General features: G+C 42.7%; 2 protein-coding genes, 1 long non-coding RNA gene and 1 other non-coding gene across 13 annotated transcripts; 1 reads left to right on the forward strand and 3 right to left on the reverse strand.

Annotated features, from left to right (window-relative positions):
- Positions 1-15,251: 15,251 nt before the first annotated feature.
- LOC125969457 (ribosomal protein S6 kinase beta-2) lies at positions 15,252-52,870 on the reverse strand. Of its 8 annotated transcripts, none has more exons than XR_011086825.1 (18): positions 52,649-52,870; positions 52,192-52,252; positions 51,535-51,575; positions 50,340-50,454; positions 48,324-48,392; positions 48,087-48,234; positions 47,329-47,386; positions 46,924-47,024; positions 46,531-46,621; positions 42,326-42,416; positions 41,690-41,797; positions 40,347-40,409; positions 39,773-39,850; positions 39,534-39,641; positions 37,188-37,300; positions 23,662-23,888; positions 23,429-23,560; positions 15,252-21,327 (listed from the first exon to the last, which is right to left on the reverse strand). XR_011086825.1 is itself a non-coding variant. In XM_049721554.2 (16 exons), exons 2-16 carry the CDS (start codon positions 52,243-52,245, stop codon positions 21,303-21,305), a joined length of 1,263 nt encoding a protein of 420 aa, XP_049577511.1. In that variant the 5' UTR covers positions 52,246-52,252; positions 52,649-52,870; the 3' UTR covers positions 15,252-21,302. The 8 variants fall into 8 exon arrangements, 4 of the variants coding, with proteins under 4 accessions (XP_049577511.1, XP_049577510.1, XP_049577509.1 ...); XR_007481584.2 differs by having other exon boundaries at positions 15,252-18,853; positions 21,233-21,327; positions 23,429-23,888; XR_007481585.2 differs by lacking the exons at positions 23,429-23,560; positions 23,662-23,888 and having other exon boundaries at positions 15,252-18,853; positions 21,233-21,327.
- A 19,102-nt stretch (positions 52,871-71,972) lies between these two features.
- Positions 71,973-72,045, reverse strand: trnat-ugu (transfer RNA threonine (anticodon UGU)). Its single transcript has one exon. It is a non-coding gene; the product is annotated as a tRNA-Thr (tRNA).
- A 766-nt stretch (positions 72,046-72,811) lies between these two features.
- On the forward strand, positions 72,812-109,109 carry LOC125969449 (E3 ubiquitin-protein ligase DTX4). 2 transcript variants are annotated; one of them, XM_049721525.1, is made up of 12 exons: positions 72,812-73,379; positions 74,264-74,490; positions 80,001-80,215; positions 80,649-81,508; positions 104,846-104,907; positions 105,048-105,209; positions 105,316-105,377; positions 105,474-105,640; positions 106,040-106,193; positions 106,302-106,391; positions 106,680-106,778; positions 106,869-109,109. In XM_049721525.1, exons 1-12 carry the CDS (start codon positions 73,351-73,353, stop codon positions 106,998-107,000), a joined length of 2,259 nt encoding a protein of 752 aa, XP_049577482.1. In that variant the 5' UTR covers positions 72,812-73,350; the 3' UTR covers positions 107,001-109,109. The 2 variants fall into 2 exon arrangements, with proteins under 2 accessions (XP_049577482.1, XP_049577484.1); XM_049721527.2 differs by lacking the exon at positions 72,812-73,379 and adding an exon at positions 73,697-74,157.
- Positions 109,110-137,954: 28,845 nt separating this feature from the next.
- On the reverse strand, positions 137,955-142,887 carry LOC137840322 (uncharacterized). Of its 2 annotated transcripts, XR_011086888.1 has the most exons (6): positions 141,073-142,887; positions 140,423-140,490; positions 139,325-139,602; positions 138,712-138,775; positions 138,487-138,633; positions 137,955-138,175 (listed from the first exon to the last, which is right to left on the reverse strand). It is a non-coding gene; the product is annotated as an uncharacterized lncRNA (long non-coding RNA). The 2 variants fall into 2 exon arrangements; XR_011086887.1 differs by having other exon boundaries at positions 138,712-139,602.
- Positions 142,888-144,179: the final 1,292 nt, after the last annotated feature.

Consider the following 144,179-nt stretch of genomic DNA (forward strand, 5'->3'; position numbering starts at 1 on the left):
AAATATACTGTCTGAGTGAGCCTGAAGTTTACTGCAAGTCAACTACCTGCAAGCAGAGTGTGCGATTTTTCCCTGTGTTCTTTCTGATTGGCAGGACAAGGCCAGCAGAAAGGAAACCGAAACAATGATAAATAAGGTTGGACAGATGATCTTATTTAACAAATCAAAACAAACTAAGGGAGCTTATGAGCATCATCATCATATTTTGAGCGGCGATGATTTGCCACCTTTAGTTGATGATTGTTTGCTGCCTTGACATGTCTTCAGTGGTTTGCTCTGCCCACAGTGCAGATTCTTATTTGTAAAAATAAAATGCCAGGGGGGCATCACGGTGATGCACTTGTTAGCACATCTGCCTCAGTGCGGAGTTTGTGGGTTTGATTCCACCTTCAGCCATATCTGCAATAGTAGACAGAATATAGTCTTGTCTAGAAAATACTTTTATACCTAATTACAATTTATTTGTTAAGCGTATCCCCATTGAGATGCAGCATCTCGTTTTCAAGAGGGACCCAAAATATACTTCAAAATATATTTTTTTTCTTCCGTATAAACTCTGCATGCAGCAATTTCCAACCTTGATAACCACCAGGAGGAAGTGTGTAAATATTGAAATGATCTTATGTCTCCTATCTTATCCCTGATTGGTGGAATTGGTGGTGTGTTAGAAAAATTGTATATATGTTATCATGCGTTCTCTAATGAGTACTTATTCACAATATTACTGTTCAGTATGCTTGCTGCTTTGCCTTGCTTATTCTTATCTTGTACAACAGAACAGAAGGATTACGGCTGGGTCAGGGGCGAGATGACTGTTGTGTCAAACAAGATGCTGCTGACAGCTCAGCGTCCACCAGAACAGATCGTGAAAACAACACGTCAAACAATGCGTCATGAACCTTCTGATCTTTGTTAAAGAACGACACTTTCTCTTTTTATCTCTCAGAATATCGCTTAAACTGTTTTGCTGATATAGCCATATCTGCACGCAACACTTTGTGCGTTACTTTTTGTTTCTTACGAGACGAAGCCACAATCTCTTTCCCCCCCCCTTAAGGGCTAATCGTCTCACACTGTGGGTAGGGCATTCCAAATAAAAAGAGTGAGGAGTGTAAAACAGATTTTTAGTGTAGTCGGATTGCTGTAAGTCTGATTGCACTCCTCACGAGAAAAGACTCAATATTCTGCCTCACTTGTTTTTTGTCTGCTGACCCTTTTCTCTTATTCAGATATTCAGTTAGCACTTTGAACCTAACAGATTTTTGGGGGCTCATTCCGGCGTCTCAATAGACCTATTTCGGGATTCCAGCTGACTTTTCGACCCAGGACAAGTCCTTGGCCAAGGCATATAGAGGAAACCCTTTTCACGGGGCTGACTCGATCAGTCGGCTGGACGCCGGAGTGGTTGACGAGATCATCCGAGGAGAAGGCCCAGCAGACTGTGAGTACGGATCTTGATTCTGTTAAAAGTAATGAAAGTGCAGTGACAAGAGGTCACTTAAAACCTTGACAATTCTAGACCCTATCAAGTGCAATTAGAAACAGTTAAATTCTGCAGGGGATGGTGGAGTCCCCTGACGTAAAAGTCAGTTAAATTCCACGGGAGGGCGGACTCCTCTGTTTTCTAAAAAGTACAGGTAATTTGGAGCAGTTAAATTCCACTGAGGTGTCGTGGGGCCTCCTAACTTAACCTTCCTAATGTGTTAGCTTTCTGCTGCCATCTGTGGTGTTTTTCTTAACTCTTGTTTAGCTGGTTTGGCTCCCTTATCCATGAAAAGATAGGTTTTATATCTACTTCAAGAAAAAGGCAAAATAAGTTTTCTTACACAATAGGAAGGTTAAAGAGTTTGTTAAAATCCACGGGAGGGTGGACTCCCCTGCTTGCCTGTGAGACGATAAAAGTGCGCATTGTGTGTGTGTGTATGGTTTGACTGAGAGTGACCTCATTTGAGCTCTCCTCTATGTAAACAACACAGGATTGTATACAGTGGCTTTGTGTGGATGAAAGCAAGGACTCTCTGCTTCCTCCGGGAAGGTGAAAAGAGACTCGCCACACATCGAACATTTAACCACTGTCCTGTGAATAAAGTTGGCTTTAGGACACTGTAGGTGCCATTCGAATTGCCAACTCCGAAATTTAGAAAATAAACCATGGGAAAATCAAATAGCAAACAAAAGCCGCTACCCAGACATGAATTAAAATGCAAAGATTGGAAATTGATGGAAGAGGTCGACCCCGAAAATGTAAAATATCTTGACAAATGGATAACCGATTACAAATTTGATGGTCAGCTGAAAACGAATTCATTGAATAACCTAAAGCAATCAATTGATGCTAAATGTGGCGTAAAGAAGAATAAAGACGGATATTATCTAATAGTACAATGGGAATTGGAAGCTGAGAAGAGAAAATGTGGGCAAATGAGAGGAAAATTGAAAGATAAGGAAGACGAAGAAAAGATAAAAAAGAACTTGCTGTTGCACAGGCAGGAAGATGATGAGACAGTGTCAGGGCGGGCTCGGTTGAAGGCCGGGGCTGACAATGCGATGAATGAGGATGAGAAAAATGATCAAATTATAAAGACGGAGATTGCAGCACGCCAAAGCGAACCAATTTTTCCGTCTCTGTACCCCAAATTACCAAACACAGATCATCCTCCTGAGTATAGTGATTCTACTCGTGGTATGTTGACGCGGAGCCGTGCTAAGTTGGGTCCCTCGGCTGACGCATACCCGATGATTGAAGTGGCCAATCCTCATGATGATGGAGGACCCACCATTTTAGTATACAGAACATGGACCCAAGCTGATATAAAATCACCAATTGAGGGCATAGCGTTGCCCACTGAAGATGTTGATCAATACTGTATCGACATGAAACAACTCATTGCTTCCTATAATTTGAGAGGCGATGAAGTACAACAGGCTTTCATGGCATCTTTAACCAAACATAGGGCAAGCGTTAAAGGCACCTGGAACCCCTTTGATTCCCGGGGCCGTCCATTGGAATGTAACGGGGTGCCATTACAAACAGAAATTGACCAACTATTGGGCAGGATAAAAATAAAATTCGAACGTAGAGCAAATTACACAGACATTGGCCGAACCAAACAAAAAGAAGATGAGTTGTTTGAAGACTTTAGACACAGACTAGAAAGAGTGTTCAAAGCCAATAGTGGCTTGGAGCATGGAACTGATGTTTATGACCAACAACTCAAAAATGCTCTACATGCAAATTCGCGACCAGCAATCCAAAACTGGATCACTAAACATATGATCACTTTCCCGACATCTACCTTGCCACAGTTCATTGATCATGCTATACACGCCGAAAAAGTTGTCAATTCAAAAAGAGCAAAAGAGAAAGGGAAAACAGGCACCATTTTTTTGGTCAATGGAGAGCAGTCTGAAATGTTCTATCAAAATAAGACCTTCGAACCACGCCTAGGGGGGCGTGGTCGTAACAAATTTCGTGGCAAAGGTAGCGGCGGGTATAGTCGTGATTCTCCCAATTATAAAACAAATGACCAGCCCGCCTCAGGTCAGTCAAAACGATACAATGCTGAACCTCCTATTTGCTGGTCATGTGGGAAAAAAGGCCATATAGCAAGAAACTGCCCAGGCAAGGGCGAGAGTAAACCTCCCTTATGACTAGCCGACAGTCAAACTACAGTTGAAACAACTGCCTGGCCAACAGCTCCCCCTGTTGATGTAGATTTGAACATTCAAGATTTGTTGATGAACAATATTGAGAAGCCGGTGATAACTCTAATGGTAAACGGGACTCCAATAACTTTTTTGTGTGACTCAGGGGCATGTGTGACCACATGTCGTGACATACCTCCAGATGTGCAAAAAAGCGGTAAAACTTTTTGGGTGAGAGCAGCAAATGGGCTGGCAACCCCAGTTCCCCAGTCTCAACCAGTTTGGATACGGGACCCAGAAGGGGGAAGTTGTTGCATTCCCATTTTGCTGATGCCCGGTTGCCCTATTAATTTGCTAGGTAGAGATGCTCTCACTGCCCTTGGGCTTTCCCTTGTGTCTCTTAACGATCAAATTGTTGTCAAAAGGCGACACCAGTTACAGATTTTTGGTCAATTTCACTGCTACTACTTTTATTCATTGGATTTGGCTGATGCAGAAGTGATGGAATTTGGTTCCCCTCTTTTGGCCCATGTGGCCACCCTTTTGCGCTGCCCTGAACAGGCAATGGAAGCCAATGAACTACACATAACTATGTGGCATAAAGACACGCCTGGTCCTGATCACAACTACGAGAACATGCTTGAGGCTGCTACACCTGCCACCTTGACGACATCTTTCCTTCTGCATGATGGTGAGAGCCGTGCTTGTGTAGTCATACAAACGGCTCCCCCTGCTGTGCAGAAGTTACACGTGTCTCCCACTCCGCTCCACATCTCTCTCTACAGGCCTCACACCGCAACGTGGCAAAGTTTAGGATTTATGGCTGGTGAGGCCTTGGCAGCTTCTGACTGGACTCAGGTTAATCCTGACTCCTTTTATAGTCCTTCCACCAAGCTCTTCAAACAAAATATGACTCAAGACTTGTCATTCATTAGTGGAATCCACGCTGATCCTGGTGTTGAGCAAACACCCTCATTTTGAGATTATGTGTTGACGTCTGATGACGAGCACATCCTCGCTGAGGTCCCAAGTCATCTTTGGTCTACGGGTCCTTCTGACGTTGGTTTAGTGAAAGGTGCGCTTCCTGTTGTCATAAGACCTCGAACTGAATACCGCCCTTGTGTGAGGCAGTATCCTTTAAAACCTGATGCTTTACAGGGTATTGCACCTGTTATTTCTGATTTGCTAAAAGCAGGTGTCATTGTTCCTTGCCCTGATTCTCCTTGCAATACTCCAATTTTCCCTGTAAAGAAGGCGCCCCCTTCTGTGGGGTGGAGAATGGTGCAGGACTTGCAAGCTGTAAACAATGCTGTTATTCAGAGAGCACCTTGTGTCCCTGACCCGCATACCTTGTTGAATTCATTGACACCTGATGCGAAAATCTTTACAGTGATTGACATTAGCAATGCTTTTTTCTCTGTCCCTATTGCAGAAGAGAGTCAGTTTTGGTTTGCATTTACATATGCTGGCTCAAGGTACAAGGTTACCTACCACAAGGGTACTGTGAAAGCCCGACAATTTACTCGCAGGTGATGGCAGCCAGCATGGCTAAATTTGTCCCGCCAATGGGAAGTCAAATCTTGCTCTATGTTGATGACATTTTAATAGCATCTCCTGATTTTGCCTCTTGCCAGAAAGACACACTCGCAGTGCTGCATCACTTGGCAAGTGAAGGCCACAAGGTCAGCAAGGACAAGCTTCAACTGTGGTCCACTGAAATTAAGTATTTAGGCCACAATCTAAGTTCCCAAGGTCGATCTATAGTTGAGAGCAGAAAGGCCTCTATTTTGCAAGCTCCTAAGCCACTCACAAAGAAACAAATGATGTCTTTTTTGGGTCTCACAGGTTATTGTAGAAGCTGGATACTTGATTATGCCCAAATTGTTGCTCCTCTGTCCAAATTGATGTATGTGGAAAACATCTCAATGTCCACTCACTTAAAATGGACTCCTGAAGCTGAGGAGGCTTTTGTGTTGATCAAACAGACTTTGGTATCCAGCTCCACTCTAGCCTTACCCAACTATGATAAGGCATTTGTCCAAACTGTTGACTGCAAAGGTCATTACATGACCACTGTTTTACTCCAATCACATGGCTCAAAGTTGCGACCTATTGCTTTTTATTCCTCTAAACTGGACAGTGTTGCATGTGCTCTCCCACCATGCGTGAGGGCCGTGGTGGCGGCCTCCATGGCTGTGGAGAGCAGTGCTGGTGTTGTGTTGTTTCATCCTTTAACACTGAAAGTTCCTCATGCTGTCTCGGCCCTTCTGCTACAGACTAATATGACTTTTCTGTCGCCTGCACGTCATCTTTCTTGCATGGCTACGTTACTGTCTCAGCCGCACCTGACCGTTGAAAGATGCACGACACTCAATCCTGCCACTCTCATTCCCCTTCCTGACGACGGTGAATTCCATGATTGTGTCGATGCTGCCCAACAGATTGCAAAGGCTCGGCCTGACTTGAAAGATACGCCTCTGCCAGATGGTGATGTGGTTTTTGTTGATGGGTCTTCTAAGAAAAATGAATCTGGAGTGACCCTTACTGGGTATGCCATTGTTACTGCCGACGAAGTCTTGGAGGCTGCTAAACTGCCATCCTATATGTCAGCACAGGCCGCTGAGCTCATTGCTTTGACTGGGGCCTGCAAATTGTTTGCAAACAAGTCCGTCACTATCTGGACTGATAGTCAGTATGCTTTTGCTACAGTGCACGTTTTTGCTCAGCAGTGGAGCAACCGTGGCATGATAACTTCTACAGGGAAGCCCGTCACCCATTCCACATTACTAACTCAACTTTTGGACGCTGTCCAGCTACCTTTAAAGGTGGCTGTTTGCAAATGTGCTGCTCACACTGCAAGATCTGATCCTGTTTCTCTTGGTAATGCTTTTGCTGACAAATCCGCTAAGGCCGCTGCAGAAGGCCTGCTCCATGTCCTCTCGTCTCTCACTGATCATGATTCGATGTCACACATCTCCCCTGATGTGTTGCTTGACATGCAGTCTCAGAGCCCCTCCCAGGAACGACTCTCTTGGGAAAAACGGGGTGCAACTAAAAACACTGATGGTCTTTTTGTGTGACCTTTGGGCAAACCTATCTTGCCTCGTAACTTGTTCAAATGGGCTGCTATTTCGAGTCATGGGGTCACCCATGTCTCGACGGGGGGTATGGTGAAACAAGTTGAAGCTATTTATACAACATACGGCTTTGCAGCTTTCTCACAACAATTTTGCAGAGCCTGTCTGATCTGTGCTAAACACAACCCACAAGGCAATTTAAGACCTCAGAGAGGGAAATACCCGACTCCATTGTATCCGTTTCAGACAATACATATGGATTATATTCAATTACATAAATGTGAAGGGAAAGAATATTGTTTGGTCATAATAGACGCATTTTCTAAATGGGTAGAAACATTTCCTACCAAACATGCTGATGCACTCACAGTGGCAAAAGCCTTATGCAAAGACATCATTCCAAGGTACGGTATTCCAGAAAAAATTTACAGCGACAATGGTCCACACTTTGTAAATCAAATAGTGCATAACATTGGGAGAATGTTCCACATAAATTTAAAGAACCATTGTTCTTATCATCCACAATCAGCTGGCCTTGTTGAGAGATCTAACGCGACTATAAAAAACAGATTAAAGAAATGTATGGAGGAAACCAAACGACCATGAACTCAGTGCTTAGACCTGGTCAAAATGTACATAAATATTACAAGTACAACAGGGCTAACTCCCTATGAAACTATGTTTGGAAGACCTTACCGGCTTCCTCAGTTCAAGAACACATGGGAGATCCCCGAGGAAGCCACATTAGCTGATTACATGAGAAAAATGTTGGAACGTCAAAAGAATCCAACCAATAACACTGATGATGAACCCATTTCTCCGCAGGAAGACCCCAAAGTGGTACCGGGAGACTGGGTTTTGATCAAGAGTATCAAGAGGAAGAATTGGCATTCACCCAAGTGGGAAGGTCCCTTTTTGGTACTACTCACGACACCTAATGCTTTGAAAATAGCCGAACGCAACACATGGATTCATTTATCTCATTGTAAAAAGGTGATCTCCGCAGACCCAACCTAAGTACGGAAGGTGAGCAAAGTCTGGTAATAGTGCCTGATCCTGGTGCCAAGATCCAGGGTTGACACGAAAGCTAGCAGAAGCCAATTTCCAAGACACCAACCCGAAGCTCAGGGTGTTGACTCTGAGGAGATCCAAAAACATGAGCATTAGAGAGTCATTTGGTGAGTGCTTTAATTGGGCTGTAGCCTGCACAAAGTCTACCATGCGCTTTTGGTTGCTTTTGCTGATTTGTGTTACCATTATATTTTTTTGGGGGGTTATTTTATTCGTATGGATAGAGTACCATGAGCCTCGAACATTCTTCTCTCAGGCAACTACCAACACTGATTCTAATCAATATGGCTCATGGGAAAAAATTGCTAGACATAAGCGCAACACAAAATCCCCTTTCGATCATGTTGTTTGTACACCAGAAACCGTCCGCGTTCCAACTTGCGTACCATGGCTTTTGTCTTGGACTTACAATAACTCATTAATGTTTACTGTGGCTCCTAATACATCTTCTTCTATTATTTTACCAATGAAAAGTTTGAAAGGTTTCGAAATGGTCACCCCACTACTGGGGATAAATGGCTCGGATATTGGTGGTATTTAACTGGTCACCCAGTTAGCACCGACTGGGGCACCCTTGTCACCACACAAACGCAAGATTTTTGGCCCTCTGGTTCCAGTGAAGAGGCTGTGTTCTTTGCTAAACGAGTAACTTTGAAAAATCAGGGCACAAGCCTCCTTTTGACTCTTACACTCCCTGATGGTCAAATTCGTCCTCCAAATGCCACTTTGTTTAACACTTCTTGTTGGGGTTTTCAACTGTGGGCTTGGTCCTCTGGAATTGATCCCCACTTTCCTATTGCTATTTGCATTAACAAAACAATGTCGATCGCAGACCGTCCCCTTACAAATAATTACACCTTGTCAGCAGGAGCAAAAATCACAAGTATGCCCCTCACTGATATAGACAGCTATTTTGTAGCCTCCACAGGAATAAGCGGTCAAACCAACAACTGGCTTCTTATGGCTGAGCAAGCCGCAAAAATGGCTAACACCAGTTGCATTGCATGTATGGGTCCAAGACCTCTTTTGAAAATCATACCTGCAAATATAGTTCCTAAGTGTGCTGTTGTTTTAATGTTAAACTCATCCATTTCACCCACTCATGATTGTTTTAAATGGGATAAGGTTTACCCTGTTGCCTCTATGACAAAATATAAACCCCTTTTTTCGTCCGATGTAGCTAAGGGTAATTTTACATGCATTAGATTACCTGGTACTGGTGAGAAGCTCGGCGCCCTACCTACTCCATGGTGTGAGTCCATGACCAATGTCACTGCCCCTTTTTTGCCCATTGCTCGTAGTGATATTTGGTTTTGGTGTAATAGTAACAAACTTTATGATAGGTTACCTTTAAACAGCTCTGGAATTTGCGCTTTGGTAACCCTATTGTTTCCTGTTCATTTGATACCAATGTCCTCTTATGATCTAACATCTTTTGCTAAGTCCGTAGTGCCCAAATACTGGCCGAGAACGAAGCGAAACGCCGAATGGCAGGGCGCAGCTAATCCAACTTACATAGATGCCATTGGTGTTCCTAGAGGAGTACCAGATGAGTATAAGCTGGTGAATCAGATAGCAGCTGGTTTTGAATCCGCCCTGTGTTGGTGGTGTACTCTTAACAAAAATGTTGACAGGATTAACTACATCCACTACAACGTGCAGAGGCTTGGAAACTGGACCGAGGCGGGTTTCAAGGCGGTCCACTCCCAACTGGCCGCTACTTCCCTCATGGCTTTCCAGAATCGAATGGCCCTTGACATGCTACTCTCAAAAGAGGGCGGTGTCTGCGCCATGTTTGGTGAGCAATGTTGCACATTTATTCCAAATAATACTGCAGCCGACGGAAGCCTGTCCCGGGCCCTTGAGGGTCTGAGGACCTTGAATGGGAGGATGAAGGAACACAGTGGGGTGAACACGGAGGTTTGGACCGACTGGTTGAACGTGTTCGGAAAGTACCGCACCCTGGTTTCCTCGGTCCTGGTCTCCATTGCCGTTTTCTCTGCCATTTTAACCCTGTGTGGATGTTGCTGCATTCCTTGTCTCCGATCCTTAATTATTAAGCTAATTACAACTGCTATCTCTCCACCAGCTGAGACTTTTCCGTTACTCCAAAGGGATGACCTTTCGATTGACGGGAGTTCTTTCTCTAGTGACGACTCTGTCAGCGAATCCATTGTGGTAAACCTGTCCGATTTGTTTCGTGACTCTGGCTTTGACGATTAAGACTCAATTTCCTCCCAAGTGTAAGTTAGTTCTTGCGAAATGTGATCCCTTGGCTGAAAATCTTTTGAAGTGGCCATATGGGTGATAAGTTAGTCCCCGAGAACTTATGATAAACAGGGGGGAATTGTTAGAAAAATTGTATATATGTTATCATGCGTTCTCTAATGAGTACTTATTCACAATATTACTGTTAAGTATGCTTGCTGCTTTGCCTTGCTTATTCTTATCTTGTACAACAGAACAGAAGGATTACGGCTGGGTCAGGGGCGAGATGACGGTTGTGTCAAACAAGATGCTGCTGACAGCTCAGCGTCCACCAGAACAGATCGTGAAAACAACACGTCAAACAATGCGTCATGAACCTTCTGATCTTTGTTAAAGAACGACACTTTCTCTTTTTATCTCTCAGAATATCGCTTAAACTGTTTTGCTGATATAGCCATATCTGCACGCAACACTTTGTGCGTTACTTTTTGTTTCTTACGAGACGAAGCCACAATCTCTTTCCCCCCCCCCCCTTAAGGGCTAATCGTCTCACACTGTGGGTAGGGCATTCCAAATAAAAAGAGCGAGGAGTGTAAAACAGATTTTTAGTGTAGTCGGATTGCTGTAAGTCTGATTGCACTCCTCGCGAGAAAAGACTCAATATTCTGCCTCACTTGTTTTTTGTCTGCTGACCCTTTTCTCTTATTCAGATATTCAGTTAGCACTTTGAACCTAACATGGTGTTACAACTCTCCTCGTGTTACAAGCATACCCGGTCTCCCCTAAGTCTTATTCCTGTCAACAGTCTGATGAGATGCTTCAGAAATATGTCTCGTTGTTAGGTTACGGATTCTAGTTATTGATCTGACTCCAAATTGCGATCAACACTTAACACATAAATTGCTATGTCCTAATCCACACACTGGCGCACCTAACAATTTTGCGAGTTCGTTCTGTCAAAGAGAAGACCAGTAGATCAATCAGACCAAATTTACCAATTGTTTATTCCTGACAAAGCGCACTAATACAGGCCTGGGTCCCGGGTCCCTCACACTAAAACTCGTGCGTTTTTGTGACCACCAAAAGACGACACATTCTTCCAGGTTGCCCAGTTTTAAAGAAACACAATATGAATATTAAAGCATGCAAAATATTGTGAGATGATTGGTCGACGGCCATCTCCTCCCCGCGTCGGCGCTATCGCTGAGGTCAGGTGGTTGGAATTTCCCGCGAAGCCCGAGCCACATAGACGTGCTGTTGTTCTCATTCTTCAACGACCTTGAGATGTTCTCGTCCGGTACTCCCTGTCTGGGCCTATACACAACACTTCAACGAAAGCAAGTTCATGCAGTTTGCCTGCACATTCTTCGCCAACCACCAATCCACACGAGCACTCCAATACTAGATATTATATTAATATGATTATAAGTTTAACACAACCTTAAAAATATGTTTGCAAACTGCCGAAAGCACATTTTCCTTTACTCGTCCAGCTTGCACCTGCAAAAAGATTTTCTCCAGGGCATCGTTAAACTGCACTTATGCAAGCTGTCCTCATACTGAAGAGAAAGCGTTCTTCTGTTTGAACAATAATTTATACAAAGTCACTTCAGCATCATCATGTGCCAGATGTGCCTACCTTACAGAATAATTATTATTTATATTATTTAGTAAGAGCGTTGTTGAGCCACAGGAGTCATTAGGATAGTTATATTTGCCAGATGAAAACAGATGCTTCATAGTCATTAATTTACATCCTCACAGAGGATTTATCTCAGAGTGGAATATAGTTTTATCAAAATCAACTTTATTCAGGTTTTGACAGTAAGGAAATAACATTTATACAAAAATAAATAAACTCCTATAAATAATATACATTCAAATGTGATTGGATATCAACAGTAGACTTTACACAGACTTGCTGTTATAAAACCTAAACATATTTGTCCATATACCCTCTGATTTTACACTGCATTGTATCCACGTCCTGCCTCTTTTTTCCAAACTCTTTTCTCAACATTGTTGGGCTTTTATGCCGTTGCTTTGACACGTGAGTTCTGGAACTCTGGTGCAGTTCCTTTCTTGAAGATCTGCTGCACATTATATTCACTCTGCTTTTCTTTTCCTTTCGATGCACTCCATCTTCCGGTTCTCAGCTTTGTTTATCCTTGAAAAAGTGACGAGGGGAAAGTTGGGTATTGGCCAACGCACTAATACAAAACATCTGCAGGCGTTTAGTGTGCCTTTGTTTTCCCAGCTCCTTGTGAAATCTGTGTGTGTGTGCGTGCGTGCGTGCGTTTGTGTGTGTGTGTGTGTGTGTGTGTGTGTGTGTGTGTGTCTGTCTGTCTGTCTGTGTGTGTGTGCGTGCGTGCGTGCGTGCGTGCGTGCGTGCGTGCGTGCGTGCGTGCGTGCGTGCGTGCGTGCGTGCGTGTGTGTGTGTGTGCGTGCGTGCTGTTTCTGGAAGATTCTTTTGGGATCTCAGAAGCATTTTCTTTTTAAGAGGCTCAGATGATATCATGTGTGGAATGTGCATCCATCAAAAGTTAAGACTAAAGTTAGAGTTACTATGTGCATCGTCTTACCTGTCCCAGCACCTAAAAAAAGCTCTGGCCAGCTTTCCCTCTGTGTTTATGCAGATTCTTTCAGTGCCATTGTCTGGCCTGTTGATAGTGACACTGGGGAAAAAAACACAAAGTAAAACTGGAATCAAAGTCAGCACAGCACAACTAACAAGAGGGCTCAAGCTTCAGATATTCACTTACATCAGTTCTGTTTTATCACATCCGGGTCTCTTTTCAAGTACTTGGAAATCGGACATATTGCCTTTGATGAATTTGATTGTGTTGTGACATGAGCAACGACCAGGAAAGTCGTGAGCTGAAATAAAGATTAAGAGGACATTAGCAAAAAACAAAAAACAACAATAGCCAAGCTTATTTTCACACTTTAACTCACCTCGATAGGGATGTATGCAAAATCCAGCCACAACAACCAGCAGAAGTGCAAAGCTGTTCACAGCCAAAGCCATGTTTCTGTATCAATATCCTCACAAGAGCTCAAATTGTCGAGAAAGGACTGGAAGGCTTCTGACAATCTCCTCCTGTTTTATACTGAGCAGTGAGTGGGTTTTTCCCGGAGCCCATGCTTTTTCCCATCAAACCGAACCGAAAGCATGCACTGGAATTTCCACACTCCCCATGGAGACACACACTGGAATATGGCCAGCAAGAAGCGAAAGTGAGTTGTCAGATGAAGTGGAGCAATAGTTTTTGGCAAAAAAAAGCTCGTTTCACAAGTTTCCTTTTCACTTCTAGTCAAATGCAACTTCCAGTAAAATGGGAAAAAATGGTGCCCTCCTAGATATCTAGCTAAAACATATTGGTTGTGTTCCAATTCAAAGTATTTTGACATATGAAAATAACTAACTTAGCAATGATACATTTGACGGAATACATTGACTTTAGGAACTGCAAAAGTGGCAGTACAAAAATGTACTGCTACACTAAAGTAATACTTAAAGTAAAAGCTACTGATTTATACTGCAGGATTTTTTTTCAATGTAAAGATTTCTTGTTCTTTTTTGTTTTTAGGGGGCTGCAAATTTTGGGTTAAATTCATTTATTGCAATGCATATGTAATAACCATCAATTACTATATACGTATGCAGAAGCAATTTACCGTATTTGCCGGTGTATAGGTCGACTCGGTGTATAAGTCGACCCCCTAAAATTCGACGGAAATTTACGATTTTATGATATATCCTTTGTATAAGTCGAGCTCAATTGTTGCATTATATTAAACTTCAAAATTCAATATGTGAAATTTATTGACGAAATCTGTTCAAATTCCGAGAGGCCGTGCGCATGCGGCTGTTTATAAGCACCGCGCAGGAGATCGCGGAGCCTCATTCGACTTCCAGCGGCCGGCGAGCTCGCGCACGCCGCCCGGCACCAACGGGAGGCCGGAAATAGCTCCAAGCCGAGCGGATCGGCACTTTATAAGCACCGCGGAGCCTCATTCGACTTCCAGAATTTGATAGAATGTATAAAGTGAACAGATTTGCCGCATTGGAAATTAAAAATGGACACCGATTACTAAGAATAAAGCTGAAATGAAATGCCAGTTTATTGATCGGGTCCCGCACGAAGCCAAACTGGCGGCGCCATTACTGTGACGTCACAAGTTGTACATCTGGATGTCAACAAACCCAAACAACATGGCAGATGATAGCGACAGCTCCGTTTCTAGCGGCAATATTAGCATCATTTTATCCGATTCAGAAACCTCTTTTGACGCAGAATATGATGAATCTAGCAGTTCACTTGGGCTGAGCTGAGCACATTTTCTGAATTGTGCCCCTCCCGTCACTCTGGTTAGGTTGGCATAGTAAAAAGAGTAGAGTGCCGAGTTGACCACTGCGCATGGAGAAATGAACATCTGCAGCGTTTGGTTTAGGTTTTAGGCGCATTTTTAATTTTATTTCTTAAATCGCATTTTTTCGACGAGCTGAGCACGTTTTCTGAATTGTGCCCCTCCCGTCACGCTTCGACATACTTTTCAAAGTCAAAGTCTCCTTTATTGTCAATTCCTCCGCATGTCAAGACACACAAAGAGATCGAAATTACGTTTCTCACTATCCCAGGGTGACAAGACAGAGTTCACAACGCACATACAAGTAAACAACACAGGAAAATTAAAACAAGAAGATGAATAAATAAGAGTGATAGCACGCTAGCCGCTCCCGATGCACAGCAGAGTCCGGAAAGATGACAGTCAACCAGGCCACTGTGAACACGAGCACACAGCAGGCACGCACTGTCCGGTTCGTGGATCCTATCAGGCGAACTCAACCCATCTTGTCGTCCCGCGAACGAACGTACGCCAGGATAATGGAAGGCACGGCTAGGCGAGCTGGGTTGGCCGCAAACCTGGCCCGACGTCTCCGCGCTGGCCCCTCTTCTCTTTTTGTTTACATTCACTGAAGCTAAACGCGTACAACTTGAGACATCATGAGACGTCACTTCCGGCTGGCGGCTCGGTGCAGTCAAACTCGTCTGTGCGGCAAATTTAAATTATATTTTTCAGAGCAACAGCTTCCTTTTCGTTGTTTCGAGCGTCAATTTATATTTATAAGCCCATAAGCTAACTAAAACCGATTTATACATATACCGGTGTCTCTAGCCCTTTAAAAAATGAAATTAAAAGAAAAGGAACCTAGCTTCTAAAGATGGAAATTGACAAACAGAAAAGTGTGTTCTTCATGTTTTTATTGAAACAAGCAGGTACTGTCAGTTTACCAAAAGCACACAACAGCACACAAACTGATTATGTGTCGATGCAATACAATCAGATTGACACAACATGAAATCTCAAGATTCAACCGATTAGCCACGCATGCGCCTTGCGCTAACTGACCGTCAATCCTTTTTACAATGCGCTCCAGGGCCGGTTCTAGGAATGCACATAAGAGGGGGTCGTCAAACATCTTCAAACGTGACAGACAAAATAGCTTATGTGTGGTACATGACGAAAACAATTGTTAAATACAACCAATTGCTTCTCCATTTGTATGCAGCAACAAAGCCTCAGGTCACTTCAGAATTGGTTATTGTTCCATTAAACGTCACAATGATAGGGTTTGTGGCTCAGCCACACATAATAACTTTCAATCCAAAATATGGAACACATTTCACACTGACAATTATTTTCTGAGCAGATTGGGACAGAAAAAAACACTCTTGACACCACCCCAGACCACAGCATAATTGCTCAGCAGGAGCTTTCAGACCCCCTCCGTGAGTCGTCACCTTATCGTGGTGGAGGGGTTTGCGTGCCCCTATGATCCTAGGAGCCATGTTGTCGGGGGCTTCATGCCCCTGGTAGGGTCACCCATGGCAAACGGGTCCTAGGTGAGGAGCGTGTTCCAATTACAGGGGAATCACACTCCTCAGCCTTCCCGGTAAGGTCTATTCAGGGGTGCTGGACAGGAGGGTCCGTCGGGAGGTCGAACCTCGGATTCAGGAGGAGCAGTGTGGCTTTCGTCCTGGCCGTGGAACAGTGGACCAGCTCTACACCCTCGGCAGGATCCTCGAGGGTGCATGGGAGTTCGCCCAACCAGTCCACATGTGTTTTGTGGACTTGGAGAAGGCGTTCGACCGTGTCCCTCGGGAGGTTCTGTGGAGGGTGCTTCGCGAGTACGGGGTGCCGAGCCAACTGATAAGGGTGGCTCGGTCCCTGTATCACCGATGCCAGAGTCTGGTCCGCATTTCCGGCAGTAAGTCGGATTCGTTCCCAGTGAGGGTTGGACTCCGCCAAGGCTGCCCTTTGTCACCGATTCTGTTCATAATTTTTATGGACAGAATTTCTAGGCGCAGCCGAGGCATTGAGGGGGTCCGGTTTGGGGACCTCAGCATCGCGTCTCTGCTTTTTGCAGATGATGTGGTACTGTTGGCTTCTTCAGGCCGTGATCTCCAGCTCTCGCTGGAACGGTTCGCAGCCGAGTGTGAAGCGGTCGGGATGAGGGTCAGCACCTCCAAATCCGAGTCCATGGTCCTCGATCGGAAAAGGGTGGAATGCCCTCTCCGGATCGGGGATGAGATCTTGCCCGAAGTGGAGGAGTTCAAGTATCTTGGAGTCTTGTTCACGAGTGAGGGGAGGATGGAGCGCGAGATTGACAGGCGGATCGGTCCGTTGTGGTGAAGAGAGAGCTGAGCCAAAAGGCAAAGCTCTCAATTTACCGGTCGATTTACGCTCCTACCCTCACCTATGGTCACGAGCTATGGGTCGTGACCGAAAGAACGAGATCCCGGATACAAGCGGCCGAAATGAGTTTTCGTCGCAGGATGTCCGGGCTCTCCCTTAGAGATAGGGTGAGAAGCTTGGTCATCCAGGAGAGACTCGGAGTGGAGTCGCTACTCCTCCACGTAGAGAGGAGCCAGATGAGGTGGCTCGGGCATCTTATCAGGATGCCTCCTGGACGCCTCCCTGAGGAGGTGTTCCAGGCATGTCCCACCGGTAGGAGACCCCGGGGACGACCCAGGACGTGCTGGAGAGACTATGTCTCTCAGCTGGCCTGGGAACGCCTTGGGATCCCCCGGGATGTCCCTCCTAAAGCTGCTGCCCCCGCGACCCGATAAGCAGAAGAAGATGGATGGATGGATGGATGGAGCTTTCAGACATCCGAGAATCAATTGGTCAAACAAATATTCAGTAAAATACCAGGTTGACCAATTATGATTCGCTGCTAAAGAATTTAGCTATTTGCCAATTTCTGTACAACAGTCAACACTGTTATTCGCTGAGAAACTCAATTTGCTGTTGAGATGCTGCAATATGGGACCCATGCCTTCTCTAACTGCCTGTTGCCATCAGCACAAGAGAACAGACGTTTTTTTTTTAACAGGCCTCGGTTTCAAACTAAGTAAATTGAGACAAGATCATAGTTTTGTTTTGTTTTGTTTTCAGTATATATCGGGGGCCTTGACTTTTCAGTGTCGATTTTTTTTTAATTTCTGCTGCAAGCCAAAATTAGCTTTAGTTAAGTTTTGTTTTTGGAGAATGCTGTGTTGCACAATGTCAAAGTGTCCATCCAAATATACACCAGGCATGGGGTGGTTGTGCGCTCTGCTCCCTTTCTCTCACGCCACATTGTTGGACGTCTCCTGCACAAATCCTGCCAACACTCGACCACCCCAACACACGGACACACACACGCGCGCACACGCACAAACACACACATGTACGCGCGTGCGCGCGCACACGCTCACACACACGATTGTGGTCACAGTACTTCAGGGAAAGCAAAATTAAAACATGGATAGGAGACCACATGCACAGGATATGGATTCCTAAAAATGTTTATGCTTTTTCCTTCTCTTGCTAAACAAAATTAAGACCAACATAGTACAAGCCCAAAAATGAGTTATTTCAAAAATAATTCTCGGGCGGCTCGGTGGCGCACTGGGTAGCACGTCCGCCTCACAGTTAGGAGGGTGCGGGTTCGATTCCACCTCCGGCCCTCCCTGTGTGGAGTTTGCATGTTCTCCCCGGGCCCGCGTGGGTTTTCTCCGGGCACTCCGGTTTCCTCCCACATTCCAAAAACATGCTTGGTAGGCCGATTGAAGACTCCAAATTGTCCCTAGGTGTGAGTGTGAGTGCGATTGGTTGTCTGTCTCTGTGTGCCCTGCGATTGGCTGGCAACCAGTTCAGGGTGTCCCCCGCCTACTGCCCGATGACGGCTGGGATAGGCTCCAGCACGCCCGCGACCCCCGTGGGGACTAAGCGGCTCAGAAAATGGATGAAATTCTTTGAGTATTGTTGAAACCTCGGGCAAGCTGTACTTCAGTATTTCGGAAAGGGAATCAGATCCGTTTTGAAAAGTGGCTCAATTTGCATGATTGAATCATGAGTTGTATTCCAAAGCAGACTGTGGGGAGGGAATTCTATTGTTAAAGTTAAAACAAGCTCACTCACAGCAGGCTTTCACACAAATTCTGGTTAAAATGCAGCGATAGCTCACATTTTGCCTGCTCAGTTAAAGTGAGAGATTTATCCAGTATGTCCAGAGTCATCAAAGAGGTCCTTGAAGAATTTAGACACGTAGCTCGATTACCTCCAGTGGCTCTGAAACATTTGCGTACCATCAAGTGACGATGACCTCTGAGGGGCCCATGTCGAGGGAAAGGGGCAGGCTGCGAAAGCTCTGTGATGGAGCCCATATCCTCCTCCAGTGTTTTTGAAAAACAAGCCAAGTCTTCATTATCCTCATCACTCTCCTGAATTTCACTTATCGTAGGAAGTCTATCCATAGTTTAGAAGAGACACTTGGGCCTCATTCAGCACTTGGTGAAATCCTGATTAGAAGAAATATTGTTATTATATCTATATGTTGCCTTCAAAACTTGTATTTGTCAGGCGATTTGGTAAAAATCCATGTGGCTATTAGCAAAACAGCACCAATGCTGGTAGCAGCTAAGAAATGCACTCATTTTGCCTCAAATGACATTGCCTCCAACCATCAGTTTTATGACCTGATGCGGCTCGGTGCCGCACTGGGTAGCACGTCCGCCTCACAGTTAGGAGGGTGCGGGTTCGACTCCACCTCTGGCCCTCCCTGTGCGGAGTTTGCATGCTCTCCCCGATCCCGCGTGGGTTTTCTCCGGGCACTCCGGTTTCCTTCCAAGTCCCAAAAACATGCTTGGTAGGCCGATTGATCACTCCAAAATTGTCCCTAGGTGTGAGTGCGAGTGCGAATGGTTGTTTGTCTCTGTGTGCCCTGCGATTGTCTGGCAACCGGTTCAGGGTGTCCCCCGCCTACTGCCCGATGACGGCTGGGATAGGCTCCAGCACGCCCGTGACCCCCGTGGGGACTAAGCGGTTCAGAAAATGGATGGATGGATGGATGCCCATCCCAGCTTATTATGGGCAAGAGACGGGGCATTTTCTGGATCGGTCAGCAGCCAATCGCAACTACTGATCTCACCTTTGTACTTTGGTCAATACAATCTTCTAGTAGCTTAACATATGTATGTTTAACTCACCTTAAACTTAAAAGTATCAGGGAAAACCCCCATACAAGCATTGGGGAGAGCTCTCAATCTTCACCCAAGAACTGAGGACATCTTGACTGTAAGGCAGACATGCTAATTTTTCACCATCATCCCACCTTTTCTAAAAGAAATTAGATCAAGGACGAGCAGATTCGCCAACAGTTTTTACCCTACAGCGGTAGTCACATTAAATGCCGCTAAAAAAAATGATCATGTTTGTGTATGTTCTTCTGTGTGTTTTTCAGCTTGTATTTTTTAACTTTTTATTCTATTTATTGTATTTATTTTATTATGTATCTTTTTTGCACTGATCGGTTGGCACTTTTTAAATTTCGTTGTACATGTGTGACAATGACAATAAAGATCTATTCTATTCTATTATATATCCATCGATCCATCCATTTCCCACCACCCATCCATCCATCCGCTGAACCGCTTCTCCTCATGAGGGTCGCGGGCGAACTGGAGCTGATCCCTGCTGACCTCAGGCAGTATGTGGGGGACACCCTGAACTGATCACCAGCCAATCGCAGGGCACACATAGGCGAACAACCATTTGCACTCACATTCAAACGGCTGCTCGTGCCTGTTTTGGGGATGTGAGGGGGAAAAAAATGGAGCACCGAGAGGCAACCCATGCAGGTACAGGGAGAACATGCAAACTCCACACAGGAAGGCCGAAGCCGGAATTCAACCCAGCACCTCTGAACTGTGTGGGGGACGTGCTCAGCAGTGCTCCACTGTGCCACCTTTCTAAAATTAATTGCTCATAATATAGAATTATTAATGATCATTTAACTGATTCATCAATTATGATGACTGGCAAAAGTCTTTGTCATTTCCTGAAGGATATTCTGGCAGTACCATCCCATTTCCATATGCCATGAGAATGCGCGGTTAAGATAATGGATGGATGTATTAAAAGCTGTCGTATACAAAAGAGTATCACTAGTTTCAAGAGAAAATGAACCCAGCTGAATGTGATGAAGGATAACGGTGCTCTTCTCTATATTGTGTTTTAAAGCAGTTGACGCAAGTTAGGCAAGTTGAGAACTCTTCATGGCTACAATCTCATAGTATTCCTTCATACACATACAACCATAATATAAAAAGCTTCTCTTGTGATTACTTTGTTTCGCTCCGACAGAAATACAACCATGGGAAGAATTAAGATACCAACCTTGTTTCCTTGGTTACCTGTTCATTCAAAATGCCTAGTACAACTAAAGGTACATTTGTTTGGACCAATCTATCAATGACAACAAAAATATAAGAGTTGAATTTAAGAGTTGATCAAAACATTTGAGAAAGACTTTCATGATAATTAAATTAACATCATAAATTCTCAACTTACATAGCTATGACTGCCAAAAATGAGACTTTTAGGCATTCCATGTTTTCTCTTGTGTCAGTTAGTCACTTGATACACTTTAGGTGGGACCAGACATTAAAATAAAACAAGACATTGAAGAAAACATGGTGGTTTCTTAATTTTTTTCCCATGGCTCAGTACTGAATCAGGTTCATGTTTTTACTAACTACCACTTACCTTCAAACTGTAGTGTTATTTTTGTCAAGAATAATAACTAGAAAAAATTGCAGGTGACATTGACAAATTCCATTTTAAAAAGAATCATAACAGATGGTGCAGTGACCTTCTCCAGTAGAATCCAACTGTTTCACCTTTTGATCCAGGTCAGATAACCTGCATGTCAGAATTCCTGTGAAGTTGGCAGTACTTCCTAGTTTCCTGCTAGTTTTGCAAAGTTGCCGGCAGTCTGTGGATGAACACAAGAATGTGATGTAAGATGTTTGCTGTAACTTCTAACTGTCAGTGCATGAACCAAATTACATAAGCATTTCTAATGGATTATCCTAATTAGGCTAGCAGGGACAATCATAGCTTTCAGAAAACCGTAAATAGAACTAAAGATGTGTGGTGTGACTTTTCCTTGAAGCGGGAAAAGAAAAGTGACAATGAAATGCAAGGCAAATATAAATGGTAAATACTAATAATTGGACTGTACTTTCACGGTGCTTTACACTGTACGGTGTTTAAAGAGCTTTACAATACCTCACATTCACCCATACGAATGCACGCACTTACACATGCACATGCACACGCACACACACACACACACACACACACACACACACACACGCACACACGCACGCACGCACACACACACACACACACACACACACACACACTACTGTTTTAACTACAGGGCAACACCTTTTCAAAATGATGCAAAATCCATATTTATTTTAGCACAATACCTGACAGACCGTACTATGTATAGCGAACTCATTAGACCACAGACCTCGTGATAGTTCTTTTATCATAGCAGAGCAGTAAAACATACACAAAAGAAACAGAGCAGGTAAAAGTGAATGGGAGAAGTAAAATTACCAATTCTCTACATACTGTAGGTATTGTTCTGAATAAACATTTAGGCAGGAAGGTAACTGTAAAGAGTGAACACAAACCACAGGAAAATACTAACAAGAATCCACTTCTGATTGCACCAAAGACACTACAGAGGATGATATTGTGATTAGAGAAATATGACATGAAAGAGATCTATGTTCCAGGCCCCAATATGATGCCGGCAGACGCACTGATGTGGACTACGAATCTGTTCCGACTGAGAGACTGAACTCCATAAAGGAAGCTATGATGGAGGAATGAAATCTGCAGAGAGTAATTGGGATGATTCTGTCAGGGTGGCCACAATGGTCTTGTGTTTAGAGGGCAGCCACTCAGGGAAGATGTGTGTACACTCTTTTCATTTAGGAGTAGTCTCAGGAGAGCAATGGAGTGTATCTACTGGCAATAAATGAATTAGTACATCCATCCATCCATAATCTGTACCGCTCGTCCCCACCAAAGTCGCGGGTGTGCTGGAGCCTATCCCAGCTGTCATCAAGCAATAGGCGGGGGATACCCTGAACTGGTTACCAGCCAATCACAGGGCACACAGAGAGGAACAACAATCTGCACTCACACTCATGGGCAATTTGGAGTGCTTAATTGGCCAACCAAGTATGTTTTTGGGATGTGGGAGGAAATCACAGGACCCAGAGAAAACCCACGCAGGCACAGGGAGAACATGCAAACTCCACACAGGGAGGGCCAGAGGTGGAATCAAACCTGCACCCTTCGAACTGTGTGGCAGACATGGTAACCAGTGTGCCACCATGCCGCCTTCAATGAGTACATAAAGACATTTAACGCAAGGGACACACACCTATAGGTCAGTGGATGGACCCCCAATCACCAAAATGAGAGACTACTATATTCGCATATTAGCTGTTCAGTGAACGATGGTGTGTGAAAATAGGATGTTTCACCAGGATATTCCCAGAGCAACTGGAAGGCTGAGTCATTTCTACTTGATAAGACTGAAAGCTACAGTACAGTAAGTTAAATTGGATTGGGGCTTTACAATGTTTTGGTTAGTCCAAAGTATGATTGAAGTAAGCAGGCAAAGAGGAACGTATACCATTTATTTGTGATTACATGTATTGTCATCTTTTATTACCAAATAGATAGTGTAAATATTGTAAGCTTGTGTTTTGTTAAAGTCTAAGATGAATCATGAAGATGTTGAGATATGGTGTTACTAATTATGGCTTAAAAGAAAAGATGAAACAATAGAATGGGTAGCTTTGTCTTCCCAGGGGGAGTGTTGAATTGGAATAAAGTCGAGTGAGCAAATGTGATTTGCTCTAACTGTTCAGTCTGTATAGTCGACAGACGCAACAGAATAAAACAAACATGGCTTAATGCTCGAAAATTTTGATTTAGCATGATATGGGTTCGTATAAGTTCAGACGAGAAGCAGCCACGCTGGCCCTCTCCCGAAAGGCACATACCAGTGAATCCCACCTCCTCCATAAGATCGACACAGAGACACCACGACGCGTGCGCCTAAAGTCACTACGCCCCTTTGCCATGCAAGCCCATGAGCTGCTCAGCACAACATCAGCTGACACTTCCAAGGCCACCTGGGTCAAGACGAGATGGAGAGAACAGTGGAAGTCAGCAGAACTATCTAGGCTGCACCATTACACCAATGACCCCACAGACGTCTCTGGCCAAGACTTGCCCCGGAAGCAGTGGACAACCCTCAACCGCCTGAGGACCGGCTTTGGACGCGATGGAGCAGCAATGAAGAGGTGGGGACTCGTAGATAGTGCCTCCTGTGAGTGTGGGGGCCCAGTCCAGACAGTAGAGCACATAATCAGCAGTTGCCCTTAACACCGGCCACCGAATGGCGAACAAGGCCTGATTGACCTGGACGACGACACGTTGACCTGGCTCGCCTCAACGGAGCTGCAAGTTTGAAGACACACGACGGAAAGAAGAAAGAAGGTTCATATAAGTTGATTATTCTTTTCAGCGAGCTAATCTTTTAAGATGTATGAACTTTTTACCAGTAGAGGGTGCTAACATAAATATACTTAACAAAACACCACTGAAATCAAAGCAATGCTTTGGTACCCTTGGATTGTCCTGGAACGGAATATTTTACTGCCCGTCAATTTTATTTAAAAGGGAAGATGTTTAGATGGATGAATGTGTAATGGAGTGGTTTGGAAAGAAAGAAAGAAAGAAAGAAAGAAAGAAAGAAAGAAAGAAAGAAAGAAAGAAAGAAAGAAAGAAAGAAAGAAAGAAAGAAAGAAAGAAAGAAAGAAAGAAAGAAAGAAAGAAAGAAAGAAAGAAAGAAAGAAAGAAAGAAAGAAAGGAGGGAGGGAGGGAGGGAGGGAGGGAGGGAGGGAGAACAGACGCTCACTCACACGCACTCACACACTCATTCACTCACAACTCACACACATGGACACATACGCGCACACAAACACAGACACACTCACTGTTTCATGTTATATTCACTCACTCATTTTGGCTTTATGAAGCCCACTCTTAGGAGCATTGAATGGCATATTATTCTGCCAGTTGTTTATTTATCAAACATATCTTTGTGGTATCCGCAAAACAATCACAGACTTTGGACATCATGAGACTGATGCATGTTTACGCAGTCATGCTGACAGGCCATCATGACTGCAGATGGTGCGAACTACAAAGGTGAGTCCTTCCAATCGGAGCAGTGCACCACCACAAGCAGGCGGAAGCCGTCTGGGATGCCGACACGTGGCATCTTGTCTTGCTGTCAAGCGGGCACATCTGATGGTGAATGGTCAGCAATGGCGCGCTCGCTCGGTGGAGAGCGAACTGCAGGCGGGAAGAGCGGCCGGCCCCAATGCCTATGCCTTGGTTCCTCAATTGGTAGCCTGTAAAATGCTCACTCCTTGTTGTTGTAGCACCCCCTGGTGCACAAGAACGGTCCACCATTGTCGACCAATATAGCATTTCCACAAATTGGTTTTCTACCCTGTCAAAATGACGTTGTTTGCATTTGGTGCAGGACAACGTGGGATGAGTGACACCATTGTATGGCACTCTTTTGTTGTCTTATCTATTATGGTCTAAGACATTGTAGGCACACTACTATTTGTTGTAAATTGGTAAGTTATAGTTGTTTGTGATATCAGTCCAATACTATTACAATCAGGGCTGCCAGTTTAAACACGTACGACGGGGGTCGCCAAACTTTTTCCTGTGAAGCCCACATAACTTTTCCCTTCTCTGATGGGGGGGTCAGTTTGTAACAAAAAAAGTGTGACGATTGCAGGAGTGCCTAAACGTAAAAATTTATTGTTTTCCAGTAAGCACAAGCAATTAACCCTTTCTGGATTCTTCACAGAACAAAAGTCAGGAAATGAATAACAGATAACAAATTGTAGCATTACTTTTATTTACTTGTCAGTGGTATGACAGTGATATAACAATATAATTCACCAATCCACCAAATCATCCGTAAATCCACTCAATATTAGTTGAAATATTATTATTGCAATTGCAATGAATTTCCACAAGTGTTCTGTACAGTGCATATTGATTAAAGAATTGCACACTATACACTAGCAGCACCATAATATATAATTCCTTAACTTAATATAAACAAATAAAATATTTGAACACAATCTACACCAAATTTCTGTGGTATAACTATGACACAGGAGCAAATGTGTGGGGAAATCATTTAAAACAAAACAAAACAAAACAAAACAAAACAAAACAAAACAAAACAAAACAAAACAAAACAAAACAAAACAAAACAAAACACTGGTCAGAGCCAGTAATAAAAATACCTCGGCTTGAAGTGCACTAACTTGTTGCTGGTTACACAATAGGTTATTGTGCATTTAATGTACAAGTCTCTTTATTGTCTAATCATTCTCGGATTAAATTGTTGCATTCATCTTGAGGGCACTTCAAAACCGGTACCAGGGATCACTGGTTATATTTTTAATAAAAATGTATTTTTATTTTTTTTGGATGATCCATTTCTATCCTTGTTCTGTTATGTAATCAGGTTATGCAGTAAAAAAAAAAAAAAAAAAAAAAAAAAGGTTTCACATGCGACTCTCTTATTTTGCATGTATATACTGGAAACAACTTTGCATGACATTTCCATTTACTAATTACTGTCAACCTGTTACAAGTTTGGTATGACTTATGGTCGACTGTCTAAAAACCAAAAAGTTTCTAAAAGTCAAATTGTTGCCAATCACTCAGTTTACTGACCTTTTAGGCGCGTACTTGATGTTTAATGGCCGTCATTCCCGTGGTACAATAAATATCATTGTTCCTAATTTTAGGATGCATTCAGAAAGAAGCATTGAAAATTCATCCACTATGGCATGTGTGGAATGAAAGCAATTTGTACTTAACATGCCATGAATTAACAAAGAAGCCCCCCCCAAAAAAACACAAACATCACTTTGTACTCCCGCCGTTTAAATAACTGAAAAGGTTAACCTGACCAGGGCTGGCAGTGCAAGCATGCTTAAGCCCCTCCTCATCTGTGGTGTCCCTTCACCTTATTGTTCCTGGCAGGGGTCTTGATAGGCATACTGGCAGATCCGTTCTCCTTTGGCACAGGGGATGAAGATACTGACGAAGACTTGGGAGAAAAAGGTCCTGGCTCTCTATCAATATTTGACTTGAAGGGCCCAGCAGGGGAAAATTTCAGAGGACTTTAAAGAAAATGAAACAAACAAAATTTAAAAAATAACGAATGGAAATAAAGCTAATGACAGAGTTAAACTGCAATGTTATTATTATCGTGTATCCCGTACATGTAACAGATTCTGTATAACAAACAGCAACAACTGATATCTTAGTGCTGATGAGCTAAATAACAACACACCAGTATTCTTGACAACGTGAAAATAATTACCGTCTTATATACGGTTATAGGGACGAGAGAACCTGAAGAAGATGAAGAGACTTGGTAGTAGAAGGGGGAGTTTCACGAATGCGTACTGTGATGTCTTTCATGTCTTTGTAGTCTGTGATCAGTGTTAAGATAGAGTACCATAATTTCCGGACTATGAGTCGCGTTTTTTTTCATAGTTTGGGTGGGGGGGGCGACTTATATTTAGGAGCGACTTATGTTTTTTTTCACAAATTTTTACTTGATCGTTAAGACATCACTTACTTACAAGTATAGTTGACCACTTCCCATGTTATTTTTAGTATAGTTGATGACTTCACATGCTTTTATATCTTTATCTTGAACATATTCAAAACATAAAAAATAGAGAAAACATCCAATAAAGCAATTAACACTTTAAAGCACCATATCCAAGTCCACTGTCTGCTGTATGTACACTTGCTCCATTTTTGCTCCTCTTATATTTATTATTATTTATTATTATTTGTTTATTTATCAATTCAACACTCTTATTTATTCATTGTTTGTGCCTTCTTGTTTTTTTTTTTTTTGTGTTGCTTGTATGCATATGTGTACTATCTCACCGAGGGATAGTGGGAACGTAATTTCAATCTCTTTGTGTGTCTAGGTATATGAAAAAAAATCCACAATAAAGCAGACTTTGACTTTGATAAAACAACCAAATAAACAAAACAAAAAACTACATCTGAAAAAAATTATATTTTCAGACGAAACTGGATGAGGGCGCTCTAAATTTCACCGTTGGCCGTGACTCATCAACTGGGTTGGCTTAAGAAAAATGGCACCAAAAAGAAACTCATATTTTGCAGGTTACAAACTTCAAGTTGTAAAATATGCAGCTGAAAACAGTAATTGAGCAGCAGAAAGAAAGTTTGGAGAACCGTGATGTACCAATGGATTACTATTTCAAGTGACGTCAGTGGCACGGCGCGGCGGTTGTTTACATAAAGGACAAACGTACCCACGTAAGGACTACCGGCATCATTAGCGGTGATCATTTCTAAGTGACACGGAGGACAAAGAGTTTGAAGGAATTAAGGATTTGGAGTGACATAGAAGGTTTGAAAAACTATTATGGCTTTTACGCACGCCCGGTCCTACTCTATTGAGTCGGGGGCCGGCGCTCGGCCGAGTGGCTGTCCGCGAAGGGTGCATGGGGCTCGGACATGGCCATTACGCACGCCCGGTCCTATGCCATGGAGCTCTCGTGTCTGGAAGTCCACGCCGCCACACGCTTGGAAGTTTGTTTTGTTAAATAAAGAGCCGTTTACCAAACCCACGTCTATCCTTGTACTTTGTTAACGCTACAATATAGTTATATACTAGATCTGTGGAATAAATACGAGGCTGACGTCAGGACGCACGCGCGGCGATGTTGACAAAGGACGAGGAATTTGATCGATGGATTTAATGGATTTAAAGTGCACGGATGGTTTGATAATATTGGCTTATATTATAGTTATTTGAAATATAGTTTATCTATCGTTATATGAGCCTGTGGAATATTTTGAAGTGCAAGCGCCCTCAGCCGCGCGCACCCATTGCTGACAAAGAACGATCGATGGATTTAATGAATTGGAGTCACACCAATGATTTTATAAACGTGTTATTCATGTAATCGTTTTCTTTAATAACTCTATATGTTACGTCAGGCCCATCGTCATCTGATGGGGCCGCGGATGGCTGCCACGGTGAGTCGCTCTCTGTTTCTTTGTCTTATTTTGTGTGTTTTCCGTGTCTTCTGCTGTCCATCCCGGATCACTTTTACTAGAGAAGCACTGTTAAACATCGGTCAGTCTTCTTCTGGTATTTTCTCTCCTGTTCTCTCTGATTCAGATTGCTTGTCGGAGATTTTAGCCGGAGCGGCGGTGCTATACAAGCTAGCGCGACGGCGGCGACGCGGAAAACGAGCGGGAGCCCTCGTAAAGCTGAGGCAAAGAGGGTTCCGTTCTGCCCTACCGTTGATTCATCTGGCGAATGTCCGCTCCCTGGCGAACAAGATGGACGAACTGCTGCTCCTCACTTCAAGGAACACGGACTTCAGCAGATCCGCCGCGCTGTGTTTTGTTGAGACGTGGCTTAGCGAACGAACCCCCCACCACGCCATGGAGTTAGCTGGGTTTCGGCTAACGCGTGCAGATCGCAGCGCGGAGCTCTCCGGAAAATCAAAGGGAGGTGGTCTCTGTTTCTACATTAATGAACGTTGGTGTACCGATGTCATGGTGTTGAAAGAGTTTTGCAGCCCTCTCCTAGAAACACTTTTCATAAACTGCCGGCCGTTCTATTCACCACGGGAGTTCTCCTCGATCGTCATGGCAGCTGTTTACATCCCACCACACGCACGTGCGAGTGAAGCCACGCAGATGCTGGCTGACCAGGTGACAGATATGGAGAAACTTCTACCAAATTCACTAATCATTGTTCTGGGTGATCTTAACAGGGCGAACCTCGCACACGAACTCCCCAGATACAGACAGCACATAACGTGTCCCACCAGAGGGGCACAGACACTGGACCACTGCTACACCGTAATTAAGGATGCATACCACTCTGTGGCTCGTGCAGCTTTAGGACTCTCGGACCACTGTCTAGTTCATCTGGTCCCTGCCTACAGACAGAAACTAAAAACTTCTAAGCCTGTGGTGAGGACTGTCAGGAAGTGGACAGTGGAGTCAAGGCAGGACCTCCAAGCCTGCTTTGACTGCACCGATTGGAGTGTTTTTGATGCTGCAAATTCAGACTTGCATGAACTCACTGACACTGTCACATCATACATCAGTTTTTGTGAGGATCTGTGTGTGCAGACTAAGACCTTCTGCACGTACAACAACGACAAACCTTGGTTTACACCGAACCTTAGGAGGCTGCGCAAAGTCAAGGAGGAGGCCTACAGGAGCGGCGACCGGGACCTGTTCAAGCAGACCAGAAACACACTGAACCGAGAGGTCAGGAAAGCCAGGAGGTGTTACGGGGAGAGCCTGGAGAGACACCTCTCTGCCAATCCTGATCCCTCAACAGTGTGGAAAGGCCAGCAGAGCATCACGGGCTTCAAGAAACGAACCCCCCGTCCTGTGGAGAGCCCAAGGCTCGCTGACCAGCTAAACAGGTTCTACTGCAGGTTTGATCGGTCCTCCCACACAACGGGACCTCCTGCAACACAATCCACACAATCCACATACTCACCTCCCCCCACAACTGCTCTGTCCACACCTCCATCACCGTGGTCACCGACTCTCTCTCTTGCAGAGGCCGCGCCCGCACTCCAGATTCGCGAGGAGGAAGTGCGCCAGATGTTCCGGAGACAAAAGATCAGGAAGGCACCAGGCCCAGACGGCGTGTCACCTTCCTGCTTGAAAGTCTGCGCTGAGCAGCTGGCGCCCACCTTTGCACGGATCTTCAACCGTTCCCTGGAGCTGTGTGAGGTGCCCTCGTGCTTCAAGAGCTCCACCATCGTTCCAGTGGCCAAGAAGCCCGCCATCACAGGTATGGATGACTATAGACCTGTTGCACTGACATCTGTGGTCATGAAATCTTTCGAGAGGTTAGTACTGAACCACCTGAAGGATGTCACGGGCCCCCTGCTGGACCCCCTCCAGTTTGCCTACCGGGCAAACAGGTCGGTAGATGATGCGGTCAACATGGGACTGCACTACATCCTGCAACACCTGGACACCCCAGGAAAGTACGCCAGGATCCTGTTTGTGGACTTCAGCTCGGCGTTCAACACCATCGCTCCTGACATCCTCCAACAGAAGCTCATCCAGCTTGCGGTGCCTGCCTCCACCTGTCAGTGGATCACCAGCTTCCTGACCAACAGGAGACAGCGTGTGAGGCTGGGGAGCATCACATCTGACACCCTGACCACCAACACTGGAGCCCCTCAGGGATGCGTCCTCTCCCCACTGCTCTTCTCCCTCTACACCAACAATTTCTCCGCAAGTGACTCTTCCGTGAAGCTCCTGAAGTATGCAGACGACACCACTCTCATCGGACTGATCCAGAACGGTGATGAGACTGCGTACAGACAGGAGGTGGAGCGGCTGGTCCACTGGTGCAGCCAAAACCACCTGGACCTGAACCCGCTCAAGACCGTGGAGATGACAGTGGACTTCAGGCGAGGCCCTTCACCACTTTCACCCCTCACTATCCGCAGTAATACTATTCTCTCATCAGACACCTTCAAGTTCCTGGGAACCACAATCTCTCGGGACCTGAAATGGACCGGCCACATAGACTCTGTCCGGAAGAAGGCCCAGCAGAGGCTGTACTTCCTGAGACAGCTCAAGAAGTTCAACCTGCCACGGGAGCTGCTGAAGACCTTCTACACTGCCATCATCCAGTCTGTCCTCTGCACCTCCATCACTGTCTGGTTTGGATCGGCCTCCAAACAAGACAAGCACAGACTGCAACGGACAATAAGGACTGCAGAAAAGATAATTGGAATCAACCTCCCATCTATCCAAGACTTGTACCTGTCCAGGACCAGGAAACGTGCAAGTAACATCTCAACAGACCCTTCGCACCCAGGTTGCAGCCTGTTTGAACTACTCCCCTCCGGACGCCGTTATAGAGCTCTGTACACTAAAACCAGCAGACACAGAGACAGCTTCTTCCCCCAGGCTGTCGCTCTGATGAACTCACACCACTCTTAGAGTCTCAGAGTCATTACTGTGCAATAACATCCCGCTTGCGACACCTTTTTTGTCTACACTGTTTGTACTATGTGTCCTCTCTGCATCCATTGCAGCCTGGTCATCCTAGAAGAGGGACCCTCCCATCTGTGGTCTCTTCTCAAGGTTTCTCATTTCCCCTAGCTGGAGTTTTGAGTTTTTCCTTGCCCTCTTGGGAGTTTAAGATCAGGGGGTGTTTGAGAATATCTTTCGTTCTTCACATGTCCTGAGTATTGTTGTTAGTCACCTAAATGTTGAACAGAGGCTGTGATTTACCGAAGTCAAATTCCTTGTTTGGCACGCTCAAACATGGCGAATAAAAAACTCTTGAATCTTGAATCTTGAATCTTCTCAGCTCTTCGTATGTGTTTGTCACGTTAGCATACCTATCGTTTAGCCTGTTGCTATCGTATCGAACGATCGATGGATTTAATGAATTGGAGTGACGCCGATGGTTTTATAAACATGTTATTTATGTAATAGTTGTCCTAAATCACTGTATATGTTACGTCGGCCCGTTCTCAGCTCCTCGTTTGCGTTTGTCACGTTAGCATACCTATCGTTTAGCCTGTTGCTATCGTATCGAACGATTGCTGGATTTAATGAATTGGAGTGACACCGATGGTTTTATAAACATGTTATTCATGTAATAGTTGTCCTTAATCACTCTATATGTTATGTCAGGCCCGTTCTCAGCTCTTTGTTTGTGTTTGTCACGTTAGCATACCTATCGTTTAGCCTGTTGTTGCTATCGCTTAGCCTGTTGTTGCTCGTTCATGACTGTTTTTGGTGTGGGATTTTGTCGAATAAATTGCCCCCCAAAATGCGACTTATACTCCGGAGCGACTTATATATGGGTTTTGTTTTCACTTTTTGGGGCATTTTATGGCTGGTGCGACTTATACTCCAGAGCGACTTATAGTCCGGAAAATACGGTAGGTCACGTGACTAGAATCAGGTAGTAAAGTCCCAATGATCATCGTCACACACACATCTGGGTGTGGTGAAATTTGTCCTCTGCATTTAACCCATCCCCATGTGATTTTGATCCATCCCCTGGGGGAGAGGGGAGCAGTGAGCAGCAGCGGTGCCGCGCTCGGGAATCATTTGGTGATCTAACCCCCCAATTCCAACCCTTAATGCTGAGTGCCAAGCAGGGAGGCAATGGGTCTCATTTTTATAGTCTTTGGTATGACCCGGCCGGGGTTTGAACCCACAACCTTCCAGTCTCAGGGCAGACACTCTACTACTAGGCCACTGAGCTGGTAAGCGCATGTTTCAGCACAGTGTTGAAAGAGAACGCTGCTTGTTCTATTCTCTCCTGCAGTTCGGCAAAACTACTACCTACATTTTGTGTTATACAAGGCATCGTTGGTATGTATCTTTGTTTAAGTTATTATGGATCGAAATAGATCTTTTGAGTCTTGAAATGATAGTTTTCTGTGATGTTAGACCAGGGGTGGGCAAACTTTTTCACTGGCGGGCCGAATTTGGTTCTAAATTTTGATCGGGGGGCCGAACCAGGAGCAGATGGATGTACTGTTTGTGTGAAGTAATAGAAATGACATGTAAAGGTCATTGCATAAAAGGTTTGTACTTTTAGTTGGTAGTAAAGCATGGATATTCAAAAAAAGTTTTTTGAAAACAAATGCATTTATTAACAGCATTAAAAAAATATTTATCCAACAAACTACTACTCTCATTAAATACGACACTGTTATTATGAATAATAGTTTCCATCACTTCAGCGCCTGCAGGTCAGATTTATGAAATATGTTTATCTAATGAGGCGAAATCACATCAAACGGCAAAAATTCTGACCAAATACATCATCTTGAATAATCATTGAAAGAATACTTCTAAATAAAGTAATAAAGAAATCAATAGTATTGTTGGTCTCCCTTTTTTGCTAGTGCATCATGGCCTGGAGTAAAATTTGTTGTGGTAATTCTTAGGATAGAGCCGAGGTGTCGGTCTGTTAACCTGGAGCTGTGACGGGTTTTGTTGACGTTCATGTGGCGGAAGCGTCTGCTCACACACGTAGGTCGAGCCAAATTGTCCTCTCTTTTTTTTAAACACTGGGCACTCAGTGTCCACCTTTCATTTCCTCGGGCCACCCATTTTAGTGGAAGGATTCCAGGGGAAGGATTGTGGGTGGCATTAACGTAAAACTGTATCTGAAAGCTCAGCGCGCGAATTACAAGAATGCTGACGTCACAGCCCACACTTGAAATTCGGCACTGATAAAAATAGAGCGCGGAGTGCGCTGGGTCCGTACTACTTAGTACGTACACGCACTTGTGAGTGTGCACCGAGCTTTCTGACACGGCTTCCGGGAGTAAATGCGCGGGCGGGCGCTTCCCCATCTATTGGTGAAACATACTAATTGCAGGGAAAATGACCCAAAAAAAGTTCAATAATACAATTTATTCAGGTTTGGCGGGCCGGATTAAATGGCCCCGTGGGCCGGATGTGGCCCGCGGGCCGTAGTTTGCCCATGTCTGTGTTAGACGATAGGATAAAAGCATGATTGAGATTTCATATCGATTTAATTCATTTAGTTTGTATGACTGATTATACAATGTGGTTTGTATTCTCCCAGTTTCACCCTTTCCCTTGTTATTAAACCTGGAGTCAACCTTCAACCTGGCCTTCAGAGTCTTGATGAGTGAAAGTGGTTGAGCTTACTGTCTTCGGATATTCAACATATTTGGAGGGCAGGATACGTACAAAAAAATAGGTTGGGAGGAAACCTAAACCAGCTAGGATTACAAGCATATGGAGGTGAAGAGGGGAGGTGGTTGCCAAACAAAAGTGTGTAATGAGTTCAAGGGGGTGGACCTAAGGAAAGGATAAAAGAATCGTACAAATTGGCAAGGCAGTAGAGGACCATGCTGGGAAAAATGTGCAGCTGGGTAGGGTGATTAAAGAAAGAAATGGAAATGTACCGATAAGTGAAGAAAGGAGGCAGAGTACATGGAAGTGGTACTTTGAGGAGTTGATGAATGAGGAAAACAAAAGAGGGGAGAAAAAACAGAGGAGCTGGAAACTGAAATGGAGGTAGGCTAGATGATAAAACAGTGACTGTTTGGACCATATTCACTGAAGCAGTTATTTGTCTTAAATAATGTTTTCAAAGAAACGTGCGCTGCTACTGCAGAGTATTCTTAAGAGGGAAAGAATTACAACATGTCACAGAATTCAAATAACTCGGCGCGTTACTTAATTCCACTCTGTCCTTCAAAAATCATATTAAAAGACTTGCCAATACTGTCAAATTTAACCATGCAAATTTTAAACAAATTAGGTATTTTTTTTACACCTGGTATTGCCAGAATGGTTCTCCATTCAACGATTTCTTTTGTCATAATGAATACTGCATCACAAGTTGGTCCCTCACCACAGCAACCAATTTGAAATTAATTGGAGCACTGTACAAAAAATCTCTTAAAGATTTTTACCTTAAACCTAAGTCTTTTTATGTATGTAATATTTTGAACAAGCACAATGTTTACATTTTGAACATTTTTGAAAATTGTAAGTATGTATGCTTCATTTATATAACGCTACATTGCCTGTCCTTGTTCTAACGTATGAAAACAAAAGACAATTTGAAATTAATTGAATCACTGTACAAAAAAATCTCTTAAAGTGTTTACCAAACTAAAAAGTTAAAAGTTAAAGTCCCAATGATCATCGTCACACACACATCTGGGTGTGGTGAAATTTGTCCTCTGCATTTAACCCATCCCCATGTGATTTTAATCCATCCCCTGGGGGAGAGGGGAGCAGTGAGCAGCAGCGGTGCCGCGCTCGGGAATCATTTGGTGATCTAACCCCCCAATTCCAACCCTTAATGCTGAGTGCCAAGCAGGGAGGCAATGGGTCCCATTTTTATAGTCTTTGGTATGACCCGGCTGGGGTTTGAACCCACAACCTTCCAGTCTGAGGGCGGACACTCTACTACTAGGCCACTGAGCTGGTATTTTTACATTTTGAAAATTTTATCAATTTTAAGTATGTATGCTTCATTTATAAAGCGCTACATTGACTAGCCTGTCCTCCAGTGTCTACCTTGTTTTGAGGTCGAACACTCTCTGTGAGAGCCACTGACATCTGGAACAGTCTTCCTCTGCATATCCAGGAGATCCCTACACTGATCAGCGTTAAGAGCTAAACTCAAACTATGGCTGAAAGCTAGACTCCTTACATTTCCCTTGTGTTACTTACAAATATTGCATGTTATGTTTTCTTTCCTATTTATTCATATGCATTTATATATTTATATGTATATTTTCTTATGTATTGGCTTGCCTGGGGACTACGGATGAAAACTAGGTAATTAGCTATAATCTTGCATTTTTACATTTGTTTTTATACTGATGTTCATTGATGTGCATTGTCCCAATTGAAATAAATCAATTAATTAATATGAATGACTATTTACTATAGTTTGTGGTTTTATTTGTTAGCCCCCGCACCCAACAATTTGTTTTGAGTATTACAGTACCGTAATTTCCGGACTATAAGTCGCGCTTTTTTTCATAGTTTGGGTGGGGGGGCGACTTATACTCAGGAGCGACTTATATATGTTTTATTTCACAAATTTTTACTTGAGCATTAAGACATCACTTACTTACAAGTATAGTTGACCACTTCCCATGTTATTTTTAGTATAGTTGATCACTTCACATGCTTTTATATCTTTATCTTGAACATATTCAAAACATAAAAAATAGAGAAAACATCAAATAAAGCAATTAACACTTTAAAGCACCATATCCAAGTCCACTGTCTGCTGTATGTACACTTGCTCTATTTTTGCTCCTCTTATATTTATTATTATTATTTATTATTATTTGGCCCGTTCTCAGCTCTTTGTTTGTGTTTGTCACATTAGCATACCTATCGTTAAGCCTGTTGTTGCTATTTAATGAATTGGAGTGACACCGATGGTTTTATAAACATGTTATTCATGTAATAGTTGTCCTTAATCACTCTATATGTTACGTCAGGCCCGTTCTCAGCTCTTTGTTTGTATTTGTCACGTTAGCATACCTATCGTTTAGCCTGTTGTTGCTATTGTTTAGCCTGTTGTTGCTCGTTCATGACTGTTTTTGGTGTGGGATTTTGTCGAATAAATTGCCCCCCAAAATGCGACTTATACTCCGGAGCGACATATATGTTTTTTTCACTTTTTGGGGCATTTTATGGCTGGTGCGACTTATACTCCGAGCGACTTATAGTCCGGAAAATACGGTCGCATGAACAAACTCAATAAATTGACCTTGAGTCATTGCAACATTTCTTAGCGGCATGTTAAGATGTGTATTAAAGCATCCCTGGTTTAGAGTAATAAAGACTCTCGAATGTGTAGAACACACTAGCCAATTTTGAGTTGTGAAAAATAGGGAGACCCCCGCAAACGGCAAATAAGCCCAAAGTTTCTTTGCCAGATTTCAATTTTTTTGGCCTTATATTTACCACAAGAAAGAAAATGCATACAGGCATACATGCATACATGAGTATGAGACAAGACGACAAGGTAACGCTTGTGAGATCGGGCCAATTCACAAAAAAAGCCACATCTTATTTAAAAAGGTTTGGTGGGAAAGTTGCAGGTAGCCTAATATGTGTTACCTGTTAGGTGTGCGTGGACTACTGTTGAGTCGGCGAGCAGGCCGCATTCGGGGTTCAAAGGAGAAACCTTCTTTTAAACTGTCCAGGACTGAAGGAGCCACATAGGTGAAACCCTGATGGAAATGAAGGACATTTTCACATCAACCACAACTGTTATCATGGAAATTACAATGCAAGTCTTGGTGGGAAAATATTACAACCCTATGCCAGTTACTTTATCACAACCCTTTGCCAGTTACTGCATCACAACCCTGTGACGTGTGCAATAAGCAATTTACACCTAAACCTCAATAGAACACGCTTGGATTCTATACGACTTTCTAACACGGTTTGGTCATGTACACCAATTTATTTCGTCCTAAATACATTTTCTTTTGAACTGTGAGCACTAACCTTGAAACATTTGGAAAACAATGTGTAAACCTTAGCGCTAGTGATTTAATTTCCGTAACTAATTTAAAGGGGGTTTGATGATAAGTTGCCAGAAGAGCACTCCGTTGTGCGACCACAGAGACGGCGAATGATAAGGGCTGTTTGATCTTTATGACTGCTTATGCTAATAGGACAAAACGTCCCTACATTATCGCTACCTCGATTGGCAAGTATACGTGGGGTCACCAACACGGTGCCCACGGGCACCAGGTCGTCCGCGAGGACCGCGTGAGTCGCCCGCAGGGCTGTTCTAAAATTAGCTCAAAATAGCAGCACTTATCAGTGAGCTTCAGCTATTTATTTTATTTTTGCTATTCTTGTTTAAATCACACTTACGTGTGAACTGAAAATGACAATAATAACACATAGTTAAAGCTAAGTTGAGAAACTTGACTATTTCAGAAGTGTGTGTCAAACTGGTAACCCTTTGCCTTAATCAGTACCCAGGAAGTAGCCCTCGGTTTAAGAAAGGTTGGTGACCCCTGCGTTAGAGGTAAAAAAAAAAAAAAAAAAAAAATTTGTTGTTTCTTTCCTATCTTTAGACTTTCTAAATAACGCGCTTTCGGGGTTAACGCGATTACCAAAATATGGACCCGCATTTCATGTAAAATCAAGGTTCAGGTGTCGTAAATAAATAAACTTTTGACATCTCTCTCTGAGGAAAAATATGTACACTATAGTTCAAAAGTATTGGGCAATTGAGTAGAAGTGTCACATCTCGTCCCCAACTGCTCCACTGTGTCTGTTGTCTTGGTTTCTGTCTGTGTGCTCGCGCCTCCCCTCCTGTGTGCCCATGATCAATGTGATTATTCTCGCACCCCACCTGCCTCTCGTTACCTGTCGTGTATATAAGTCCTGTCTGCCCCTCACTTACTGTCGGATCATTGGTTGTGATTGTTCGGTGTTGGATTTATGTTGTGTGTTCATGTCATGGTGTCTTTTTGGTTCCTGTTCCTGTCATTGGTAATGTCACCCTGTCTTTTTGTTTCACGTCTTTTTGGTCAGTCATGTTGTTAGGTTTTGTTAAGTCATGTCAGTTGCCGAGTTTGTTAGTTTGCGTTCTTCAATAAACCCTGGTCCAAGCTGCACTTGGTCGTCATGCTCCATTACCACTCCGATCCTGACAGAAGTCCTTTCTTGCTGTGAACTGAAATGCTTTGGGTTTGACATCAAACTGGCTCTAAAAGCAAAATACTGCAGCCTTTTTCCCCTCAAGTATTTAATTGCATGCATCCATTATCTGAACCGCTTAGCATTTTTTAACCCATAAAGTTTTCATGTGACTAAGTTGTGTTGTCAAAGCCTACTGTTTGCATAATTGGCAGAAGATGCATATGACATGAGCAAAAAAGGTCTCCCAACAAGTATTTAAAAAATCTTGGGAGAAAGTTTTATGGACTGATGTGACAATGTATTTTATCTATTTTAAACTAGAATAAAGCAACAAGAAAATATTGACTCATGATTTCAAACACTACAAACATGTAATGTTGATGATGTAATGTCAGGGCTTGGACTTCTTACATGGTCACTTCCGTAGTGGGCACAATAATCTTTATCAATCTAACATGTCAGCAAAGTGAACTCGGATGTCGACAGCAACAGTCTGATACAAACAGACTGATTGGGGGAACCAAAATGCAACAAAAATAATGATGCAAAACACAATATCAAACCAACAAAGGAGTTCATCAGAGGAAAGACGTGGGAGGTTTTAGACCTGCCCATTTCAATTTACTAACTTCAAACACAGCATAACATGCATTCTACCTGCTCAAGGAAAGTGAAAGGAGTAAAAATCCTGAAATTAACTAACAGTAAGAGGCTGAAAACATTGTTTTAAAATGATTGACTAAAATTCAAGGCAAAAAACTTTTTAGGTCAATTCTTTTTTTTTTTTACAACTCTACTCACAGCAAAGGTGAGCTCTCCGCTTTGGCTGAGTGAGGAATCGTCTGGACTGTCCACTGGTGTCTGTCTGGTAAACCTGGTGTCAAACTGGCTTATATCTTCATCGGACTGCTACATAGACAAAGAAATGTTCAAACAATCCCATTAGAGAAAAGAAGTGTGAAGAGGGAAATACTGGATGACGAATTTGTAGTCAATGAGACATGACAGCAGCTAAATGTCAAATGTTTCAAATGTTTTACCAGCTGTGGCTTGTATGGTGGCTCAACTCTCTTATTTAGAAGGTCATCCCACTTGATTTGCTTGAAGAATGGATGTCTCTGGAAGGGGTACATAAGCATGTTTACATTGCACTAAAAGACATTAGCTCATTGACATCTTCCATGTTTGTATTTGGCTGCGATATTCATCCAGCCTTAAAGCAAAGTTTGTTGACATGATTATGGCCAAAATGTGTCATTAGAGATTGCTGATCAACCACCTCCTTGTCATCCTCTCAATGCCTGGTCAAAGGCTGTACAATACATAAGACACTGTGGTCGCATGGGGTGGTTTCAAGAGCCCTGTGACGGTGTCAGCATCTTGACGAAGAAAAAATACTCTGTTTGTATGCTGTGAGATGCCACTTTAAAAAATCTGAGGTTGTTCACAAGATTTTGTAAAGACAGCTGAATAATTATCCTAATGTGTCAAAATGAAAAACAACTGATTGTTGTTTGCCGATTTTACTGGTCCATCCTACAATAAGCTATGTGGACCCTGACATACAACATCTTTCAAACCTCTGCGCTTTGTAGGTGTAGAAATGCCACTTACTTTGATATCATCACAGTCTGCTTTACTGGAGCCAAGTCTTTGGGCGGGATTCTTCTTCAACAGCTGGAAACAGAAAAAGACTAATCAGATTCAATGAGGCATAAAAAAAACCACTATATTTTGGTTGTGTTTAAACTCAACCCAGTACAAATGCTGCACAAATTCAATTTTGTTATGTACAAAAGAAATCTGTCTGCAGGTTATCGCCCTGTAATTCACACAATTTAGTTGGACCGCTCGTGCAACAGACTATTCTGCTAGATATGTATCACAAAGTTCCATGAGATGGACCAGTGTTGAAAACCAGATGACCAATAGAAATGTGGTTTAACATTTAGAATTGTACTTTATATTCCAATTTGTCAAGTTTAGTAGTCAATACTTTTTGTCTTTAATGCAACATGGATTCACTTCGTGGATATGAAACACTGCTATTGATGTAATTTCCTCTGCAGATCATAGATATTTAGTGACTTGAATTAGATTCCCAGAGTTATTATTAAACTGGCTTGGCAAGAGGGCTAAAGTGAAATCATTGTTTTAGTATGCAAGTAATCTGAGCGCCATGCTAAAAGTGAACAAGCTTAAAGTTAACAAAAATCTTGCTTAACAGCAGGAAACCACTTGCCATATAACAAACATTGTTGATTGGTTTGATTAAAGTCATTTGGATGAATGAAAATGACTATTGAAAATTATAGTGCCCTCCGTGATTATTTCCACCCCTGATTGATGTATGACAAGCCTTAAAATAAATAAAATTTTCATGCAGAAGCATATTCTCATATAGGAATGGTTCATCAAACACAGAATAGCAAGCTTCCCTTGGCCATCGCAGTCAACAGACCTCAATCTCACTGCATAAAAAGGAGAGTGCATAAAAAGGAGAGTGCAGAGGAGAGGACTCTGGTCGCTGGATGTTTTTGAGAGATTATGCAACAAGGGGTGGTCTCAGATGCCGCTTTCTGTATTCGGCCATTTCATGAAACGTAGATGATTCAGTACCGTTTTGTTGGCAACGGGGTACAGAGTAGGGCGTTAAAAGCCACACAATTTGATGTAAAAAAAACAAACAAAAAAAAATATATATGTTAACTGTGTTTTTCCCCACTTAATGCACTTGAATAAAAAGTTCGAAAAGAAACAAAATCCATTAGAAGCTATAAAGCATCTTAACAGTTGTTAAAAGTGTCTCCCGCTGTGTGTGTGTGTGTGTGTGTGTGTGTGTGTGTGTGTGTGTGTGTGTGTGTGTGTGTGTGTGTGTGTGTGTGTGCGTGCATTATTCTATAAAAACAGCTCATAACAACCAATGTTGCCTATTTATCTGTGTTAGTGTTACTGACCTTCTTGATGAGGTCCTTGGCATCTATGGTCAGATACGGAGGTAGATTAAGTTTGCATTTCAAAATTTTATCAATGGTCTTTTTTCTGTTCTCCGCTGTGAATGGAGGCTGAGAGAAGTACATGTTGAAGTATCAGTTATTAAAGGCAAAAACCTTTTCCACCCTGTCTTAATCAATGAATAGAAGTTGGCGCTTTGCAAGCTAATATATTAACAGCAAATAAACAATCACAAATCACAAAAACTATACAAGTTGGTCTATCACATTTATAGAGGTACAGTGTTGTAGATTTGATAGTCACGCAAACATACTGTACAATGAATGGAGTCTTGATTCAAGGTGTCACATGAGTAATAAGGTGGGTAAATGAGCTCACAGTGCTTTGAATACCAAAGGTAGAAAAGCGCTATACACGTGAAAGCGCATTTGTCATTTAACATGATCACTAAGTAGGGGAATTAGTAGTAGAAAATAAAGACTGCTTCTTTAGTGAATGTTGATTTTTCGTCAGGGTTTGTTCAAGTTCACTAATGGACATTTGCTGACACAGTTTTTCTTGTCTCCAAGAAACAAACAGGCCGCCGTGCCAGTAACGTTCTAGTTCTCAGATTCCCTTTAAAACAGTTTCCAGCTTACCGATCCAGTCATCATGTCATACATGAGGGCTCCAAGGCTCCACCAGTCTACTGCTCTGTTATGGCCTGACCTTGTAAGGATCTCAGGGGCCCTGCAACACAGAGTAAGACAAACAAAGTGAAGCAGCATACGAGTGATTGTTCACAACTACGCACACTCTAATTATTAGAGTGTGAGTCTAATATATATATATATATATATATATATATATATATATATATATACACACACACACACACACACACACACACACACACACACACACACACACACACACACACACACACACACACACACACACACACACACACACACGGCATGGCCCAAAATGGGGAGGACACACTATAGACTTTTTTGTATAAACAAGTTGAATGGAAGTCTTGACGTGTGTGCTGACTACTATTTCACTGCATCACCAACAATCATCATCACATCATATGCATATAATGTGCAGGTAACATTTTTGTCCACTTGGGGTCGTCATCCACACATTCTATATTAGCCACGCCCAGCTCCAGTCCTGGAGGGCCGCTGTCCTACGTTCCATGTCTCCTTCTTGCAAAACTACTGATTCATATGATCAGCTTGATACTGATATTGATCATTTGAATCAGGTGTGTTGCAGCAGGCAGACATGGAGAACAGTTAGGACAGCGGCCCTTGAAGACCAAGTTTGAACACCCCTTTTGCACACTATAGCAGTGGTCCCCAACCCCCGGGCGAGTAACTTACATTATTTTTATTTTACTTATCTGAGTCTGAATGATCTTTTAATTTGAAAAATGGACCGGATTCTCTCTTACACCTGGGTGACGTGAACATAACATAACATTATTCAATAACACTTTAATTTTGTTCATAACTGTTTTCCTTCAATTCAAATAAAGTGGAGTCTTGAACCTTTTACTGAGATGTCATTAAATGTAATTACACCGTCAAATCAGTTTATAACAGTCTGACAGTAACATATCATGTTAGGATATAAAGATAAATATTTCTTAACGTTTGACAATTAGGTCCGCTTCTGTTGTTTTTTTTATGTCAAGTTTTCATGACAAAGACATCTTAAATAATGTCAACTTAGCTTCAAAAGTGGCATAATTTATGTCAAGTTGTCACAACAAAGACATCTGAAACAATGTCAATTTTGCATCAAAGGTGATAGTTTACCGAATGACACTTAATGACGTCTGTCATAAGGATTCTTTCATGTTCATGATAGGTGTCATGTCTTGAATATGACAGTCGTATGACTGTTATGAATAAAATTGAAATAAAGTGTTACCCATTACTCATGTTGTTGGCGAGATGTTATGAGGATGCTGCTAGCAAAGTTGCATAGTACACAGTGGATTCACATTTATTATTATATTATACTGTGGTGTTCGCACACAGAATCCACCAAGTATTTAAGGGTGTGTTGGGAATGTGGTGTTTATGTGGTAACGCACTTCTGTTGTTCTTCCTATTCCTCGTTTTACCGGTATGTTCAATTAAGTCTTTAGCGACACACCTCCTGCACCACATTTCCTTCGCGACCACAATACCATTGTTTTTTATGGCAGTCGTACCTTAAAGGCCGGTCCGTGAAAATATTGTCTGACAATAAACCGGTCCATGGTGGTAAAAAGGTTGGGGACCGCTGTATTATAGTAACTGGTACTTGAATGTACAAATGTGGGCCTGCTCAGCTAAATTGGATGCAGGTATGAGGATCTACCCCTGAAATTCTTTATCAATGTATTCATAAAAATTTATCTTTAAATGAAAGTAACCTACTGAGTAGTTAATAAGTAAAATGACAAGAATCTCTCATTGCATCATGCACAACTGAGTCAAAATTTGATTTGTGCGCCTCATTAAAACTGATTGTAATTCTCAGTTTTATTGTTCAATCAGTTTTAATGAGGCGCACAAATCAAATTTTGACTCAGTTGTGCATGATGCAATGAGAGATTCTTGTCATTTTACTTATTAACTACTCAGTAGGTTACTTTCATTTAAAGATAAATTTTTATGAATACATTGATAAATAAAGAATTTCAGGGGTAGATCCCCATACCTGCATCCAATTTAGCTGAGCAGGCCCACATTTTGACTGTAATTCTCAGTTTTATTGTTCAGTCAAAATTCGATTTGTGCACCTCATTAAAACTGATTGAATGACAAAACTAAGAATCACAAATGTTTTTAAGTTTTCATGGTAGCTCAACTATAGAGCCCGTCATAAAAACGTGGTTGAGATTGAGGCAAGTTAGATGACATCAGCACTACTTTTGTCACATAAGCTAGCAAGCAATGATACAGCTGGCTAGTTAATGCAGCGAAACAAATTGCGCTGTGACACCAAAGTAATCACCGCAGCCATGGTGGCAAATAAGCTATGCTTCTGATGAGTGTCGTCCTCATGAATGGTTGTCATCTCGTCGCGAGTACGATACTTGAAGGAATCAACAGAAGATGGAGGATCCATGCAAATTGCTAAGATTAACGAGTTTCGTGAAACACTTTTATTGTGCTTGAGTTTACTTTTCAAAGTTTGGTTGGAACTGCATCAAACCAGAATGTATACAACTTTGAACAGCAAAATAGTTGACAATTTAATAACTGTATGGAGAGAAAATTATCCATCATAACGCTAAGCAGATCTGTAAGCAAAAACTGTAAAATAATTATAATAATACATTAGGGCATGAGTCAAACCCAAGGCCCGGGGGCAAGATTCGGCCCACCACATCATGTTACGTGGCCCTCGAAAGTGTGTCAGATTCTGTTCTGTGCTAAAATCTGTACTAGTTGTCACCCAATAAATAACGTTGAATTATTGCAGGCGTTTTCTTGTTATCAATAGCCTCTATACAGTTCGAAAAGTGTGTCAGATTCTATTCTGTGCTAAAATCTGTACCAGTTGTCACACAATAAATCACGTTGAATTATTGTAGGCGTTTTCTTGTTATCAATAGCCGCTATACAGTAACTTCAACAAAACTGTTAACCTTGACTTATGACTTCAAATAGTTATCCATCAATTTGTTGTGTACAGGTGTATAAAAGGCATAATATGAGGAGGTGATTAAATATTTCTATGGATCCACAGTTATACCGCCTTGCAGTCTGTGCCAAATATTAATTTGACACCCCTGCATTAGGGAATACATCTCCAAGGGAGGAGCTGCCTATAAGATTGAAAGTATTATAATATAGTATATTGAAAACTCATATCACTTGTTATTTTTTTGTTTTCACAATACAGTCCTGAGATGTGATTATGACTTTCAAAATATGCACAATAATGTTCTCAAAAAACTTTTGTTTGAAATTGCCCAGGTCATTCTTTTCTGAACAGTAATATAGAGTCTGCTTCTACTCACAATGTGAATTTAATAAATGTTTGTGAATGTGAATGTAAAATGTTTGATTACATAAAAAAGGATAAAATTCATTTATAGTCATATTATGATTGTTTAGGAAAACCTACATAAGGTACATAAAAGTAAACTGCAAAAATAGAAACATTTTCCTCAATATTAGAAAGTTGTTACTCAGGCAAAGTCATTTTTTGGCAAACAAGAGAGTACTTGTAGCAGCACCAGTTCCACAAACAATTTCCTCTATCCTCTGATGTCTTTTGTTTCTTTGATATCTTTTACGTCTTATATCCACTTTGATGCCCTACACCAATAGGATCGTTCAGGTCCGTTTCACCAATGTTTAAAGTGAAAATGTCACGTCTCGTCCCCAGCTTTGCTGTGTGTCTAGGTTGCCATAGTTTCTGTTCGCGTCGCCCCTCCCCTCCTGTGTCACCTCAATCAATGTAACCGCGGTCACCTGCCTCGTGTTTTGTATTTAAGTCCTGTCTGCCCCTCACTCCCCGTCAGATTAGTGCGTGTTGTTGTCGAACTGTCTTGCTGTCGTAATGTCCTGCTGTCTTCTTCTTTCACATTCCGGTCAGTCAGTCTAGTTGTTGTTTTGTTAAGTCATGTCAGTTTGCCGAGTCTGTCCTTTGAGTTCCTCCAATAAACCCTGGTCCAAGCTGCATTTGGTCACCCTGCTACATTCCGATCCGTGACAGAAAAAAGTTATTTTGAGCCTTGGGATATATAATTGACGTGTCTTGGATTGTTTTTAGTGTTCTGATAATAACACGTAAATAAGTAATGTAATAATTAATATGCTGGTATGCTGAGTGAGCGAGCGATACTCACATGTACTCAATGGTGCCGCAGAATGTGTGTGTGACACTTCCATAATGAATTGACTCCTTACAGAGGCCGAAGTCAGTTAGCTTGATGTGTCCTTTAAATACAATAAGAAAAAAAAGAAAAATTTGCACTTTAACGGCACTAATTCTGTTACAATTAAGATTAGTCAGTGGTAAAAATTGACCTTGACTATGTCAATAAAGCTACAGACATGCATGACAAATATTTTCAGACCACCAAGTCAAATCATTATAATGATAGATAATTGAGAACATTTTAAAAAGCACAATAACAAGCACTTTACATGAGAGGATTTTAATGTATTTCATACAAATACAAAAAATAAACTCTTAATGCATGCATTGTAGAGCAAAACATATATTGTCTTAATTTTACCTTGGTGATTTAGCATGACGTTCTCAGGTTTGAGGTCTCTGTAAATAATTCCATTAGAGTGGAGGTGCCCAAGAGCCAATATGATTTCTCCTAGATAGAAACTGCCAATGTACAGTTTGTTAATGACTAAAATCAAGGTATAAACATAAATGCTACATGTAGGTAACCCCAAATACCAAACAGTATATCTTGTAACCTACAAAACAAAAGCCTTGAAAATCATCTGACCATTAAATGGATTGTGGTTTGCTTTTTTTTTTGGGCGACATTTAGTATAAAACAATATAGTACATATAAAGTGAAAATTTCTGTGATTTGCTTTGTGTTGTTCTTATCTTCTTAGCAAAATACCACGATATAAAATAATAATTTCACCTTTTTTAGAAGAGGTTAGAGAATCCTTACCAAGCAGTGTCTTCCATGAAGATGCCTTCCTTCTCCAATTGCATGAATAGCTCTCCTCCTGGTGACATACAACTGCAGGTAAAGTATAACAGTCCAGTCCTCAAGAGTACATCGACCGCATAACCTCTAAGGTTGAACACAATCAACTCCAAGACAGGACAAATAACAAAACATGAGTTTAATACAAATGAGAACAAGAGGATGAAATAAAAACAAGGTTAAAACATTTTAGAAATAGTACAAACAATAAGTACACAAGACACAATGCCTAGCAATGCTCTTTGCAATGAACTACACAAGGAAAAAAGTTAAATAGCAATACAAAGGAAATTATCATTGTATTCGTTTTTATTTGTATTTATTCCTTCCTGTTGTTTTTCAAGAACACTCTGGCCCGCCATGAAGGGGAGTAAGAGAACACAAAAAAATCAAAGGGAATAATTCTCATTGATGGTTGACTGCCAAAGGCTGCTGAGAGGGAGCCAGCATCAAAAATCAAATCAAAACCAAATCAAAGAATGCTGGGAAGTGCACGTCTCCATTACAATACACGGTATATACTGTGTTTGTGTGAGCCGGCGGTGGGCGGCCACATCAGGTCTTGCTCGCTTGGTACCAAATCGGTCTATACCCAAAAAAGGAGTAACCATCCCTAGTTGCAATTATATTGATGAAGCCCATTCTGGGTTTGTCTTTGATTTTAAGAACTTGATATAGTACATTGCTTAAGTAGCAAGCAAGCACCCTCAGTATCTTACCACTTAGGTACTCCAGTATGAGGTAGAGTTTACCACCAGTCTGAAAGGCGTAGAAGAGATCCACGATGAAAGGATGTCTCACTGTCTCGAGGATCTCCCTCTCTGCTCGCGTATGTGCAGTGTCTTTAGCATTGCACACGATTTTGGCCTAATTACAAACATATGGGAGAGGCAAATAGTTAGGGACACAGTTGGATTGTTTTTGTTGTACAGGTTAAAGGATGTATTCAAAAATACCTTTCTGAGAACCTTCATGGCGAATATTTTGTTTGACATGGCACCTCGAACTTTCCTCACCTGGAAAACCTGTAAAGAAATTGTATGTTGCCTTGAGGTCGCGAACACAGAAAATGTATTTGTGTGCTAACCTGTATCTGCCAAAGGACATTTTCATTATGGATTTGAGATCCTCAAAAATTTCGCGATTGAGATATGGTTGGAAATGGAAGTAAAACACCGGAGGGACACAAAACATTTTAGTTCTAAACCTCTCTTTGAGACAAACAACAAACCAAATTTTGGGCTACCGGTATGTTCAAGCTACCTTTGAACCTTTTTTCGTGTATCTAAAAAGTGCACATCGTCCTGTTCAAATACGAGGCTGTTGTGATATTTGAAAAGAAAATATGTGGTAAGAGTTAGTCATAGACGGTGCGGTCTACTGTACGGGTGGTTTGGATTTTGGGGACATTTCAAGGGGAATGAGGAAGCAAGTGCCGCGGCAGCAGCGGCGTCGAGTTTGCTCAGTCCCTGCCGGGTTGGCAGTGGACTTGTTTTTTTCTTGTATGACGACTTATTAGCAGAGGAGTGACGCCAACTAACCAGGATGGCACATTAGCCGTCATTGGTCATTCACAACTTCATGCGATTACCTCGTCATATTTCAATGGTGGTTTTTTTTTTCATTTATGACAGACATGATTTTGTCATCATAATATATATGATATATATATAATATATGATATAGATGTGTAAATATGTTTCTTGTTCATATATATGCTTCATATTGTCCGACTAAAGTCTGTGGATTGTTGCACAACACTGTAATAATACAGTGGCAAACAGAACCTTTTAATCTAAGATGGTGTACCGCTACTTTGTGCTGACAGTTTGGCTATAACTACTCCTCACAGTGCTTGCATTTTAAAGGGATACTTTAATAATTTTGGCATTTTCAGCAGTAGAAAGGTTAATTTATTGTCTTGTGTGTACCCTCACAGAAGATCTATATTAAGGCTCTTCTATTTTTCAATTGACAATTCTTAAACGAAAAACGTGAGACAGCAACATTGCCTCACTGCGAATGGTAGAGGAATCACCTTTCATTGCGTGAATACATGAGACGTGTGTGTGTGTGTGTGTGTGTGTGTGTGTGTGTGTGTGTGTGTGTGTGTGTGTGTGTGTGTGTGTGTGTGTGTGTGCGTGTGTGTGTGTGTGTGTGTGTGTGTGTGTGTGTGTGTACGTGTGTGTACGTGTGTGCGTGTACGTGTGTGCGTGCGACCGTCGTGATAATCATGAATGTATCAAATCCAGTATGTATTTGTTTGAATAATTTTGTCACAAATCTCTCCCCATAAGGCATTAACATTAACGGTAACATTAAGTATGGGAAGTAACAGGTGAGAACTAGGTTCATCAATCAAGGCTCACCTTTGTGAAGCTCAGCTGTGATTGGTTGTTATATGTGTCACTTTCAGTTGAGAACATGTGGCAAAATGTGTTTTATAAGATGTAAATTGCTCATGAAAAATAATGAAGTTCTCAAATTCAGTACGGACAAAATATTTTTTTTTTCTGTTGAAAATTGCTAAATTAGTATCTCTTTTATAAAGGGCCATTGCATCAGACCCTCTCAATGGGGCAAGAAAAGAAAGCTATCAAAGGACACAACTTGATTTTGGCACTGAATATGTACTTGAGTGATTTTTTACATTTAATTAGTTTGTCTTTACTGTAGTATTTTTTTTGTGTGGTACAAGTACCTTGGCTCATTTGTGTAATACACAAAACCACTGCCAACGTACAATTTTTTGGAAAAAAATTGTCCTATATTTAGACGCAGAGTTGATATTCAAATTGCACGCACACTATATCTCATACACACACACACACACACACACACACACACACACACGCACACACACACACACACACACACACTATGCACCTTGCCATAGGCTCCTTTTCCAAGCACACACACACACACACACACACACACACACACAAACACACACACACACACACACTATGCACCTTGCCATAGGCTCCTTTTCCAAGCACAGTGAGAAGCTCAAAGAAATCTGGTCCAACTCTCTCACAGTCTCTATTAACAGATTCACTGGTCAGCTCCACCTCTTCTTTTTGCACACTGGATTAAACAACCAAATAAGAAACAACACATTTGAGTACATTAGGCATTTTGTGCTAATTACCTTACATTGCTCAGAGCCCTTGAGTTAAACATTAACTGATTTGTCTTAATACAGGTAACAGCCTTGGTTAAGATGTTTTCAGCTTCTAATAAAAAAAAATCCCATAAATGATTAAAAAAAATAGATGAAAGAAATATCCAACCTTTAATTTACGTGCCATTATTCAGTGTGTGTGTGTTTGGGGGGGGGGGGGAGGGGGGTTGACTTTTAGAAATAAAAAAATAAAAAACCTGTTGCCCACAATGCAACAACGACAGTGTGGGCGCTCACTGGGCGCAGTGAGCGCCCACAATGCAACAGTGTGGGCGCAGTGAGCGCCCACATTGTCGCATTGTGGGCGCTCACTGTGCTCACAATGCGATAGTGAGCGCCCGGCACGCTGCGGTTGCGCAATCGGACCAAATTAAGCTCCCTGCGCACTCAGGTCAACTAAAGTTTTGGAAAGTACATCAGGACTTTAAAAATATTTTCTAAATTTCAGTGACGACTCTGTCACAATAATGCGAACAGCGCGGTGCAGTTGCACGGTCGGCGGCACGCTACGGTTGCGCGTTCGGAGGTGCACTGCAGTTGCTCAATCGGACAAAAATGCGCAAATGAATAAATGCTTAAAAAAGGCTTTTTTTTGTCTTGGAATGAATTAGATTTTTTACCATTATTTGTAATGGAAAAAATAGATTCGGAATTCGAACGATTCACTTCTCGAACCGCCTTCTGGAACGGATTGTGATCGAAAGCCGAGGTTTGACTGTATAGCGTGAGGAACATGAATTCACCTGTCAAATCCAATGTTTTTATCCATCTCAAGTGGCAGTCATTTTGCCAATCTGCGCTAACTGAAAATTACATCACAGTTTCTCAGGTGGTAATGACCAATCAAGGATCAACTTGTGAACGTCAGATGACCGAACTCAGAGATCAGATTAATATTAATCATACTATACATACATTAGTGCCACATCGAACATATTATTGACTTGACTTCCCTTTTCAGTATAATGATTAATTGAACTCACTTGTCCGGCGGTTCAGTTACGGTGCCATCACAAACATCATCCTAAGGATGGGGAACAACAAGCCCAAATAGTTAAAAGTAATGCAAGTACATTATTATGTAACTGAATGTGCAAAGTCTTGGGTCAACATTGTATTTGTTGTTTCAGCCATGTCAAAATGAATAAACTGCAGCCGCATGGAAGCACGCCAACCGCCACCAAGGCTCAACTTGCTAACAAACAATAAACAAAGTAAACAAATAAAGGACAAGAAATAAAACAATTCATATAACTTTGTGTTTGGGTTTGTCCATCCATTTGTTTTGGTTTTGTTTGTTTTCTTTTAACTAGCTGGCTACTTTCAGTTAATGGAGGATAAAGAAAAGAAAAAGCAAGTAAAAGTAAGAAAGAAAAGTACCAATCTAAGTCTAAGGGTTGGACGATTCCAATAGATCTAATGGCACTTTATTGAGTCGTGGTTGTTGGTCCATGCAGTATTTCGTTGCAAACTTTAAGGAACATCGTTTTTGTATTAATTTGTGTGCGATAAGTTGTTTTAAAAGCCAAACAACAAAGAACAATGCTTACGACTTTTGCACAATAAAGTATAGTTACAAAAATCAGCAATGTAACATTGAGTATAGAGAAGTAATCTAAGTAAAAGGGCTTAAGACATACCTCTGATTCACTGAGATCCTCAGTCTCCAAGTCTATATCGAACACTCCGGCCATTCTGAAACTGACACGAGTCAGGCAATGTAGTGTATTAACTTGATGTACAACATAATATCCTGGCAGGTGCGCAGGAAAAAATGGCCTGTGTCGTTTAGTAAACCAATGAAAATATTGTGAAGCCAACTTTCGAATAGTTCAGTCAGCATTTGCTTTCAAATGATAAAGCACGCAAAAACACGCGTAGTTCGTTTGAACACCTAATTAAGCTAATATGTGTTGAATTAGGACAGTCACGAGTAAAGCAAGTCAAGTGGCAACCATGTGAGGAGGCTTTCATATTTATGTAAAAGCTTGTCGAGTTGCTATTTCTTACCGACCAACGTCCGAACTACCGTTTACGGTCGTCACTGAGGATGACAGTTGTGTTGACAAATAGCTAACGTAAAGTTAACTAGCTCACCTGACAGCTCTCTTACATCCGGAGCTTTCTTAGCTCACGCTGGAAAACTGTGATGTATAATCCAAATTACTTTTATTTATAAACGGCGTTTCCGATTTGGGCCTTCTTCTGTAATATTTTTAGATACTCTTCAATTGTTTTTAACTCCACTTGGGACCCAAGTTTAGCACTCCTCGTGCAGGCTTCCTGACGCTGTTATTGCGGCGTCATTGTAAACGTCATCGGGCTTCTCTTTTCCTTTGTGTTTATTGGCGGAGAGTAAGCCATTACGTCCTACGTCAGTACAAGTACGTGCAGCGTACTTCCTGGCGTTTATACGTATTTTTTCAGTATTGAAAGGGAAGCACTGTCAAAATCGAGTATTATAAAAGAAATTGGCCCAATCGATTTCCATTCCATATTAACTGAATGCCAAACAATGCTAAAAGCTGTATTTTGTAAACGTTCGCTGGTGTTATTTTGGCTTTCGAAGTCGGCCGCAGAAATTATTGGTGAAAACCTGTTTCATTTCATAAATTTATTGAGCATCCCAATCTAACAAACAAAACAGTAATATATGAAAACGTGCGCGTGTGTGTGTGTGTGTGTGTGTGTGTGTGTGTGTGTGTGTGTGTGTGTGTGTGTGTGCGCTCAAGGGAGTACAGTAATCCCTCGCTACATCGTGGTTTATTTCACGCGGTTTCAGTACATCGCGAATTTTTTTCTAAATAAAAAAAAAAATCCATCCATCCACCCATTTTCTGTACTGCTTAGCCCCCACGGGGGTGCTGGAGCCTATCCCAGCCGTCATCGGTTAGTAGGCGGTGCTCAATCGGCCTACCAAGCATGTTCTTGGGATGTGGGAGGAACCCGGAGTGGCCGGAGAAAACCCACGCAGGCCCGGGGAGAACATGCAAACTCCACACAGGGAGGGCCGGAGATGGAATCAAACCCACACCCTCCTAACTGGGAGGCGGACGTGCTACCCAGTGTGCCACTGAGCCACCTAACCAAACAAACCAAAAATTAAAAATAAAACTTCTAAATTGAGGAATTATGGCACGAAAGTTGCCCACACGCCAGCAGAAGGCAGGGAGTGCCCACACAATTGCAGTACATACACTTGTACTTTGTTATAAAAAAGTAAAAATAAAAGTTATAATAAGAGTTCTAAAAACATATTTACAGTATTGTGCCTTGTTATACAAAAATTGTTATAATAATAAAAGAGTTCTAAAAACATATTTACAGTATGTATACTTTAGCTACATCTACATGTTACACACACACACAAACACGTATCATATTTATATTTATATCATTTATACATTATTTTCTGGATGTCATTTATACTATTAATATAGTATTTACATGTTTGAAACTATTATTTAATGTTCTAATGATAACATATGCACTTATATGGTTTAATATACATTTATTTATACATAAAAAATGTATGTATGTCAAAAATGAGAGGGTGACTACTTTTCACATATGATTATTATTATTATTATCCAGACCTACCCCCAATTGTACAGTCGCCTTTTTCTCAGAAAACACTTCTTTACAGTAAATAAGCAACCATTTAACAAATACATGTGCGTAGGTTTATATGGGGATGGTAGGGATGTATCACAACCAATATTTGGGAATACAAGATAGTCCCTATCAATATTTACCATTTTATTTTAATACAGCAAAAGTCTATATTTCTTAATGTTGACTTGAGTTGGGGGGTGTGCTCTCATAATTGGGAGAGAGGCACACTGTGGTGATTTCATCAGGCAGGAAGATTGCATGTATGTGTTGCACCTGTTGAAGTAAATGTGAATGTCCTAAACGCAATCCCACGGCGTGCTGTGGGCAATTGGTTCCTCCACAGATAATAGGTTGATTCGGTTATCCAGCCCAGAGAAATGGCAAACGCAACAGGTTATGGGCCCAGGCGGGGTACTGGAAGCCGATGGTTAAGACTGTGTTTTGACGGAGACGAAACAAATTACAAGCTGTGGGAAGCGAAGTTCATAGGACACATGCAGCTGCAAGGACTAAAGGAGATCATCTTGCCTGAGCCAAATAGATGTGCAGAGAACTTTGACGCAGATGTGTACACAGAGAAAAATGGAGACACTTACGCCGAACTGATTCAGTTTCTAGATGACAAGAACCTAATGAGGCATGCCAGCGGAGATGGGCAGAAAGCCTTGGAAATACTGCGGAATCATTATGCAGGTAAAGACAAATCACGAGTGATCAACCTGTACACAGAACGAAAATCTCTTCAGAAGGGGGTCAATGAAACTGTCAAAGACTATGTGCTTTGGATCAAAAGGGCCATAACAGCACTGAGAAAGGCTGAAGAGACGCTCAGTGATGGACTTTTTATCGCAATGATTCTGAAAGGATTACCAGAGTCACATAACGTTTAGCGTCTATATAACCCACAGTGCTGACGTCATGACATTCACTGACTTTAAAACTAAGTTAAGAAGTTTTGAGAGTACTGAATCGAAGTGACTGAATCAATTCCTTGAGGGGGGGAGAGAGAGAGCACATCGTCTTCGCGGGCCACATAAAATGAAGTGGCAGGCTGTATCTGGCCCCCAGGCCTTGAGTTTGACACATCTGACTTGACCTGTCCAGAGGCAGAGGCGGTGCTTAGCCAAGAACCACAGAGAAGAGGTGAAGGAGGAGAGGATCAAGTTATGCGCTATCCACAAAGACACAGGACAGCTCCAAAATACCTGAATGACTACGTGTCTGATAGTGATGATGACCAGGCTAACATCGATTCTTGCTACAGGATGGTGTGTAGTATACCCCAAACCTTTGAAGATACTCCCCCAATGTCCCAATTTTGGCTGGTGCTATGGATGAAGAGGTAAACACCTTTACATTAACAAACCTACCACCGGAAATGGATGTCAAGACAGCTTATCTAAACTGATTGAGACATGTATATAGAGCATGACTACCTCAGTGAAAATGAATTCAAGCAGAACCCAGCAGACCACTGTGTCTGCACAAGGGGAGCAGGATGTAAGAAGGTCATACTGATTATTCGGGTGGATGATTTACTTATTGCAGCTAGAGATGATGAACAAATTGAGGGTGTGAAGAGAATGCTCATGGCAAGATTTAAAATGAACGATTTGGGAAAACTCAAGCATTCCCTAGGCATTGATTTTGAGCAGACAAAAGGGATTGTGAAAACGAGTCAACGGACGTACAGCTAAAAAATATTAGAACTCTTTGGTATGACTGAGTGTAAACCGAGATCTACCTTGTGTAAACAGAAGTTAACCCTTCATGAGCTTGCTGACCCACAAAGGTACCAGAAAATTATAGGCAGCCTGCTCTTTGATGACATGTACCAGACCAGACATAAGTTTGTCAGGTGAGCAGGTTATCTCAGTACTTATCACAACCAAAACAACATCACATGCCAAACATGTGATATTTAAAAGGTACAGTCAATTATGAGTTATGCTACAAGAAAAGTGAAGAAGTGCTTCAACTTGTAGCCTACAGTGACGCTGACTGGGCAGCGAATCTGATGGATAGGCGCAGTACCACGGGTTATCGTTTGAGTTTAACTGAACAAGGCCCTGCAGTTTCGTGGAAATTAAAGAAACAGCTCACGGTTGCATTATCTACATGAGAGGCAAAAATATATGGCTCTAGCTGCATCGACTCAAGAATGTGTATATTTTTTACATTTGCAACAGGATATGGACAAGGAACATAAATATGCACCAGCAAAAATCTTAGAAGACAACCAAGGAGCCATTGCATTGGCTAAAAATCCAGTAAATCACCAGAGGTGTAAGCATATTGATATTCGTTTCCATTTTGTCCGTTTGTCAGCCAGTGATGGTAATATGATCTTAGAATACGGTACAACAGCAGATATGGTGGCTGATGTAATGACTAAGCTTGCAACCAAGTTTAATCTACAGAAATTTAGAAAGTTTATGTTTGGTTTATAATGTGTTATTTCAACCTATAAAAATGAAAATTTCCAGATTCAGAATGATTAATGCAGTCCTATATGACTTGTACATTATGAGAGCAAGTAGGGGTGATGACTTGAGTTGGGAAAGGATTTATCTTGTTTTGAATGTTTGCTATCTAGGGTTTCCAAGACAGCTTGTGGTCAAGTATGACTCAGAGAAAACAATATTTGTTACACTGCCCTATACTTTTATTGTCAATTTTTAGGCTTTCAATTTTTTTTTAGATTGAGGGATAATTTGTTAGCATAGCACCAGGACTTTAGTTTTTCCAGTTCTGCAGTAACGTCGACCAGCAATTTTTGCAAATCCTTTCCACAGCATAGTATAGTGGTGTCATCAGCAAATAGAACCAATTCAAACCTTTTTGATGATGATGATCATGATGATCATGATGATGATGATGATGATGATGATGATGATGATAGAACTTTATTCATCCCACAGTGGGGAAATTTACTTGTCACAGCAGCGTACAAGAGTGCAAGAATACAAGTGCCAAATTTAAAAAAGGATAAATAACAGACAAGGACAAAGACAAGTGGCACTGGTAGCGGTAGAGACGAAACACAATTTTATCAGGCGCCACGCATGTTGTAGAGTCTGCCAGCAGTGGGAATGAAGGACCAGCGGAATCTTTCCTTCCTACACTGTGGGTGTAATAGTCTGCTGCTAAAGGTCATAGACAGCAGTTGGTGTGACAGAGCTGTGTGTTTTGGGGATCTTTTCTGCCAGGTTTGGACCTATATTGACAAAATAATAATTGAAACCATTTACAACTCCATCCTCGGTGGATTGCAAGCCAACATTTTTTGAGAGTCACTCCAAAGCACAGCAATTTGTTTTTACTTTTATTAACTAGGCTAGTTACATTTTTCCAAATACTTTTGATATTGCTTTTGTGGAAATTATCTTTCCTGCATTTTGTTGGAATTAAGAATTTTATATTTGCGTTACGATTCAAAAGTCCTACTTTGATGAACTTTTTAAACAGTAAATATTTCTACATGCATTAATAAGGCATTTTGTCATCCATGGCTCGTAGTTTTCTTCTGTATTTGATTTCCTTTTGTTTGATTGAGCGATTGATCTATCTATGTAAATATAAAAACTGGCATGTGGTCACGAATATCACTGTATAAAATTCCTATGATTATTCTGCTAACAATAAAATTTGTAAAGATATTATTAAGGATGTAACCCTTGTTGGTTTAGTGATTGTTGGAGATAGCATTAAGCATCATGAAAATCTTTAGTGAGTTTATAAGTATTATACTTCAAAAGGTCTATATAAGCAGGGCTGTGGACTCGGACTCGGGGACTTGGACTTGGTCGGACTCGGTCGGACGCGGTCATTTTTGCCGGACTCTGACTCGGACTCGGTGCTGATTTTGACCGAGTCCACCAAGTCCGACAATAAAAAAAATACGTTCAATTTTATTTTCATCATGCTGCTGAGAATGCCTCCCTCACCGGCTTGACCTTCCCGACGTGGAAGGTGGGATGCACCGCAAGGGACCGAGGCAGACGGAGTCGCACAGCCGCTGGACCGACGACCTTGGAAATTGGGAACGGCCCCACAAAACGGGGGGCCAGCTTCCTGGAGCCCACCTGGAGGGGAAGGTCCCGGGTGGACAGCCAGACCCGCTGGCCGGGCCGGTAGACAGGCGCCGGACGACGTCTCCGGTCAGCCATCCTCTTCACCCTGTCGCCCTGGCGGACCAGTATGGCCCTTGCCGCCGCCCAGATGCGCCGACAGCGTCTCACCACGGCGCGTGCCGAGGTAACTGACACCTCCGGCTCGCTGGCGGGGAAGAGCAGGGGCTGGTATCCAAAGACGCACATGAAGGGGGACATCCCGGTCGCCGTGGTGGGAAGGGAGTTATGGGCGTACTCTACCCAGGTCAAGTTTTGACTCCATGACGAGGGGTTCTGGGTTACCAGACAGCGGAGGCCCGTTTCCAGCTGTTGGTTGATGCGTTCGGCTTGGCCGTTTGCTTCCGGGTGGTAGCCCGAAGTGAGGCTCACGGTGGCCCCTATAAGCTTGCAGAAGGCCTTCCAAAAGCGGGACACGAACTGGGGGCCCCTATCTGACACGACGTCCCTAGGAAATCCATGGATCCTGAAGACGTGGTCCATGAGAACTACTGCCGTACGTTTGGCCGAAGGTAATTTGGGCAGGGCAATGAAGTGGGCCATCTTGGAGAACCTATCCACGACGGTGAGTATCGTCGTCTTACCGCTAGACACCGGCAGTCCCGTGACAAAATCCACAGAGATGTCGGCCCATGGTCGAGAGGGAATGGAGAGAGGCTGCAGCAACCCCATCCGGCGGCCCGGAGTGTTCTTACTTCGCGCACAGATAGAACAGGCTGCAACATACTCCCGGACGTCCGCCCCCATGGAGGGCCACCAGAATCTTTGTTGGAGGACGTGCAGGGTTCTTCGCACGCCCGGGTGACACGTGAGCCGGGAGGTGTGCGCCCAGTGGATCACTTGGGATCGTAGTTGGGGCGGAACAAACAGTCTATTCTCGGGACAACCCCTAGGGGGTGGATCATCGTGGTTTCCCCGCTTCACTAAGTCCTCTATGGGCCAGGTTACGGCTCCCACCACGCAGTGAGGGGGGAGAATGGGCTCTGGCTCTGTGGACACCGGGTCTGGGCTGTAGACGCGTGACAGCGCATCAGGTTTGGTGTTCTTGGCCCCCGGTCTGTAAGACAACGTGAAATGGAAACGGTTAAAGAAGAGGGACCAACGAGCCTGGCGGGAGTTCAATCGCTTGGCCTCCTTGATATATTGCAGGTTCTTGTGATCGGTCCAAACCAGAAAGGGGTGTTGGGCTCCCTCCAGCCAGTGTCTCCATTCTTCCAGAGCCTTTTTGACCGCTAACAATTCCCGATCTCCGACGTCATAGTTCTGCTCCGCGGGGGTCAGCCGTCGGGACAAAAAGGCGCAGGGATGAAGCTTGTTGTCGACCTGGGATCTCTGAGACAGGACGGCGCCGATTCCCTGGCTGGAGGCATCAACCTGTTGGATTTTGTCCACAATTTAGGGAGCGCGTTATCTGCGCCTCACGGCAAAAGCCTTTGCCAATCACCTGTTCTCCAATTTACTCACTGCGTGCTCGTTTGATTTCTTCAGATTTAGGAAAATGCAAAGACACTGAAGCAGAAATTAGACTTAGACAGATTGGTTGAGTTCAATCACAATTCTTGTTCAAAAAGCTCTGTTTTCAGGAAAGTACAATACAGCGCTGGGCCCTTCAAGAGCGGAAAGTCTCCATTCAGAAAAGGCAAAGTCCAAGGTTGTTAGATCAGTTTTATATTCAGTAGCACATTGTGGGCTGGGATTGATGGGCGATGAGTCTTCGGGGTGGGGCAAGTTCGAAGGAGAGTCTGCTTCCATGGGAGTGGTGCTGGTTATGGGCGATTCGGTGTGTTGGTGGGGGGCTGTTGGTGTGTGTGTGTGTGTGTGTGTGGAGGGGGCTGTTGTCTTCCATCCCGTCTCTCGGCCTTGGCGATCATCTTTGGCCGTGTTCTCGGGTGGCTCCTTCTGGCACCCACTGGTTTTATCTCCACGTGACCTTCCTGTGAACATTCTTCTCCAATCTTGGACATACACTGTCGTACCGCATTCAACCGTATCTTTTCTTTGTTAGACAAACTATTTCCCTCTGTGCAGAGCGTTCAGTAGTAATCAAAAACTGGCGTCTAGCATTAGTCAAAACATAAGATACAATCAAGTACTGAACGGTCAAGACGACTCTGGCCGTGTCCATGATTCAGAGAAAAAACATCAGGCATGCATTCCACAGTTCCTTAAGGGTCATTAAGCTATTTAGGCAATATATCAAAAGTAATTTGTTATTTCAAAGTCCTCAGAAATATATATATCAGATCATAAAGTTATAAAAACCTTTCTCATCACCACTTATCAAAAATGTCTAGTTATGTCTTCTTTATTGATTTGGTGTGTAGGTATAATTATATGCTTCAAATGTTTCTTTTATTTATTTAATATGTGAATATACTTGTCTGCTTATGTACTTTATTCAATGAGGTTTGAGCATATCTGTTTTTGTAGCGAGGCAGGACTTTTTGTATTTCGACCTCATTCCTTCACTCCCTCTGTTGACCTCAGTTTTACTGAGGTCACCAAAATCGTTGATGCCACCAGAGTCATCCTAAAACCATATTTAGTCCAAAATGAGCCCTGATCAATCTTGCTTTTTCAAATCTGTGGTATCTCTATATTTTTCAGGTGAGAGGAATGTTATCCTCTGCTGTGATCACATCACCCCAACCTTGAATCATGTTAACCATTCACAATACACAAACCCCATCCCAAGTACAGACTTGACATTCATACAGCATTACAGACAAACTGTCATCCCACAACACACACATAAAACATACAACATTAAATTGTAAAAAGAACCCTCCCTACGCAAAATTTTCTCCTCAATTAAAATGTCCCTTTTTTATTTTAAATCCAAAATTAATATCTAATTGTCTGGTCTCCTGTCCTCACATCGTTTGCCAATATGCATAATACTGGAACATGATTTAACTCCCCATTTGGTTTGCTCACATCTCACACTTAGACTATTTGACACTTTGTGTTGAGCTGTAACTTCAATATTTCCACCTTCCCATATTTCTTCCACTAAACAGTTCCATTTTGCTTTGAGTTTAAATTCATCCCTCCAAATAACTACCTCTGGCAAAGAACCAAAAATTTTAGAGCACTCCCTTTTACTGTTGCCCTGTTCCTTCATTCATCAACTGACCCTCCTAAGAAATAATGATACTGAAAATAATGTTTAAAAAATATACACAGCTTCCTCCTGCCACTTACACTATAACCTTGGATTATCGTTCTCATTTTTTGTTGATGCCAATTCTTAGAATTAAAAAGAAATACTTACTCTTGATAATTGAGTCACGCTATATCACAAATTTTGAAAACCTTCTTCCATGTTCCCCCTTTGTACCTATCAAAACCAATTAGAAATATTTTTGCTGTCATGATCATCATTGTGGCCCTCACACTTATTGTTCTTGTATTTTAAATTGGCAATTTTTGTACATTTGGAGCCCTTTGAGACTTGCTTTCATTTTTTCCCTTCGAATGTCTTCTAGTTTTCCTTTTTTCTTTTTTCTTTTTCCCACTGACTCAACCCATTTCAATTTTTTAACTGTTCATCTTATGCCTACCTATTCCAAAACTTCTCACTTGTGGAAAATTTCAAATTTTCAACTTTAAAATTCACGCCCAATTTTACAAAATTCTTTCTATATTTTTATCAATTTTCTAGCCAATTCAACACGTTCCAAATTTAAACATAATCTTGTGGCTTTCCCCGAATTTTTATTCAGCCTCTTCGCCTTCACACGCAATTTCTACAGAAATGAATAATTCTAGTTATTATTGTTAATCATCCGTGGCCCTCCTAAGGACAAGCCGCACCAGTAATGGATGGATGGATGGATTGTTAATCCTAACCCCAAGTGCCTATCATAAATTGCCATTTAAATCAATTGTCGCAAGGGTCATGTCATTGTATTGGTTATTTAAAGCCCTACTGTATTACTATTTTGCTGACTATCCAGAATTACAACTTTCTTATGGCCCCTCACCCCTTCAAGCTGAAATATGCATCCTATAAATCAGTCGCAGTGGATGTGTAATTAAATTCTGTTGTTTTGATAAAGGTCAATTAAGTTTAGCAATTCAGCCTTCTGTTGCCCGAATCCAAATTTTCACTGGTCCAATTATAAAATTTCATTATTTCAGTTAGATTAATTATGTCTTCGAAATGCTAAGTTACATATAAAGATTTATGATTCAAATGATTTAATTTCTATTGATCAATGTCCACTTTACAAAGTTTCTGATCATGTTGTCGTGTAATTTGTCAGTGCATCTTCACTGTCCATATCTATGTATTTTGTTTTTTATCCCTGTTTCAGTGTCAATAAGCAGCCTTATTATTCCCTCTTTTATCAAAACTCCTGTCACGGATCGGATAGAACATGGAGCAGGGCGACCGAACCGTGCTCGGGCGGCGACTTGGGGAACCGAACCGCGCTCGGGCGGCGACTTGGGGAAACAGAACCGCGCTCTGGCGGCGACTTGGGGGACAGAACCGCACTCTGGCGGCGACTTGGGGGACAGAACCGCACTCTGGCGGCGACTTGGGGGACAGAACCGCACTCGGGCGGCGACTTGGGGAACCGAACCGCACTCGGGCGGCGACTTGGGGAACCGAACCGCACACGGGCGGCGACTTGGGGAACCAGAACCGCACTCTGGCGGCGACTTGGGGGACAGAACCGCACTCGGGCGGCGACTTGGGGAACCGAACCGCACACGGGCGGCGACTTGGGGAACCGAACCGCACACGGGCGGCGACTTGGGGAACCGAACCGCACTCGGGCGGCGACTTGGGGAAACAGAAGCGCACTCTGTGGCAAACGGAGAGTCTGAACCGCGTGCAGCGGCAACAGTCACAGCCACACGCACGGCGGCATACAGGAAGCCAGAGCTGCACGTAGCAGCAGGAGTCAGTGTTTCAGCATTGGGGGCAGGGTCTGTGATGATCGCGGGTCTGGCATTGCTGGCACGAGGCCCGGCAATGCCGCGGGTCCGGTGACGCTGGGTGGAGCCCGTTGGCGGCCGCGAGTCCGATGGCGCAGGGAGGCACTCCGATGGCGGCCAAGGGTCCGGCGTCGCTGCAGTGAGGTCCGATTGCGGCCGCGAAGCCGCTGGTGCCAGAAGCACTCCGATGGTGGCCGCGGGTCCGGCATCGCGGCAGCAGAGTCCGATCGCGGCCGCAAAGCCGCTGGCGCCAGAAGCACTCTGATGGCAGCTGCGGGTCCGGCGTTGCCGGAACAAAGTCCGACGGTGGCCACGGGTCCGGCGTTCCGGCAGCAGAGTCCCAACGCTGCCGCGAAGCCCATGGCGCTGGAACATGCATGGATTGGCGGTCGTGGATTGGGCATCGCAGCAGGATCTGATGGAGGAGGGGGGTCCAAGCGCTGGTCGTTGTAGTGGTCGGATCGTTCTGTCACGGATCGGATAGAACATGGAGCAGGGCGACCAAGTGCAGCTTGGACCAGGGTTTATTGAGGGAAAAGGGAAGTGGAACGAGGCATCGAGGGAAACAGACGAGAACTGGCAAACTAATAACATGAGAGACTGACCGACAGTGATTGCAAACAGAAACAGACTCGAAACAGACAGGAACCACAAGGACAGCAAACGGGACGACATCGACGATCCGACAGGGAGTGAGGGGCAGACAGGACTTATATACACGACAGGTAACGAGAGGCAGGTGGGAATAATCACACTGATCATGGGCACACAGGAGGTGAGGGGCGAGCACACAGACACACGAACAGAACTATGAAACGATCGGGGACGAGTCCTGACAACTCCTCAGTTATGTCTGCCCCAGCACCCAAACACACTTCCATCCCTTTTGTCCCACACTCCACCAACTTTGTAATGCTTCAGCAGTCTTTAGCAATGTGTCCAGTTTGACTTCATGTGACTCGTGCAAGTCTTTAGCAGCCTCTCCTCTTAGATTGTCATGATGATGATTCAGGGCTGGACCGTCCGCCATTCTCAAATGCGTCCATCTTGTCTTTGTTCTTTCAGTCCATTTTCTTTTTGATCTGCAACTGTGTGTATTCCACCAACTGTATGGTTCTTGTCCTGTGAAGAGCTGTGCTTGCCCCCTTCAAGCATGATAATAGTTCCTGTTGTTCTCCCAAAGGTCAAAGGTGTCTCATGACCAGGGACAGTCAGTCCTCTGTTGATTTTGAGGCAGCCAGTAGAGTACAAGGACTCAGTTCAGGACTTGTGCCATGCGCTAGGGCAGAACACACTGGGACACAAATTTCACAAAACTATCTTCGTGTTATCAGTCTTCATGTGTAGTATTTGTTCCTTACACCCCAAATCTTCCCATTAACATATTGTATCCTATCAGTTGCGCACACTCATCCTATTACTATCAAGCCGCCCTTATCAAAAGCTTTTTTTTTTTTTGGAGTAATCCATCCATCCTACCCATTAACACGGCTAAAATCCTTGTTCCAGTGTTTATCATCAAATAAAGTTCCGAAATCCTTTGTAATAAACTGTAATGTAATTTAACAATCTACCAACAGGGTTGTATGTGCGGTGAATGTTATTGTTCAATCTATAGGTCATACAGCGCCGGTGTTCCAAATATGACACTCCTCCTTGATTTAACATCTCATAAGTTATTATTGTCAGCAGCGCTAAAGGATAGTGCTTGGAAGTGAATGTCTTATCGCCCAATTTAAAACACATGCCACATTTGAGCTAGTATTCATTCCTTTATTTATTTCCCATCCTCATGTTAGCTGGCATGTGTCGGAATTAAAATGGAATTTTGCTTTTAATTTTAAGTCTTTCAAAATTGCTATATCCTTACTGCACCGAGATAAACTGTTAAATATATCGAAGTGCGGAGAGCCTCGCCACCAATGTAACCCCCCACCTCTGTCCAAAATATGCATTTGTGCCCACCTGGCCGTTTGGCCCAAACTTTAGAGCCGCACCCTTTTGAAAACAAAAATGGTTACAGTTTAACCCCACCACACAATGGGATATAACCTTCATGCTAATTAAATATACATTCTTTATCAAATTCTTGTTAAGCCATTTTGCTGACTCCAACTCTCATGCAAAATCAAAATAAAATCAACAATTTTATACAAATCAACTTATTGTTCTTCATGAACCACAAATCATCACTTCCATCCCATCAACAGCACCACAACTAATCACTCACTTCTTCAGCTGCGCCGCTGTCCCATCTGACAGCCAAGCCTGCTTTCCACACAATATCATCATAGACACACTTCAACAATTATGTAGAGAGCTGGTTAACCCAGTTACCCTTCGCCCTAGACAACAATATAAGTCTCTAAGGTCGCACTATTGAGGTCGCCAGGCATCCGTCCTGCTATATCAGCGATGCCTTCACCACTTTTTTTTCTTTTTTTTTTTTTTTTCACGAGTCCCCGACTCGTATTGGTGGGCTGGCCGATCCAATCCACCCCGACCTTAGGCAACAGTATAAGATCCTAAGTGTCTACTATTGAGGCCACTCAGGTGCCCATATGCTAGTCACTGGCATCCCACAAGTTCCAGCGGTGTGAGCGCCCTTTGCTGATCAGACAAAGTCCTCACCACCTTTCTCTTAATTCACCACGACTCGGACATCCCAGATGTCCCTCGCCTTAGACAGCCCTATAATGTTCTAAGGTCACACTATTGGAGTTGCTCGGCATCCGTACTGCTATATCAGCGACGCCTTCACCTGTTTTTGTATTTTTAATTTTTTCCACAAATCACTTTTACCAAGTTCCACACAAACACACACTTCTATACAACCACCATTCCTGAACACAGAGCTGAAATTATAAATTTTTGTATTCCGCTTTCACTCAATATTGCTGAACTGGGAGAGAGAAAAAAAAAGTTTCCTCCTTACCTTTTGTGCCGATCGGACTGCAATACTGTTGAGCAAGAGCGGAGAAGGAAGAATCCTTTGTGGAGCATGCACTTTCCCTTCTGAAGAAATCACGTCGGATGGGCACCATTTGTTGGCTTTTTTCCACAATTTAGGGAGTGTGTTATCTGCGCCTCACGGCAAAAGCCTTTGCCAATCACCTGTTATCCAATTTACTCACTGCGTGCTCATTTGATTTCTTCAGATTTAGGAAAATGCAAAGACACTGAAGCAGAAATTAGACTTAGACAGATTGGTTGAGTTCAATCACAATTCTTGTTCAAAAAGCTCTGTTTTCAGGAAAGTACAATACAGCGCTGGGCCCTGCAAGAGCGGAAAGTCTCCATTCAGAAAAGTCCAAGGTTGTTAGATCAGTTTTATATTCAGTAGCACATTGTGGGCCGGGATTGATGGGCGATGAGTCTTCGGGGTGGGGCAAGTTCGAAGGAGAGTCTGCTTCCATGGGAGTGGTGCTGGTTATGGGCGATTCGGTGTGTAGGTGGGGGGCTGTTGGTGTGTGTGTGTGTGTGTGTGGAGGGAGCTGTTGTCTTCCATCCCGTCTCTCGGCCTTGGCGATCATCTTTGGCCGAGTTCTCGGGTGGGGGCTGTTGTCTTCCCTCCCGTCTTTCGGCCTTGGCGATCATCTTTGGCCGAGTTCTCGGGTGGCTCCTTCTGGCACCTGCTGGTTTTATCTCCACGTGACCTTCCTGTGAACATTCTTCTCCAATCTTGGACATACACTGTCGTACCTCATTCTTATTCTTTTAATTTTGTCATTTTGTACGAAATTATGTTAGCTTTTGACTGTGACATCATTAATCTATTGCTGTTCTTTTGATACATCATATCTTTGCTTATTCTTAGTTTAATCATGCTTCCAACCGTATCTTTTCTTTGTTAGGCAAACTATCTCCCTCTGTGCAGAGCGTTCAGTAGTAATCAAAAACTGGCGTCTAGCATTAGTCAAAACATAAGATACAATCAAGTACTGAACGGTCAAGACGACTCTGGCCGTGTCCATGATTCAGAGAAAAAACATCAGGCATGCATTCCACAGTTCCTTAAGGGTCATTAAGCTATTTAGGCAATATATCAAAAGTCATTTGTTATTTCAAAGTCCTCAGAAATATATGTATCAGATCATAAAGTTATAAAAACCTTTCTCATCACCACTTATCAAAAATGTGTAGTTATGTCTTCTTTATTGATTTGGTGTGTAGGTATAATTATATGCTTCAAATGTTTCTTTTATTTATTTATTTAATATGTGAATATACTTGTCTGCTTATGTACTTTATTCAATGAGGTTTGAGCATATCTGTTTTTGTAGCGAGGCAGGACTTTTTGTATTTCGACCTCATTCCTTCAGATCCTATATAAGCCGAACCAGCCAGTGTGAAAGCAGTTGCGTTAGTTCTGGTAGATTTTGATCTAAATTAGCCTTGAAAAAAGACTAAGCAGTCACATGAATTAACAGAAAAAATGGACAGCCGGACTCGGTGGTCAAGAGGCAAAAAATCCGACCGAGTCCACAGGCCTGTATATAAGTACCCCCACAGACAATAAAATCTTTCTGTGTGATGTTTGAGAATAATTTTTCAATAGAATCTGAAAATGTACTGATCCTGATAGGGGTCCTGTACACGCAAGAAATAAAAAAAAGATTTCTGTCTGTCATCTTAATTTCTACTGTGACATACTCAAAAATACATATTTTCCATTGCACGTCATTTTGGCAACGACTTTACAGTTGTATTTCTCATTGATGTATAGTGCAACATCACCTCCTGTTTTTTTTTTGTACCTGTTCATATTGTACATGTTATAATTCTTCAGACAAAAGTCATTCAACTTGCTATCACATTACCAAGGTTTACTGACCACTATGATATCAAACGGAATTGTTAGAAGATTTAGATAATCTTTCATTGATTGGAAATTTGCTTGTAGACTTCTAGCAGTATAATGGATCAAGAAAAGAGATTTTCCATCTTGGTTAGAGTATATATCAATAAATTGGTCATCTGGTAATAATTACAGTCGACATTAACAGAATTAAAGAAATTGTTCTCAGGATCTAAATTGAACAGAGTGCTTTGACGTTTTTTAGTTGTGAATTGTGAGGTAGTGCTACTAATTATATCTTTACCTTCATCATCACTCTCAGAGAGACAGAATGGGACATTGCAGTGCAAGTCTGCTATTTTTTTTTCTTTTGCTATACACTAAGAGAGTACAAGGTCAGTGATACATGTTCAGCTCCTCCACCTTTTTAAATGTCTAGCGTGCTATCGGTGCCGGGACTCTATGGTGGTATGTAAGCACTGCTCGCCGCTTGTGGAGTTTGTGATCATTAATCTGCCGAGGGAATTTACCGCGATTCTGCTAGTCGCGGTATACATCCCGCCTTCCAACATCGAAGGAGACAGGATCGCGGCGCTTGGTGAACTGTACCAGGCTGTCAGTGAACAGCAAACAGCGCACCCTGACGGTTTCACCATCTTCGCTGGAGACTTCAATCATGCCAACCTGAAGTCTGTTTTCCCAAGGCTTCACCAGCATGTTCCCTTTCCGACACGTGGAGACAGCTTCCTGGACCTAGTCTACTCGGCGCAAAAGGGAGCTTTCAAAGCCACCCCCCTCCCCCATCTGGGGCTTTCTGACCATCTCACCGTTTTGCTTTTGCCCGCATACAGACAATTGGTAAAGGCATCCAGGCCGGTTCGGAGGCAGGTTCGAGTGTGGCCTGAGGGTGCCTCCGATGCACTTCGTGACTGCTTCGACACCACTGACTGGGACTTGTTTAAGCAGGCAGCCACCTACAACGATTGGACGGACATAGAGGAGTATACTGACTCTGTTACCTCTTACATCACAAAGTGCATCGATGATGTGACTTGCTCGAAATCCGTCGTCACTCGCGCGAACTGGAAGCCGTGGCTGACGGGGGCTGTCCTCAGACTGTTGAGGGCCAGGGACAAGGCTTTCAGAGCGGGGGATGAGGCTGGCTTGAGGACAGCGAGGGCCGACCTGTCCCGAGGCATCAAAGAAGCGAAGAAGGCGTTCTCGTGCAAGGTCTCCACCCACTTCAAGGACAGCAAGGACGCACGTAGCCTTTGGCGGGGCATTCAGACCATCACGGACTACAAGCCCGCGCCGAGGAGCTGTGAGGGCGACGTCCGTCTGCTGAACGATCTGAACCGCTTCTTTGCTCGCTTCGATGCCCAGAACAGCACTTGCCCACTGAAGTCCACTCCCCCCCCACACGAGCAGTCCCTGCGCCTCTCTGCCGACGGTGTGAGGAGGGCGTTTGCCGCTATTGACACCCGTAAGGCGGCGGGCCCTGACAACATCCCGGGTCGAGCGCTGAAGGACTGTGCTGGGGAGCTGTCGGGTGTCTTCACGGACATCTTTAACGTTTCCCTGCAGCAGGCCATCGTCCCCTCGTGTTTCAAGGCTGCCACCATCGTTCCTGTGCCAAAGAAACCTGCACCGTCCTGCTTCAATGACTACCGCCCTGTGGCACTGACGCCCATCATCATGAAGTGCTTTGAGCGGCTGGTCATGGAGCACATCAAGTCCGTTCTCCCCCCCACCATTGACCCTTTCCTGTTTGCGTACCGTGCCAAGCGGTCCTCTGAGGATGCCATCTGCTCTGCCCTCCACTCGGCCCTCACCCACCTGGAGAGAAAGGACTCATATGTGAGGTTGCTGTTTGTGGACTTCAGCTCTGCCTTCAACACCATTGTGCCGCAGCGACTCATCTGCAAACTCGACGAGCTGGGCCTCAGTACCTCCCTCTGCAACTGGATACTGGACTTCCTCTGTCAGAGGCCTCAGGTGGTGCGTGTTGGCGACAAAATCTCCGCCAGCATCACGCTGAGCACGGGAGCCCCCCAGGGCTGCGTGCTCAGTCCATTGCTCTTCACCCTGCTGACGCATGACTGCACTGCGACCTACAGCGACAACCGCATAGTGAAGTTTGCTGACGACACGACTCTGGTGGGTCTCATCACGAAGGGCGACGAGACTCGGTACAGGTCGGAAGTTGACCTTCTGACCACGTGGTGCAGGGACAACAACCTCCTGCTGAACGTCAATAAGACCAAGGAAATGATTGTTGACTTCCGGAAGGGTCACACAACACACCTGCCGCTGATCATCGACGGTGCTGTGGTGGAGAGGGTGAGCTGCACCAAGTTCCTGGGGGTGCACATCAGTGAGGACCTCTCCTGGTCCGAAAACACCTCGTCACTGGCGAAGAAAGCTCAGCGCCGCTTGTACTTCCTGCGGAAGCTCAGGCGTGCATGTGCTCCTCAGGCAGTCCTGTCTACATTCTACCGTGGCACCATTGAGAGCGTCCTCACCAGTTGCATCGCTGTCTGGGGTGGTAACTGCACTGAACAGAACTTGAAGGCCCTGCAGCGCATAGTGAATACGGCTGGTAAGATTATTGGTGCTTCGCTACCCTCCCTGAAGGACATTTACACCTCCCATGTCGCCCGCAAGGCAACCTCGATTGCCAGAGATGTGAGTCACCCGGCTCACTCTTTGTTTGACCTTCTGCCCTCTGGGAAGAGGTACAGGAGCCTGCGCTCCCGCACCACCAGACTCGCCAACAGCTTCTTTCTCCAGGCTGTTAGGGCCCTGAACTCGCTACCCCCTTCTGCGTAGCGTGCGGCACTGTTGCACTATTTTCGGGAATGTCTGCTGTACGCGCACTTGCTCCTTTTTTTTCTGCTCCTCCTATTTATTTATTTATTTATTTATTGTTGTGTTATTTATTCATTATTTATCCAGCACGCTTTTGTTATACTTGTTTACTTGTTTGTCTGTTGTGAGCCATGTCTTGTCACCGTGGGATAGGGGGGAACGAAATTTCGGTTTCTTTGTGTGTCTTTGGCATGTGGAGAAATTGACAATAAAGCTGACTTTGACTTTGACTTTGACTTTGACTGTTTCCTGAGCATCCTGGCTTCCCTAGCTATATCTGCATTTTTCTTTGTTAGATGGGCATCAAAGGCAAGAAGGTAAAAATACATCCATCCATCCATCCATCCATTTTCTGAACCGCTTAGTCCCCACGGGGGTCGCGGGCGTGCTGGAGCCTATCCCAGCCGTCATCGGGCAGTAGGCGGGGGACACCCTGAACTGGTTGGGTAAAAATACAGATATTTTCAATTAAAAAACCTCGCCCAAACTGGGACTTCAACCTTTGAAGTCTGACGAAGAAATTATTGGTGAAAACCTATCGATTAAAAGGCAAGAAGGTAAAAACTAATATTTTCAACCAAAGAAAACCTCACCCACACAGGGACTTGAACCCTGGACCCTGAGATTAAAAGCATGATGCTCTACCGACTGAGCTATCCAGGTTACAAGTTGGATGCGACAGAATTTATTATTAAACCTTCTAAACAGGTCTTAGGAGGTTTGACCTGCGAAAGATGCAAAAGAGTTTGCTTTGTAATAGGAGACACGTTTGGTGTTGAAGAGCTGCAACTACAACTAATGTCAAAGCGAGACCGACTAACGTATTACCTATGTGACGATCTAATACATTTGGCCCCACTTTTTAGTTTTTTTAACGAAATATAATTCTTATAAATTATGTTTGTACTTCAGTTTAACAGTTTCAAATTTTATTTTTTCAAGTACGAGTTGTGTTTTGTCAAGTACAAAACCTTTGACCCCAATCTACCTCCATTTAACAATCAATGAAAATAAAATAATCAGGCTGTTAAGATCGGTTTATAAAGCAAAAAAAGATTGATAAAGGCCCCAGCGAGATTTGAACTCGCGACCCCTGGTTTACAAGACCAGTGCTCTAACCCCTGAGCTATGGAGCCCATGTTAGGTTAGAGGGTAATTACTCTAATAAAACAATTCATACACTGTGACCCAAACGAAATGTACAACATCAAAACATGATTTAAAATCTCCGTTCCAGGCGTCCTCCTTACGACAGCAGAGTAAACCCTGGCTGCAGTTCGAGGCGTGACTCAACGTGGGGCGGACCTAAACGTCTGACTCTGATTCTCGACCTCTGTGTTCATTTTTGCTTTCATTTTCTTTGACTGTCAAAATATTTCCTTTTTCTCATCGAAAACTCTAAACTGTTGACTGACCAAAATCCAACTACTGTAATAACCTCAACCATACCGCAGTCATCCCACTCAAGCCTTTCTAATGTGGCACGTCTTTTGACCACAACATTTTAACCTAATGGCCGAGCATACACACTCTGAAGAGGTTTTTTTTTTTGTATTCATAGGGGTTTTGCCGTATATAATCGTAAAGTCTGCGTCTTCTGTAGCTTTCCAAACCTTTGTTCACCTGGAATGAACGTCAAAATGGACTTTCAACTAGTGCCGTCAGTTAAGTTAGCTCCGCCCTGCAGGGGTGAGAGTTTTGATGTTTAAATACGTTAAAAAATAAGCGTGATGTTATAATACAGCGCATCATTAAAACGGCCAAAGAAATAGTTTAACAAAAACGAATAGCATCCGTGTGGGCGGAGAAATACGTTTAGGGCCACCCCGCATTGATGCACGCCTCGACCCTGCACCCCACTCTTCAGCCAGTTGCTGGCTACTTCTGTACAGCCAGGGTAATACCGATGTTTCCACCAGGGGGTGGAAAGGGTGTGTCGACTTTCCACATGTGTAACACTGGCTTTTTGTCTTTTATACTTAACTACTAAATTGTGGAATCATCAAGTTGCTAAAATGCAAAGCTAGCGTAAACATAATGGACCCGCCAAACTAACGGATGAAAGACTTCGTACTCTGTCTCGGCATCTTTTGTCTTGGGCTTGTGTGCATTGTGTCTGTGCTGATTGAAAGCGGGCGGTGAAAGTGAGCAGTAGCAGCCTGCCAGTTTTCGTCACAGCAGAGGAAAGTTGGACACGGAAACATGAAGTACTCGAGTGATTCCATTTTAAAAGAGTGATTCGTTATAGGTTTTTATACAGTTTCTCTGTTGGATGTTTTTCCCGCATGGACTCCATTTTTGTTTACACCAAAAGGGACGTGTTTACCTTTCTTCGAGCTCTCGTAAAAGCGAAGGGAGCAATGGTGGAGGCTGGTGGATGCAGGAGGGGAGTTGCCTCCTGAAAAGGTGTGCATCGACACAGGATAGCCTCCGAATTTTGGATGGTGGACCCAGGATATCACATCAGCAGGTGCGTGTGACTATGTGGCTCAAACCATGGCCAAATTTGCTTGCTATTTTGAGTTTGCCATGTAGAGTAATTACGTGGAAAGTGTATTCATTCAAACAATACGTTTTAAACCATTACCCCCCCCCCCCCCCCCAAAGAAATGCGATTAACTTGAGTTTACCAGCTCGATTAATTACGTGTTAAAGCCTACGTATTGATACGGTATGTTCAAACTAAAAGTTTAGGGAAAACGTAATGTTGCAGCGCGTCCAGTTTATAGGTTACAGTTATTTACCAGCGCAAACGTTGCAACTTGGTCGTGAACTACTTGGGTTGGGACCCGTGGAACGTGTTCTTGGATCCGGGTTGCACCCGAGAAGGAGAGTCGTTACTACTGAATCTGCGTTTTGGTGGGAAGCTAGTATTTTTTTAAATCGACATCTACGCCCAAACAGGAGGAAAACACACTTTGCAAACCTACACATTCACTATCGGACTAAGGGGAAATGTAGTACGTGATTTCTTCGACGGGGAAAAACAGTAAAAACGTTGCCTTTTTTTTTTTTTTTTTTTTTTAAAGCTTTTGCTCGCATCAACACATCACTGATTACCACAAGATGGTTAAAGGCCTTTGCTTTAAGTCAACGACTCTTCAGAGATCATATCGGCGTGTCTGCAGGGGTTGGTAGCAAAAGAAAAAGCCTATCCATGTAGACGGTGTTTTTCTTCCTGACCGGTTCACCCATTATGTAGAGGAATGCTTCGCTTTCTCTTGGCATTAGCTCTGCAGTGGATTCATGTAAGATACGGCAACCTCGTCTTATTGTTATTGTGATAATATGTGGTAATGATATCAGTCGGTTGATCAAAGACCGCTGTTGTTACATCTTTTAATTTCTCCGCAGGGCCAACAGTAACAACATGCTCGTGGCCTCAGCTGTGGTGGTTTGGGAATGGCTGAACGAACACGGTCGGTGGCGGCCCTACAGCGCTGCCGTCTCCCATCAGATAGAGGCGGCCATTCGGAGTGGAGATACCCGCGGGGGGAGCGTGGTCCTCGGTCAGATGGAGAGTCGACTCTCTCCCTACATCATTGATCTCCAATCCATGCACCAGTTCAGACAAGACACAGGTAAGATGTCATGTTAACAAGCGTGCCATGTTTGTTGTGTATGTTCAGGTCATTGAATGCATCGTAACTGGACACTGGTTGTCTTAGAACTGTGGTTCTTAACCTTGTTGGAGGTACCGAACCCCACCAGTTTCATATTCCCCTCTTAAGTGAAAAATAATATTATTTAGTCATTAATTAATACATTGGTGAGGCATCTGCTCGCTAACGACAGCTGTTTGGGAGGAACCCTTTCATAAATATTCCATTCAGTTGTAACAATGGCTTTGGAGGCACGTGGAGACCAAAAAGTAGTCGTGGTTGTTTGTTACCTTCGAAAGGGTTGAAAACACATCATTGTTTGCACACAAGGGTAGTGTCATAAACCCAAGGCAGCTTCTCAACTATAGGGCCTGGCCAAGTTACCGGTTGACAGATTTTATTGGCCAATTTCATTCCGTTTCAAAAATAATCAACACTAACCTGAGTTTTACCGACGTAACGCCAGTATAAATCTTAAGTTCTTATAAAACAATAAATGCTATTTAAGGGACACTAGTAGAATTTCACTTGAATGGGCTTAACATTGGCACTGATAGGTAAAAATGTCAGCACCAAAATTTACTCCCATAAAGCAATCTGTGGAGATTCAAGTTGTTTTGGAGGGGGGTACCAGAAATTGTCCCGCCCACTTTTGGGCACGTATTGTTTCCTGGCTTGACATGTTCTATTGTCAGTATCTGTGACTGTTTGACTGCCAACATTGTGCACATCCCTAATCTTGTCCATTTCAATTTGTGAAAATATAAAAGCAATAGCACAATAATTTGCATTTATCAACATAAAATGTGAGCTCATTCAAGGAAAAGCCACACCTGAAAATGTTAGACTGTCCTGTAAAATGTTTAGTAAACAGACATGTTCCAGTATTTCTCCTTTGGTTTGGCTAATTTCTTGAAACAGAAATGACATTCTTAAGATTAAAATATAATTTGGTCAAACAGTTGTTACAGTTCTGTGCACCAATACAGATTATGAGCAAAAGCTCATATCCAAACTGATCTCCTTCTTTTTCACTGCCACAATATTGCAAACATTCTTATCAATTGCTTTTACTTAGGCCTACTGCTTTTGCCCAAAAGAACCTCTCGCCCAATAAAGTTGATCTTGTATCAAAACTAACTTCCCTTCCTATATGAACAGTTAGTGCCCTCAAATACAATGTCCCTTCAGCATTGTGTGAGCATCCATCCATCTGTCCTTTCGTCCGTCCATCCATCCATCCAACATCTGACACGTGCCCATCTCAGCAGTCTTTGGGCAGTAGGCATGGGACACCCTGAACTGCTTGCCAGCCAATCGCAGGGCACAGAGACAAACAACCACCCACACCCGCACTCACAACTAAGGACAATTTCGAGTGCACAATTAACTACCATGCATATCATTGGAATGTCGGAGGAAACCAGAGTACTCGGCGGTAAACCACGCAGGCACGCTGAGAACGTACAAACTCCACACAGGAAGGCCGGAATCAAACCTTAAGGCGACTTGGTCCTTATGTGATTATTGCAAGTCAAAATGCTAAAATGTTTTTGTCACTATGGCAGAGGTCTAGCTAATAGAATATAACAATGTATAAAACTGAAAAGAAAATTAAAATTAATTTTTTTGTTTCCGTACCGATCTTGTGAATGTCACCAGCTACCAGTGGGGTAACAGCATGTTTTTCTTTCTGGGTGGCTTTGGGTGAGCGGTTTGTCTTGTGAACCAAGGTTTGACGTTCAAACTTGACTCTTTTGCATTACTTTTACTGCCGCTGCTGCTTTGTTTTTTCTGGTGACACCAGCAAGACCAGAATGAAATCGAACAAAAAAACATGCTCGTCTTTGCTGTTTTTTTATTTTCATTTGTTTATGTATTCGTTTGTTTGTTTGTTTGTTTGCTGCCGACATGGAGTTCAATACATTAAGCTTTTATTGCCGTGTTGAGCAGGGATTCCTACAATAGATGTTTGTAACAACCCAATCCGTATCAAAATCCCTGAAGAATTCAATGAGTTATAATGAACAGAGCCAAACACAAACACTGCATGTTGTAAATTAATGATCTCAACTTTTTCCCAACAAGAAGCATACCCAAACTAACCCATTCAGCACGTCATCCCAGAGTTGAGGTTGGATGTCCACCCGAGCGGCCGAGATCAGTCTAAGCACGCCACAAACGGCAGGATTGCCTGTTAACATTATCTTTGGAGTCATTACGAGAATTGAGGCTGACCCACGATTGTCCGGAGGGGCAATTCCGGGCTAAAATCAGGCCGATTAAGTTTCCTGCGATTGCTTTTTGAGCAAATTTTATTTTCCAAGTAACCACGTCCACTTTATTACTCAGGTTAATGTTTTTTTTTTTTTTTTTTTTAATGCTCTTCTAAGGTGTTGACATTTAGGTAAAAAAAAAAAATTAAATGTGTTTTCCCACATTCATTGATGTGCAATATGTTGTAACGATAGAGGAGAAACAATGCATGAAGTGTGACCTGACCCTAGCATGTGCTTGCCTGCTGAACACATATAGGGAGGGGTGAATGGGAAATAAAAAATCCAGATGGCCACTCTATCCACCTGCCTCGAGTAGCTCTACGTTCTTTTATTTCAAATTTTTTATCTCAGTGGTCCCCAACCATTTCAGTACCAAGAACTGGATTATTATCAGACAATATTTTCACAGACCGGCTTTTAAGGTGAGGTGGATAAATACAACAAATTAAAATGATACAACTGGCATAAAAACAATGGTATTGTAGTGCCGAAGGAAAGGAGACCCAGGAGACGTCGCAAAAGACTTTACTGAACGTAGTACTCGTAGAACAAGGAATAGGAAGAGCAACAACGGAAGTGCATTGTCACATAAACATTACGTTCCCAACACTATGTTCCATTTCTGTATGTGGAATTCTGTATGTGAATGCCACAGTATATTATAATAACAAACGTGAATCCACTGTGTCCTATGCAACTTTACTAGCAGCGTCCTCATAACATCGCACCAACAATATAACAATAATGTTATGTTATGTTCACGTGACCGACATGAGATAGTTCAGTCCATTTTTCAAAACGAAAGAGCGTTCAGACTCTGATAAATAAAACGGAAATAATGCAAGTTATTTATTCTTTCTTGTGTGGACCGGTACCAAAAGATTTTGGGGTTTGGGACCACTGCTTTATCTTACCACAGTAGGCTATCAAATTAGTAACAGACAATTACAATGTATATCTGGTACATATTGTTCACCGTGTACAAACCCAATTCCAATGAAGTTGGGAAGTTGAGTTAAACATAATTAAAAACTATACAATTCATGCAAATCATGTTCAACCTACATTTAATTAAATACACTACAAAGACTTTGTTTTTAGCAAATAATTAACATCATTTTACAGGTGGTAAAAAAAACTTAGAACGTTGAGGAATTCTCATCAAACACAGCTAACAGGCTAATTAGGAACAGGTGGGTGCCATGTTTGGGTTGTAAAGGAGCTTCTCTATATTGCTCAGTCATTCACAAACAAAGATGGGGCGAGGTTCACCTCTTTGTGATCAAGTACAAAATACTAGTCGAGCAGTTTAAGACAGACAGAGACAGATGGACAGATTGTGCAGTTTAAAACTCAATTTTGCCAAGCAATAGCCATTTATCAACAACACCGAGGAACTCCGCCGGGTTCACTGGGCCTAAGTTTCTCTAAGTTGAACTGATGCAAAGTGAAAAACTGTTCCGTGGTCTGATGAGTCCACGTTTCAAATTGTGTTGTGAAATTGTGGAGGTCGAGAAGAACCATCTGGACTGTTCAGGACGCAGAGTTCAAAAGCCAGCATCTGTGATGGTATGGGACTTTGTTAGTGCCAATGGGTACTTGGACATTTGTGAAGTTAATGTTAATGTTAAAAGGTCGTACATACAGCTTTTGGAGAAAGATATGCTGCCCTACAAGCAATGTCTTTTTTTTCATGGACAATAATTCATTAAATTTGTGTAGCGCTTTTCAAAAACCCAAAGACGCCTCGTTTACTTCAGTAACACAATACCAAACCACATTCTCCATTTGTTACAAAAGCGTAGCTTTGTAGTAAAAGACTGCAAGTACTAGATTGGCTTGCCTGCAGTCAAGACCTGTCTCCCATTGAAAATGTATGGCACTATGAAGTGTAAAATATAACAGCAGGGATACCGGACTGTTGAACAGCTGAAGCTGAACATCAAGAAAGAATAGGAAAGAATTCCAGCTACAAAGCTTCAACAATTATGTCCTCAGTTGCCAAACGTCATTGGATATTTAAAGAAAAGATGATGCAACAGTGGTAAACATGATTCTGCTTTTGGAAATATGTTGCAGCCATAAAATTCAATCTTAATATCTTTCCGTGTATTCAATTAAATATAGGTAGAACATAATTTGCAAATCATTGTTTTAACACAACACCCCAACTTTATTGCATTTGGGTTTGTAACACTAATTTTTTCTCCCATCTTTGTAGGCTTTTCTGCTGTGAGATACAATCGTTCGACAGTTTTGCATTGGGGTATGTTTAAGGCTTGGAACGAAATACGTAGAGAGAGCAAAGAGAGCAATAACAAATCAAACACCTGCATTATAAAATATCTGGATGTTCAATTCCACTTCCTTTTTTTCAGACCACGGCCAGTATGAGTGGTCATTAATACCGATACCAAGCAACGATACCACTGGTAATTTTGTTACATAAAATGTCTCTTGAAACAGTGAAAGATAGGAAAGACCGCCCATAAAATCCCATGCACAATACACATTTTCTTCCCCCCAAAAGATTTATTTTTCATTTTGAAATCTTTCATATTTTGTATTTATTTTTGATTTTCTTGGTCCTGCAATGCAGAAAGAAATGTTATTCAAATGAGGAGGCGGTCTTGGACTATACATATTACAAAAACACATATTAACACAATTTTAAAGAACAACATTATTTTTCCTTGCGTCCTGGTAACTTGGAATGAACAGTAGCCGGAACTTGTACGCCTCATTTTCTACTGTCATGAGCTGCAGTGCATAGAGTCCATAACAATCTTATCAACATTAAAATACTCACATAAATTGCATCCTAATGGGTATCTGTCACCCATGTATGCCTTTTAGTTTCGGATAGTTCAATGGCCTAAAGAGGATGACCGATATTGGTCTCGCCTGCCACAACGACTATAAGATAAGTTAAAAAAGGCCGGTATCCATGTGCCTTATTCAAATATCTGGCATCGGTCTTCACCCAACCCTATCCTGTTATGTGTAATTTTTTGAAAAGTGTAGAAGTATGTAAGTAGAACACTATCAAACACGTGTGTTATCTGCTTTTCTATGTGGTGTGCAACAAATATATTCACAGCACAATATACATAGTAAAGATATATAAAAAAAAAAAAATTCAATGTACCGAATACATGTCGAGTCTAGGACAATTACTCACATTTACTTTTTCTCCTCATTTGAACCCAGGAACTATCCGACCAGTGAGGAGGTGTTTTTATGACCCGGCCTCAGCCCCGGGACAAGGGTGGCAGTGGGAGTGGGAAAATGATGCAGGTTCATGGACACCATATGACATAGAGGTGGCTATCTCCATCGAGAATGCTCATAGCCGCCAGCAGCCCTGCCTGGACCTGACAACCCTTGGCTTCTGCTATATCATTGATTTTCAGAATATGACACAGGTGTGAAGTTGTTTTTTTCTTCATATCTGTCCATTTATCTATTATCCATCTATCCATCCTAGTGCTGTCAGGCACTAATTAATTACAGGATTTTTAATTTATTAATCTAGTTGGATTTTAATCTCATATCTGATAAAGGTCCCCAAATACAGAATTTAAATACTAGGACATTACACAATTATAGTGCATGATTAATCAATTGAATATACTAATAAGAGATTTGGCCACAAACAAGCTAAATGGGTATTAAAAAGGAATAAAGTGGGAGTGTTGCAATGTGTTGAATATACGATTAAGAGATTTGCCCACAAACAACCTAAATGCGTAATAAAAATGAATAAGGTGGGAGTGTTGCAATATGTTGTCAGTAATTACAGAAAGATTTCCACAGGAAAAATTGATAATTATATGCTTTTTTTCTGTGTCCTCCCAGGTGAATCGACAGAGCCAACGATGTCGAAGGATTCAGCGACGTGCTGACACGGCCTATCCGCTAGTGTCTGGGCCTATTCCATTTCCAAAAGGAGGAGGTGAGGGTGTAGGAGGAGGACTGACAGGTGCCTTGTTAGGTGTTGGAGTATCAGGAGCCAGCATGGGAATTGGAAGTTCTGTGTACCCGTACGGGGGCATAATGACTACTGGACTGGGCCAACCTTGCTCCTGCCAGCAGTGCATGCTTGTCTTTAGTGTGAAAACAAACCTAGGAGGAGCAGGACGCTCACTAACCATTCAGCGGTCCAAGACCTCAGCACCCACCACCTCAAAACCCTTGAATCCATCTAAATCAGCCACACTGGGGAGAGGACAGCACTTGAAGCCCAACTGCAACACCTATCAGACGCTGCCACATGGCCTTGCCATTTCTAAAAACACTGCATCTCCAAGAAGGAATGCCCAGCTCTTTGCTCAGTCTCTGGCTGCGCTCACCACAGGGACCTCCACTCTTGGCATTTCGTCATCTTCCAGGCCTCCTCCTCCGTCACTGCCGCCCCCTCAGCCACCATCATCCAACATAAATGTGAATCCTCCGTCCATTCCAGCAAAGCAGTCTTCATCTTCAGCCAGCGAATCAGTACCCACTGCCACATTAATTACCCCGGCTAGCACAGTGACCACACCTCCATCCCCTGTGCCATCTCCATCACCAGCAGTAATGAAGCCACAACGTGCGCCGTCGTCCGCATCCAAAGTTTGCCATGCCCCACTACCACAGAGGTCAAGCTTAGCTGGACTGAGTCGACCAGCATTGCAGAGGATTGCCATGGCCCAGTCAAGAGCACTAATAGCGTCGGGGTGAGTGAAGAAAACATTTCAACTCAAGAACCTTTGTGTCACGTTCAACGGAAAAGTGTGTAGCATCTAAATATCAAGAGTCCTCATCTTTGCACTTGTAGTGTCCTCCTAAAATAAGGTTTCATAAATCCAATCTATGGCTGCATCTCTCGAATATTCTAGCCATCCCCCCACTCCTAGTGTAAAACCTTCTTTGAAAATATTTAGACTTTTTTGAATCTGTAGCATTTCCATTCGGTTTTGCAATTGTTATTGTATTTTTCAATGGAAAATTTGAACAAAAAGAGGTGGATGGAAACCCACCTACAGAAAGTTCACAAAGTACTACTTCACATGGTTGAAGTTCTAAGCACAATCCTGAATCGCTTGATCTGTGCATGATATTGGTGTGCACAAAGTCCATAATACTGGTAAACTGCACCCCTTTGTGAAAGATGTAGTCGACTGACCACCTAGCACGCCTGATCACGCATACTTGTGTGACCCTCCCCATAGTTCTGTTGTCGGGGGAGCACTATTAAAAGTTCTTTAAGATTTTAATAATATTTACTTCACTTAATACATTTCCACAATGATACAGAGGGATTGTACCAAGCTTCTGTCACATTTGTAAACAAAATCCGATAACATCCACCAAAATTTGTCCCTGTGCTTCGAGCAAATCCGACAAAATCGTGTTAAACTACTAAGTTAGACCTCCATTTAGAAAGTCTAAAATGTTGTCTACGTTTATCTCTAAATTGTCAGAAGTGCCAGGACCTTGCCGTAGAATGCGGCAGAATGCACATCGAGGCGTATGTACTAAATTTATAAACTCGCAAAATTTGCCCAGAATAAAATTTTTATGTGCCAGGCGCAATCTACTCTGTCAATAAATTGGCAGGGGCGCTGGTACTGCGGCAGTTCCGTCTGCCGGAACAGCCAGCGTGGCCCTAGCACAAAAATGAAGATGCGCCTGAGATGCACAAGAGTGCATGGGTGCCGGTCTACCAGAATATGGCCCAAAATGTCACGCACATTGCTTTTGTGTTATGGTAAAAGTCAAAATGTGGAACACTAATATGCTCCATGAGCAAATTGTGTGCACAATGGACAAAGGTGTTGAATTACAGATGATCTTAAAAATAACAGACGTCTGGTGTTGTTAATCACTTTTAACCTGAAAACAAGGTCAAATGGTTTTGAAATGTTGTTTTTTGTGTAGTCCTCATGTCCTTGAGACTTCTCACTTGCTTTCTTTACCCTGTGGTTCCTCACCCTCCCTCCCTATGTGCCTTCACTTCCCAGCAGTCTGGGCCTCTCAGGGCCTCATTGTTGGTCTCCACAGTAACCTTTGTTAGATTACACAAGCCTGGGCCACATTAGCAGCACAATGCTGAGTCTCTGCTACTTTTCTCCACGGCCATCCCCCACACTCATTCCATATTTTTTTTAATTGCATTTTCTTATATGTTGCCATCCATTGCTATAGTTTTTGCACATCACCCCCCCCCCCCCCCCCCCTGCTTTTATCTTTTAAACTTTGTTTGATTGTAGAACTATGGAATAATTGCTTTCAAACTAGGCTTTTCAGCCTTGGTCACACGTATATATGTATGTAGTGGGGTTCATGTGGTGGAATTGCTGTGCTCTGTGAATTAGCATAATGACGCAATCTTTTGTGTGGATACGGGTTAGACACCATTGACTATACCCCCTCACAATTCTGGGGAGGGGTGAATTTACATATGAAGCCACGTGTGTTTGTGCGTGTGCATTTTAGACTTATCCCAGACAGTACCAAGGAGCATAGCTGGCAGGGTGGTAGGGGGAGAGGTTTTAAACAAAGAAACAAGTCAGCAGTCAAAGACTGATTACATGACACAAATCAGGACAGAAAGATATTACACTCACACAGCATTTCTTTGGCTCATGCCCACATTGTCCTGCTCTCTTATGGCGAGTGTAAATATTGACAGTTCACACAGGAGATGAAGTGAGGAATGTGTGCTTCTCGGAAGCAGACAAAAGCAATGAACGAGTCTGAGAAAGAACTGTTTTGTTGGGATTCTCATGCATATAGACGAGCAGCCTGACTCTCCTCCGAGAAATTTCTTGATTTTAATTTCAGACCATTTGCTAAGAACCCAGCTTTTAACAGTATGTTGATTGTTATGCAGCTTTTCTCTCTGAATAATGATTTGGCTCATGTTGGTTAACTGCTGGATTTTCATCCACCATATTGACAGTTTTTTTTCCAAAAGTTCATTTGAATGCGGCTTTGAGGTTAGATCATTGCAGAATAAAATGGCTCTGCAGATCGGAGTGTTTTTTGATGGTAAGTCATCTTCAGTGAATGTGAGAGCTTTGCAGTTATGCAAAATAGCATGGTAAGATTTTCAAAAGTAAATGTAGTCTGACAACTAATTTTACAGTAGTAATCTGTTAAATTATTTACTTAAAATGGCCACCTTTTTCCAGTTCCTGGCAACACTGCTAATGACGTGTTTGAACTAACATTTTCTGGAAGGAGAGTAAGAGTAGGAGTTAAGGCATATGTGACAGGTTTATCCTGTGTCCGTGTGCGCGCGCGTGTGTGTGTGTGTGTGTGTGTGTGTGTGTGTGTGTGTGTGTGTGTGTGTGTGTGTGTGTGTGTGTGTGTGTGTGTGTGTGTGTGTGTGTGTGTGTGTGTGTGTGTGTGTGTGTGTGAGCGCTCATGCACTTTTGAGAGAGAAAGAGAGAATGTGTTGGAGTGTGTTATTGTCTGGCATCTAAATCAGTCCTGCTGATGTCCATCTGGGCCCGAGGGAATAGAAAAGAGTGTAGGGCATCGGGATTGTGGGAGTGGGAGAGACAAAGCTCAGGGAGTATGTATGTTTTGACTAAGGGTCAAGAGACTCAAGAAAAAAAAAAAAAACCTTTCAGTAGTACTTCACACTCAGTAATGCTTACTTTTTTATTTCTAGCAGATGTAAATACCTTTACAACGAGTGAGGCAAGTTGATAATTCTTTGTTTTTATCCATTGTGGTCTGTCGGCCCACTTTTGTTTCATGTGCGTTATCAACTACTGTATTTTCCGCACTATTAGGCGCACTTAAAAACGTAAAATTTACTCAAAAAAAACCAGTGCGCCTTATAATGTAGACCGCCTTGTATATTTTCAAAGTCAAAGTCAGCTTTATTGTCAATTTCTCCACATGCCAAAGACACACAAAGAAACCGAAATTTCGTTCCCCCCTATCCCACGGTGACAAAACATGGCTCACAACAGACAAACAAGTAAACAAGTATAACAAAAGCGTGCTGAATAAATAATGAATAAATAACACAACAATAAATAAATAAATAAATAAATAAATAGGAGGAGCAGAAAAAAAAAAAAGGAGCAAGTGCGCGTACAGCAGACATTCCCGAAAATAGCGCAACAGTGCCGCATGCTACGCAGAAGGGGGTAGCGAGTTCAGGGCCCTAACAGCCTGGAGAAAGAAGCTGTTGGCGAGTCTGGTGGTGCGGGAGCGCAGGCTCCTGTACCTCTTCCCAGAGGGCAGAAGGTCAAACAAAGAGTGAGCCGGGTGACTCACATCTCTGGCAATCGAGGTTGCCTTGCGGGCGACATGGGAGGTGTAAATGTCGTTCAGGGAGGGTAGCGAAGCACCAATAATCTTACCAGCCGTATTCACTATGCGCTGCAGGGCCTTCAAGTTCTGTTCAGTGCAGTTACCACCCCAGACAGCGATGCAACTGGTGAGGACGCTCTCAATGGTGCCACGGTAAAATGTAGACAGGACTGCCTGAGGAGCACATGCACGCCTGAGCTTCCGCAGGAAGTACAAGCGGCGCTGAGCTTTCTTTGCCAGTGACGAGGTGTTTTCGGACCAGGAGAGGTCCTCACTGATGTGCACCCCCAGGAACTTGGTGCAGCTCACCCTCTCCACCACAGCACCGTCGATGATCAGCGGCAGGTGTGTTGTGTGACCCTTCCGGAAGTCAACAATCATTTCCTTGGTCTTATTGACGTTCAGCAGGAGGTTGTTGTCCCTGCACCACGTGGTCAGAAGGTCAACTTCCGACCTGTACCGAGTCTCGTCGCCCTTCGTGATGAGACCCACCAGAGTCGTGTCGTCAGCAAACTTCACTATGCGGTTGTCGCTGTAGGTTGCAGTGCAGTCATGCGTCAGCAGGGTGAAGAGCAATGGACTGAGCACGCAGCCCTGGGGGGCTCCCATGCTCAGCGTGATGCTGGCGGAGATTTTGTCGCCAACACGCACCACCTGAGGCCTCTGACAGAGGAAGTCCAGTATCCAGTTGCAGAGGGAGGTACTGAGGCCCAGCTCGTCGAGTTTGCAGATGAGTCGCTGCGGCACAATGGTGTTGAAGGCAGAGCTGAAGTCCACAAACGGCAACCTCACATATGAGTCCTTTCTCTCCAGGTGGGTGAGGGCCGAGTGGAGGGCAGAGCAGATGGCATCCTCAGAGGACCGCTTGGCACGGTACGCAAACTGGAAAGGGTCAATGGTGGGGGGGAGAACGGACTTGATGTGCTCCATGACCAGCCGCTCAAAGCACTTCATGATGATGGGCGTCAGTGCCACAGGGCGGTAGTCATTGAAGCAGGACGGTGCAGGTTTCTTCGGCACAGGAACGATGGTGGCAGCCTTGAAACACGAGGGGACGATGGCCTGCTGCAGGGAAACGTTAAAGATGTCCGTGAAGACACCCGACAGCTCCCCAGCACAGTCCTTCAGCGCTCGACCCGGGATGTTGTCAGGGCCCGCCGCCTTACGGGTGTCAATAGCGGCAAGCGCCCTCCTCACACCGTCGGCAGAGAGGCGCAGGGGCTGCTCGTGTGGGGGGGGAGTGGACTTCAGTGGGCAAGTGCTGTTCTGGGCGTCGAAGCGAGCAAAGAAGCGGTTCAGATCGTTCAGCAGACGGACGTCGCCCTCACAGCTCCTCGGCGCGGGCTTGTAGTCCGTGATGGTCTGAATGCCCCGCCAAAGGCTACGTGCGTCCTTGCTGTCCTTGAAGTGGGTGGAGACCTTGCACGAGAACGCCTTCTTCGCTTCTTTGATGCCTCGGGACAGGTCGGCCCTCGCTGTCCTCAAGCCAGCCTCATCCCCCGCTCTGAAAGCCTTGTCCCTGGCCCTCAACAGTCTGAGGACAGCCCCCGTCAGCCACGGCTTCCAGTTCGCGCGAGTGACGACGGATTTTGAGCAAGTCACATCATCGATGCACTTTGTGATGTAAGAGGTAACAGAGTCAGTATACTCCTCTATGTCCGTCCAATCGTTGTAGGTGGCTGCCTGCTTAAATAAGTCCCAGTCAGTGGTGTCGAAGCAGTCACGAAGTGCATCGGAGGCACCCTCAGGCCACACTCGAACCTGCCTCCGAACCGGCCTGGATGCCTTTACCAATTGTCTGTATGCGGGCAAAAGCAAAACGGTGAGATGGTCAGAAAGCCCCAGATGGGGGAGGGGGGTGGCTTTGAAAGCTCCCTTTTGCGCCGAGTAGACTAGGTCCAGGAAGCTGTCTCCACGTGTCGGAAAGGGAACATGCTGGTGAAGCCTCGGGAAAACAGACTTCAGGTTGGCATGATTGAAGTCTCCAGCGAAGATGGTGAAACCGTCAGGGTGCGCTGTTTGCTGTTCACTGACAGCCTGGTACAGTTCACCAAGCGCCGCGATCCTGTCTCCTTCGATGTTGGAAGGCGGGATGTATACCGCGACTAGCAGAATCGCGGTAAATTCCCTCGGCAGATAAAAAGGACGGCACTTAATGATCACAAACTCCACAAGCGGCGAGCAGTGCTTACATACCACCACAGAGTCCCGGCACCATTCTTCTCGGATTTAGACGCATATTCCACCTCCACGCGACTTTCCCCCTCGTACAATGGCACGGTCCGCCCGATAGCACGCTAGCCGCTCCAGATGCACTGCAGAGTCCGGAATGTTGTCACTCAACCAGGTCTCGGTGAACACGAGCACACAGCAGTTCCGCACCGTCCGGTTCGTAGACCTCAGCAGGCGAACGTAATCCATTTTGTTGTCCAGCGATCGAACATTCGCCAGAAGAATGGAGGGCACCGCCGGTCGCGCTGGGTTGGCCGCCAGCCTGGCCCGGACGCCTCCGCGCTTGCCCCTCTTTTGCCTCCTCGCACACCGTTTCCGACGGCTCCCAACCGGGGGAGGAATAGCGGGTGAGGTCGGCGACGTTTCAGGACGTAGCAGTCCGAGCGCCTTTAATGTCGACGCTTCAAAGTCCAGAACGCCGCAAAACCCACTTCTGCCGATGTCAAGCAGAACCTGCCTGCTGTACTTGTAGCACGGACGAGACGAACACACAAGACTGTCGGACGAACACTCATAAGACAAACAAATCACCGTACTGTGTGCCGCCATCTTGATCATATGAATTTGTTGATCCATACTGGTTGTACACAGCTCTGCCAAAATGTTTTAGGACGACTAGTAAATTACAAGGTCGCATTCCCAGCATTACATTCTGTTAATGTTTTCGAGTACGTTTACGGATCAATATGTGTTAAATCAGTCTTTAGTCGGTTCTGATTACTTTTATGGAAGAGAGCTTGAGAAATGTGATTATTTACAGGGAGTCGCCATGACACTTTGCTGAGGCTCATGGGAGTCTGCGAGCTGAGGCTCATGGGAGTTTGCGGGTGGCTAATGCTATAATGATAGCTGCTATACGAGACTATTTCCTTTCAAAATAGGCCGCTTTGTTAATGTTTCGAGTAAATTTACAGATCGATATGGAACGATATAAGTAAGCAGTACCAATGTGTTAGATCAAACTTTAGTTAGTTCCGATCACTTTTATAGGAGATAGTTTGAGAAACGCGATTGTTTACTGAGGGTTCATTGGTTATTGGCGAGTGCAGTCACGGGCAAACTACGGCCCGCGGGCCACATCCGGCCCACGGGCCCGTTTAATCCAGCCCGCCAAACTTGAATAAATTGTATTATTTAACTTTGTTTTGGGTCATTTTCCCTGCAATTAGTATGTTTCCCCAATAGATGGGGAAGCGCCCGCCCGCGCATTTACTACCGGAAGACGTGTCAGAAAGCTCGGTGCACACGCACAAGTGCGTATACGTACTAAGTAGTACGGATCCGGCGCACTCCGCGCTCTATTTCCATCAGTGCCGAATTTCGAGTGTGGGCTGTGACGTCAGCATTCTCGTAATTGGCGCTCTGAGCTTTCAGATACAATTTTACGTTAATGCCACCCACAAACCTTCCCCTGGAATCTTTCCACTAAAATGAGTGGCCCGAGGAAAAGAAAGGTGGACACTGAGTGCCGAGTGTTCAAAAAAAAAAGAGAGGACAATTTGGCTCGACCTACGTGTGTGAGCAGACGTTCAGCCACATGAACGTCAACAAAGCCCGTCACAGCTCTAGGTTAACGGACCGACACCTCGGCTCTATCCTAAGAATTACCACAACAAATTTTACTCCAGACCATGATGCACTAGCAAAAAAGGGAGACCAACAATACTATCGATTTCTTTATTACTTTATTTAGAAGTATTCTTTCACTGATTCTTCAAGATGATGTATTTGGTCAGAACGTTTGCCGTTTGATGTGATTTGGCCTCATTAGATAAACATATTTCATAAATCTGACCTGCAGGCGCTGAAGTGATGGAAACTATTATTCATAATAACAGTGTCGCTTTTTTTGAATATCTATGCTTTACTACCTTCTAAAAGCACAAACCTTTTATGCAATGACCTTTACATGTCATTTCTATTACTTCACACAAACACTTCATCCATCTGCTCCTGGTTCGGCCCCCCGGTCTAAATTTAGGACCAAATTCGGCCCGCCAGTCAAAGAGTTTGCCCACCCCTGGGCTAGTGGATGCATACCGCAACCCTAGTCAACCTCAGTTTGTTGCAGTATAGCTTCTATTTTATGCGCCTTTTAATCCGGTGCACCCTATATATGAAATAATTTCTCAAATAAAAAATTCAACGAGGGTGCGCCTTATAATCCAGTGCGCCTTATGGTGCGAAAAATACGGTACTTGATACAACAGGCCAAGCAACAAATACTAAAAACCAATTTGTACTCATCTTACATGCTGCATCACGTGACCGATGCATCGTGCGATCGGTCCACAACGCGCACGCTTCAGAAATTAGTGCTGCATGACGATTGCCGTGTGGATAATCTTTTTTTTGATTGATCTGTTTCGTTACATGCTGTGCTGACATAGTAGAGCTTTCCCCAGCAACGTTCCATAAGGGCTCTTAAATCGTAATTTATTCGTATCCAAAAAAGTGAACTTGCACCATGCAGCTTGTTGATGCTGCTGCAATCTAGCTTGAAGGCATTAATTAATGTGGTATCTGCGTGTGTAAAGAAGACCACACACCTACAATGGCCCGTTCTTCATTGATACAATTAAATGCATCATCTAGTCACCCTTTGTTCAAGCACGCCCTATCTCTATTAATGTCGCTTTGTTACTTGGTCAAAAAGTAAAGTAAAACCGGCTTCCGGAATTGTCTGAAAAAATGCAGAGGAAACTCAACTCTGTGTTGTCCTGGCGTAGCGACATCCTTTGATGAACTCCAAAACATTTTCAAGTAAAGCAAACTGTGCGCTGTATTGACGCAATGCCCATACCAGTATAAAGAGACCTGAAGGCAGCGTTTACATCACGAGTCTTAATGCTCAATTCGGAATTTTGGATGAGATCCAATTTTGTGTAAATGTTCACATTCCATGTTAAATACGACTTCAGTCCTGGTGTATGAACATACACGTTCCTAAAGTGACCCATATGCGTAGTACTTGCGGTAATAAATGGGGGGAACAAGCAGGCGTCAAAGGCTTCTCTTTTTATTATCTTATATCCACAGAGGAGCAATTTGGAAAGAGGTGAAACTACAGTATTTAGGGGAGAGGAGAGGCTTTTTGATCGCATTTCATGAAGACGTCACTAAAGATGAGATCACGTTATTGCCGCGCTAAATAAATGAACCGGCTATGTCACTATCACCGCAGTTGTCCATATTTTGCTTCATGTTTCAAGCTAAAATAAATACTGTTACTCAAAACAACTTTGCTTCACTCTCCCTCCAAAGCAAGTCTGTCTGCCGTTTTGGAGCGCATGAGGACGTCCAGGTTGAATATAATACAGTTTGCTCTGAATAGAAATTGCTTAAGACTTTAGTGCTTTATCGACACAATACAGTACACAAAACGTTTTAAAAAGCCAGATATTTCTTTAAAGATGTATTAAGCAGACGCATTGCTGCCATTTTGTTATAACTACGGTTGTTTATTTATTTATTAGTTCTAAGTAGTAAACGTTCTTGTTTTAGTTCTAAGTAGTGAAATGTTTTTTTTTTTTTTTAGTTCTAAGTAGTCAAATCTTGCATTGCATTGTGGCCAATGATCTAGGTTACCGTATTTTTCGGACTAAAAGTCACTCCGGAATATACGTCGCATTAGCCATAAAATGCACAATAAAGTGAAAAACAACATATAAGTCGCTCCGGAGTACAAGTCGCATTTTGGGGGAAATTTAGAACAGACATGAATGAGCAACAATAGGCTAAACGATAGGTATGCTAACGTGACATAAACACAAACGAAGAGCTGAGAACGGGCCTGACGTAACATTATTATTATTATATTATTACATAAATAACACGTTTATCAAACTATCTGTGTCACTCCAATTCATTAAATCCATCGATCGTCCTTTATGAAAATGATGCCGCGTATGCGCTGCGCCACTAACGTCTAAATATTCTAAATATTCCACAGACCCATATAATGGTATATAAAGTATATATCAAATAACTGTCATATAAGCAACAATATTATCAAACCATCTGTCACTCCAAATCATTAAATCCATCGATCAAATTCCTCGTCTTTTGTCAACAACGCCGCGCGTGCGCCGCTGACGTCAGCCTCGTCGTTATTCCACAGATTAGTATATAAATATATTGTAGTGTTAACAAAGTACCAGGAAAGACGTGGGTTTGGTAAACGGCTCTTTATTTAGCAAAACAAGAGTTCAACGAGCCAACAACTACTGAACTGTAACGATAAAAACATATACAAGTTGCTACACGAAATAAAATATATCAAATAACTATAATATAAACAACAATATTATCAAACCATCTGTCACTCCAAATCATTAAATCCATCGATCAAATTCCTCGACCTTTGTCAACAATGCCGCTGACGTCAGCCTCGTCGTTATTCCACAGATCTAGTATATAACAATATTGTAGCGTTAACAAAGTACCAGGAAAGATGTGGGTTTGGTAAACGGCTCTTTATTTAATAAAACAAGAGTTCAACAAGCCAATAACTACTGAACTGTAACGATAAACACATTTATAAGTTGCTACACGAAATAAAATATATCAAATAACTGTAACATAAGAAGTTCACCGCCACACGGCCCCAAGCATCGGCGTCAACTTCCAGGCGTGTGGCGGCGTGGACTTCCATCCCCGGAGGTGACACTTCCAGCCACGGAGGTGGAAAAGAGCTCCATAGAATAGGACCGGGCATGCGTAAAAGCCATATCCGAGCCCCATCCACTGTCCCCGGACAGCTGCTCGGCCAAGCGACGGCCGAGCGACAGCCGAGCGACGGCCCCCGACTTCCATCCACGGAGGTGAAAGAGAGCTCCGTAGAGTAGGACCGGGCGTGCGTAAAAGTCATAATAGTTTTTCAAACCTTGTGTCACTCCAAACCATTAAATCCTTCAAATTCTTCGTCCTCCGTGTCACTTACAAACAAAGCCGCTAATGATGCCGGTAGTACGTGGGGCCCTTCGTCATCTTCGTCATCCCGTGATCGAATCCTTTGTCCTTTATGTAAACAACCGCCGCGCCGCTGACGTCACTTGCAGTTCAAACTACAGTAATCCCTTGCTACATCGCAGTTCGTTTATCGCGGTTTCACTTTTTTTTTTTTTTTTTTTTTTGAAAATTTGAGAAAAAATCACATAAGTCACTCCTCAGTATAAGTCGCCCCCCCCACCCAAACCATGAAAAAAAAAAAACGTGACTCATAGTTTGAAAAATACGGTAGTTATTACGCACGGTATTGCAAAATAGCAAATTTTGAAAGAACTTTTTTTTTCTTTGAAGGACAATTTTTGAATCAAGGATTTTATTTTAGTAGTTTTAAGGAGCTTTTTTCACAATTAATCTCAGGAATGCAAGGGTTTTATTAAACAATTAAAATACGACAATCAACAAAGCGGTTGGATGTTGAGCTACAACTATCAAATGTTTCAGTATTTTAGTATCTTGAAATTTTAACAAAGCAATTGTGTATTTGGGTAATGAACATTTCTAAAAAAAAAAAAACAACAACAACAAAAAAAACAACAACAAAAAAGCATCAGAATCAGTTTTATTGACCAAGTTTGTGCATGCCAGACAGGGAATTTGATTCCGGTTGATCTCAGCCTCATTGAATACAAAAACGCTTTAACACTAGAAAGTCTGACGTCACTTGCAGTTCAAACTACAGTAATCCCTTGCTACATCGCAGTTCGTTTATCGCGGTTTCACTTTTTATTTTTTATTTTTTTTTGAAAATTTGCGAAAAAATCACATATAAGTCACTCCTCAGTATAAGTCGCCCCCCCCACCCAAACCATGAAAAAAAAAAAACGTGACTCATAGTTTGAAAAATACGGTAGTTATTACGCACGGTATTGCAAAATAGCAAATTTTGAAAGAACTTTTTTTTTCTTTGAAGGACAATTTTTGAAACAAGGATTTTATTTTAGTAGTTTTAAGGAGCTTTTTTCACAATTAATCTCAGGAATGCAAGGGTTTTATTAAACAATTAAAATACGACAAACAACAAAGCGGTTGGATGTTGAGCTACAACTATCAAATGTTTCAGTATTTTAGTATCTTGAAATTTTAACAAAGCAATTGTGTATTTGGGTAATGAACATTTCTAAAAAAACAACAACAACAACAAAAAAAACAACAACAAAAAAGCATCAGAATCAGTTTTATTGACCAAGTTTGTGCATGCCAGACAGGGAATTTGATTCCGGTTGATCTCAGCCTCATTGAATACAAAAACGCTTTAACACTAGAAAGTCTGGGGTTTTCCTACCCCTCCTGTCCACAGGACAGCCAAAAGGCTCTGTGGTTTAAAATTAACAACTTAACAGGTGTCTGCACGGTATATGTCTCACAGTTTAGAGGTTGTGGGTTTGATTCCAGCTCTGACCTTCCTATGTGTAATTTGCATGTTCTCCCCTTGCCTGTGTGGGTTTCATTCCACATTAGGCTATTTTGCTTGTCCATCCTCTGTTCCAGACCTGGGCCCCTTTCCATCCTTGTTCCGTGGATCGGCTATGTTATCGGTGTTTTTGCAATGTGACCGCAGTATGAATTTATACAGAACATAATTACATCTGAAACAAATGATTATAACGATATATTCGAGAAAAAAAGCACGTTATCTTGCCTCATTCAAATCATGCAAAAACTGTCTGTCACATCTTAATATCTGAACATTTAAATATGTAAGCTAAAGTGCAATCACATTTGTAAATGAATGGCTTCTGGTTTTTGAAATGTAAATAAACCAATCTACTGTAATAAAACAACAAAATTGCAATAACTGCATTAATCATCAAAATGAAGTCTAACTGTCGTCTTGAAACAAATGTGAATAAGGAAAAACATTGCAATAAAATAATGCAAACTGCTACCGCTATTGTTGGGGAGCCTGAAAACTGTTGACTCGGATGGTTATGTTTTTGGCCCCCGGGTGTCGGTCAGAACACAGAAGGGAAGACGTGGTTCAGTTTTGATTGCTTTACTGAATTATTGGCAAAAAATAGTAATAAACAACCATAAATGAAATACTCTTGGCAACACACCAAACATAAGTCATCGATCGAGACAACAAAATACATTTGCTGGCGACCGTTAGTCGCCGTGCCGCTGCATAACGGCTACTCGTACGATGGGGGGCAAACTCAAAGGAGCGCGCCGGAACTCTCAATCAAACGGCGCGCACACGAAGCAAACCGCGATCGGGCAAACGGCACAACAGTGGACAGCAGTAACAATGAAATGTATATACTCACTTTGTGTCAAAGACGCACACGATCACAGCAAGATACTCAGTCGATACCAGCAACCTTTAATTTACCGTTGCGCACAAGTGAAAATGGGTATAATGTCTAGACCTCGAATATAAGACGACCCCCACTTTTTCAGTCTTATTTCAATGCAAAAAACATCGTCTTAAATTTGGGCCAATTTGGGAGGAAGAGTGACTGTTTTGATCGTCCGTGAATCTGCTGTTCTTAGAATAACATTATTGACTTTGCTTTTAACTTTAATTTAATCCCACTTGAAACATGAAGCATTGAGTGCACCTTTCTATTGGCCTGAATATAAGACGACTCTGATTATAAGACGACCCCCTCTTTTCCAAGACTCAAGTTTGAAAAAAGACTTTTTGAACACCAAATTTAATTTTTATACTGAAAATAATTACAGTACATCTGAAACAAATGATTATAACAATATATTCGACAGATAAAGCATGTTATTTTGCCTCATTCAAATCATGCAAAAACTGTCTATCACATCTTAATATCTGAACATTTAAATATATAAACTAAAGTGCAATCACATTTGTAAATGTGTTTTTTTCTGGTTTTTGAAATGTAAATAAACCAATTTAATGTGATATAACAACAAAATTGCAATAACTGCATTAACCATCAAAGTAAAGTCTAACTGTAACTATAGTCTTGAAACAAATCTAAATAAGGAAAAACATTGCAATAAAATAATGCAAACTGCTACCACTATTTTTATTTTTATTCTTCGTGACAGGGGTTCGCTTTGGCCTGGGGAGTTAAGTTCAGCATTCGCGTTGAAGATATCTGGCGCCATCTAGCGTTGTGAATGGGTATAATGTCTAGACCCCAAATGTAAGACGACCCCAACTTTTTTATTTCAATGCAAAAAACATCGTCTTATATTCGGGCCAATACGGCTATTCTGTCATGTACACGGCTCATTTATTAATCATAACAATGTCGTGATGTCACCTCTTCATGAAATGCGATCAAAAAGCCTTTCTTCATTCCCCCTGAATACTATTTCCACGAATCGCTCCTCTGTGGATATGGGATAATACAAGGAAAGCCCGTAGTGCCTTCGTTAGCCCACATTTACTTCCGCATATGTACTACATTTCGAGTGACGTCAACAAGACGAGGGACACACACACACACACACGCGCACACGCACACACACGCACACGCGCACACACACGCACGCACACACACACACACACACACACACACACACACACACACATTCGGGCTGGGCTACATGACACTGTTGTGGCACTAAACTATCCCCACACATTTTGTTTCTCTGCACACAAACTAAAGTTTCATATTCACCATCCCAAAAGTCAAGTGCTAACCGGTGAGTCAACCAGTAACCTGCATGGCTGACCAATAGGATTGCTTAGAGACCCTGGCATCTCTTACGTCCGCCTCGGGACCCTTGCGCCTCATTGCCAGTGGTCAAATAGTCAGTTACAGCAAATTTCTTGACTGGCTGTAATTGTCTCCTTACAACACTAACATGACTGTGTACCTCACGACATGGATTAACCAACTCGAGCTCGACTCCCTTAGTGCAACACACAAATTAAGTGACTGGGTGAACGAATAAAAAGACATGGCAAAAGCCCTAGTACACACAAATGATTTAAGTGAATCAATGAATGAATGATGACTATGGTGAAGCGCTAACAAACCCAATGCATCTAAATGAAAGGCAGTTGTACAAACACACGCAAGAGACCGACTGAAAACACACACACACACACACACGACACAACCAGCCCAGCCACGAATGCACAGATGAGGAACGAAGCAGTCAGTCCACCAATGGCAAATGAGCATTGACATAGCACATGGTGGAATACACTTCCATACAAGCTGAACCGCCCCTTCTGTGGACATTTTGAAAGGCAGCTAAAAAACACATTTGTTTAGGCGTGTGTTCCAGTTCAATTTCTTTGTCCATTATTTCACTACTTTTTTGCTCTTTGTTTGTTTACCGGGTATATTTTATGCTAATATTTTATTATATTGTTGTATTTTAACCACCTGAAGCACTTTGTAAGCTCTCTCTGTGAGAAGTAAATTTTTACTTACTCACTGTTAATGCGACACTCCTTCAACCAGTTTGGTGCTGATTAGTATGACCTGTTCACGATACCATGCCGTTGATTGTCGAGTGTGGATTAAGAGCACACAAAAAAGACAACTTTGACAATTTTACTGCAAATGGTTAGAGAGTACATAATGATTAAGACCAATTGGCCATTTACGTAGAGCGATAGATTGGTCATTAAATGCTTTGAACGGCGATTTACGATGATGCACTTTTTCACGAATATCCCTACCTATTACATTAGTCAATGTAAATGTCCAGTTGGTCAAGAAAACATGCCAAGGAAAAACATTTGGTAACAGTAAACAAGTGACATCACAACAAGGAGATTCAGAGAGCTTTTCAAAAAAGCAAATTTTCTCAAAATGCTGCTTTATCAACACATTGAATGGCTGCCTCTCCTTTGCTATAGAGCGCAGGGGTGGCCAACCAGTCAGAGACTAAGAGCCACATTTTTTACTGTGTTACCGCAAAGAGCCACGTCATACACATGAGCACACATGAACATCCCCCCTCCCCCCCCCACACACACACACACCTCTGCTCAGCCAAATTTATCATATTATCATGTCACGCACCAACATGACAATGACAGAAATTGACTCCTACAGTACTAAGACCACAGGCCAGTCATTTTCAACAATGAGCACTGTCTCACACACACAAACTCTCAGTTCAACAAAGTCCACAAACAAAAACATAATAATTTACAATAGCGTTTTTTCACTTACTCTGAATGTTGCTTAGTGGATTCTTTGCCTTGAACAATCGTCTTCAAATCTGGCTTGTATTCCGTTGTTGCTACTCGAAGCAATTCTTTTTGTTGGATGTCTGATACCATTCGTTTTCGTTTGTCGTTTTCAGGAGACAAGATTTCAACACCGTCACTGAGGCATTTTTTAACAAGCTCCCCTTCATTGTATGGCTTTTTAGCCCATGCAATGTTCCAAGCCAGTAGATGTGATGCAAGCGTGACAGTCTCTGAGTGCTTCGGAATTTTTGGGAAAAACTGTACCTGTTGTTCTGCCTGACTTTTCAAAGTGTCCAACTTGCGCTTGCGAAATTCAGTCCCTTTTGGAAAGTCCTTATCGATATTACCATGAAGTGAGCTGAAGTGGCGCTGAAGATTTGAAGCTTTGAAATGCGCTAATGACGTCTGACATATCAGGCAGAATGGCTTGCCATTGCGTTCAACAAAAAAAATATGAACTTTCCACCTCTTAAAAATGTCTTGTGTTCATCTTCATATTTTCATTTAGCTGTGTATTTTGTCCCTGCCATTTTGCGAGCGAAATTGACACTATTTGTTTCCTCGAATGGGTTTGCCCCTCCTCCTTTGCGGGATTTCACCTCATGCGCATACGCGTTTGACGGAAATGCCATATTGAACTCAAGCGAAGCAACACGCACACAAAAAAACACAAACACAAATATTGATATGAACGTAAAAGAGCCGCATGAAACCAGGCAAAGAGCCGCATGCGGCTCGCGAGCTGCGGGTTGGCCACCCCTGCTATAGAGCACTAGTGACTAAGCTACACCTACTTCTTGCGTTTGGGCTGTCATTTTGTCAAACGCATTTGGCCACCCAAAGAAAATAAAAACATTTTGATGGTTGTACTCTATATGTTGCATTCGTTCAACCCAATACAATAGCAACACAGTGTTTCTTACATATCGTGCCTATAGAAAGTCATCATAACCCTTTTAAATAGTTACTTTAGTTGTCATACAAGCTGAAATCAAAACCCATTAAAAAATATTTGTCCACATTTATTTACAGATTTAACTGTGCAACATCAAAATAATGAAAGCAAAGACAACAGTTCTAAAAATCTAATAAAAATAGTATATATAAAATATAATATATATCATATAAAATGAAAAACTAAAAAGACATGGTTGTAAAAGTCGTCAGCCCCCTGATCTAATCATTTGTAGTTTCATTTTGCTTTAATTGTAGACATAAATCTTTTTGGCTGTCTATTAGCTTTTTTGTGTGGAGAGCGGCGATGGGCTGCTCTCCAAGTCGATCCACAGATTTTGTATTGGATTTAAGTCAGGGCTCTGACTAGACCACTCGAGGACATTTACCTTCCTATCCTTAGGCCATTGATTTGTTCTTTTGCCAGTATGTTTAGGATCATTGTCATGCCCATCTCCAGGAGTGCAGATGTCCCTCAAGTATTTGGGTGTACTTGGCAGCATCCACATTCCCTGCGATCCTGACCATTTGCCCAGTTCCCTGAAGAGAAACATACCCACAACAAAATGCGGCCCCCACCATGCTTCACAGTAAGCATGGTGTGTTTTGGGTTGTGTGCTGTGTTTGGTTTTAGTTGATAATATAGCCAAATCAGGTGTTTTATTTACTATTTTTTAATAACAGTGCAGAATGTTTGAAAATGTAATTTTCACTTTGATTATCAGGGTTTTTATGTGCAAATAGTTAAAACAAATCAGACTTAATATATTATCATTTCTAGATGGAAGGTGAATAAAAGGTAACGTTTTTCATATGACATTATGATTTTCTGTAGCCATTATATGTATTTATGAAACAATCCAAGTATGCACTGTGCACACGGGAGGTGTGGTTGTTTGTTTGGTTCTTTGGAAGGACCCACAATGATAGCCTTTGCATCGGCAAAATTGTGAAGAGTAACAACATTATTTGATTTTAATTTGATTCCACTGGATACATAGTGCAGTGGTTCTTAACCTGGGTTCGATCGAAACCTGGGGGTTTGGTGAGTCGGTCTCAGGGGTTCGGCAGAGCCTCCACTGGGGAGGTCCGAACACACCTGATTTATCGCGTAAATTTGTGATAACTCATACCTGCAATGGTCTCGCAGAGGCGCACTGATTTGCAGGTATGTAATTTGTTGAGTTCATGCATTCCGTTGGTTTTGTTCTTTGAACAAGGTGATGATCATGCACGGCTCATTTTGTGCACCAGTAAAAAACATCTGTCTTGTTTTTGATTTATTTTTTTTTGCTAAAGGGGGGTTCGGTGAATGCGCATATGAAAATGGTGGTGTTCGGTACCTCCAACAAGGTTAAGAACCACTGACATAGTGGATGTTTGTGGTGATAGGAAGGTTAATTTGTGACAAAAAAATTTCCACCGATATTTAATGATGTTTTAGCCTTAGCAATGCAGTTAGCTGCCAATTCTGACAGGCTCAAAGGACTTACATTTGTTGACGAATCAGTTTTGAACTCATTTGAGAGCCGCTTGCCACATATTGGGATTTGTGCGTGGAAATCACCTCTCGCCGTAAATCCCCATTTCAAATGGGTCTATCCTCAGCTAGTAAATAAACCAGAAATGCTATAAGTTTTGTTTTCATTCATTTGTGTGTCCCTGCCACCGATGATTGGGGACCAATGTTAGAATATCAAATAAAATGCTTGAAGGGCTTGACTGAGGCCACATAGATTCCTGATAGGGCTATAGCCCAAATGTAGTGCTAGTCTCAATAAATTATCCTGTAAATGTGGCTCAGTATCAATGGAAATTGTTGCTGCTCTTAAAATTTAAACTGATTTTGCCTAAAATCTTGTAATCAGAATCATAAACATCGTGACTGCTTCGACACCACTGACTGGGACTTATTTAAGCAGGCAGCCACCTACAACGATTGGACGGACATAGAGGAGTATACTGACTCTGTTACCTCTTACATCACAAAGTGCATCGATGATGTGACTTGCTCAAAATCCGTCGTCACTCGCGCGAACTGGAAGCCGTGGCTGACGGGGGCTGTCCTCAGACTGTTGAGGGCCAGGGACAAGGCTTTCAGAGCGGGGGATGAGGCTGGCTTGAGGACAGCGAGGGCCGACCTGTCCCGAGGCATCAAAGAAGCGAAGAAGGCGTTCTCGTGCAAGGTCTCCACCCACTTCAAGGACAGCAAGGACGCACGTAGCCTTTGGCGGGGCATTCAGACCATCACGGACTACAAGCCCGCGCCGAGGAGCTGTGAGGGCGACGTCCGTCTGCTGAACGATCTGAACCGCTTCTTTGCTCGCTTCGACGCCCAGAACAGCACTTGCCCACTGAAGTCCACTCCCCCCCCGCACGAGCAGCCCCTGCGTCTCTCTGCCGACGGTGTGAGGAGGGCGCTTGCCGCTATTGACACCCGTAAGGCGGCGGGCCCTGACAACATCCCGGGTCGAGCGCTGAAGGACTGTGCTGGGGAGCTGTCGGGTGTCTTCACGGACATCTTTAACGTTTCCCTGCAGCAGGCCATCGTCCCCTCGTGTTTCAAGGCTGCCACCATCGTTCCTGTGCCAAAGAAACCTGCACCGTCCTGCTTCAATGACTACCGCCCTGTGGCACTGACGCCCATCATCATGAAGTGCTTTGAGCGGCTGGTCATGGAGCACATCAAGTCCGTTCTCCCCCCCCACCATTGACCCTTTCCAGTTTGCGTACCGTGCCAAGCGGTCCTCTGAGGACGCCATCTGCTCTGCCCTCCACTCGGCCCTCACCCACCTGGAGAGAAAGGACTCATATGTGAGGTTGCTGTTTGTGGACTTCAGCTCTGCCTTCAACACCATTGTGCCGCAGCGACTCATCTGCAAACTCGACGAGCTGGGCCTCAGTACCTCCCTCTGCAACTGGATACTGGACTTCCTCTGTCAGAGGCCTCAGGTGGTGCGTGTTGGCGACAAAATCTCCGCCAGCATCACGCTGAGCACGGGAGCCCCCCAGGGCTGCGTGCTCAGTCCATTGCTCTTCACCCTGCTGACGCATGACTGCACTGCGACCTACAGCGACAACCGCATAGTGAAGTTTGCTGACGACACGACTCTGGTGGGTCTCATCACGAAGGGCGACGAGACTCGGTACAGGTCGGAAGTTGACCTTCTGACCACGTGGTGCAGGGACAACAACCTCCTGCTGAACGTCGATAAGACCAAGGAAATGATTGTTGACTTCCGGAAGGGTCACACAACACACCTGCCGCTGATCATCGACGGTGCTGTGGTGGAGAGGGTGAGCTGCACCAAGTTCCTGGGGGTGCACATCAGTGAGGACCTCTCCTGGTCCGAAAACACCTCGTCACTGGCAAAGAAAGCTCAGCGCCGCTTGTACTTCCTGCGGAAGCTCAGGCGTGCATGTGCTCCTCAGGCAGTCCTGTCTACATTTTACCGTGGCACCATTGAGAGCGTCCTCACCAGTTGCATCGCTGTCTGGGTTGGTAACTGCACTGAACAGAACTTGAAGGCCCTGCAGCGCATAGTGAATACGGCTGGTAAGATTATTGGTGCTTCGCTACCCTCCCTGAACGACATTTACACCTCCCATGTCGCCCGCAAGGCAACCTCGATTGCCAGAGATGTGAGTCACCCGGCTCACTCTTTGTTTGACCTTCTGCCCTCTGGGAAGAGGTACAGGAGCCTGCGCTCCCGCACCACCAGACTCGCAAACAGCTTCTTTCTCCAGGCTGTTAGGGCCCTGAACTCGCTACCCCCTTCTGCGTAGCGTGCGGCACTGTTGCGCTACTTTCGGGAATGTCTGCTGTACGCGCACTTGCTCCTTTTTTTTTTTTTCTGCTCCTCCTATTTATTTATTTATTTATTTATTTATTTATTGTTGTTTATTATTGTTGTTGTTGTGTTATTTATTCATTATTTATTCAGCACGCTTTTGTTATACTTGTTTACTTGTTTGTCTGTTGTGAGCCATGTCTTGTCACCGTGGGATAGGGGGAACGAAATTTCGGTTTCTTTGTGTGTCTTTGGCATGTGGAGAAATTGACAATAAAGCTGACTTTGACTTTGACTTTGACTTGAAACAATGCCTTGTCAGACACATATGGCACATATTGTTCATGAAACTATATATGGCCCTGTTTTTATTGCAGAATTTTTGCATATCCATCATCTATGGATTATGTTAAACATCTTGATGTGCCATGATTTGCAATGATTTACAAATGTAATCATATTCCTTTATATGTCATGTATCGTCTATGTTAGAGTGGTGCTCGCTAACTTATTTGCAAGAACCACACGGGAGACAGTATGCCCTTTTAGCACTTGCAAGTGGAGAAAACGTTCGTGCAGAGATGTTCGAACGCAGTCTGACTTTGGACTCTTGCAACAGAGTATTTATTGAGAGAAAACAAGGTGAGAGTCTGGTCAAATCAGAGCAGTTGTGAGAACAGGACAAGTTTGGTTAATCATTATAGTCTACATTCCAACATAATCATACGATCAAAATAATCTATCAACCCTAACAGTCTATGTCCACGCATGACAGTGAGTCATTCACTTATGCCAGAATGAGTCACTAAATCGGGTGAAGTGAAATCAGCTTAGTGCACAGACAGAGAAAGCCTTTCAAAAGTAAACCTATAGGAAACAACAGATCATCACCATGCTTCGGGTCGTCAAACTGTTTTTACCTAACTTGAATTAGTTTTTCTGCTTATGTGCATACTTGCCAACTTTCCCGATTTACACAGAAAACTTATGAATTTCAACACTATCTCCGCTGTGGTTCCTGAGCAGTCATTTCTCCTGCTAATCTCACAATTTTACAATGAAGTAAGTGGTTTACTTTGTGGGGAATGTGACGCTACCCAGCTCTTCTACGGGAAAGGTAGAAACTCGCTAGGACTTGCGGTCACACAAACCATCCAGCGACTATTCATCCTCAGACACAGCCTCATCAATATATTTGAACCAGACGTAATGCCTCATGTCCTGTACATTAAATTTTCTATTTGACCATGGTGAGCAACAGCTTTTGTCAAAATCAATTCCTGCTGGTTGCTTTGGAAACCTGCAAGTGGTCTCCCAGCATTGCAAAGGATTTACATTTGAATGAAAATAGGGGTTAAATTGACAATTGTGGTAGTTGAATGAATATGACTCATAAATATTTTTATATTTTTAATACCATTAAATTGCAGCATGATAGAGCCAGGAAAGTCAAAAGCCCAGACACATCTTCAATCTATGCAAACAGTAGTAATAACACATCAAAGTTTGAGAACCGTCTAAATGGCGGTCGTTGTAGTTCTAGTGCTACAGGCAGCCGATGTGCTTGTCAGCTCTGTGAGGAAACCGAGAAACAGCTCTGTGCACATAATTTTCAACCATCTGGTAAATATAAGCCTAACAACTTTGAAATCTGGCAAAGAAACATTGGGCGATATGCTGATGGAGAAAGAAATCTCCCTCGGTTTCACAACCCAAAGTTGGCCAGTATGCATGTGTAATAAATAACAGGAGCACACTTTTTAAAATCAACAAGGTTAATTTTCATCGTCAGTCTTTTGCAATTCCACAATCTATACATAAGCACTTTTCTTGAAACTTTTGGGAGTCTTGCAGAACTAAGAAAACAATGTGTTGGCTTTTGGTGCTGATCTACAAATGTCTTTAATGGTTAGTGCTCCCCTCAACATACAATAGCAAGTAGTCCAAAAACATTTTCCAGATTAATCAACTCTGCTCATTTTATTGTTATTCATGGTTGCGTCTGAATTTTGCAGTGGTGTACCAGTGCAACACATAACACTGATATCAGAATATTTTGATAATAACTTGGAGAAGATAAATATAGCATTTTCAATTACGCCGACCAAAACTCCTTATCAGTCTGGATATGTGATTTGTCAGTGAGAGATGATTGGCTTTGTGATGATGCAGGTAATCCCCAGAGAGAGGCTGTGTGACCTCCATCTCTGAGCAGATGGAAAATCTGTGGATTAGCTCTGAAAAACACACGCACACAGAACCTGAGAGCTGTCCTTGATCATTCACTAACCATCATATTGTGTCAGTGTGTTGCCAATGCAAAGAGAGCCCAAGGAGAGACGGTGACAAAGATGGTCGGGGAAGTGCTAAATGTGTTCTTTAATGGTAGTTCCATTTAGGATATTTTTTTCCACCTGATACTATCATTAATCTTTTCCTTTTTGTGGGACCAGAATTTGTTTACCTTGTGTGATCAAAATAAAAATGATAGTCATCTGTTTTTCCAAGTGAGAATTTAACTAGTCTTAGTTTATTGAAGATATTATTGGAAAGTCTGATAGATACATTGTAAGTCACTGAAAACACCTGCAAATAATTTGTCTTTTTTGCAGTGTGCCCACTGTGCCCGTGAAGAATCTCAACGGATCTAGTCCTGTTCACCCTGCACTGGCAGGTGAGATTTTACTACACATATTTATTGACACAGTGCTGAGGCATTTGGTCGTTTTCATCAAAATGACAGTTTATGAATAAATGGGAAAAAAAAATCACCTTTACAACTCCGTTCATTCTTTTCCCGTCTTTGTGTTTCAGGGATCACAGGCATTCTGATGAGTGCTGCTGCTCTGCCGGTGTGTCTTACAAGACCCCCTAAACTTGTACTACACCCTCCACCTGTCAGCAAGAGTGACATCAAACCAGTACCAGGCTTTGGCCACTGCTGCAGAAAGACCACCAAAAAGCAGGCTCGCAAGGGTAAAAGTACTGTGTTTAAAGTACACCTGAGATGTGCTCACAATAAACACGTTAGTACATCCACTATTTTAACATCTGACCATCTGTGCGTTAATTTTGTCTGCAGGTAAGACTCCAGAAGATGTGGTTAAAAAGTACCTGCAAAAAGTTAAGAGTCCACCAGATGAGGTGAGGCCAGTTGCTATATTTTTAGATCAGATTCATTAAAAGATCAGGGAAGAGTGGAGTTTTTGATGTCTTCTTCATTCATTATTGTTCCTCCAGGATTGTACCATATGCATGGAATCTTTAGGGGGTCCTTCTGGATACAAAGGTCCTGGGGTAGGATCTGTTTCCAGAGCAGAATCTGTTGGACGACTAGCGCAGTGTGGACACCAGTACCATTTTCAGTGTCTGTTGGCCATGTATAATAATGGCAACAAGGATGGCAGGTGGGTCAGAATACTTTTTTATAGTTAAGAAAATAGACCCCTGGCCTGGATTAAATTGCAGGTCCAAGTCTCAGAATATGATGTCTGTCCATATTTTAGTTTTTGTGTTTTGTTTTTTAGTTAGTTAGTTTGTTTGTTTTTACAGTACATTTTAAGTGACACCTAAATGGCTCTTTTTACATTCAGGGAACAAATAAAGTAATCCACATGCACATTACACAGATGCCCGCAGTTCCCGTAAATAACACCACAAGTGTCAACTCTGAGCAGAGACAATATAGAATTACATACCAATACCAACAATACTCATATTAAACGTTCAATACCATTTTGTTGCCCTACACTGACATCTGAAGTCCATTCAGTTAAATATACCAGAATGTCTCCCTTTTGTGTCAGTCTTCAGTGTCCCACCTGTAAAACTATCTATGGTGTAAAGACCGGGAACCAACCAGCAGGAAAAATGGAGTACCACATTATCCCTCACTCACTACCGGGGCATCCCGACTGCAAAACTATTCGCATGATCTATAACATCCCGCCGGGCATTCAGGTAATTGAAAAGAAGTCACCAGCTCCATATGTTAGTTTGAATTGCACCCATATTCTTGTAACAATCATGTTGATCGACATGATGGTTCCTCTTCTTGTGTGTGATCAGGGACCAGAGCATCCCAATCCAGGGAAGCCCTTCACAGCCAGAGGCTTCCCAAGACACTGCTACCTCCCAGACAGTGACAAGGGACGCAAGGTAAAACATCCTTCACATTGCTGTAACTGATGCTTGGACGTATGACTTCATAGAAACCGTTTGGGGTTCAATCATGATGGTGCCCCACAGCATGAAACAAGGACCATAAAGGCATGGTTGGATGTATTTGGTGTGTATGACCTGGGCCGGTGTGACATAATGATGAGTTGTTCCTTAATGCTTCTATTTTAGTAATGGCTAGGGATCTACGCTATGCAGTTTAGCCATTTTCATGTGCATGATTTATGATGCCATCCATCTTTCACTCATAAGAATATTCGTCATCAGGTATTGAGACTGCTCCTGGTAGCGTGGGACCGAAGGTTGATCTTTTCAGTTGGGACTTCAAGCACCACAGGAGAATCTGACACAGTCATATGGAATGAGGTACGTTCTTGAGCTCATATGTTCATTGCTGAAATAGAATGGACCAGTCATATCAGATTCCAGTAACTACATTGTCCTTTTCTTCTTTAGGTACACCACAAAACAGAGTTCGGCTCCAACCTGACAGGTCATGGCTTCCCTGACCCTGGACACCTAGACAATGTTCTGGATGAGCTCCGAGCTCAAGGCATCACAGAAGATGATGGGTTGACTGAAAAGTGATCAGATGTGGAACCAGGGACAACAATGAGGAGATACTTTTGATGTGGGGGGGAAAAAAAGGAAACGCAGAAAAAAAATCTGCCTCACCAGATAACAGAGGCAAGAAGAGGAGGACAACAGGCAATCAGTCTGGCAGTATTTAAAAGGAGTGCAGCGGATATTTGAAGTGTTTTTCCCCCCCCAAATAACCACTTTTTTAAACTTTATTTTTTTACTGGTAGTTTGCCTGCCATTGTCATTCCAATAGTTAAATACTCATTAAAGGAATGAGTAGATAGCAGATGAAAAAGGAGTTCTTTACCACTCAGGATCTAGGTACTAACAGTCCACAAGTGAGCGTGAAATGGTACTAATAACGAAGAACAAAAACAAGGTTAGTGAGCAAAATAATAGACGATGGTATGTCTGAGCGGGACAAAAAATGGAGAGACGGGAGAAAGAGAGGAATATGTCTGATGTGGGGGAGGGGACTGAAGAAAAACTGTCCGCAAGAGAGAAGGGTTTTATGAATGTAGTGTATAATAAGTGTGAACACTAACTTGTATAAGGTACTTTCCAGAGTAACACTAACGTGTATGGTACTTTTCAGTTGCTAGTAGGTTGACCACAAACAGACAAAATCAGTCAAGAATGATGTCCAAGTGGTAGGTGGAAGAGCCCCCCTTTGTTTTGTCCTTAGTCAATAACGTTTTGTCATGTTGCGCCCTCTTGTGATTTTTCTGTTGGACTGCACTCAGGCTGTAAGCCACTGAGGTGCCAGTAGTATGTGTGGTACTTATCATTGTTACATTATTCCTTTACTTTCTGGGGCCAAGCCAAGCAGTTATCATTGTGTATGAAATGAAACCAAGGGTCTTTCTCTTATTTGCCTTTATTTTTCCTCAAATAAGCTGAGGTACACACAAACCTTACATTCCTCCGAGGTACCCGAATTTACATGTAATTCCCTAATATGTGTTGAATTGAATGAAAATTTGGAATACATTTTTTTTTCCTCCTGTGCAACCACTGTAACAAACCCATTGAGGCAGCACAATGCATTTTCCTCTGCTGACCAAAAATTAGCATATTTGATACTGTGAGATTTTCATTACGCGCACTTCGTATTACCTTCTCTCATCCAGCAGCAGGTGATAATGCACTGCCCACTTCGTGTTTTGTGTCTGTAAATTGCCTGGCGTATGAATTTGTTCGAGTGAGTGCATGTGTGTTGCGAGAGGAAAGCTGTGTACTGTGTACACCAGTACCAACATTCTGTTACTTTTCTGTTTTCTGTAGCAATGATATCATTTGGAAACTCTGAGGCTGATGATAATGATGGTACTCACTGTATGGTTACGCCAATGTTTTTACTCTTGTTATTATGTTTTAATGTGAACTGTAGCAACTTTTGTGTACAATAGTATCTTCATTACATTATCATAGAGGTGGTAGGCTTTGTTGTACATTTAATGGGTATTCATTGTGATTTTTTTGTCACTTCGGTTTACAAATTTTTAATACAATGGATTTTTCCATTTTCATTGCATAGGGTAAAGTGAGGCTGATTTGAAACATCTTTTCTTTGGAAAAGGAATGTCATAATATAATTTTATTTGCGTGTCAAATGAATTTGTATTGCAATTATAAACCCTTTCTACGCTTGATTTTTTTTTTTAGACGGTTCGAGAATGCTCAAGTTTTTATTTAGATGGTTTGCGAATGCTCAAGAGTGATTTTTGGATTGAAATGTTTTCTTGAGTGTCTTAGCAGTTATCTAGTTTCTTGCTCTTATGACCCAAACACATGGTCATTCTATTGTCGAGGTCTACTGTCTTGATAAATAATGATATTCTCGTGTTGTGTGCAGCGTTTGAACCATTTGAGCAAAATGGGAAAAGGCAAGTAAGTCGTTACTCAAGTCGTGTTTATCCTTCAAAAGCAGATGTCTTAGCAGTTCATCCAGATGGCAATTGTTCATCCTCAAAATGTGAGCTCTTGGGATTGTGTTGGTCTGATGGAACTCAGAAAAAAGCATGTCCTCTACCTAATGGACAATGTGTAATTACAAAATGCTGGAGAATGACTGATTAATACATGTAAGAATAAACAATGTATGAAACCTCTGCACCCATTTCTAATTTAATTTCATCTTATTTACTTTTGTATATTTTATGATACTTTTAATGAATTTACATTGTGTTGTATAGTTTACCCCGTAAACAACTAGCACGCACACACATGCAGCCATGCAGGGAAACCTCTCATTTAAATATACAAAGATGGTTGTGAACATGGGAAGGGAGACCAGGTGCTGAAAGCCTTTCTTTTTTTCTTTTTTTTTTTTTTTCCACGTCAATTGTGAAAGGAAACTTTTACAACAGCCATCACGCACCGCCACTGCTTGGCTTGGTTTCAGGGGCGATTGTGTCTATAAAATGCAAAACTCTGAAGAGTCTCACGGCTTACGGCCATACTACCCTGAGAACGACCGATCTTGGAAGCTAAGCAAGGTCGGGCATGGTTAGTATTTGGATGGGAGACAGCCTAGGAATACCAGGTGCTGTAAGCTTTTTTTTTTTTTTCTTATGTGCACTTCAATCGTTTAAGCATTTTTTTTTTTTACAGCACCCATCACGAATGGCATTCGGAAACTGCAAGCCTAGTTTGAACTCCGACATTGAATATAACACGAGTTTGAAACCTACATTGTGTGGTGACAGCCATAGCAATGTAGTTCACGTTTTTACCGCTAGAGGACAGACTATGTACAGTGAATAAAGAGCATGGCTCCCTGTGAACTCAAAGCAGCAGTCTTTACTTGTAAAAGAACCCAGCACAACACATTGCGCTTCCATGTAGTGTTTTTACCTTTTTCATGACATTTATTTTGATACAGCCAAATGCAGGTTTTGTGCACTTCACTTTTCCGTTAGGTATTCGTGTAGAACCCTATTCCAGTTACGGGCAGATTCTTTTAGACTAGTGGTCCCCAACCTTTGTTGCGCCACAGACCGGCTACGCGTCAGAACATTTTTGCGGACCTGCCTTTATATATGAATAAACAATAAATCTATATAAATAAATAATACATTTATAATAAATATATAAATATGATTAAATAAAATGATACGACTGGCATAAAAACAAATATAAACCACATAAAAATAAAACTCAGCATTACGTTGAATTATTGGGAGCACCGAGCTTGTTTCTCAGAAACGAGCCGGTCCCATCCAGGCGTAATCGGAGACAATGGTTAAGGTTTGTCTTTTAATGCAGGATGCTTGGTCTCCATGTGCCGAAGCAGTTTCATTGCCTCGTTAGCTAGCCTGTCGCCACATATGCAGAGTGTGCTTGGCGCGTCAGAGTCACCTGTGGCAATAAATCCATATTTTAAGTAGGACTCCAGAAATGTTCTTTTAAATGCAGCTTTCCTTTTCTTAGAGGTGGCAGCAGCTTCTTATTCTTCAGTCTCCTCATTGGGCTTTTTTCCCTTTCTGAAGAAGCTTTCCAAACTTCTGTGTTTCTTACTCTATTTTGCTTGCCTCGCGGGATCAACTGGGGTGACATGTCACGTGACCGAGGCGAGCGTCTTGTGTCAAGAGACACAGCGATGAATGTAATTGGGAGAGAACTGCCAATTTTTTTATATTTTTTAAAATAAATTCTTACTCATTTTTGCTAGCTTTGCGGGCTTGACTGGGGAATCATGTCACGTGACCGGGACGAGTGTCTTGACCAGAATGAATTGATCGTCGATAAAATGTTTCATAGTAGGATATAATGTCAACAACAACAATAATTATTATTATGATGATGTGTGTGTGCATCCACGAGGAGTCCACGTTACATTTCATTTTTGTATTAGCTTTTTTTTTTTCTGATATTTTTCCCTGTGCGGCTTGGCGGCCCGGTACCAAGTGACCCACGGACCGGTCCGCGGACCGGGGGTTGGGGACCCCTGTTTGAGACTGTACAAAGATTTTTCTAGCTTCCACACAAGACCTTCCCCTTCTTCATAGCCTGGTTGATCTGTGTCGATCTCGTAATCAATTGGGGCGTGTAAGTAAGCCGTTTTTACATCCATTTGAATTATTCTCCTGGACTGCTTTCTGTATCATAACTCTCACAATGGTTAAATCTGCTGTTGGGGAGAATGTTTCACCCCTATCCCCTTCTTTTGACTGTCACCTTTTGCCACAAATCTTGCTTTGAATTTGTCTTTACCTTCCATGTCAGTCTTTACAGTATAGACCCATTTCCCCCCCACTGTTTTTGTGCTCTTCGGCAGAGTAGTTAGAGTAAATGTGTTGTTTTCTTTTAATGACTATATTTTTTCATTCATAGCTTTAACCCAGGCGTCGGGAACCTATGGCTTGTGAGCTCTTTTGGTGACGTTATTAAAAAGAATACATTAGGACACTCAAAAAATCGTTGGTCTTAATTAAAATACATGCATTTAATTGTATCTAGCCTATTGAAGGAATGAGGTCAAAATACAAAAAGTCCTGCCTCGCTACAAAAACAGATATGCTCAAACCTCATTGAATAAAGTACATAAGCAGACTAGTATATTCACATATTAAATAAATAAATAAAAGAAACATTTTAAGCATATAATTATACCTACACACCAAATCAATAAAGAAGACATAACTAGACATTTTTGATAAGTGGTGATGAGAAAGGTTTTTATAACTTTATGATCTGATATATTTCTGAGGACTTTGAAATAACAAATGACTTTTGATATATTGCCTAAATAGCTTAATGACCCTTAAGGAACTGTGGAATGCATGCCTGATGTTTTTTCTCTGAATCATGGACACAGCCAGAGTCGTCTTGACCGTTCAGTACTTGATTGTATCTTGTGTTTTGACTAATGCTAGACGCCAGTTTTTGATTACTACTGAACGTTCTGCACAGAGGGAAATATTTTGGCCTAACAAAGAAAAGATACGGTTGGAAACATGATTAAACTAAGAATATAATGACGTAAGCAAAGACATGAAGTATCAAAAGCACAAACTTTACATAGTCAGGTAAGAGCAATAGATTAATGATGTCACAGCCAAAAGCTAACATAAATTCGCACAAGATGACACAATTGGAAGAATGAGGTACGATAGTGTATGTCCAAGATTGGAGGAGAATGTTCACAGGAAGGTCACGTGGAGATAAAACCAGCAGGTGCCAGAAGGAGCCACCCGAGAACTCGGCCAAAGATGATCGCCAAGGCCGAAAGACGGGAGGGAAGACAACAGCCCCCACCCGAGAATTCGGCCAAAGATGATCGCCAAGGCCGAGAGACGGGATGGAAGACAACAGCCCCCTCCACACACACACACACACACACACACACACACACACACACACACACACACACACACACACACACACACACACACACACCAACAGCCCCCCACCTACACACCGAATCGCCCATAACCAGCACCACTCCCATGGAAGCAGACTCTCCTTCGAACTTGCCCCACCCCGAAGACTCATCGCCCATCAATCCCGGCCCACAATGTGCTACTGAATATAAAACTGATCTAACAACCTTGGACTTTGCCTTTTCTGAATGGAGACTTTCCGCTCTTGAAGGGCCCAGCGCTGTATTGCACTTTCCTGAAAACAGAGCTTTTTGAACAAGAATTGTGATTGAACTCAACCAATCTGTCTAAGTCTAATTTCTGCTTCAGTGTCTTTGCATTTTCCTAAATCTGAAGAAATCAAACGAGCACGCAGTGAGTAAATTGGATAACAGATGATTGGCAAAGGCTTTTGCCGTGAGGCGCAGATAACGCGCTCCCTAAATTGTGGACAAAATCCAACACTATCGTTTTTTTTTAAATGGTATGGCTCTCACAGGAAATTATTTGTAAAAAATGGGCATGTCCACCAAACAGTTTCCCGACCCCTGCTTTGAGTTAGCTGATCTCATTGCTTCTGCGTATGTGTTTGGGATACCACACATTTCTCTGTAGCAGTAATCAATTGTGAGATTAACCTCATCACTATCATCGCTGTCTGCATCTTTTAAATGACTTGGCTTTCTCCTCTCTCTTACAGGATATCTCCCACTGACAGGTTCACTACTTGTCTCTTTTTGATCATATACATCAGATGTACCACTTTGTGGATTTTTGTCTTTTACACTTGACTCCTGAGACTTCTCCCTGTTCTCATTAGCCTCTTCTGTCCTCCCTAGGTTGTCTCCATCTGCCCTCATTGTTTGGTTCTATGGTAACCGTCTGTGTCTGTTTCTCCGCATTTTCTTTGTACACAAATTTGACAAGTCTGTGTTTCTGAACCTTCTCATTGTCTGGGTGGTAAACCAAGTATGCAGGACTGTTTTTGTCATAACCTACAAAAAGACCTATGTCACACCTTGAGTCGAGTTTGCCCTTGTTTTGTTTGTATGTGTAACACTCAGACCCAAATCTTTGCATTTTGGACAAGTCTTGTATTTTGCCTGTTAACATCTGGTAAGGGGTTTTCCCTGTACACTGGTTAAAACACGTGTTTCTTACTATGGCTGCTGTTTGAACTGCATAGTTCCATAGACATTTAGGTAGATTATGTTCAACTAGCATGCATCTGCCCATCTCAAAAAGTGTACGCCAGCCCCTTTCAGCAGTCCCGTTTTGGTGGGGTGAGTATGGCGCTGATGTCTCATGTCTGATACAGTTCTTCCTCAACAGAGTTTGAAACTCTCTGCACATGAATTCTGTACCATTGTCTGACCTTATACACTTTAGTTTTCCATAAGGTGCTGTATCCGCGAAGAACTTTTCTTCAAGTTTTCCTCAATCCTAATAAGTGCCAATGTCCAAGCATTTTGGTCTCCCACAGCTCGTACTTTGTTTCATCTACATCGAACATGAGTCAAGGCAGCCTGCTTGCTGCTCGAGCCTCCATGATGCTCTCTGTTAGCCGTTAGCACGCAATCCGTCACGACTTTATCTCGGCTTAAAACACTCTTCTCCGAGTTGCTCCTGGGCCCATAACCTGTTGCGCTTTGCGCCGTTGTACCGTGTGACTCGTAGAAAGAGTGCGTTGGAGACAAAAGAAGCTTTTCTTTTAGGCTCTTCTTAGCCGCTTTTATTCGGAACTATGTACACTCTCTCAAGGTTTCTTTCAACTCCCATATGGCACACTTGTGCCCCCTCAATGTCAAAACAAATCACTGCATCTGCGTACACAAACATAACTTAACAGCGGTCGCTGAAAGAAATAGAAAATATTCCAAAATTTGCATTGACCTCCAGGCTGGAGAGGCTGATTTTTCGTCATTTCCGTCCGACCGCGCAACCACAGCGCGCCGGACGCATTATAGCAGGGGTGGGCAATTTCAGTCCTCGAGGGCCGGTGTCCTGCATGTTTTATAGGTCTCCCTGCTGCAACACACCCGATTCAAATGATCAGGATTGTTATCCAGCTTCTGCAGACCTTGCTAATTATCTGACCATTTGAATCAGGTGTATTGCAACAGGGTGACATAGAAAACATGCAGGACACCGGCCCTCGAGGACCGGAATTGCCCGCCCCTGCATTATAGTGAGAGCGCCGTCACTGAAACTTAGAAAATATTCCAACATTTGAGTGGAACTCCGTGCGCAGGAGGCTGATTTTTCGTCATTTCGGTCCGACCGCGCAACCCCAGCGCACCGGATCTCCAGGCTGGAGAGCCTACTTTTTTATTCATTTCCGTCCGACCTCGCAGCCGCAGTGCGCCGGACTCATTATTGTAACTGTGCGGTCGCTGACACAAATAGATAATATTCCAAAATTGGGGCTGACTTCCAGGCTGGAGATGCAGATTTTTCGTGATTTCCGTTCGATCGTGCAACCGCAGCGCGCCGGACGCATTACTGTGACAGTGCTGTCGCTGAAACTTAGAAAATATTCAAATATTCAGTGGAACTCCGTGCTTAGGAGGCTGATTTTTCGTCATTTAGGTACGACCGCGCAACCGCAGCGCGTATTGTAACGTCGCCGTCGCTGAAACAAATAGAAAATACCGTATTTATTAGGTTTATGTCCAACAGGGGGGAGGGCGATTAATAGAGAACACTTTTTGTCCGATCGCCAAGGGGCACTGAATTGGGCGATAATATGTAGTATATTTTCCTTATGTAGTATGCGATACCTGCATACTGGTGTTCTCAAGGAACACAGCATACTTCAAACGCGCAACAACTGCGCGCAATGGCCGATCGGAAAGGCCACTCGCAATGGCTGATTGCAACGGCTGCGCGCAACGACCGCTACAAAGCCGCACAAATTGCGCAAAGTGCGAATTCACATTAATTTACTTTTGAGCTTAGGCCGGAGGGCGACATTCCGACAGCGACGTTCCAACAGGAGCGCAATGACCGAGCGCAATGGCCGATCGGAACGACGGCGCGCAACGACCGCGCGCAATGGTCGATCAGAACGATCGCGTGCAATGGCCGATCGGAACGGCCGCGCGCAATGGCCAATCGCAGCAATTTTAGCAGTATGGGCAATAATTAGAGGTATCAATGTTTTTTATTAATGTCATCGCTAACACACACTGGGCGATTATTAGAATATGGGCACTAATTAGAAATAAATACGGTATTCCAAAATTTGAGTTGACCTCCACTTTCTATATGTCAGAGAAGGGGGGAGGGTCCAAACATTTTGCAAAGAGGGCCAGATTTGGTGAGGTGAACATGTATAGGGCCTGACCATTCAGCTTCCATCCATCCATCATCTAAACATCCAAACCGCTTATCACAGGCCAGTCAGCTTCCATTAGCTTTAGATTTTTAGTGTTCATTACCAGTCTACGTGTCATAGCCTACATCAGGGGTCGGCAACCCAAAATGTTCAAAGAGCCATATTGAGCCCCCCCCCCAAAAAAAACCCCATACCTGTCTGGAGCCACAAAAATCTAAAAGCTTTTTATCAGGCAACATAGACTGTCAATACATGAGCTGTATGCCTACTATTAAAATAATTAAGCAGGCTACAAATAAAAGTTTAAGATCAGGGGATGTTTGAGAATATTTGTCAATTTTCGCACATATCCTGAGTGTTGTTAGTCACCTAAATGTTGAACAGAGGCTGTGATGTACTGAAGTCAAATTCCTTGTTTGGCACGCTCAAACATGGCCAATAAAAATTCTTGAATCTTGAAATACAAAACAACTAAGCGACGCAAAATGGCGCCCCTGGATATCCAGCGGACTTTGTTGTGCAGCAGGAGATCGGCATATTCGCTGTCAACTTCATCTAGCAATTCACGGAACTGGCGGTGGTTTAATGCTTTTGCGATTATTTTGTTCACAATATGGATGATATACACAATATTCATTACCTCCATACACTCCAGTGCGAATGTTTACACACACAGCGCCTCTTGATGCAATATGTAATGGAATGCAAGCAAATTTTGATCCAATGCTTTCTGTCGTAAAGTCACAAACTTTTGCGACCCTCTCATACTCGGTGTGCCATCTGTAGTGACTGAAATCAGGTGGCCAGTGTGTATATCTGTCATATAAACACTGCAGCACAGCCTCGCAGATGTCCTCCCCCCGTGTTTGGCCTTTAAGTGGTATCAATTTCTTCTTGCGGCCCATTAGAGTTCACGTACCTGCTTAGCAGAGCTGTCTGTTCGATATCGGTCACGTCACACGACTTCATCACAGGGAATTGAGAAAGCTGGAGCTGAATTGATGTTCTTAATTTGCTGATCGGTGATATTGTTTCCCATTCAAATTACCATTTCCTTCACTGTTATAGCAGAGAGAGGCATGTCTTTCATTTTCTGAATGATCTCGGTTTTGTTTTTGAAGTCCGAAAACAGGCACTCTGATATTTTAATGAATGAATCCTTCATGTACTCGCCATCGGTGAATGGTTTTCCGTGCTTTATTATTTCCCGGGCTGCAACAAAACTTGCCGCAGTAGTAGAGTTTGGAGATGCAATCCACTTCTTGAAACTGTTTTTTCGATCCTCAAATTGCACCTTTCCTCTCAGTTCCAACTGGGTGATTGGCAGTAAATTTAGCATGCTTTAGCTGAAAATGTCGCTCCAAATTGCTCTTCTTGTTATATTTGACAACTTCTCATTGCAAATCAAAATTCAGGCAATCCTTCAGCATTGGCAATGAAAGCAAATAGTTGAGTCCATTCTTTCTTAAAGCCTCTGTTCTCATCGGCAATCTTTCTCTTTTTGCCTTTTGAATCCATGGCCCGTCACTCACACACCTGTTTGTTTACAACTCGCCTGTGCTGTGTCGCTTGCTATGACGCAATTTTGCGCCATTCTGAAAGTCGGTATTTTTAATATATTTACAACTACATACATTTTCTACAGCATAAGAAAGAGGGTAAGAAGGTATCAGGCTTTGATGTCTATTCATATGCAAATGAGTTAGGGGTCATAAAATTTTATGACCTTTTTATGACTTGTTATGGTATCATAAATCACCCCCTTTTGAATTGGGGCGGGGTTGGGGGGCATCAAGATGGTCACGACTGGCGCCATCTTTGACTGTCGCCATTTTTGGTTTGCTGGCGCCATTTTTAAGATGTGGATATGTATGGGCATGTATTTTTATGAATCAAGACAGGTGCAGCATCTGAGCTAGCTTTGCTACCAGCCCGTACGTGTGGCTTGAAGGGGCCCGTTTTGTTGAGAAGGTGAAGAGGAGGGGGTGTTTGTGTCAGTGTGGGGGGGTTACGAGAGTCGTCATTATTGGTGCCAAAGTTGTCTGGAAGAGAGTAGCATGTAATTTGAGAAACAATAGTTTAGCCAAAGTTATCTGAAAGCGAGACGCATGTAATTTGACAAACAATAGTTTAGAGGATCAAGGGGGTTTTGTTGAGAAAATCATTGAAGTGTCGTCAGCATGGTGCCAAAGGTATCTGAAAGATAAAAAAAATCACGGTGTTGGCGCATGTAATTTGACAAACAATAGTGGAGTCGGCATTATTGGTGCCAAAGATATCTGATGAGCTAGAGACTGTTGGAATCGTTTAATTTTGGAGGGAGACAGATGAAGGCCTCTGTTTTTATGAAGGTTGTCTAAGTTTAAAACATATCCTGATTAAAAAAAAACACGTGATACACAGAGGTGTGGTTTGAGAGAGGGGGCTGGACCTGTTGTTCGTATATTACGCCAGAGTATTGTGCTGCTAGTTCATAGAAAAGAGCTAAGCTAAAGCTGTGGTGTTAAACTGCAAACCTGAAGCTCAAATCATGATAGCAGAAACGCCGGTCAGTATCCATCTTTGCCGTAAAGGCCCTGATGGTTTGCTAGATGCCCCTAGGAAGAAACAAATGTATCTAAGGCGTATGCAACAAAGGCCTACAGAAAAACTTGAGCGGAGCTGGCATCTAACACCAGAGACTTGGGGATTTAAATTTTTTTACGAGACTGGTGAGTTGTCTTTCTTTATGAGAAACCAAGAGAGCTCTGGATCAAACAACAACAACAGCAACTATGAGCAGGCCGGTGCGTATGGTACGTTGAACTCAAATGACTGGGGTGTTTTAAATCAACTCCTGCCAGAGGTTTTGTCTGAATTTCTCAATGAATACGGGTTAGAAGGTGAGCTGAATGCAACTTGGATTTCAAAAATCACAGCCAGCGGAAGATGTTTTTTCCGGCTTAAAGTTTCTCCTCAAACTGTTGATGGGACACAAGATGGAGAGCTAATCGATCTAATGTATCTAAAGCTTGAAGTGTTTAACAGCGAGTGTGGCGTTTTCCAGACAATATTGAATATACCATTGACCGCATGGTATGAAAGGATGCAAGCATTTGGTGAGAGTATTACGGTACTTTTTCTATCAAGCCGTGTCTGGACAAACGTCGTCGGGGTGAAACGTAAACTGACTTTAGATTAACCCTTACTAAAAAATTAACTTTAAACGACCCACCCCTGACCCTCCTCAGCACACTAGACTGTGTTCCTCCTACCCACCTCTTTTTCTCACCTGCAGTCACAGAAAGGTGGGGTTGTAGTCATTAGCATAACTATCTAAAATGTATAAGAGCGGACTTGCAGACGCCTCTTTCACACACACACACACACACACACACACACACACACACACACACACACACACACACACACACACACACACACACACACACACACACACGCACAACAGAGAAAGAAGATGGCTCAAAAAATGTTTGCCAGACGACTTTTACCAAGTTTTGTACCTATGGGCAATGAGCCAGGCATCACATTCTGGTCCAGCCCTGACAACTCTGATGCAGAGACAGATGATGATGCGGACACAGCCTTCATAGCGGCACCACGGCCAAGCACAGCGGCTGAACAACCGGAACCAACGCCAGCGGGGCCAGAGACAAGGGTGGAAAGGTTTGAGATTCTTCCACTGCCTACTCCCGACCCGAGCGAACGCATGTCACCGATCTGCCTCGACGATCTGCAACCCGATTCTCTCTATGGAGCTTTGTCATCAACTTTTGACGTGTTTGAAACCCCTGAAACCTCGGAGTACAACCTAGCAAGCACGACGGGGCAGCAACAGCAGCAGCAGCAGCAGCAGAGGCCGCAACAGCATGAACCATGGTCCTCGTCACGAGCCATCGAATTGTTTGACGATGCCTGCACACGCTATCCTGAAAATGGCATGGATTTGCCCTGCTTGTCTGCTGCTGACATTAGATTCATGCTAAGAAAGACAGAGGTGCCCGGTGATTTTGAGGAGGCTGACGACACGATCGTTGACAATGACCCCCCGCTGGATCTTGAGTTTGGCATTGTTCGTACGGTGACGTCGACACCTGTGAGAATCAACACACAACAGGACGCAGAGTATAATATGACGATAGAGCCTCTTAAATGGTTGGTGATCGAAGATTACACACGCCTGAAGTTGATGGTGGCTCATCTTTTGTATGATGCCTTAATGAAGCATGCTAAATTTAAGCGTGACGGATGTGCTCTTGACGATCTTAGTCAAATGCACCATACGTGCTTGTATGTTGAGGATCGAAACTTTTATTTCTACGTGAATTATGAAGCAGTGACGGCTGAGTTGTGCAATGCTGACTTCCTCCACACGTTGTCGACAATGCTTTTCTATTTTAAAACCTCTGCATCTCTTATAAACATTCGCAATACTGTTTCTGCCATTCTACACGACCTAGCTCACGAGTGCAAGATCTTTGAGCGGCTCCGTATGATAAAACAAGAAGCGCGTGACACTGTGTTCAGTAACAACGAAGTCGCTCTATTATTTAGAACGTTTGGAAAGACACAATGGGAGGTTTTGTGAAAAAAATGTGGGCCAAGGTGATGAGTACCCTAACAGTATTTTTAGATATAACCGAGGAGCAGCTAAAGAAGCTTAAAACTCTAATAAGGTCCAAAGTAACACCATCTGTTATCTTCATTCATGCGTTATGTTAAACCTTAGGATTTATAGAAAAAAAATTTTTTACCATGTTTTTATTTTTACCATGTTTTATACTTGTTTCTGTTTATTAGTAAAGTTTTTAAGAACTAGTTTGATTTTTGTCTGTAATAAACTATTGTGACCGGAAAAGCGATTGTTTCTCTGTGTTTATTCAATTTAAAATCACAAGATGTCATACCTGCTTGTTTTATTAACAGCGTCACACTCTGATATCCAACAGAACTTACCTAACAATGGGTGGCGAGAGATGTCTTCAGAGACTCTATTATTGTGCTAAGATTCCAGCTAGTTTTGGTGGAGAGACACGCCTACACAGAACAGCGGCTGTTAGCTGTAAAAACACTAACATTAAAAAAGTGAAAGCTTTTTTATCCGATCAAGATGCTTACACTTTACACAAACCAGCCAGAATAACTTTTCCTAGAAATAAAGTTTTTGTTCGAGGTCCTATGAGACAATTCCAAGCAGATTTATGCGATATGCAATCACTAGCACGCTACAACAATGGATATAAATATTTACTAACCGTAATCGATATTTTCTCGAAATGTGCAAATGTACGCGTTTTGAAAGCTAAAACAGGTACGCAGGTCACCAAAGCATTTGAAGATATCCTATCAGTTAGCGGTTCGCCATTACGCCTTCAAACAGATAAAGGGGCGGAGTTTTTTAACAAACATTTCCAAAAATTAACGAGAAAGTACAATATTACACATTTTGCAACATCTTCCGATACAAAAGCGCAAACCGTTGAGCGATTCAACAAAACGTTGAAAACGCGCATGTGGAGGTATTTCACAGCTAAGAACACACAACGCCACATTGATGTAATTCAGGATTTTATTGTCAGTTATAATGACAGTTTTCATAGTAGTATAAAAATGACACCAAATGCCGTAAACGAGGGTAATAAAGATATTGTTTTTACCAACCTGTATTCAAACAACCCTTTTCAACGCGGGGGCAAGTTCCGGTTCGCTCCAGGTGAAACTGTGCGGCTTTCCAAACTAAGAGGGGCTTTTGAGAAAGGTTATTTACAAAGTTATACAGACGAAATATTCAGAATAACAAAACGTCTCCATCACGTTCCTCCCGTCTATAAAATATCGGACTTGGATGGTATGCCTATAAAAGACAGCTTTTACGAAGCGGAATTACAAAAAGTAAAAATAAAAAAAAAAATAACATTTTTCGCATACAGAAAATTCTTAAATCACGCACCGTGTCGGGCAAACACGAGTCCCTCGTCCACTGGGTGGGCTGGCCAGCCAAATTCGACAGTTGGGTACCCGCAAAGAGTATTAAAAACATCTGACGTTCGATAAAACGGCCATTCTGTTAAAATTACAAGATGGGTGAAGGCCAGAGAGAATTCTACATAACATTAGCGTCAAATGCTAGTATGCATCTATTTAGCCTCACAGAATTTAAAACCGAACTGGCTCAACATATCGATTTAAAAGGTTCGTGGGAGGTCGGTTTATGTGAGATTTCATACATCAACTCAATCCCCACCATTCCTGAGAAATAACGGAATTTCTATCTGAAACAGCCTAAGCTCCCGGTTCATAGAGGGGACACGTTCCAAGATGACTCAGAAGTTCGAACCATGCTCAAAACGCGAGGAGGGGTCTATCAAGATTATGAATCGTTAGCTTTGGACATTCAAACTCTATTAACTAAAGCGAGTAACAAAAAGATTGACGTCCAATTTGATCAACATAAACAGAGGTTCCTGTTTTCGGGCAAAGAAGGATTGAGAATTATGTTCAAGAGCCCCCTAGCGTACATTGTTGGAATGAACCCTGAACATTGGCTCTCACTCAAGCCGGAAGGCGTAAACGCACAACATCCTGCCGACAGACGAGCTGGATCATATTTCATGTTCATCTACACTGACGTCATACATCATCAGACAGTTGGTGACGCCTACGCTCCAATGCTTAGGACCCTACCTCTTGAGGGTAGTTATGGCGACGTTATAAACAAAACTTTTAATCCTGTTTACTATTTAGATGTGTGCAGAAGCCATATTGAAACCATTTCGGTTTACCTGCGAACAGACCAGAACAATCCGATAGATTTCGAATACGGGAAGGTCGTTCTCATTCTGCATTTTAGATCGAAATAATAAAAAATAATGACGACATCAGCAACACATCCCGACTTGTATCGTTTTGTCGATTATTATGAAACACAAGTCGGCGGAAATTTCCAGGGTTTTGCGGGGGCCCCAATTCAGTATGGGCGTGGCCTGGGGTCTATTTTTGCAAAACTATTCCGTTTCGTGATGCCTATGTTCAAAAACGGAAGCCGCATCTTCAAGCCGCCGCTAAAAACGTAGCAACAGATGTAGCAGGGCGCGTCATTCAAAGAATCCACCAGAAACAAGGCCCCGAGCAACAAGGTTCCGGGCTAGCTGTATTGTCACGTGGGGGGCTCCATCCTGGTGGGCGGAGAAAAAGGAGCATTAAAAGGAAAAGGCGCTCGACCGGTCTCAGGACAGTTGTTAAGAAAAAGCAAAGGAGACGCAAGACAGATATTTTCTCTTAAAAAAAAATGGCCCTTCTACATTTTAAAAGTCAAGAGGCGATATTATCAAGTCTCGATTTGTTTTCGCCTCCTTTGACGCAACTCTCCATAGAAGATAGCTCATATGTCGAATTTCAACCTTTGTCCGCAATTGTGGACCAGGGTCCCATAGAATTTTTTATACCCGGGGACGGCTCAAAATATTTAGATTTATCCGACACTCTACTACATCAGCTCAGTGGCCTATACCAGCTCAGTGGCCTAGTAGTAGACTGTCCGCCCTGAGACTGGAAGGTTGTGGGTTCAAACCCCGGCCGGGTCATACCAAAGACTATAAAAATGGGACCCATTGCCTCCCTGCTTGGCACTCAGCATTAAGGGTTGGAATTGGGGGGTTAGATCACCAAATGATTCCCGAGCGCGGCACCGCTGCTGCTCACTGCTCCCCTCTCCCCCAGGGGATGGATTCAAATCACATGGGGATGGGTTAAATGCAGAGGACAAATTTCACCACACCCAGATGTGTGTGTGACGATGATCATTGGGACTTGGGACTTTTTGGGACTTTAAAGGTGACGCGTAGGGATGGGACAAATATTCCACCGCAAGAACAAGTTGGCATCGTGAATTTCCCTATAAACACAACTTTTAGTCAATTAGATATTTCGCTGGACGGGCAGCTAATCTCACGATCTAGTGCCACACACGCCTACCGGTCCATCATCGAGTTACTGTTAAACTTTTCAAACGATTCTTTGGAGTCACAATTCACAGCAGGAATGTTCGCAAAAGACACTAGGGGGCGCATGGACTCCATCGTGGTGGATGGAGCTGAAATTAATCTAGGGTTTCTGCGTCGCGCACAGCAGATTGCAGGCTCACGTGAATTCCATCTAACGGGACCGCTTCATGAAGATATTTTCTTTTCCGAACGCCATCTATTGAATAATGTGGATCTGCGTCTAAAGTTAACTAGAGCTTCTGATGATTTTTGTCTCATGAGCGCTCCAGACAGCGATTTGTGTCTCAAAATACCTCGGAGCATCCCTATTTGTGAAAAAAGTAACAGTCTCACCGGCCGTAGCAATAGGCCACGCCGCCGCTTTACAGAAAGGTAACGCACTCTATCCGTTAACCCGAATAAATATGAAGACTTTCTCCATACCTCAAAACTCAAGAATTTGTCATCAGGATAATCTCTTCCTCGGACATATCCCTAAACAAATTGTAATAGCGCTCGTAAACCACAACAGTTTCATGGGACGGAGAGATTTAAACCCGTTTAATTAATAGTATTTAGCTCTCAGCCACGAAGGTCGACAGATACCTGCCAAAGCTTTTCAGCCCAATTTCGAAGCTGGGATATGTACACGTGAATTTCCTAATTTATACACAGCAACAGGGCGTTTTTTGAAAGATCTACCTCTTTGTATCGATCAACAGGATTTTAGTCAGGGCTACTCACTTTTTATTTTCAATTTAAGTCAGACAGATGATTCTGGCACATTAACGGCAATTAAAAACGGGGTTTTAAGACAAGATTTGCGTTTCCGTGTACCGCTACCGCACAAAGCAACTCTCGTCGTATACGCTGCATACGATCGAGATTAAGAGATTAACGCTAAGAGGGAAGTATTGATGGCCTATTATTAACGCTATGAACGGTCGTGAATCGGACTTGATTATGACTCGGATGCAGAGAACCTTATTTGGAGGTGTTTTCGCATCGGATGAGTTAGCTGACGTCAGAGATCCGCCTCCAAAATATTACATTGTCAACACCCATCCAAGACATCTACCCGGAGAGCACTGGCTCGCTTTGACTTTAGAATCGGACGGTTCGGCCACATTCTTTTATCCTTTTGGTCTGCCACCGGATAGTCCATATTACCCGTAAAGTATATACAGATTTTGAAGAAGCATTCTAAACGGGTCGAATATCAGAACGGGCAGCTGCAACACAAGCTGACAGACACCTGTGGCCAACACTGTGTGTATTATCTAAGTCAACGTGGGTGGGGGCTCACCTATCGTGAAGTGCTGACTCATTACAATTCCGATCCTCTCCATAACGACGCCATGGTTAGTGAGTTTGTCAAAAAATGTCGAAGGCCAGGCCGGATGTGCGGCGGGCAAACATCATGTTCATTGCATAAATTTAAAAAATGTCATTGTCTGAAACCGTGTTAATGTTTTATAAAAATCTCTTTTATTCAATAAACATTGTTAAAGAGAGTTACAGGGTGTTAGGTTCAAAATCAGCAAAAGGATCAGCAGACAAAACCAGTGAGGCAGAATATTGAGTCTTTTCTCGCGAGGAGTGCATTCAGACTTACAGCAATCCGACTACACTAAAAATCTGTTTACACTCCTCACTCTTTTTATGTGGAATGCCCTACCCACAATGTGAGACTAGCCCCTGATAGGTGGGGGGAAGCGTGGGCTTTGTCTCATGAGAGAAGAAACGAGATTCAATGTGAAACAAGAAGTCACAGACAAGACACCATGAGAAAGGAGTGCAAAGACAAAATGCCATATGCAGACATCAACAAAATAGATTGAGCTATCAACAACTTTGATAGTTTTTCCTCTAAAAATAAATTCACTTAACGGCGTCCAGCTTACATCTTCTGCCGACAGTCTTTTCAGCACATAGTTGGCGTTGCGTCGGAAACGTGGACCTATGGCATCCAAAATATCCTCATAGCGTCTACCTGTCATCTCAATTGTGGTCTCATCTGCGGTTATGTTTCCCCCCCCTCATTGGCTTCGTTGCGAATCGTAATAGGAATTTGCTCGGAGTCTTTTTGTTTGACCAACCCCATGTAACGCTGCATTAAGGTTTGACAAATTTTGATCTTTTCATATTGATTTAAATTTTTATTATCCAAAACCTGTTTCATCTCTTCATCCAAAGAATACTCTGCTGTATTACGGATGGTCGGAGCGGGTCGATTCAGCCTCTCGAGCTGATAAGGTGAAATCAGGAACATTTTCTGAGCCGTTTTCAAACTCATTTTATGATTTGTTCATAAATCCACTAATGACACTTCCGAGAACAGGTGCGAAAGCGGCCAGTAACGGCAATATAAAACCACCTTTCTGAACTAACACAGCTCTTTTCTTCTTCAAAGTATTTTTCTTATCAGCCAAAAAGCGGATATTTTTCTTTTGCTTTTTAAGTCTCTTGTAAAGTTTTGATTTTAAGGGTACATGTCCTTTAAGAAGATTTAGAGCAATCTCACATAATGCTTTCACTAAACTACTGGGACCTCTGAGTAGCAAATGCTTACGTTTGGCTGGTTTGGATGTAAACAGAGATTTGAGTAACGGTGCGTTTGTTTTTAAAAGCTTCGCCATCGTTTTGTTGTTTGGGTATATAAACGACAGGCCACTGGTTATGTAGTACACCTGTACGTAGTCTATATTGTTCTGGGCATGAAGGTGTCAAATCTACCAGTAAATACCCATGCGGCTCTCTTGTAGCATCTTCAAAGCATTCCAGGAAAAACTTCCGGTTGCTGGGAGAAATTTGATTTGCCAGGACACTCACCTGCAGTTTATCGCGTTTTTTTTTTTTTTAACAAAATCAAATAATTACTGTTTAAACTAATAGTACGGCTGAATTTGCCCTGATGGAATACATTCTGCGTTAGCATTATAACGCTTAAATTTTTATGATGTGTATATTGGGTGAATATTCGGACCACTTCCGGATTATCCGAAGCTTGGAAGATGATGTCATCCAAAATCAGTAGATGCTGCTGCTGTGGCGGGAACAGCTTCTCGTCATCAAAAGATTCAGGCAGCCCCTTGATAAAAACAATGTCTTTATTCAGGTTTTTGAGCTCATCGTACATTGGTTGATATGAAGTATAAACCCAGACAATATTATCAGTTTTTTTTCTCATAACATGTTCAGGATTTTCCAATACATTTTTTACAAAGAAAGTCTTGCCACAACCTGAAGGCCCTGCTACTAGAGATGAAAAAGGAAGTTCTAATCTAGGGTTAAATTCAATCTGGTTAAAAGCCATTTCCACACACACACAGACACACGTATGGATAGATGGATAGAAATATCAGTAGCCAAACGGTTCAGTGGTGCCTCGCTCTAGCAGCCTTCTTTTATCGTACACCACACGAAGCCGCTTGGAAAATGACATGTTTCTGAGATGAAACCCTCTCTTATCACGAACGATATTATGTTGAGGAGCGTTTAGCACATCTGAGGTTGCACCTGCTGTATCGATGTACCCTTGAACCCAACTGAGCATGCTATCGAGATTGATGCTGTGACCGCTTTCGTGAGACTGCGTGATCCCCTTCATTTTCATGACGGTCTGAGATGATCCTCGTGTTTTGTAAGCGTATGTTTTTGGCCCCGCTGAGACAAATTCTAAAATGCTGTCATTCGAAAGCTCATCTGTCAAATCACCCAGATAATCCCCTAGAGCAGGGATGTCAAAGTCAAACACACCGAGGGCCAAAAAAACAAATTTGCTACAAGCCGAGGGCCAGACTGTTTCAATGTTTATTAAAATATATCGAAATGATTGCACATAGCCTATTGAACCAAGACATTATTTAATGATTAAATGAATATGGCAATATTTTGTTATGGCTCTGTCAGTAACTTCAAGGGAAAACATTTTCAACAGCCAAACAGCAACAAATTAAATTATTTTTTAAAAACAAAATGTGTTTCTTAATATCAAGATAAATGCATATTACAAAAGTGCATGCATTATAAACTGAAAAATTATTATTGTGCTGCTCTATGATCTACCGATCACTGCTTTCAAATCGTAAAGTAAAAAAATTAATCAAATCAGTTGTATTCTTTCTCATGGCTCTTATCTGCAATTTTCCCTTAGTCCATTCAACTGAAAAATAAATATAAATAAATAAAATACAAAAATGTATGGCACACACACAAAACAATACTTTCTTCAAAGAAAAATCACGTCTTGTAGAAACAAATGTAAAAATGTAACTGAATTAAAAAACGGAAAATACGCTACTGCTCTGTGATGCTCACTTGCTCAAATTAAATTCTTTCATTGCAGCCACATTTTCTCCACACAGAAGACACAGGTTTGCCTCTTACCTCCGTAAACATGTACTCTGCCTCCCACCTGGCCTGAAATCACCTGTTCTCAGCGTCCACCTTACGTTTAGCCATTTTTGAGGAGGGGGGTATCAGAAAGTTGAACTCTGCTCTGACTACTGATGAATAATGAAGCCGCTTGTGCGAGCTGCAGCGTCATCGTGGGCTACCGTTGCATTGTGGGAAATGTAGCGTTGGTGCGTGCAAAACACCAGCGGGCGGCTGTGGCCTGCGGGCCGGTTCTAATAATAATTAAATATCATCCAGGGGGCCATAGATAATCAATTCGCGGGCCGGATCTGGCCCGCGGGCCGTAACTCTGACATATGTGCCCTAGAGGGAGAACACTTTCGCCCAGTTTCACAGTGTACATGAGGCTGTCTGTATCGGTGTAAAGGACACGCCTCTGTAAAATTTCTAAATAGCTGTACATTTTTAGGCGTGCATAGGCTGTTGTGAAACACGCTGCAGCCACGTTTGATGTTTTTGAGGCGGGGATCTCATTGTTTATGTTGAAACAATACTGCACAATTGAAAGCCTCTCACTGATAAAATGGAAGAATTTCACATTGTACAGACCTGAAAACAGAAGTTCAAAAAAATCCTCAGATTTTGTCACAATTTTTGTGTTTGTCATATTCTCACGTTGCGCAAGTTTTCCCCATGGATTGTTAAGACAGAGTTTTGACACTTGCCTTTTGCCAGGGTTTACAGCAATTTTGGAAGGGTCTAGTTGGATACCCTGATGAATGGCATACCCTTCTATGTATCTTTCTCTATCCACCTGGTTGACCACGTGAGCCGGATAACCTGAAGATTCCTGTTTACCTTTTAGAAATGTTCGCATATAATCGCGGAAAATTGTGTCGCTCGTTCTTGTGTAATGCCATACTTCGGTAATATCTGCAACCGTGTACCCGAGATCAAGTGCCTTAACAAATTCAGGGGTTGTCCAAACACCTGTTAACGATCTTTGCTCATCACTATGTGTACACGCCGTCTGCTGGTTGTTACACTCAGCGCATGTGCGGCACAGTGTGAAGACGAGTTTACCTTTAGCTGTTTTGAAGGGTAGAACAGGAAAATACAAACCACGGGGTGGGTTGACTGTGGCGCTGATGAAACCGAAATACGACCTAGGGTCTTTAAAATCGCCGTGGATAATCGTTGGATGACCGATAGGGTAGGTGCCTGTACTGTTGATGAAAGGGTATAATGACGTCACATCAACATACAACACACGTTCGTTAGGCTCAGCCGTGTATCTTAAAACAAATGCGTTTGTTCGGCCCCCAAAAAGAGCCTGCCTCGGTTTGAGTGGTGTAGAAAATTTGGTTTTTTTCAGGAATTCCTTCACCTCTATGTTCATCTTTTTCGTTTGCAACCATTCATGCTCCCACATAATTACAAGGTGCACGTCCTGTCTAAGCTGTAGGTCCTGAATTTTCTTTTGTGTTTTATCAAACCTCTCCTGAAAAGGGCGTTTTGTTGTCGGGCATATTTTAGAGAGGTCGAAGCATTCTGCGCAGCCGTGGTGATAACAACCAAAATACTCAAACACTATTTTTACCCCCCCGATTTCAGAATAGCCGTCTACCGTGTAGTTGTCTATCCTAACTTCACCCCCGTTCAATGCATGTCTAATTTGGATATTTTGGCTGTGCATGATCCATTGCATGTACTGAATAGAATCGTGCGAAAAAGCTTTGTGCTGACGCATATAGTTGTCTGATGGTGTAATGGCTAGTGTTTGAGGGGTTAGAAAATTAGCGCGAAAAACTTTCATGCACGCCGACGCAATTGTTACCGCATTCAATGGATCTGTTCCGGTGGCCTCAAAAAACTCGCTCCTGAATTTCTCACACCCTTGCATTAACAGATCAACGTCATTCACACAGTAGGCTATCGCCTGTTTAGCAAAATCAAACACATTGTTAGCTTCTTTGGCATACCATTCGTCAAACTTTGATCGTTGCGAGGGTGACACTCGCTCGATACCGTAGTACGCGGGGTCAGGGTGAGACCCTACGTAGTTTAGATGCTCTAAAGAGCTGAATTTGTGTGGGAAGTAACCCTTTGATTTGTCTTCAAACCCCAGGGCCTTAGGCATCGCATTTAGAGGCATCGTCAAGAATGAGAGAGAGTCTATGAATCGAGATTTTGTGTCTAAATCGACAAATGATAGAACTTTACTCCCCTGCATCAGAATGTCAAGTTTGAGACCTAATTCAAGCATTCTTCTTATCAGTATGTATGAATCAAAACCTCTCGCATTATGTGCAACAAACGTAGTTTGTTTAAACCGTGGCCTTCAAAAAATCTGAGAAATTCGTCAACACAATCTGTGCCAAACCATTGTTTCATCAGTCTATTTGATTTGCAACAGATGAAAAAAGGTTTGTGTAAACCATCTGTATCTACATAGGTTTCGAAACGTAGTAGACTACATTTTTGCACGGTGGTTGAGGCTTGATGGGCTGTATGTAGCACATGTGGGGGTTCAGCAAGGCATCATCTTGATTTAAGATCTCATCATACACTGTGCACTTTTTAACGGGGCAACGATGTTTAGCACCAGTACCATCAGCTTTCACATAATACCGAAGACCACACTGCAAGCATTTTTTGTATGAAGTGCAGTTGCTCACACGATTCATTGATCGAAACTCTTTATGTTTGGTAAAGCATTCCTCATTACGACAAGTTTTGTTACAGTCGGGGCAGATGACGGGTTTAATCCGTCGTTGTTTACAACACGGATCGAGACAAACGCTACAGTGTCCTTCACACTGGTGCTGTTGCCAATTCTCGTGCCCTTTGTAACAAGCCTGCAAAAGAATGCATGACCAACGAATGCCTCTATCGCTTTCACATCGTAATAATGACCCTCGAGGTATAAGACAAATAAAGTGTCCTTATCTGTTTTGGGGTAATGCGTGTCGAAAAAAGTCATAGGGCGGCAGTTCTCTTTTCAATACATTACAGTTATTTTCCGTTTGAGGACTTTGTCAAATTTATGAACATCGCCCAGACTTACAGGTGTTTGACAATCCAATCCTACACTCTCGTGTAAGAGCCGTGCCTGTCTTGTGGCCTGTTTTGTTGTGAGTGTGTCATTTAGCAGATAGGTTAGTGAGAGAGCGAAACACAAACTGTTGTCTTTATTACGAGATATGTGTAAATGTCGTTTTTTCAACCTCAAAATCTCTCTGTTGGTAGTGTTCAACAACCTGCGACGCATTCCACCGCGCAATGGAGTGACTATTTGTGCAATGAGCTCTAAGCCCTCATCAGCCAGAACCTCTGTATTTGATTGGGCTAAACGCTCAAGCATGTCTGATACACTTATATCAGTAGTTTGCTGGTAGATGTGAGCTCTATCGTTACCAGCCGCTAACTCGATCTGAATTACATCACCTGGTTGCGCTCGGCTAACCACCTCTAGCACGACATCATCTATTTTACCTTCAATCTGGAGGGAGAAGGTTGCAAAATCATTCATGTTCTGTTGCGATGGTATATTTAACTGTCGCCTTACCTCTACATTATTGAAATGCGGTCTATTGACTACAACAGAACCGCCGCGCTGATCAGCTAATACAGAACCGCTGTTAGATTGCTGGGGGATGTGTTGAAATGCTCGTGTGTTGTCATCAAGAACATCTATTTCGTGATCAATTATAACAGAGCAGTTGTTAGGCTGAAATGTCGGTGGAACGTTGTCAATAGCAACCGGCGATGAATCGACAGGGTTAGCGGTCAACAGGTCAACCAGAGGCTGATTGTTTTTCCCAGTGGCCGCGGCCACGAGATCTGTTACATACATAAAATAAAATCATCAACTACTAACATTTATATGAACTATCTTAGATGCACTATTGACTCACCGTAGTCTGATTGTGTTAGGTAAACGTCGCTAAAGTCGTCGTCAAAAAATGCGTGGACATCGGCAAGAGCGATGATGTCTGCAAATATTATATAAACATTACATATTGCTTTATAAAATAACCGCAGCATATTATTATTATTATTATTATTATTATCATTATTATTGCGAGAAAATTGTCCCTAGGTGTGAGTGCGAGTGCGAATGGTTGTTTGTCTCTGTGTGCCCTGCAATTGGCTGGCAACCGGTTCAGGGTGTCCCCCGCCTACTGCCCGATGACAGCTGGGATAGGCTCCAGCACGCCCGCGACCCCCGTGGGGACTAAGCGGTTCAGAAAATGGATGGATGGATGGACTTACCTTTAACCATCCTCGAAACAGCTTTTGACGCGCTTCGACTCCGTTGCTCAGAGCGATGGCTTGTCTTCTCAAAAATGAGCGCTGGTTATTCGCACTAGACCAACTTCAAATTCTGCGGGGATAAGACCGCCTATGGTCTTTGGCACCAATAATGCCGACTCCACTATTTGTCAAATTACATGCGCCAACACCTTGATTTTTTTATCTTTCAGATACCTTTGGCACCATGCTAACGACACTTCAATGATTTTCTCAACAAAACCCCCTTGATCCTCTAAACTATTGTTTGTCAAATAACATGCGTCTCGCTTTCAGATAACTTTGGCTAAACTATTGTTTCTCAAATTACATGCGACTCTTCCAGACAACTTTGGCACCAATAATGACGACTCTCGTGACCCCCCACACTGACACAAACACCCCCTCCTCTTCACCTTCTCAACAAAACGGGCCCCTTCAAGCCACACGTACGGGCTGGTAGCAAAGCTAGCTCAGATGCTGCATCTGTCTTGATTCATAAAAATACATGCCCATACATATCCACATGTTAAAAATGGCGCCAGCAAACCAAAAATGGCGACAGTCAAAGATGGCGCCAATCGTGACCATCTTGATGCCCCCAACCCCGCCCCAATTCAAAAGGGGGTGATTTATGATACCATAACAAGTCATAAAAAGGTCACAAAATTTTATGACCCCTAACTCATTTGCATATGAATAGACATCAAAGCCTGATACCTTCTTACCCTCTCTCATAAGAACGTTTGTGTCATGATTACCATCTAAAAACCATATTTAAAATAACAAAACAAAACAACATCTTTTTCCATTTTCACGCATTTTTGCAAGAGCTCCAGGGAGCCGCTAGGGGTGTGCTAAAGAGCCGCATGCGGCTCTGGAGCCGCGGGTTGCCGACCCCTGGGCTAACCAGTCGACCAATGTGCTACCCAATTTGAAGTAATTTAGCTCATTTTCACTGCTTTTTCACTAACGTTTTAAGTGGTATTGTTCCTTTTTTTCATTTAAAGTTATAGAACAGGGGTTGAAAATTGGGAAATTTGAAAATCGTGTCTTTTAAGATGTGTGGACATAAGCGTTGGCGTTCATCATGCCAGCATTGAGTTCTACGAGGCCAGTGTGTCTTATTTAAGATGCTAGCTGCCAGTGATCATGCAAATCTTTCCCATTGAGGTGTTTTGGATGCTGTTTTATCTGCAGATTTCTTACCTATTTAGCAAACAATGTTTGCACTTTAATTTCCATGTTGAAACTTGAATTGTTTAATGGAATTGTTTGTATCCTACTGTTTTGGGTTGTTTGCCAAAAGGTTTGTTTGTTTGCACAAAGTCGTACTGCTTTGGCAGTCGCTGCTTGTTGCACAACAATATGTTTCAGTATAATATTTTGTAAATGTATCCTCCAAATTGTACAACTATTGTAAATGTATCCTCTTACAATATTTTGAGGCCATATATGATCTGATTGGTTGTGATCCCTGATTGGTGCCCCTCGTACCCAGCCGACCCATCAGTGCAGGGGGGAGTGGCTTCATCAGTGATTGGTTTCAGATGTGCCACAAGGTGCACTGATTGAACCTCCTATTTAGAAAGGACTGTGCATTCAGGCTGGCTGTTTGTGTCGTGTGAGTTGTGTTGCGGAGTCAATCTGTCTCCATAATTGCTTGGGTGTGTTTGTGCTGGTGCCCTTACTTTGTGTCAGGGTCCATTCACCTTGTGATGATGAGATAACCTTCTTAACACAATAAAGCATTCCCATCTAATGATGGCAAAATGAAGCTTAAGACATGAAGCATTTCAGAAAAATGTATGAAGAAGTTGTGATTCATGTCTTGAGACATCGTATGCTCTTTAGGAACACCGATTTCTAGCAATTGTGTGGAAATCTTTGATAGCCAAAAAAGAAACAGGCTAACCGCGGCTGTACCGCAGGGATTGCTTTTATGGCAGACAGTCGTTCCCTATGCTCATCTAGAATAAAAATGCTTCTCTTTGCTCTTACTTGCCCGTAAAGAGCCGCACACGCATTCACACAGGCAACTCAGTCACAGGCCATTCAATTTTAACAATAGCAAATTTACCAGCCTTTTTGTCTGCTTTTTGAAGTCTTTACAATGTCATAAGTTCCTTTAGTCTTAACATTATTGGCAAAATTTCATGACAGTTTTGTTCCTTCATTTTAGCTTTTTCCGATGTCATTGATCTTGATAGAAATTTAGAAAAAAACAAAGACATCATAAAAACCCGTCCCAAACTCACATATGAGTGGGGAATTCAGTTGGATTCTGTCAGAATGTGAATTATGCTGGGGTGAAAATATGAATATTTTGCTGTGGGAATATTGAAACTATGTCCCTAGGTAAATCGAATGACCTTATCATGTATATAGATCATTCCTTGAATGATTATTATATACATTGTTTATCGCAGGCCACTGAACAGGCGTGCCGCGGGCAAATCGGAATGCTTATCTCCCTGGTTCCACTGTTTTATATGTATTTGGCGCCAGCCATGATGTTCAGTTGAAATAAACTACAGTAACGGCAACCCTGGTGTGATCATTGACGCACTCAAGAGCAAACTTTTACATGGTGTCAGGAATAAGATCACTTGCTGGCGAGTTTTTATCTTTTCTTTACCATGTACGTGTAATGCTTGTTTATTTCGTCACGTTTTCGCGTTGGCTAGCATAATGCCAACAAGCTGCTCTTCTTCCCTGTAATGGCGGAAGTATTTTGCAGATCCGACCCCCTCATTTTCAACGAGAACATCGCAGAGAATTGGCGTGTTTTTGAAAAGGAATATGTCTTAATTGCCGCGGCACAGCCAAGACCAGGCTTACATCCTCCTCAACATCGCTGAAACAGCGGCCATCGAGCGGGAGCGTTCAATTGTCTATGCCCCAAAGGTGCGGGTTTCTGACAGTGAAGGATGGTTCAGGATTGTCACTACCGCCGAGTCCAGAGAGGATCCGGTGTGCCTTTAAAAGAAAGTTCGCTGAAATCGGCAACCCACAAAATAACAGGATGATGACAAACACAAGTTTCAGAAGAAACCAGAAGCAAGATGAGACATTCGAATAGTTTATTAGCAATTTGAGGATCAAACGCATTGAAATGAAAGTTGATGCAGGGGCAAAATGCAATTTGATACCACTGAAGAATCACAGACGAGTGACAAATGGATAACAACTAATCAAGCAAGGGAAAACAGTCAGCCTCGTCTTTTATGGAGGCACCAGACATCAAATGTAGCCTTGATGTCCACCAGGTCACCATGGAAAGCAACACTGACTTCAGCTTACAAGTACTAGCTCAGTACAAGGACCTTCTCAGCAATGAGCAGGGAGAACTTTCTGTCACGTACTCCATGAAGCTGGATCCCAATGTGCAGCCTGTGGTCCGCCCTGCCCACCGCGTCCCTATTGCAATGCGCGAGAGAGTAAGGGGCCTGCTTGAGCTTATGCAGTGCATTGACGTCATAACACCAGTCACAGTGCCAACCGACTGGGTCTCATCCATGGTAGCAACACACAAGAAGGACAAGAACAAAATCAGGCTGTGTCAATTCTGAAAGTGCTGAGAAAGATGAGGGATTTGTCACTATGGACATAAGCGACAAACACGTTGAAATGAAAGTAGACACGGGTGCAAAATGCAATGTGATATCACTAAAGACTCACAGAAGAGCTGTGTTGAGGTCTTTTGGACCTCAACACGGTGTTGAAGATGCTCCACCACCCAATGTGCAGCGTGGAAGAAGTTGCAGCGACAGTATTCTCTGTTTTTGGATGCCAAGAATTCTTTCTGGCAGATAATAATAATAATAATAACTATAAAATACAATTCCTGGAGAAACTGCGTGTGAAGGCAAAGAAGTTGAAAAATGTAGAAATTAGAAGTGAAAAATGAAATTTGGAGAAATTTTGTGAAATTTTGCGCAAATTTTAAACGTTAAAACGTCAAAGTTTTGAATTTGGCAATTTTGGGAATGTCCAGTGTAATTTGAATGTGCTGAATGATGTGAATTTCAAACTGGAAGGATGTAAATGAGTTAGAATGTGTTGAATCGGTTGAAAAATGTAGAAATGAGAAGTGAAAAAGGAAATTTTGCAAAATTTTGCGCAAATTTTAAACGTGAAAACGTGAAAGTTTTAATTTGGCAAGTTTGGGAATGTCCCCAATGTAATTTGAATGTGTTGAATGATGTGAATTTCAAACTGGGACGACATAAAACGGAAAAATTTTTGAATGGAAAAAAAGGAGAATAATGGTGTCATTAATATTTGGAATAACTTAAAAGTGGAACGGAGTGAATCGGTTGAAGTGTGTAGAACTAGTTAAACATCAAAAAAGTGAACAGAATAAGTGGAATAACTAGAAAAGCAATTCCTGGAGAAATTGCGTGTGAAGGCGAAGAAGCTGAAAAAATTTTAGGGAATGCTTTTTGCGTTAAGCGCGAAAAATGAAAAACGCGAAAAACGGTAAGCGCGAAAAACGGTAAGCGGGAAAGCAATAAGTGCGGAAAACGGTAAGCGCAAAAAACGGTAAGCGCAAAAAACGGTAGGCGAGAGAACGATACACGCGAAAAATGGTAAGCTGGAAAGCAGCAAGCGCAAAAAAGGTTAAGCGCGAAAAACGGTAAGCGACAAAACGGTTAACGCGGGAAACGGTAAGCGGGAGAAATGGTACACGAAAAACAGTAAGCGCGAAAAACGGTAAGCGAGAAAATGGTAAATGTGAAAAAAACAGTAATGGAGAAAACGATAAGCGCGGAAAACGGGACGCAAGAAAACAATAAGCGCCAAAAACGGTCAGCAGGAAAACGATAAGTGCCAAAAACGATAAGCCCATAAAACGCTAAGTGCAAAAAACAGTTGTTGTGAAAAATGGTAAGATAAAGTTAAAACATGTAAAAAAAAAAGGAATCCTCTCCACAAATCCAGTGGAAAATGAGGATGCTGAGGACAAAGGATACTGCTGCTGGGACGTTGGGGAGTTCTGGATATCCATCCATTCTACCATCCATCCATTTCCTATACCACTACTGCAGTGAGGGGTTGTAGTCAGTCTATTGCGCATGTGCGGTTCACTGTGATTGCCTCCCGACAGGCCTAGTACCTGTATGTCAATCAAGCGATGGGCTGGATTCTAGCGTACAGTAATTTTTTTTTTTTTTTTAAACGTCATGTGATCAACCAGCTTGGCGATCGACTGGTCGATCGCGATCGACGTATTGAGCACCCCTGCTGTACTGTATACAATGTACTAACAGACCACCCCCCAGGCTGAAATTACAGTTATAATTGTGCATTTCAGGCTACGATGCCTGTACGTTGCAATGTGCGCCTCTCAAAGAATCAAATTCATTCAGCATTAACTACCTACCTCATTATTCTGAATTGGACCGTCCAGAGATTCACTTTACACTTTGCTTCAAATTTGTCCTAAAATTTGGTCTTCATTGCTTTGTTGATGCATCTGACAAAATAATGCAGTCAAATATTTAAGTGGCACAAAGAGCTATGCTTTCAAACAGAAAATTTAAGCTCTTCCCAATAAAAAGTGCAACTGCACCCCATCCAACCTCAAACTCTGGCAGAAATCAATGTAGGCAAATGGACAGAATTGGCTAAATAAAATGTTTATTTACATATTTCCATCACTTCGCTCTGTGAATACACCACTTTTAGTGGGAGTGCACTACGTGGTATAGTGGGAAGCTCAGTGAAGGTCTTGCTCCACACAGTCATTGGAATAATTTTTTCTTCCCTGTCCCCATCCACCAACTTGACCTCATCTTCAATCATCAGTCCAATAGCAAGGAATTCTAGAGTTGACTCGCATACCTAGTGAATAAAAACACAATTAGGTTTGCTCAGGTGAAAACTGAGAACAATTATATAACTCAAAGGTCACAAATAAGTCTATAAAGTTAAAGGTCAATTCATCACAGTCACATCACATGCAATTACTAGCCGGCATTCGGAGTTCGATTTGTTTGGGGAACAAGGCCAAACCAAAGCAAATGAATTGAAATGTTCTATTTACTGTTTATTTGTTTCAGTTTTTTCTCATTCATTCAAAAAACTCATTCATTCAAAACAACCTAAACTGAAATAAAATTCTTTTTCCATTTTACATCCTTTTCTTTACGCACCCATATCTTTGAATACTGTGTCGTGTTCAGAGACAGCCCAAATTCATTCGTCACGGCGTTCAGGTGACTGAATGTATACAAGACCCCGACCTTAATTGGGGTCAAGTTGGCCTCCCTCCAAATCCCCACTCTTACCACAGCTTCGTTCTGCAATAGTTTAAAACCAAATATTACTTCAGTCTGCATGTGTGAAGTGCAATAACAGTAAATCGACAGATTGCTTACTTGTTTTACGTAGACGATGCTCAATGGCACCAACATGCACTGACGTCATTCTGCTTGGCTGTTTCTAATTTGGAACAAACAGACATATGCTTGTGTTATCCTGCAATGTTAAATGCAAGGGAATACTTTTTTTTATTTTCAGCAGCAGTGTCCTTCTGGGCCAACATCTACAAAAGCAAAACTAGCATCCGACCTTGTCACTCATTTAGAAACTTATGCCAATTTGTTGAAGTGTCCAAATTTCCGGTGAGCATAAATCTAGGGCGCACACAATGCACTTGGCCATCGATACTCCCTCAAAAGTTGAGAATGAACCGCAATGTACCGCAATATCAGAAAAACACTATGGTGCAAACAAAAATTCCACACTGATGCAACAACCATACACTGGGAATAATAACAGAATATGTCCAAGAAAGCTCATAACATACAATTCAAAATATATATTTAAACATGCATGTGTGCGTGAAGTAAACGTACGCTTTGTACATTGCCTTCAATGGTCACCAAGTCCTCAGGAGTGTTCCTGATGACTTCAGTGACAGACGATGGCAATGACGGCAGTAAAATGAGCACATAGTGCCTCAACCTTTAAGGCTTCACTGCACTCTACCTCTGCCCCCATGTAGAGTTTGCTGCTCTTTTGCGTAAGGAGCACTTTGGGGGTTCCCGCCTCTGTCATGAAATTGCCGAAAACGTAACTGCTACCCTCTGTGACTTGGCTAGCCAGATGACTAAAGAGAGTCATCTTGTAAACGCTGGTACCGTCACAGAGGGCAACAGACGTGGCCGTCCATTTCATAGCTAGAAACACCATAATGCTTCCATCCTCTGGCCTGAATCTCCCTCCTCAACGCCACCACCTTCGCCGTCATCACTTTTCTCTCCATTCTGAAAGAGAAAGTGACAATCAATAAAGATCCGGAATGTTTGGGACCTTTTTTTTTTTTCCATATGATTCCAAGTATGTGAAGAGAATTTCTAAAAATTTGCAAAGTACTTCTCAATCTGGCATATGCATATCCCTCTGCAGCATTTGGGGACAAGGTGAAGCACTTTGCCTTCACTCGAACGAATTGCAAAAGGGATGACCGGAAGCGGCCAAAGCAACTTTAAATGTTGCTTGTTTTTGTAGCATGCGATTCTACTAATTTTCCTTTGTTTGTTTGTGTATCCAATTTGACTTTAAACCAGCAATGTTGTTCCTCGTTAACTCTAATTGCAAGCACATGGGTGTGGCGGTGTCCATTTTGTCCCATTGTGCACACGCGGACAGCAAAAGCCTTGCTCGCGGACTTCGAACGGCCTTTTTACGATATAGCATTAATTTTCACGGGTAAAACAGTATAGCAGATTTAAAACTATGCTTGTTTTAGAACTTATTTTCTGATCATCTGTTCACATTCATGCATCTGATGGAGTTAATTCATACCAAATTCATCAGGATGTACCTCCGAAAAAGACACTTTTGAGAACAGGACAATAGTATAGTATAGTATAGTATAGTATAGTATAGTATAGTATAGTATAGTAAATGAAACGAGAGGATCTTGGAATACTTCATTAACTTCCACCCAGTTGGGAAATGCTAATTTCCACGCCAACACAACAGTCCAGGTTAAAATAATTGATTAATAAAAGCACATGGCTCACAATGTTTATTGAAAATCAATTTTCGAGTTGGAGGGGAGATAGCTGACAAACCACTTACCTCTGTCGTCAGGTTTGCTCTAATGAGTACAGCTTGGAGTCTCCACCCACTTTTATGCATGGTGGAGCCTAAAAAAAAGATGTTTTGTCGTAGCGTTGAAATTTTATTAGTTACACAGATAACACTGACAACTCAACACATCCCTATAAATTCATCTGAAATGTGATTATACCATTGGGTGAACATGCTAGAGCAGGGGTGGGCAAACTTTCTGACTCGCGGGCCAGAATGGGTTAAAAAATTTGACAGAGGGGCTGGGCCAGGAGCATTTGAACACGCAATGTAATTGATTAAACCTGGGGATTGAAATGTGTGAAAAACAGACACAATTGAAAGTGCACATTTAAAGGAATCAAACGGAAACTGGAAAAAGATCAATGGAATCACTTTCAACATTCAGAGCATATTATTACCCAACGAAAGAAAGGGGTCTTTAAATTGAGAGCGATGTGCAGCACGTTAATTAAGCTACTGTAATAATAATAATAATAATAATAATAATAATAATAATAATATAATAATAATAATAATATTTTTTTATTTTTTATTTTACTGTTCTTTTCGCTGTACTGTACTTGTGTTGTACATTGTCAATAAATTTGAATCTAATCTAATCTTTTATCACAGACAAATTATTTGGGTTGATTTACCTGTTATGTTTCAGTGTGTACTTCCGCCTTCATCAGAGTATCACTGATGAAGTTGTGACGCGCCTTTATCAGCTGATGAATGAAGGTGCAGCTCACCTGTCAGATTTGACAGGTGAGTCACGCCCTCTGCTGTCCGTTCCCCCCTCCAGAATGCTGCTCCAGGTGGTAGAGAGCATGAAAGCTCCCTCATCTCTGTTGATGGTCCTCGGGCCCCGCTTGCGGAACTCGATGGCCTCCCTGATCCAACGCTGATGTTTGTTTTCTTCGGTGCGGATGACTCTGGCCTTTTCCCAGTCCATGATGTGATTCTCTCTTTTGCAGTGGTCGGTGTTGGCTGACTTGTAGTGTTCCTGTTCTGCTTGTTGTTTTATTGCTCTTGTCTTGTTGCTGTCTCCTTCTCACACTCCTTCTTGTGTTCTGTTTTTCTTGTAATGAAGTTCCTCCCTGTCTCCCCGATGTATGATTTATTGCATGATTTGCATGGGATCTCGTATATGGAGTTGCATTTGTTTTCCGGGTGGATTCTGTCCTTTGGGTGAACCAGTATCTGACGGACTATTGTGTGTGGTTTGACAGGTGTGTTAATGTTGTATTTTCTCATGGTTCTTTGGATGCGTTCCGTAATCCCTCTCACGTACGGCAACGTCACCATTCCTCTGTGTTCTTGTTTACTTGTTTGTTTTTTCTATCCCCCCTGTGTTGTTGTAGTTTTTGACCTGTCCTGCACCTTTAGTTATTGCCCATTGTGGATACTGACATCTTTTAAGTGCGTGTTGTACGAGTTTTTCTTCCTGTGTTCTGTCCGCCGGTTCCGTGATTATTGTTGTGCATTCGTGTAATGTTTTGACTACAGTTTATGTATAGTGGGGTGTTCAGATGTCCAGAGGAGGTATTGGTCAGTGTGTGGGGGTTTTCTGTGTACTTTTATTTTGATATCTCCGTTGTCTGTGTGGTGTATGTTGATGTCTAGAAAGGCTATGGATCGATCTGTTTCCTCTTCGTGAGTGAATTTGATATTGCCGGTGGTGTCTATGGTGTTGAGAGGTGTTGTGTATGTCCTGTTTTTATTTTTTCCAGAATGTCATCTACGTAGCGTTAACATAATGTGGGTTTATATATGTCCAGGGCTGTTGAGAGTGCTTTTTGTTCCAAGTCCTCCATGAAAAAGCTGCAAATGATGGCAGACAGTGGGTCTCCCATGGGGAATCCTTCTTTTTGTCTGTAAATTGTTTTCCTGTATTGGAAGTATGTGGAAGTGGCAATAAAATGGAGTAGTTGAGTGATGTCCTGTACTGTTAAATTTGTGCGTTTCTTGAGTGTCCTGTCTGCTAATAATCCGTCATGTACTGTGTTTATGGTGGCCTGTGTGGGTGTTTTTGTGACATGTGATATGAACATTTCATCGTTCTGTACTTTTATGTGGGTGAGTTCTGTGGCGAGTTTTTGTAGTGTTGATCTGTGAGTCCTAGTAGTGGTTTTATTATTTCTGTGAGTGCTTTTGAAAGGTTGTAGGTAACTGATCCTATGCCGTCTACAATGGGGCGGAGAGGTGTACCTGGTCTATGGATTTTTGGCGTGCCATAGATCCTGGGGATGATGTTTGCTGTGGGTTCTAAGTGATTGTATGACTGTTTGTCTATTTTATTTTCAATAAGTAGTGGTTTAAGTAATGCTTTGAGTTTATTTTTCTTGTCTTCTGTTGGGTCTTTTTTTACCACTTCATAGATGTCGTCCTGTAGTAACTGTCGCATCTGTTCTTCGTAAGTGTCTGTGTCCATGATGACTGTTGTTCTGCCTTTGTCTGCTGGGAGGATTGTGATGTCTTCATTTTTTGCTACTGTATTCATTGCTCTTGCTTCCTGTTTGGTAACATTGCCGGGTGGTGATTTAGCCGTTTTTAGTATACCTGCAATTTCATTACGTAGTGCTGCTTTCTGTCCTGGATTGTGTATTTTTTCGCATGCCAACTCCGTGGCTAAAATGAAATCCTCGTGGGGTATGTTTTTGGGTGTGATCGCGTAGTTCAGTCCTTTCGCCAGTATGCTGCGCTCTGCCTGTGTGAGTTTGTGACGTGACATGTTGTGAATCCATTTGTCGTTGATGTGTGTGCGGTCCTGTTGTATCTTCTTTTTTTGTGTGATGACTCTGTCTAATTTTCGGATGTGTCGTTTTTTGTGGCGGTAAATTCCTGTTCATGTATGCTATCCAAGTGTCTGTGTAGCTTTTCCAGGAAGTGAAATCCCTTGACGCATTTCTCTCCGTAACTTTCTCGTAATAGTTGTACTACGTTCATTTTGTCTTCACGTATAGATTATTTTACTGGTTCTTTATCTGTGATAAAGGTTGATTTACCTGACATGTTTCGGCGTGTACTTCTGCCTTCATCAGAGTGTCACTGGTGTAGTTGTGACACGTCTTTATCAGCTGATGAATGAAGGCGTGGCTCACCTGTCAGATTTGACAGGTGAGTCAAATCTCAGCATTCTGGAGGGGTGAACGGACAGCAGAGGCCGTGACTCACCTGTCAAATATTTTTCCCCTCATCTTTCTTCTTTGGGAACATAAGTTCGTTTCATTCACATTTCCAATTTGTCAGGCGGCTTTGTCACCCGACCAAATCTGGTAACAGTCCCTGTAGGTCAGAGGTGACTTCTGTTTCTTCTGAGTAGACCCCTGTCGGTCTCTACATAATACCTCGGACTGTTGGCTGATCTGATGACAGCTCCTGTGGTTCTCTCAGTGGTTGTCAGGTTTATTTTACTGACATGTGTACTATAAAGTAAAGAGAAAAGACTCAGCAAACAGAAATCACAATGAGACAAGAATATTAATTTGAATGTTCGCGCGGAGTGCAATACAGAAAGCTTACAACAATCTCACTACACTAAATATCTGTATGAACTCCTGCTCTTTTTATTTGGATTTGTCCTACCCACAATGTGAGACAAAAGCCCCTAAGGGAGGGGGGAAAGCATGTGGGCTTTGTCTCGTAAGCAAAAATAAACACAAGGTGTTACATACTTATATGGCAATGTCTGCAAAACAATTTAAGCAATCAGCATCTCTCTTTGTCTCTATGATAAAAACAGGAAACTTGACGTTTTCTT

The sequence above is a fragment of the Syngnathus scovelli genome, chromosome 5 (genome assembly GCF_024217435.2).
Source record: "Syngnathus scovelli strain Florida chromosome 5, RoL_Ssco_1.2, whole genome shotgun sequence".
In the NCBI taxonomy this organism is placed as follows: domain Eukaryota; kingdom Metazoa; phylum Chordata; class Actinopteri; order Syngnathiformes; family Syngnathidae; genus Syngnathus; species Syngnathus scovelli.

Excerpts from the sequence above, each read along its gene's own strand:
- LOC125969457 (XM_049721552.2), bottom strand. The coding sequence starts at position 52,245 with ATGGCCGGAGTGTTCGATATAGACTTGGAGACTGAGGATCTCAGTGAA. Across the intron at positions 42,417-46,530 it reads TGCGGCACCATTGAGTACAT|GGCCCCTGAGATCCTTACAA; the intron begins GTGAGTATCGCT and ends TCTGTGTTGCAG. Across the intron at positions 40,410-41,689 it reads CCAAGGACCTCATCAAGAAG|CTGTTGAAGAAGAATCCCGC; the intron begins GTCAGTAACACT and ends TTCTGTTTCCAG.
- LOC125969449 (XM_049721525.1), top strand. The coding sequence starts at position 73,351 with ATGGTGGACCCAGGATATCACATCAGCAG. Across the intron at positions 81,509-104,845 it reads AGAGCACTAATAGCGTCGGG|TGTGCCCACTGTGCCCGTGA; the intron begins GTGAGTGAAGAA and ends TCTTTTTTGCAG. Across the intron at positions 106,392-106,679 it reads ACAGTGACAAGGGACGCAAG|GTATTGAGACTGCTCCTGGT; the intron begins GTAAAACATCCT and ends ATTCGTCATCAG.